Source organism: Pygocentrus nattereri, chromosome 6 (assembly GCF_015220715.1).
Source record: "Pygocentrus nattereri isolate fPygNat1 chromosome 6, fPygNat1.pri, whole genome shotgun sequence".
NCBI lineage: Eukaryota > Metazoa > Chordata > Actinopteri > Characiformes > Serrasalmidae > Pygocentrus > Pygocentrus nattereri.
Window position 1 is genome coordinate 18288401 of NC_051216.1, and position 117500 is coordinate 18405900.

At 40.5% G+C, this 117500-nt stretch overlaps 4 protein-coding genes and 2 long non-coding RNA genes across 15 annotated transcripts in view; 4 read left to right on the forward strand and 2 right to left on the reverse strand.

Annotated features, from left to right (window-relative positions):
• Positions 1–974: 974 nt before the first annotated feature.
• Positions 975–4284, reverse strand: LOC108423984. The gene is made up of 3 exons (XR_001857594.1): positions 4233–4284; positions 3622–3640; positions 975–2367 (listed from the first exon to the last, which is right to left on the reverse strand). It is a non-coding gene; the product is annotated as an uncharacterized LOC108423984 (long non-coding RNA).
• Positions 4285–12135: 7851 nt separating this feature from the next.
• On the forward strand, positions 12136–13226 carry LOC119263572. Its single transcript, XR_005130361.1, has 2 exons — positions 12136–12324; positions 12771–13226. It is a non-coding gene; the product is annotated as an uncharacterized LOC119263572 (long non-coding RNA).
• A 22628-nt stretch (positions 13227–35854) lies between these two features.
• Positions 35855–77997, forward strand: abcb6b (ATP-binding cassette, sub-family B (MDR/TAP), member 6b). The gene is made up of 18 exons (XM_017691692.2): positions 35855–36237; positions 37303–37513; positions 45299–45391; positions 47326–47518; positions 47638–47759; positions 49636–49745; positions 49853–49918; positions 51084–51209; positions 51397–51473; positions 51584–51647; positions 53327–53412; positions 53651–53708; positions 53819–53923; positions 70874–71048; positions 71788–71900; positions 73305–73399; positions 76357–76425; positions 77628–77997. The coding sequence occupies exons 1-18, from the start codon at positions 36166–36168 to the stop codon at positions 77755–77757; spliced, it is 1965 nt and encodes a 654-aa protein (XP_017547181.1). The 5' UTR covers positions 35855–36165; the 3' UTR covers positions 77758–77997.
• A 1414-nt stretch (positions 77998–79411) lies between these two features.
• si:ch211-67e16.11 lies at positions 79412–90742 on the reverse strand. The gene is made up of 7 exons (XM_017691695.2): positions 89935–90742; positions 85838–86059; positions 85045–85215; positions 84688–84819; positions 84272–84441; positions 82565–82801; positions 79412–80955 (listed from the first exon to the last, which is right to left on the reverse strand). The coding sequence occupies exons 1-7, from the start codon at positions 90710–90712 to the stop codon at positions 80764–80766; spliced, it is 1902 nt and encodes a 633-aa protein (XP_017547184.2). The 5' UTR covers positions 90713–90742; the 3' UTR covers positions 79412–80763.
• Positions 90743–94708: 3966 nt separating this feature from the next.
• ttll4 (tubulin tyrosine ligase-like family, member 4) lies at positions 94709–110660 on the forward strand. Of its 2 annotated transcripts, XM_017691697.2 has the most exons (20): positions 94709–95029; positions 95121–95159; positions 96741–98248; positions 99820–99905; positions 100118–100169; positions 101391–101509; positions 101819–101929; positions 102111–102187; positions 102781–102975; positions 103074–103156; positions 103432–103560; positions 103649–103771; positions 105356–105454; positions 106766–106900; positions 107173–107310; positions 107866–107962; positions 108133–108343; positions 108775–108845; positions 109636–109715; positions 109799–110660. In XM_017691697.2, the coding sequence occupies exons 3-20, from the start codon at positions 96807–96809 to the stop codon at positions 109995–109997; spliced, it is 3447 nt and encodes a 1148-aa protein (XP_017547186.1). In that variant the 5' UTR covers positions 94709–95029; positions 95121–95159; positions 96741–96806; the 3' UTR covers positions 109998–110660. The 2 variants fall into 2 exon arrangements, with proteins under 2 accessions (XP_017547186.1, XP_017547185.1); XM_017691696.2 differs by lacking the exon at positions 95121–95159.
• Positions 110661–110773: 113 nt separating this feature from the next.
• prkag3b (protein kinase, AMP-activated, gamma 3b non-catalytic subunit) overlaps positions 110774–117500 on the forward strand; it is an 11984-nt gene continuing 5257 nt past the window's right edge. Inside the window, exons 1-9 of one of the 9 annotated variants that reach the window (XM_017691698.2) lie at positions 110774–112489; positions 113296–113338; positions 114728–114840; positions 115746–115827; positions 116594–116652; positions 116777–116822; positions 116901–116979; positions 117076–117202; positions 117299–117464. In XM_017691698.2, coding sequence (XP_017547187.1) covers positions 112472–112489; positions 113296–113338; positions 114728–114840; positions 115746–115827; positions 116594–116652; positions 116777–116822; positions 116901–116979; positions 117076–117202; positions 117299–117464 — 733 coding nt within the window. In that variant the 5' untranslated portion in view covers positions 110774–112471. Of the gene's footprint in view, positions 112490–113295; positions 113339–114674; positions 114841–115745; positions 115828–116593; positions 116653–116776; positions 116823–116900; positions 116980–117038; positions 117203–117298; positions 117465–117500 lie in introns of all 9 variants that reach the window. The other 8 variants (XR_001857595.2, XM_017691699.2, XM_017691703.2 and 5 more) reach the window with 8 other exon arrangements.

Sequence of the window (117500 nt, forward strand, 5' to 3'; positions counted from 1 at the left end):
TCTGATGGTGTGGGGGTGTGTTAGTGCCCATGGCATGGGTAACTTGCACATCTGTGAAGGCACCATTAATGCTGAAAGGTACATACAGGTTTTGGAGCAACATATGCTGCCGTCCAAGCAACGTCTTTTTCAGGGACGTCCCTGCTTATTTCAGCAATACAATGCCAAGCCGCATTATGAAGCGCAAAATATGACAACGGAGACCCCGGACTGTTGAGCAACTGAAGTTGTACATCAAGCAAGAATGGAAAAGAATTCCACCTACAAAGCTTCAACAATTAGTGTCCTCAGTTCCCAAATGCTTATTGAGTGTTGTTAAAAGGAAAGGTGATGTAACACAGTGGTAAACATGCCCCTGTTTCTTCTTTGGAACGTGTTGCAGGCATCAAATTCAAAATGAGTGAATATTTGCAAAAAACAATAAAGTTTATCCATTTGAACATTAAATATCTTGTTTTTGTAACATATTCAATTTAATATAGGTGGAAAAGGATTTGTAAATCATTGTATTCTGTTTTTATTTATGTTTTACACAATGTCCTAACTTCATTGGAATTGGGGTTGTAAAAGAATAGTAAACACCGTAGCTGTTTAACTGGGATTAACTAGTCAGCTGCTCCCTCAGGCTGAAGTTGAGTTGTGAAAAGCAAAGATCTCAACAGGCTTTAGGAGTTGTGCTTAGCAGCTGATAATAAACACTTTCTTTAGTTCATATGAAAATAAATGAGGACAGTGTGGGTGAAGTCTGTGTGTGCTGGTAAAGTTCTTGCTGTCTCTGTAGTGGTTTTGCAGTTGGGAGCTGCTCTATTTTCTTCCGTTTTTTGTCATTCGTTGTCAAAACAATGTTTTAAATTTAACCATGCTGTCTTCTATTAGCTTTATGAGCTGATGTATTCAATTTATTTCTTTTCTGTAACATTATTAACAATTAAAGAAACGACACAAAAGTATTTCATTATAAATTAACACAAAAGTAAAAGTACTATGATTTAATTTTAGTACAGTAACAAGAGTAAATGTAATTTTCTTATTTTCCACCTCTGATACACAAAGATCTTCAGTTTTAAAATTCAAGATTAACAATTGTTTATAAAAAGAAGCAACAGAAATTGTGAACAGTCTGTATCATCATTGGTGCGCATGCTCGAGAAGGGAAGTTGAATTCAGCACAACACTTGTCTATACAGGCTGCCCACAGCATTCAGCATCACTGAAGATTTGTCCATTTTTACAAGTCACATTTTGTAAGTCATACTGTACTCTAAACCACATTGACAAGCTGCAATGATCAGAATGAAAACATATATATTTTTGAGAAGGTTAGAAGAAGTTTTGGGGAAAGCAAGGTTTGGGTGTCCATTGACTTATAGTCTTTGTTAGCAACATTGGCCTTGTAGCTCCAGCACTAAACTAAAGAAGGAAGCTTTGGACACAAACATGTCTTGACTGATAGAGTACTTGTAGGGTTAGTGGAAAATTACAGGTAATTTGATTTCTTGCCAAACCTTTCCTTTAAGGTACATGCATTGCTGACAGGCATTCAGACACTGTTTCTATATTCTCCATAGAAAAGCACTGCCATTAGAATGGGACACTATGGAGAACCATAAAACACCAGAACAGTTCCTGACCTCACTAATGTTTGTGTGGCTGAATGAAATCCAATCCTAACAGCAATGTTCTAACATCTCGTATAAAGCCTTCTCAGAAGAGAAGAGGCTGTTACTACAGCAAAGAGGAAACAAATATGCTATTAATTTTATTTTAGAAGAAATGTTGCATGAGCAGGTGTGTACAAATGTTGGGACATATAGTGTAGTCTATAAAGCCACACTGCATTACATTAGAGCTACATTACATTACATAGAGTACACCGTTAAAGCAATCTAAGAGATTAGGTTACGTATTAAATGGTTAGTACTGTTTTCTTAAGTAATTCACTCAACACTGGACAGCAGCCACTACTGATTGTTGTATATTAGTAGGTTCTGATGCAATATAGAGTAGGATTATGGAAAAAAGGGAGTGGAGGGCAAAGGCTATAAAGAAACTTGAAAGGAGGGGGTGCATGTTTGCAGGAGCCAAAGCTTTGATCAGAATGGTGGCTTTGTTGGCAGTGAAGAACAGATGGTGAGAATGGATACACTGGGCAGATGCATTGGCACTGAATGTTCACACACACTTGGGTCCTTGTACAGTATTGTGTGTTCAGTCGTGCGGACAGTCCTTCCCTCTTCCCATTCATGTTTACAATCTGTTTCCAGAAGTTTCCAGCACCCCTCTTTGGTCTAGTAATGGCTTCAGCGTGGCAGCCCATGGTGTGCACGTGTGTCTGTCCATGACCACAGTCTTCAGCTGCTGGACACTCTGGGAAGTGTGAACCACAGCACATAACACATTCACAAAACCCTCTCTGTACTCTCACTGCTCAGTACACCACCACGCCTCCTTCCATACTGTCTTTACTGGCTGAACATTCCACCTCCTCTGTGAGCCCATGGGAAGAGAGGGAAATATCCCACAATGCTTCAGGGCAGCTCAGGGAGCAGCGGTGGGGAAAGGTATCATTACCTCTCCTCCTAATGTTCCAAAGCCAAAAACTGCAGGTCATGTTTTATCAATCACAGCCTGTTGTAGCTGGTGGTGCAGACCTTAAAATGTGCTCCCAGTCAGGGGTGTGTGTTTTTGTATTTAACTGTTTGTGAGGACCTAATGTACAAAGAATTATGGAAAATATGAATATTTTAAACATTTTGCACTGTACAAAAATGTATGTATTAACTTAAAAGAAGCTTATTTTCAAAACAAAATCAACACATGAGGAAAGTCAGTGTGTTTTACATAAATAAAACAACATCAAGAGGAAACTGAAGACAAAGTACTTAAGCGTATAAAATAAAATAAGAAAGACAAATAAAATAAAATAAAATAAAGAAGTATTAATCAAGTCTTTTCTAAGTGAGGAAATTCACCACCTATAAGGTATAATCAGTCAATAGGATAACAGTGTTAGCATTTATCCTCCAGGAACACTGATGAAGTCTAGGATAACCAATATCCAGTTTTACCAGTGCCTCTTCCAGCACACAAAGTGGGGAAAATAATCAAGTTATTTTTCAAAGTGAAATAAAACTTCTAAGATATTAATCTTTGGGATAACAGTGCTGGCATTCAGCCTCCAAGAGAGTTGATTAGACTTAGGAGGCACACTTTCCTCACCAATCTGTAGATTGTTGGAACAGGGCTGGCTTAAAGTTCAACTTCAAATAAAAGTTAATGTAATATAAAAGATGGACTATTGTGCATAAACATAATGTAGAAGTTTTTTTTGTATTTTTAGGGGTAACACTTTATGGAGTGGTCCTTTGTAGATGATTCATAAACTCTTAACAGGTTATCAGTAACACATCAGCAACATGTCAGTGAAGTAGCAGCAGTGCAGCATCTGAATACATTAAAGTAAATATCTTGGGACAAATATCCCAAACAGTGAGGAAAAACCCACAATGATAAGAATGCACATTTGTAGTGTGTGTGTGTGAGAGAGAGAGAGAGAGAGAGAGAGAGAGTGTGCCAAGCTTTTGCCACATTGTAGGGATAAAAACCTGTTTATATACTCACATCATGGGCACCTTTCTTCCTAGTGAGAAAAACAAGCTGGTCTCCACAACGTACATCATACATTTTAAGATGAAAACGTATTTAATGGCTAGTGTAAGGTTAAAGTTAGGGTTAGGGTTAGACTAGTGTCCCGGATCTATGTGATCTATATCAGGAGAAAGTGATATTTTGATTGCGTTATGACATGTTTTTGCATGCAGTGATACTACATGTCTTAACAACTGACTGTATAGCTTGGTGTAAACATAATGCTGATGATGAGACACAGCTGAAATCTTATAAAAGGCAACACGAAATTCACTTTACCTAAGCACCACAGAAAATAATCACATTTTTCATCCAGTCTGACATACGTAAGTCATATGATCTGCATTGTCACTGTGGTACACTGAGCCAAAAAAAATGTCATTTCACTCCACAGCACAATATCAGAAAAACATCAGTGTCACCTTAAAGATGTAACTTTCATGACAAAAGAAGCCTGTTGGAATAACTTTATAAATGCTTCTGTATGTCTCTGTCAGCCTTATGTAGGCATCATATAGTGACAAGCAATAAGAATCCATGATAATAAAATGAAGAAAGAGAGCTGAGTGTTCTCTTCTGCTTACCTTTAACCCGGAGAGCTGTGTAATGTGTTGCTGTTTACTGAGGCCCAATGAGTTTCACTCCATTGTGCCTAAGATGAACTCCTTTATGCCCATTCATAGACTTCCTGCATGGTGACATTTAAGCCAATGATGTTTGGCCACCATATCAGGGGTGCCAACTTTAACATTTGTGTTAGTGTGAGATACCGGCATCCTTGGTGACTTGATGAGGCGTAACAACTTTGAAGCCTTCAGAGGGGTAAACACTGAAAGCTGATAAATTCTGCTTTTGTTAAGCATTGGTCTCTCCTAGGCAGTTACTCTAATGAGGGCAAAATACAATACAATTAAAGAGAATATTTAATATAGAACTTTTAGCTGACTTAGCAGTTTAGCTGAAACTATTTAGCATGTAAGTAAGTAAGTAAGACAGAAGTGGCTTCATTCTGCACTGTAAACTGTGCTGCCGTGTTTAGCCATTAACGCAGCTCTTGCTGTCATTTTGTTTAAAACTGTTTATTGACCATGTTTAGTTTACTGACTTGATATTTAGTCTTGATATTTAGTCTTGATATTTATGTTTTCGTTTTTCTTCAGTTTTCATCTGCTCCATTGAACCTTTTTATTGTTTTTTTTTTCTGTTGCTATGGTTACCAGCTCCTCCACTGATCTAAAGCATACACACACTGGCAGTAGCTGACTAGCTAACGAGCTCTCGTTCACTAGCATTAAAGTTAAACACCTCTGCCAGTCTGGTGTTTCTCATCAGTAAAGCTGGAGCAGAAGTAGGAAGCTTTATGAGCGTTTAGGTTTGAGAAAGATGTAAAAATGCGTGAGAAATGTTGAGTATGGCATGACAGCATGAGATTAGACCTAAATGTCTCAGCCAATGCGTGAGATAGTTGGCAGCCCTGCCTTATAAAAGTACCTCTTTTGGAGGACAGCGAAAATGGATCTTGCCACCTATTGAGGGGTGGATTTAATGATCCTGCAGCTCTAGGAAAAGCACAAGAATGGGGCCTGATGGATGCATCTTTTTGATTTAGAGATGCATCTGTCTACAGATACTACTATAAATGAAATCTTGCAAGTGAAATCATTCTTAATCTAGATATGTTATATTTCATATTTCTCATTTTGAGATTGTTGTAAAAAAAATATTTATTATAATTATAATAATAACTATTTCTAAAACTTCTAGACATTTCTAGTCATTTTATTGAGTAAAATGATCTCACTATATTGGCAGAAAAAAACGTGTCTGCTAATGAGATCATTTGGTACAGAGTAAGTTAGAAGTAAAATAATGAGTAGTGAGATTACTTTTTCCTAGGTGTACATGGATTAGCTTGTTGAGTGATTATGTAACGTGACAGGACCACTCAGACACTCAAAAAAACAAAAAAGGCTTTACTGTTTCCATAGTCAACCAAAATCGTCAGAAAACAGGCACAGGTCAAATCCAGAAATGGCAGCAAGTAAAAACACACAAACATAACAACAGGCAAAAACAATCCAATAGGGTTCTGGCAAAAATGGGTAAGTCAAAATACAGAAGAAATTTCAAAACCAGAAAACATAGGAAATAAACACTCAGTCACACAAGAAAGAAGCAATACCTCACACTGAACTGTTCTAAAAGCCCAGGCTTTATCCTGAAGCTAATGAGAGATCAACAGGTGACACAGATCAGTATTCAGGATGGAGAGAGATCTGTGATTGGAGTGTGCTGGTGGATCAGGAGTCATGTGATCTCCCAGAGGATTGTGGGAGATGGAGTTCAGGGAAATCTCTGAGCCTTAGTGATGGATGACAAATTACACTAGCACGGTCCATACTAACTTTAATGATAGCGTTATGTACAGTCTGCTGAGCTTGTGCAGCATTCTGTTCAGACTGAAAAAACATTTTAGCCTTGCAAGTGAAGCAACAAACGTTCTCCCTTGCTTGCGTTTCCATTCTACGCTTATGAATAACTTCATTCGATTTTCCTCCTCAGCACCTAGAATATCACACCAAAGGACCTCCTCTCCATAATGCAAATAACATTATCGCCTTTGTTCATGCAAGTGGAAAACAGAGTGGAAGTGATAACAGGTGTAAAAGTCCTTTACTTTACCATTTCCAAACCCTAATATAGACTCATGCCATGTTAAATGCATTTGATTAAACACACAATAAAATAAGATTAAATGAATACATGTGAGTATATTGCTATTCAACATTATTACATTGAATAATGGGACAGGATTTATTACACTTGTAATCAGTGGCAAACTATGACTGTTGGAGCTAGGCCTTCAGTTTGGGCCAAAACTTGTTCAAATTGAGATAAAAACACTAATAATGAGGAATGAGGAAAGACTATGATAATGCTGATTTCTGCTAGCTCTCCTTTTAGATTTATCTGAAGCTTGTAAAAGACATTCCATGTTTTATTTAAAACATAAAAATAGCAGTTGTACAGTGATTCTGGCATAGCTCCGCCACTGTTTTCTATTTCTAACACCTGAAAGAAACCTGCTGGTCAGGCTATTGCTCATACTCGCAGTCAGAGATGTATCTAGAACTTTCAGAAGGCATAGAGTGACTTTTATTTCTCCCAAGTTGTACCTATCCATTGGAAATCAAAACTTAATTTGTTGATTTCCTTGTCAGTTCTTAATTATGTTAGTCATTAACCTGAAACATTAGGCCTTCAGTCAGATACACTCAGGGGGGACTTGCTTGGCTGTATCTTACTAGATATTGCAGAAAACAAAGACCTGATACAAAAACAAGATGGTAATATTAAACAAACTAAACTTAAAAATCCAGACATGTTTTTATTATTCCACAGAAATGATTAAGTTGTCTTTAAAGAGCTGGACAGTCTGGAGATTAATAACATGTGTATGACCACACATGCTGACACCATGTAAAAGTGTGTGTGTTTGTGTGTGTGCGCGTTTGTTCTATCCTCCTGAGCATGATCGTGATGAACTGGCTCAAACATAACTAGACTCATTAGAGTTTGAGTGTCAGATGATTGTTGAGAGTGTGTCAGTGCACTCTGGAATGGCACTTGTGTGTTTTGTGGTTTTCTCTGGTATGTCAGACAGGGTGGGGAGCTCTATAGGGCCCTATAAACCACAGTATAACAGCCCCCCAAGAGGGAATTTACTACTGATCCAGCTGTTTAGGCCTGCAGTTCACACACACATGCACACATTGTACATATGGCACTTTCTCCACGCATTGTGGACACACACACACACACACACACACACACACACACACACACACACGTGGTACATGATCTGTAATAAAGCACACTTAATGATAGAGACATTATGCACATACTCAGTTACATTGTCCCACGTATTTTACATACTAGAAGACATCCAGAGAGCAGAATGAGTGCTCTTAAGACCTATTCCAGCTGGAAGGGTTTTACCTGGGGTGCTACTGCAATTTAAGTGATTAACAACAAAATCCATGACATTACACCAGTGTGTATCCAATAACTGCAGCTTTTACAAATCTGTCACTAATAATAAAAGCCTCCTTAGGGCATGTTGGTCCTGTTCAAATCCATCTATCAGTAATGAAATAATAAAACCTGCTACAGTCAAGGCTAAAGTTGGCAAGAATACATTGTAAAGGTAGTGCTGGCTGAATACTGAATATACTATCCTAAATGTATTCAGTAACACATTCTTTTACATGACTAGTATCATAAGCAGAATACATTTAGAATATAATTTAATAAGCTGCATCAGGAAAACTCGGTTGTTGATTCTTGATTCTTCCTTGCTGGTTGACTTTTTGTCATCTAATTTTTCTGTTAATTTGTTTCATGAAAATCTACTGATCATTTGAGTGTACTTCTGAAATCTTTAAGCCTTTTTCTTGCTTCAACCCACTGCTGCTCCCACAATCCCCTGGGAATACTGTTGTCTAATTAACTAAGCAAAGGTGGGACACTTTTGTGCACTAGAGGACTCATGTAAAAGTTATTTATTTATACATTTTGTGCTTTTGTGGGTTGTCCCAAGCATGCTAAATATAAATGTGTTAAAGTTGTATAGAATATAGTAATTTGGATATAATAGACCCCTGAATGGTGGCACAGTGGGTAGCGCTGTCACCTCACAGTAAGAAGGGCCTGGGTTCAATTCCCCAGCTGGGTGAAAAAGGTCTTTTCTGTGTGGAGTTTGCATGTTCTCCCTGTGTCTGTGTGGGTTTCCTCTGGTTTCCTTCCACAGTCCAAAGACATGCAGTCAGGCCATTTGAACATGCTAAATTGTCCCTAGGTGTGAGTGTCAATGCGTATGTCTGTCTGTCCTGCAATGGACTCGTGACCTGTCCAGGGTGTATCCTGCCTTCCACTCCACCCGCCTGACCCTGAGGGAGAAGCAGCTTAGAAGGTGTGTGTGGATATTTATATTTATTTCATATTGTCCAACTTTTTCTAAACTCAATACAATGTGTTTTTATAAACAATCTGCTATATCCTAATATAGCATGCTGTAACAGTGGGGAGCGATAAGGCGGACGCATGTGCTGACAAAAGCAAGACTTATTCGGGGCAAATCCAGGGTCATGGTCAAAACCATCTAGGTTCAGGGAGCCAACACGAAGATAAGGAGGGACAGACATGACAAAAATGAATTGGATAAACAAACAATGGGGGCCGGAAAGTCAAACACCATACAACACAAACAATACATATACTTCAAACAAATCAAACATCCAACGCACAATACAAAGACCAACAACCAACTAGGAAAAACACAGGGCTTAAATACAAGAGGGCTAACAAGGGTTCACGAGACACAGGTGGAAAACAGGTGGGAACAATCAAGGGCGGAGACAAGAAACAAGAGGGGCAGAACTGGGAGGAAACCAAACAAAGATGAACATGGACATGTAAACAGAAGCACATGGAGGAGTGGGAGGGGCCAATCGTGACACATACGCCCATCCTCCGGGCCCCAATGGTGGCCACAAGAGCTAGCAAGAAAGTGGGTCTCAAGGTCCAAGCAGGAACAAAGACTGGCGAGGACAGCAGGGAGATGAACACCACGAGTGAGCTTGGGCCCCAGCTTCCTGCGGGCTCTCGTGGCCACCATGACAGGTACACACCACGCCTAATATTATTCGACCATAAATTGGGCAGTTATGTGATTTCAGTTAATGACATCATGTGACATCATGCCTCAAAACTCTCACACACACACACACACACACACACACACACACACACACACACACACACACACACACACACACACACACACACACACACACACACACAAGAGCACAGTACAGCACCAATGCAGAGCTTATCACTCATAAACATGTCCATCTCCAAAGAGACATTAGTTTGATCATTCCTGCAAAAGATAACTAACCAGCCCATCATACTGATTTACCAGTCTACTGAAGTTTGCAAAGAAGCCTTTTGTTCAGTGTGTCTGCTGTGAACGTCTTTTTAAAATAGATAATAAAGACTAGATTTTTTAAGGCTGCATGTTTCTGCTTTTTTGTTTAGCAGGTAAATATTTGAGAAGTATTCTTCTAAAACTATCCTAAAAATGACTGTATACTGAATATGACCTTCTCATAATGTAACCTCTGTATTCTGAGAAGGTTTTCTGGGTAGATGTGCCCTGTTATTGTTGTTACTGACTGTGTTGCTATGTAATGCTGATGTAAATATCCAGACTATGACTTTTTAGTCTGGGTTATCTGTGGAATTGTGGGGTATTTTGTGCAAATCAGCCAGTCAAATCCCTTAAAATGATGTTACATTATCTCCCCTGTTCAATCTAATCCAGTTAGAATAGATGGAGACGACAGACTGCAGCGGTCTTGTGGCATGGAAAATTCACACATTGTGTTTACTTTCTCTCCATTCTGAACATCACCCACCCAGTTCTGTTATAGAGGTGAGTTCACACACCTCACACATATCAGCAAAGAGAGAGACAGAGAGGTGTTTTCACACACACTATATAACACCTGTCTATATGAGACAGAGAGAGAGAGAATAAGAGAATGAGACAGACAGAGAGACATAGAATAAGAGGATGAGACAGAGAGAGAGACAGAGAGAGAGAGAATATGAGAATGAGACAGAGAGACAGACATGTAGAAAGACAAACAAAGAGAGAATTAGAAGAAAAGACAGAAAGAGAAGAAGAGAAAGAATTGGGGAGAGAGAAATAGAAAGAATTAGAAGAAAAAGAAAAAGAATCAGAGACAGAGAGAGAGAGTTTATCAGGAAACAGAAAGTAAGAAAGATAATTAGAGAAAGATTAGAGGAACAGAGCAAGAGAAAGGGATAGACAGAATAAGAGAGAGACAATGAGAGTGCGAGAGAGAATTAGAGGTAGAGAGACAGAGTAAGAGAGCGAATAAGACAGTCAGCAAGAGTCAGAAAGAGAATTAGGGGTAGAGAGACAGAGTGAGAGACAGAATAAGACATTCAGCGAGAGTGAGAGGGAGAATGAGGGGTAGAGAGACAGAGTGAGAGAAAGAATAAGAGAGAGTCAGCGAGAGTGAGAGAGAGAATTAGAGGTAGAGAGACAGAGTGAGAGAGAGAATAAGACAGTCAGCAAGAGTCAGAGAGAGAATTAGGGGTAGAGAGACAGAGTGAGAGAAACAATAAGAGAGAGTCAGCAAGAGTGAGAATTAGAGGTACAGAGACAGAGTGAGAGAATTAGAGTGAAAGACAGAAAGTGAGAAAGAGAGAGAATTTGAAAGAAAGTTATATTTGAGCATAAGAACAGAGGGAGCATTAGATGAACAAAGAGCAAAAGAAAGGGAAAGTGAGTGAGCAAGAACAAATTAGAAGGAGAGAGAAACAGTGGAGTGAGCAATAGTAGAAGATCATTACGCTGTGGTGTGAAAAGTGGTGTGTGAAACACGGACAGGATCACGCTCATATCTCCTGTTCATCTATTACAGCACTCTCACTGTGTGTGTGTGTGTGTGTTTGTGGTGTGTGTAAGAGACAGTGATGGGTCTTCAGCAGGCTCTGGCTGTGTAGTAAGGGTTGAGGGTCACAGTCAGTTTGGTCCAGACTTCAGCTCCTCCCTGTGGCTTTATAGAGCTCATCCCAACAGCACACACACATTATCCTCCGCCTCTGTTTACACCCACATACAGAACTGTGCAAAGGTTTTAAGCAATTCAGAATGTAATTCTATGTAATAAGCTTTTCTTTTGGCTTGTTCTCCAGCCTGAGGGAAAAATATTGTAACTAGCTTAGGAGATATCAACTACTTTAAAAACTGGAAAGCCTGGGCCATTTTTATGGCATTAATGTTAACATATATCCTAATGTCATGAATTGGTAAAATGATTTTAAACAATTTGCCTGGGTGTCAAAGACAATAATGCATCTTCACTCATTCATAGGTGTTTGCCCGCTCTACAACCACACATACACAGAATTACCCTCCTGTGTGCCACTGACCCACCTGATCTCATCCCCCCACAGACCTGTTTGTACTCTGCATTAATTGCTCAGTGTGTGGTACATCTGTAGGGGACATACTGAGGTGTGGGTGTGTGTGGGTGTGGGGGTGAGTGTGTGTGCGTGTATAAGTGTGTTGTGGGAGCTGAATGTACAGTTACACATGAAATAGCTCAGTAAATCTAAGCTTTTATTAAACGCCACCAGATGTGCTTGCTCGCTCGCTCGCTCTCTCCCTCTCTCTCTGTCTCTCTCTCTCTCTCTCTCTCTCTCTCTCTCTCACTCTCTCTCTCTCTCTCAGTTGTCTGGTGTGACAAAACTGGCAGGCTATAGCAGGTTGTTTTTGTTAATTTGGTTGTTTTCTCTCTGTAGCGGAGCGGGTGGCTGCGCGGCCCTCAGAGAGATCCAGGTGGCTACAGTGCTAATTAGGCTCGGGGGTATTCAGTGAGCGAGGAGCAGGGGGCCTGTGATGATTGATCCTGGCAGACAGCCTGTGAAAGCCATCTTCAGTTCAAAAAGCTCTGCGGTAAAAGCAGACACAGGTGACACATCATCTTCATGCTGCAGAGACTAGGTTTGGGCCCATAAAACACTGCACAAGCACAGAGGACGAGTCGAGTAGAAGGGCAGAGCTGGGTCAGAGGAGAGGTCAGTCCAACAATCCTCCACCTGTAATACCCTCATTCATACAGCATGCATTACATGTTGAACTGTTGCTAAATTGCTTCCTTTATTGATAACAATATACTTTATTTATGACACTTTTCACAGCTGAAAATGTAATAAAACATTACACATGACATGCATAATCACAAGGGGAGGGGAAGAATGATGCTTGTCAAATAAACAACTAAACCTAACAACAATAAAAATATTTAATAACAAAACCTTCACTTACAAACTAATCATTGATAACTAACTAACCTTGAGTGATTAAGAAAACACAGAACAGGAAGAAAACTGTCAGTTATTATGTAATTGAGCATAAATAAGTATATTACAGTAAATGCAGTAAGAACTCTTGTCTTCTATATTTATTTGAATTTGCAAAAACTTATTTGCTGATCTTAGATCCACTTGTCTCTTTGCCTAAGGTGGTTCTGTCAATAAGTGGACTGCAGGTTTGAGATAAGCACTTACGAGATGACATGGCCTTGGGATTAATCTCACTATAATGAGATAGTGGCGGTCTGCTGTGTCACCGTGTGTTTGACACAGGTCAGATCCTCCCAGGCAACAGATGCCCAACCACAGAAGTGGATTTTATTTCCTAGTCCCAGACCATTCCAGACCATTTCAGTGACCCAGACAGCCAGACAAGAGGATCATAGCCCACACAATCTGGCCAGCCATAATGAGTCACAAGGCTAAAATTGAAATCCCACCCAGAGCTACAACTGCCACATCCCAACGTAAAGTCCACATCACTAAACCAGAGCAGAGATTAGCTTCTGTCATGAGCAGAAGCAAGTAACTATGTAACAAATGAGTGACTAAACTGTGTAACTAACTGTAATAAATGTAACTATGTAATAAAATTAGTAAAATTAGTAACTGTGAAAAAGTACATTATTACTAATAGCATTAATTGCTTTTGATGGCATGTTCTCTGTTATCAGTTAAGTATGTCATTTTTCATTCTGTGCTGCGCACAAGGTAAAGGGGAAGTCCACCCATTTTTAAAAGTTGTTGCATTATTAAATCAGTAAGAAGAAAGTGAATCATTAATGTGAAGAATCTAGAATGTGCCATTCTAGAGGAGCTTAAAGGTTTTAATACATTAGGATTGTTGTAAGATATGCTTGTTATAAACATTATCCCAGGATAAAACTGATTATGTTTTGTTCTAACCAGGTCAGAAACATTATGTTGGGGTTAGACATGAGACATGGGAAAACATGAGAGTGGAAACATTAAAATACTGGTCATACTTAGAGTGAATCGATTTATTTTTTAACCAATTTCTGAGCCCTGTTCCTAATTATAAGCTGAGCTGTTTTTGATTTAAATGATCTGTTTGCCTGTATTAACTGAGTACGCTCTATACTTACATGCACCATTCAACAACCAGTCAGTGGCTGCACTCAGTATGGTAATTTACACAAGCATTTACTGTGGGTTTTGGTTAAGTGTTTATTGTGATGTGTGTTGAGGCAAGATGATGGAAGAATCCTTATTCTGTGCTACAAGGACTCTCCACTGTAGATAGCCCTCAGTATGTATTATACAATGTAACATTAGCCCAGTAGCGCAGCTCACAGTGTCTCATTAGATCTCTATGGTGATGAGTCAGGGCTGCCCGCAGGTGGCTGCATTAAACTGTCTGAGCATAAATGGTAATGCATCTAATAAACAGTGGCAGCACAGTGTGAGCCCACTGCCAGAGCTAACCTGTCCCTGCCCTCTGTGCACCCGCCACTGCTTCGCTCCAATTAATCTCCACTGGTGACGGGAGGCTTCTAGAGTGAAGGAGAAAGAGAGGCCATGATTAGGCTATCTGTAACTTGCAAATGTGTGTCTGTTATGCAAATGAGAGGGTGGCCAGGTGTGTACCATTGTACAACAGTTTAAATAGTCAAAAATGCTTGATTTTTTCAAAAATTGTTGATTTTTTTGAGCGAAAATAAGTTAACAATATAAACACTGATGAAGTTTGAAAACATGTTCGCTTTCCAGTCAATATAGTTTATATATGTAAACCAGTTTTTCAATACATTGTTTTTGTAATGTCAAGAAAACCAATACATTTACATCTGCAGTAGTTTATCTCCGTCCACTACAGCTGAAGTTATAATATATATATTATATAACATATATATATATATATATATATATATATATATATATATATATGTGTGTATATATAGTGTTTTAGCCTGGACCGCTGAGGCACAATACAGAGCAGCCAGTCACAACAGAGCTCATTTACATACATCTGTCTAAAAAACACAAAACCAAAAACTGTTTTGGTGCCTGTTTAATTTTGAAGGATGAACATATGAATTCATTATGATAAAAGTGAATTATGACTGTTTTGTATGCAGAACTTGGGGAAAAGAATAGCATGTGGGATCATTTTAGTGCGATCAAAGTAGTTTAATTTAGGATGTGCCATTCTAGAGGGCAATTATTCACAGTAGTGGTGATAGGAAGCAGATGTCCAAAATATTTAATGCTTCTAAAAGCTACCTCAGAGAAAATGTTTATGAAAGTGCTGCCTGATGCCTGTGACATACTCTGTTGTACAAAATTTTGGCCGTATTTGTCACCTCCAGCCTTTAAGACCACTGTCACAATTCATGTTTAACCCCTTAAATGGCCAGGGCCTGCTGGTGGGCCCAAAGTTTTATTACACACTTCTATGACCTAAGAATAGCTTAATTCCTTTGCATTGAAGTCTCTGCAGTTACTGAATGATAAGACTACTTAGTATGTACAAAACAAACCTGAGATTTAAAGGGTTTAATACATTAAGATTGTTACATGATAAGCTTGTTATAAACATTATCTTAAAATAAACCTCATTATATTTTGTTCTAATTAGGTCAGGAACATTATGTTGCAGTTAGAACATGAGAATGGAAATGTTAAAATACTGGTCATACAGAATCAGTTTGTTTTTTAACCCATTTTTATACAGAGGGATAAAAAAAGGTTGGAAATGTTCATATAAAAAGATATAATGTTATATGTTTTTGCAACATATAACTACACAGATTATAGATTATATGTATAACGCAGGGAAAAGCATAGCATGTGGGACCTTTAAATATGTCATTTTCTGCTAATTGTAGTGCACAATTTTGATGTCATTCATTCATCATCTCAGCCACTTATTCTCCTCAGTCACGGGGGGTGCTGTAGCTTATTCCTCATTGGGCAGAAGGCAGAAAACCGGACAGCTCAGTAGTCCATCACAGGGCCGGCGTTCAGACATACACATTCACACAGTAGAGACAATTTAGTATTACCAATTGGCCTAACGACCCACTAGCCCAAATAAGAGACATAGACATCCTTTTGTCCCTTTATGGAATCCCTCAACATTTTCTGGTTAGCACAGCATCCAGATAAAGCACTTTTAAATGTGCAGCAGCATTAAAGAAGCTAATTGCAATTGCTGTCAAGCCTGCTGCCCTAGGCGGCTGTCTCATGTGAGTTTCCTCTTAAAGGTGAGCCAAACATTTATGATAATAAGAGAGATATTAAAAGAAAAGCGGAGCATTATTTTGCAGCCAAAGATTCAGCTAAGTGACCTCCCTCCAGGCCAGAGAGGACCTGTGTGGCTGCTGCATACCCATTCTGATGCAGTTAGCCTCAGCTAAACCATTCTAGGAATAACTAATGTGTCCCTTTTTTGCACTCACCCAATTTCATGAATTGAATTTTCTCTCCTGCACCTATTTGTAACTTAACCAGCATTTTAGGCCAAAGTGTGATGTAGTTATGGATTGCGTTAAATAAGAAGACAGCATTCAGAGGAAACAGAGGAAGTGAGCAAGCCTTAAGCTAAAGCTAAAGCTGTCTGCTCAGCATCAGCAGCACACCACTGAGAACTAAACACACACATATAGTACACACCTGACCCCACAGGGTTCCTTAACCCCCAGTAGGAGATGAAAGGCGGCATGTGGACATGGAGGATAAAGTGTTCCTCTCTTCCTGTCTGCTTCATCCTGAAATGTCAGACAGACAAGCATATTGTGGGTGGATTCCTGACAAGCCAAAGCAGGTGCTTCTGTAATATTCCTCAGTAGTCACTCCAAATCTGTGCTTATATTGCACAGTCATTCTGAAGTGGCTGGATGATTATTTGACTTGTTTCCACATATTTTTACTTGTTTTTAACAATTTTAGTCTAGTTAAAGTATCTTGATCAAATGGCAGATAAATTTACTTGTTTCGAGAAATGATGCTCAAAACAAATAAACACGTCTTGAAATATATATTACATTTCATTACATGAGTTATATTGACTAGATTTATGATGTTTCCACTTGATAATGCGTAATGTTTTACCATGAAGTCTAGACATTTTAGATGATAACACCTGTTAGCCAGGTACAAAAGGTACAGGTACAAAAGTTCATTTGTAGTGTAGATGCAATAACAGATCATTGATAAATAAAATAAAAACCCATATCCTTATCAGATGTCCAAAATTTCTACTAAGAATCTACTATTAAGAATTTACTATGACAACAAATACAATACAAACAATAATATACACAATTTATAACAACCCTGAACAACCCTGTTCTCATGCTGACCTTGCAGAGCTCAGTGGAACTCATTGCTAACAACACTGGCTTGTCCAGTTAAAAAATTGTAAAATAAGGAGTTTCTGCCAATGTTTCTTCAAAAATCAAGGATATTAATAGGGTGTTTATCATCTCTTTGTTGCAGTATCAACTTCTACTCTTCTGGGTAGGCTTTACCCCAGATGTTGCAACATTGCTGTGAATATTTGATTGCATTCAGCCATAAGAGCATTGGTGGTAAGGTCAGGTACTAATTAGTTCTTGATCATAAACATGACTCCAACTCATCCCAGAGGTACTGGATGGAGCTCCATCTCTCCAAAGAACACAGTTCCACTGCTCTAGAGCCTAATGCTTTATAGGGGGCTTTATACGCCTCTAGTTCACACTTGGCTTTGGACATGGCAACCTTAGGCTCACATGCATCTGCTCCAGAACATCTCATTCTATTAGCATTGCTTTTCTTTGGAGATTATACAAGCTTTGTGCACACAACTGAATGTCTGTGACAGCAATGGGCGCACTTTAAACAAGTTGAATTCAATGCTGTCTACACTTTTTCAACATATATGTAGTGTATCATAAAGATTTAAGTTTTTCATGACTTTGGGACTCTGGATGAGATCTTTAGATTGAGATTTATCAGTGTGATCATGTGGAAAATGTTTATACATATATAGAGCTGTGCCATCTTCACGACTGTCATGAGATTCAGTATCGACAGTCTTCTGAACCACTATTAGCCTTTCTGCTCAGAGAAATGAGCACAAATGTGCAGTCAGCCCCCTTATTGATCTCAGTTAAGCACAAGTGTGGAGAAGAATCTTATTCAATGTATCTCTCTTCACTGTGTCTACTCATTTCTCTGTTATTCACTCTTTTCTGTGATATGATATCATTAGTCTGTATAAAATATATTTCTAAAATTGTCTTCAACATATTGTGCCATGCATGCATGTCCTATGTTGTGAAATTTAAATTCAATAAGAATTCTCACGACCTTTTCAACATTTTTACTTTGACTCTCTCTAATTCTCTCCCTGCTTCTCTACCTCATTCTTTCTCTCTCTAATGTTTCTGTATGACTTCTTCAGTAGTTCTAATATGTGGTTGCTCTTTGCCACTGCCCGATGCACTAAATCCACATAGCGTCTGACTTATTCGGCTCTTCAGCGTCTTATGAGCTCCACATTTCATTGCGGCCTCACTGCAGGCACATTTATTAAGGTCTACGTGGCTGGCTGGCACCACTTGCCACTGAGGGGGGAGGAGAGATTAACAGCAATGGCGCTACAGGTCTTAATTCGAGAGCACACTGTCTTTATGTTCCCCCAGTGGGTGTGCATGTGTGTGTGTGCATGTGTGTGTGTGTGTGTGTGTGTGTGTGTGTGAGGGAAAAGAGAGACTGGGCACAGATGTACAATGATGAAAAGAGAGCCCTAAGGCCTTCCATGCCAGTCTAGGTGTCCATTAGCAGCTGGAAACTAACACGTCATCTGCTGTAATTGCAAGCGACTGCTGGATTGATGAGACTGCACCGTTGCTTTTTAAATATTTATACCCACATCCACACAGAATGTTGCATTTGAAGAGCACAGACAGAGAGAGAGTGAAGAAAGAATGATGGAGAAAGACAGACGGTTGAGAGAGGGTGAATGTTTCTCAGGCTGGTCAGGGTGGCTGGAAAAATTTACTGTTCTGGAGTGTCAGTTTCTTTCAGCGTGCCCGCCCCTCTTTCTCCTCGCCCCTTATCTGGAGCCCGCTCTCAAAGGGATTATTATGTTTATGGCAGCACCACTGCAGCCTCCTGGAACAAAGCAATAGGATCTGTGCCATTCTCACCTCCTTTATATGAAGCGTGCTTCCAGCCCTTTTTGGACAGATGGACAAGAGGACGGACGGGGCTTTTTGATGTTTGATTTGTGTGATGCAGCCCGGCCTGGCATTTTCACTGACACGCCCACCTGAACAAGGCCAGGCTGAGCTTCAGGCTCCAACACTTCTCTCTCATTCTATCTCTTTCTCTCTCTCCACCCATCCCAGCCTGCCAGTGCACCTGCCCTTTTCTCCTTGCCCACTAACCACAACTCTTTGCAGTTAATTGGCCCATTCTGAAAGGGTCTGGTCTCACCAAAGTGTAGGATTACGCCACAACGCTTTGGAGACCTTCCATGCATCTCAGCCTTTGAGCCACCATTCGACTGAAAGACTCTATAGATGGCTCTCCATTGGTCAGACTGCCATGTTTGATTTTGACGTAATTTGTTGCCCATGAAGAATCGCTAAGTCGCTAAGTCCAGCACATCTCTTTCTCTGCAGTGACGTCCAAGTAGTAGAAAGCCAGGAGCTTTAAACTCTCCCACTCTCTCACTCTCTGCCTCTCTCTCTTCCTTTCTCCCTCTCTCTTTTTCTCTCTATGTGCCGTTTGGCTGTTTTTTTTCCTCCACTATGCACCAGATTGGCCATAAAACTGGAGATTAGGGCCCTCACAGGGGGCCCGTCACTCTCCTGGTCAGATGGAATGATCTGAGGGAGTTATTTTGCTCACAGACACAGATGGGCAGCCTCAGATTGGGGGCGTGCACCTGTGAATAACAGGGCCGAAGTAACAGTGCTCCAGAGAGAGAAGGGGAAAGACTTGGCTTCTAATGTAGCACGTATTGTCTCCATTTTTCCTTCTTTCTCTGTCACCCTGTGTCAGATGCTTTTGTGTAATTGCAGATCAAGATGTAGCAAAATGTGAGCGTCTTCTTCTATACTGAGTAAACTCCCACTGAAGATTTAGGAGTGACTCAGAGAGGCTAAGGCAAAAATCACATTCACAAAATTTTCCTCTTACCTTAAATGCACTTGTTTTCAAATTTTGCCTCTTTAGTTTTGCTCTAGAACCCTGAGGTTAATGTAATTAGTATGTAATGGGAGCTTACAGCAACAGTTTAGCAACTTGTAGTCGGCATGTCTGAAAATCATTACAGTTGTTTCAAGCCAAATCAGGTAACCATCACTGCATCTGTTGCAAACATGCTTACTCACCACTTACAGCAGTGTCGCAGTAGTCTTTAGAGTTTAAACACTAAAAATGTTCTTCAGATGATGTATCTTGAAGGTGGGTAGAACTTTTGAAAAACTACAAGGGCTTTGGGGCAGATACTTGAGGGCTGCCTCTGTAAAAGGGTAGTTTTTATACTAGCTTGCCATATGCCATAGCCACATTCCCATGTAAGGCATGCTAAGTAGTGTAGTGAGGGGGCACATGGATTAAAACACAAAAATAATACAAAATCATGAATTCTGTCAAACCGATGAGGCAGATGGCTGCCTTACTGTGCAAATGCACATGACAAATAACAGTAAATACTAGCCTTTTATGATTTCTGACACTGTATGATGTACTGTTATCTATAAAAATTGACAAAGTACATTGATTGGTAAGAGACAGTAGTAATCGCTGTGTTAAAGTTAAGCTTTGGTCAGTTAGTTTGTTTAAAGATAAGTCTATTTCATCTTGATTACTTAACTTGATGCAATGCCTTTTTGCAAGGAAGTGCACAAAGCAAGATTTGTAGCTATAAGCTACTTTAGCTTCAGAAGAACTAACCTTCAGACACCAGTCTTAGCTGATCAGCCACATTTGGAGGAAGCATAAGACTTTGTCAATTACATTTTTGCCAAACTATCACCTTAAGGAATAAGTAGAAGGTTTGCTGATAGTTACAAACACCTTATAAATCTATGTCATCCAACTTATCGTCCTACATGCAGCAGGAACACGCCAAGCACATGGAACTTGACTAATTGTTTGGAAGGAGTTCATGTGCAAAGCTTGGCTTCACACTGTGTCTGGCAGCTTAGGAAAACAGTCAACTGGGACGCTGCTGCCGTCAAGTACTGCAGAAATGGTTCCTGAAAGATAAGCAAGCCTCCATACTTCCTCCAACAGCTGCATTCAGCATAAAACATGGAGCCTGCTTCTTCTATAAATAATCACCAGGGTGCAAAAACAACAAACAAACAACAGGATCTGCTGAAGTAATGTCCTAGATTTTTCATATATCATTCTAATGTCTGTCCGTGTTTTTCAGTGTTTGTTGTGAGTCTCAGAGGGTCGTTAATAAATCCTACTGTGCCACACTGATGAGAGCAGCGCTTAGACAAACACGGTCACTTCCTTTTACCTAGCCAAGCATTTCATTCTCATGCATGACCCATGAGAACAGTAGAGGGCCCTCCTAATGCTTCCTGTCTATATAATATCATGGCTTAGATATGTCTGCAACACATGAGAAAAAAGACAAAACATGAGCTAGCTCCAATATGAAACCCATGTTTTTCATTTTCTGAATTAATTATCATAACTGTCCTGGGAGTGTATAAACAAGGCAGGTCAATATATGCACCTTCAGGGAGTGTACCTAATTTAACCTTCATCATGGTTTGTGACTGTGCTCTAGTGTGTATCTGAGCAGCAGTGTCATTGCTGTGATTGAGGGAAGGTCTGAGATAGCTGCTCCTGACTCCAGTGAGGTGGCTTTATGAAGGGATAAGGATATTGTTAAAGCCTGTTGATCCTCGCCTGAGGAGAGGCAGGCAGACAGAAAAGGATTTCTCTCTGTCTGTCATATTACTCCCAGCCCTTTCATTATCAGTGCTCTTAAATCTCATCTGAGGCCAAGGCCGCTCTCCAAGTTTCTTTGCCGAACCAGGTGCTGTGGGTCTGTGTTATAATATCAATACCTCACAGCTCAAAGGCAATCAAATCAACCACAAACTTTTTTACTTAATTTGTTCCCAGAGCTTATCTTTATATTTATTGTCGTGAGACTAACTTTGGTCATAAAATGCATGTGAAGCAATGTGTGATGGTGAACTTGCTAAAACCAGACTGAAGCTAACCCTGCTACAACTTTATTCAGTGAAAAGCAAGGTCACTTCAGAAACTGTGATGCGTTGTGTGGGATGTTAGATCTCTGCGTGGTGTTAGCTCTGTCCTCCACTGAACTCCTGAATTGTCACATCTATCATATCATCAAATGACCAATTCTGTAAAAGCTCTTTTCATGTTTCTCTCTTTTAAGTAATTGAAACCTACCAATGGTTGTTATGGAAACAGAAGCTGACAGCCACTTTATGATAAATGGATTTTTGGATATGATTCTTTTCTAGCGGAAAAAAGCCTAATGTGGGTAGAAGTGGCCATTTTGGAAGCATTTTAGATCGGTTTTGATGTTTGGCATCTTTTAAGCTTAAGGTTTGGCTGCCTTGTGGGTAAAGAAGTGACCTTATAACAAGAATATACATCTGGAAACTTGTCAAACTTTTGGTGCTAGATAAGGTGAAATTCACCTCAAACAGAGATCCACTCCTTCTGAAACCAGTCCCTCAAATTCCTCTAGTCTGTGCATTTATACGGCACATAATCCAGAACACAAGTAAAAGAAGCTAGCAAACCAATATTGTCTGCTAATGGAACTGGTTTTCCTTTGCAAGAGGTGATGTTTATTTTACTGCATGTAACATGTTCTCTGCACATGCAACACTCAGCTGCTTGATTAACCCTTTACATGGCTGGGACCAACTAAGGGCCCAATGTTTTATTACACACTTCTATAACATAGAATAGCTCAGCCAGACACTGACGTACCTGTAACTACTGAATAATGAGTCTTAGTATGTAATAACCCTGAAATTCTATGGGGTTAATTGAAGTTTTCTGGAGCAACTTTAAGCCATGCTACCTTACATTACAACCATGGGCTAGTGACAAGCTTGTTGTCCAGTCTTTTCTGTTCTGGTCAGAACAGACATGTTCAAATAGTTTGAGCAGCAGCAGATCAACAAGGGGAAAATGTTCACATGGAACTATCTTACCATTTCTATGAGGAACATAAGACAAGGAATTCATCACTGTACATACCAAGTATCAAGAATTTAATCTAAATTACAGGTTTGATACCACTTGCAAATACTGTTCAATATGCATTAGACAGCAAAACAACAGAAGCAGAAAGCCCTTGCTTGCTACAAAAAGAAATCAATAGTGGCAAAGCATATCTAAAACTAAAAATAATAAGGAATTCATAGCCTTGGATGACTGACTGTTCTTGTTGTTGAGGATGTATTTAATATGCACTAAAAATGTTGGACTGGTTTAGAACTTCATGCTCAGTTTGTTCCCTTCATTCTATTGAGTCTACAGTCCTACCCACATTTCAGCCAAAAGTTCTCATGATTGTCCCTAGACATCCTCATTAAAAGATCACTTCTGGCCCTGTGAGGATTGGATTTGGCCATCAAATAAGCTTCAAATATTGTTGATCGCTAAGTGATTTGCTAGCAGGTCCTCCATTCTACAAAGATATGAATAAAGCAAATGAAGGCCCAAGATGAATGCAGTTCAATCATGTCTCATACAGCTTCCTGAAGCAACAGCCCGCTGTGAACTATCTGAGCCACAATAGCATCTCGTCATCATTTCCACTACCCTGCTGTTAGCAGCCCATGGCACTCTTAGCACATCAGCTGAGTCTGAATGAAATCCTGTCTGATTTGGAGCCTGTTTACTGTCAGTCCGACTATGTTGTCCAAAAACAGCTGCAGGGCTATTATAGGATGTGACTTGCATATGGGACTGACATATCACAGCCTACATGTCACACAAGTTTCCTCCAAGGCTCTGCTGATCCAAAGACTCTCTACTCTGCTGCCTACTCTGACAAAGCCATGAAGAAGTAAAAAACAATATTACACAAAAATAAGCATGCTTTGTTTTGTGTGTGGCCTGCTGGGAATGGATGAGCAGCTAAATTTGTTTCCTGTGGGATGAAAGCAGGATACGAATTCCACATCTGTCCTCCGCAGCCACCCAATTTAAAAGCAGGCTACTATTGTTCATTATGCCATTGTCAGTGCAGCACTGTAGTGATGAATAAAGCAGGAATTACCTTGTGAACTTTAATAAGGTGCTTTGATGCCTTTTCAGGTTGAGAAAAAAAAGTCACAAATGCAAGGAGACTTGGTGTTATGCAATGCAGGCTGTAACACATCCGCTGTAAAACGCCAGAGTCCGGAATTCCCTGTCACATCAGTAACACAGCACCCAGCCATTACAAGCAGGAAGTCCTTGGTCCCCCACTGTCCTGTAGCCTAAATACACAAACACCAACACTTCCTGCACTCACTGTACCCCCTGGGGTCTGTTTGTGAGGATGTTCATTATGGCGACGGTTATGAAGATTGATGCGTTTCACGTGAGGCCGGTCCATCCCCAGGTTGCCATGGCAAACTTCAGTGTATTGACATATTGAAATGTGCTCCTCAAATGCCACTGTGATCTTTTCAAGGCTGTCTCATGTGTCAAAAGTGTCACTGGTTAAGTAAACAAAAAAATAAGGGTACATACTGACAAGGGGGCCCTCTGTGTATTGCATTGTTGCCATTAACGGCCAGGATTCAATAGCAGTGTTCTTTAGGGGACAGGATGACAGTGTCAGAGTGTGAGGGCCACAGTTTTCTGATGGTGGCCCTCAGCTCTCCTGCTTTATCGGCGTCGCCCACGCCGGTGCTACCAATCAACGGCCCAGAGGGGGAGCGGCTGTCACTCACTCAGACTGACAGTGAGCTGGGCTGGGTTGCCGTGGCAGCAGCTGGAGGTTGGCAATGGCGTTTGGAAGGTACTGCGCAGTTCCTCCGAGCCCACAGCAGTGGTGGCCAAGCCTGACAGACCGCTGACACAAATGAATGGATGGGTTTATAAAAGCTTGTCCTCCTGGGATCCACAGGCAGTTCGTATGAAAATGAAGCATTGAGTCACTTTTTTGCCGAGACGTGTTACCTCTGCTGTAAATAATGTGGCTGGTTAATGTGTGAGCACAGACAACTCTCTCTGCCTCCTCTGTCTTGCTTACTAGAGGGATATCTTCAGCTCATGCCTCATATTATACATCTTGGCGCTGCTCTCAATGACAATGTGCGCTGCTGAAAAGAATGGCTGCCCTCATATTCCTAATTTTACACTACAATAAGTGTTCATCTCAGCTGCATGGGCCTATTCAGTCGGTGATCTTCCCAAATTGTCATTCTCTTGCATCCTCAGGACTGAACTTCCAAAGGCAGACACTTGCCATTTCACTGTACTGATTCAATAGGCCCTTCTGGAGATTTATATATATATATATATATATATATATATATATATATATACATACACACATATATATATATATATATATATATATAATGGCAAGGGTGCAATGCTGTGTGGGTTTGAGCAGAAAAGCACTTCTGCTCATGACTGATTAAAACCATCACTAAATCACTAATTAAACCAAAAACTCCGGAGCAGATAAACAAACAGCATTGGCTCCTCTGTCTTTTGTCTCCAGATGTCTGACCATTTGTTCGGTGCTTTTGTCCACAACAACAAAAAAAAGTTTCTGTCCTTTACCTCAGTGAAGACCAAAAAGGAGTCAGATGGCTCGCCAGGGATCAGGCACACATTAATGATAAATGAAAGGAAAAAAAAGCTCATTATCTCATACAGGCTTTTGCATCCATCTCCTCAGAGTAGTCTTTGACTCACTGACAAGTCTTCATGTTTGTAATCAGCTTACTTTTTTTCCTCAATCACTGCAATATCCACTTCTGGTTAATTGCACTGTCTAGAGTTATTTCATTGCATTTACCAAGACACAAAGCTTTGTCTCGAGTGAAAACACCCAAAGACACCAAAGCTGAAACAAAGTCAGGCCTTTTATGACTCTTCATTGTCCAGACTGCCACAGATCCTCACCTGATTGAAGAAAGAGATGGAAGCAGCCTCTGCTTGGACTGATAGAATTATACTGCCCCCTAGTGGATTGTGGTGTATCTCTTTACTCTTCTAAATCTCTGCCTTCTCTGGCAGACACGGAATCTGATGGTGTGCCAATATGAGGACAAGCTCCGCAATCAGCCTCCTGATGTTATCAGCCAGCAGTGATTGGTAACTCTATAAATACTTTAACAGCAGTGTTCCGCTATGTCAGCCTGCAATTCAGAAAACACACCCTTTTTTCCTGACAGGGCCTGGATTCAACCCGAACACAAAGCTTTCTATACAATCAATTTAGAAAATAATCTTGCAGAGGAGAAGGAGAACGACCTTCCAAAGCAGCACTTACAAACATTTCTTCTTTATCAGCTAATGTGATCTGAGGTTGGACAGCTGTGCTTGCGCTGTCTTTACATGCTGTAGTGCTTCAACATAGATGTTCAATGGCTATTTGTGCAGAGTATAAATAAATGAAGTCTCCTTCCACTCTCACTTGTGAGTTGGATGTGTTAATAAAGGCTGCTCTTGATGTTATCTACCTTTGTAAACAATGCACTGAGAAGCGCTGAAGTCAGTCTGTGGACAATAAAGAAGAGGCCCATTGTGGTGGGTGAAAGTGACTTAGCCTGATGAGATCTTATCTTCCAACTGTACTACAACCACTGGATGCACCTCTGATTGCACATCAGAAGCATGTGATGTGCAACATCAGAGATAACCTACTCTCTTTGCTTCTCTCCTATCAAATGGGGTCAGTGGCAGGAGATAAAATGTGGACGCCTGTGTGACCATGGACACATAGTGAGAGCGTATTGTTCCTCTCAAATGGAGGGAAGATTTGATCTCGCTGGTCTCTGTGTCCTGCTCTGCTTTAGCTGAAGCACAAAGACCGAGGTGGAAAATAGGCAAAAGTGCAGCTGGGAGGCCTTTCAATCTCTCAGCTCTTTCAGTCCATGCTTATTGATCAGTGAGCACCAAGCAGAGCCTCAGGAACGGCTCTCCAGGGCCACCCCTATTCACACACACACACACACACACACACACACACACACACACACACACACACACACACACACACACACACACACACCACTTCCCTGCTGCACAACAAGACTCCCACCTGTGCATTGCTGTCTGAACCTGAGAAGTGGCACACAAACTCTGTGCACACAAAGCTTTGGCAACACCTTTAATTTCAAAATGTTTTACTGGATGAGCTTTTTTTCTTATGGTTTGCAACTGAACGTATTAAACATAAATGCAATTTACATCTTGTCATTTTTTGTGGAAAAAAACTGTAGAACTGAAGGAGAAGCTGACATTTTCACTGCTATCTTCAGAATAATGTTATACCCTATTCATTTTAGCTCCTTGCTGTGATGTCAGCACTCATCAGAACTCAAACCTTCCAGGTGTTTAAACTACCTTCAAAGCTTTTCAAAGATTTTCGATGTGTGCTTTTAGAAGTAGTGTTGAAAAGATACCTGTCGCATCATGATTTAGGAAACATTCTACTACAAAGACCATTCAGACCAAGGAAGACAGTTTAATGAACCTGAAGTTTTGCAGAATATATCCAAATAGCTGTTTTATGCTAACCTTTCTTACCTTTGCAATAATTTTTCTTCACTTAAGCCCTTGAAATCTGAGGATTATTACATCCTAAGGCTTCTTATACAGGAACTACAGTGGCAAGAAAAAGTATGTAAACCCATACTTTTCTGCCTTACCTGGTCATGAAATGGGCTAGAATAGTGTAGACAGACGATCTGCTAAAACTAATAACACATAATTAGAATCTTTCATGTCTTAATTGTGTTAATCATTTAAACATTCACAGTGCTGAAAAAAGTGAACCTATCTAATAACTGGTTAAGCTTCTCTTTGCAGCAATGACCTCAAGTGATCTTCTAGTTGTCGTAGATCAGACCTGCACAATGTGCATCCAGCACAAGGAACATTGGACCATCCATACTGCTTCAGAACAGACATATTCTTTGTTCGGTTTGTTTGGTGTGAATGGCTGTTTTGAGGGGTGGCACAGTGGCGTGGTGGGTAGTGCTGTCGCCTCACAGCGAGGAGGGCCTGGGATCGATTCCCCAGCCGGGTGACCAGGGTCCTCTCTGTGTGGAGTTTGCATGTTCTCCTTGTGTCTGCGTCGGTTTCCTCCCACAGTCCAAAGACATGCAGTCAGGTCGATTGGACATGCTAAATTGCCCCTGGGTGTGAGTGACTGTCTGTCTGCCCTGCGATGGACTGGCGACCTGTCCAGGGTGTATCCTGCCTTCCGCCCGATGACTGCTGGCATAGGCTCCAGCACCCCCCACGACCCTGACGGAGAAGTGGCTTAGATGGATGGATGGATGGCTCTTTTGAGGTTCTTCCACTTCATCTCTAATGGAATAAGGCCTTGCCTCTGACTGGGCCACTCCAACAGGTGAGTTTAATGTTTTTCATGTTTAGGGTCTTTGTCCTGCTGCACCACTCACCCTCTGTAGTGTGATTTTGCGATTTGCGGCATTTAACGATGAGGTTGCAGATTACAACTAACTGAGCACTCCTCGCTCACCCCTCCTTTCCCAAGCATACAGGGTCCAGTTTTCTTCCCAATTTCACCCACTGAACTCTCCCAGGGGGATGGCAAATATAAGATTTTTCATCATGAGTCATGTGAAGTCAGCTAATGCAATTTCTTGAACTGCTGTGTGGAGCAGAGCATTAACTGTCAGTTTCATTGTGTCTGACTAGCATCACCAGGGGAGGGCCATCCTACCCACCAGAGATTGAGGCCAATTGTTCTGTCTTGGACTCCTGGCCACGGATGGCTTCTATTGATTGACAGTCTCTTATTGATTGGAGCCATGCTGTTTTCATATTTAATCATATCATTAAAAGTGTTCTGTTTTTTCCAATAAACTAACATAATACCAGGGCAGTTCTACTGATGTTATCCACCATGAGATGTATTTGAACATGACTACAATCACTGAGAAAGCTGCAGTTTCCCTGATAGCAAGAGAACAGTGGTCCACTGTTGTAACAGACAAAATTCCACTTTTCATTTCCCCTCACAGCCCACAATTTACCTATTTTTCCTTCCATCCTTTCTTTAGTTATACTTTTTATACTAAATTAATGTAGTAAATCATTTTAATCTAGCACAGTGTCAGCAACAACATTTTATATAAAATCATTATATTAGTATTTTTTTCCTCTCTTTGTCCTCTTGTTTGTAATATTTGTCTTAGTTTACTTTCTAAAATAAAAGTCTCTGTGGATTTAAAATCTGTTCAAGGAGATTAAAAACTAGTAAGAACTTGTGATCTGGGTGGTCCAAGGGTGGACCAGCAGTGATACACAGCCAGTGGGGTGCCAGCAGACTTGCTATTTGGGTTCTGCCAATTTCAGAATTCAGTGCACTGCAGAGTTATTACAGAGAGACTGACAAACAACAGGCATAGCAGAATCTTTCATTTTCCTCCAGGTTAAACTAATCCAATGTAAATAGGGCTTCAGTTTTGATGCAGTGAATAATAACCCTTAACATTCACAGACGTGTTTCTTATGTTTTTCTTACATTTTATTTTTATCTAGCCATTCCCATGTAATCACGTTCTGTGAGGGAGCGTTGTCGACGTCTGGTTCCTATCACCACCATTGTGACCAGCTGTGACTTGATAAGCTTCTCTAGGGCGGAGCATTTGACACTAAACCCATCTGAATGGCTTTGTTTACATCTCAACTGTTTAACCTTCCTGTCGTGTTCGGGTCAAATCTGACCGATTTACAACTTAAAACACTCATAAATATTGTGTTTTACATCTGATTGCCTCAAGGCCTTGTGATATTCTCCACACTATGCACTTGAACATATAAAAGTGATGATCACCTCTTTCATTGAATTTTGAGTGTTTAATCAATCAATTGTTACACTTGTGGTGTTCCCGGTCAAAAGTGACCGCCATAGGAAATGAATGGGTATCCAGACTATAAACTCATCCATCAGACACAAAACAGCCTCATACACACCCCCCAACTCACTAACTCATCCTCATACACACCCCCCAACTCACTCACTCATCCTCATACACACCCCCCAACTCACTCACTCATCCTCATACACCCCCCCCAACTCACTCACTCATCCTCATAAACACCCCCCAACTCACTCACTCATCCTCATACACACCCCCCAACTCATTCATTCATCCTCATACACACCCCCCAACTCACTCACTCATCCTCATACACATCCCCCAACTCACTCACTCATCCTCATACACATCCCCCAACTCACTCACTCAACCACAAACACATCCCCCAACTCACTCACTCATCCTCATACACATCCCCCAACTCACTCACTCATCCTCATACACATCCCCCAACTCACTCACTCATCCTCATACACATCCCCCAACTCACTCACTCATCCTCATACACACCCCCCAACTCACTCACTCATCCTCATACACATCCCCCAACTCACTCACTCATCCTCATACACATCCCCCAACTCACTCACTCATCCTCATACACATCCCCCAACTCACTCACTCATCCTCATACACATCCCCCAACTCACTCACTCATCCTCATACACATCCCCCAACTCACTCACTCATCCTCATACACATCCCCCAACTCACTCACTCATCCTCATACACATCCCCCAACTCACTCACTCATCCTCATACACATCCCCCAACTCACTCACTCATCCTCATACACATCCCCCAACTCACTCACTCATCCTCATACACATCCCCCAACTCACTCACTCATCCTCATACACACCCCCCAACTCACTCACTTATCCTCATACACACCCCCCAACTCACTCACTCATCCTCATACACACCCCCCTACTCACTCACTCATCCTCATACACACCCCCCAACTCACTCAGTCATCCTCATACACCCCCCCCAACTCACTCAGTCATCCTCATACACATCCCCCAACTCACTCAGTCATCCTCATACACACCCCCCAACTCACTCAGTCTCTTTGTATTTGCACTGCAGTTATTTTATGTCTAATTCTATACATTCAGGTTAAACACTACTTTGAGACATTGCTCACAGCTAAATAATGCTGAATAAAAATATGGTGGTGAAAAATAAGAGCAGTTAAAACAGACCGGTCGATTTTGACCGGGAACACTAAAGTAAGGGGCGGGAGGTGAAGAGGACAGGAGGGTTAATTAGCTACAGTTTTGAAAAATCAGTAGAATTCCCCTTTACCAGGAACTGGTGAGGTGCCATGGCCAGCTCTGGCTAAGCCGTGTGCCTGTTCCTCTCCCAGTATGCCTCGCGGCAGGCGGCTGAGCCACAGGTGCTTTCGCGCGCTGCTGAAAGAGAGCGTCGCCTGAATGAAAGAAGACGGCGTCCGCTGCTGAACTGTTGTGAGAGTCGCTGTGTGAGAGTCAGGCTAGGAGTAAAATGACTCCGGAGTGGACAGAGCGATCGACGCCGAATAAAGCCTCATCCTCTTTTGTGTCTCGCGCGCAATCGAAAATACCAATCATCTCTCCAAACGGCGCGGCTCGCTCTCTTAGATTGATTCCCCTTCATATTCTTCTGCCCTCGCCTTCTCCCTTCAATTGCGCTTCGCCGGTTCAGATGGATTACAAAGAGGGCAAATGAGCGCGCGAGAATGAGGGGCGCGCGCTATTCCGCGCGTTCCCACTGGGCATGGCAATGAGAGCGAGCGCGCACAACAAAGAGAGCGCGAAATGAGCTGCGTGATGGACAGCGCTCGCGCGCTCTGCAGGACAAAAGCCCTCATAATGACCGGCTGACGGGCAGACGCCCATTACCACGCACACACAAAGCGGAGAGAAGATCATACGCATCCGTTACTTCCCCGTCATAGAAACCGGCCCATTGTGAGCTGGAGATGAAAACATCTCTCTCTCTCCTCCTTCTGCCCTTCGCCCACCACATTCACACACTCACACGCCATATCCATCGACTCTTCTTTTAACCACTTCTATTTTCACTCCTCTTTTGTGCGGCTTTGTGGCATTGTTGTTAAACCCTCTTAGAGGGAAGAGAAGGTGCAGGGACTGAAATAGTGCACTCTCAGAAATAAAGGCATGAAATTGTCACTGGGGCAGTACCCCTCTTGTCTCTGGGGTGGTACCCTCTAAGGTACATCTCAGTACTTTTAGTCAGGGAACATAACTGTACCATAATCCACTGAAATGATCTTTTCTAAGCTGACTCCACACACCTGCCCTGCGATGGACTGGCGACCTGTCCAGGGTGTATCCTGCCTTCCGCCCGAAGACTGCTGGGATAGGCTCCAGCACCACGTCCCCCCCCCCCCCCCCCCCCCCCCCCCCCCCCCCCGACCCTGACGGAGAAGCGGCTTAGAAAATGGATGGATGGATGGGACTCCACACACCCCGTCTCGTCTCCAGGCTTTTTATTAAATGGTTCTGTTTTAAAACATTAGGTTATGAAAAGGTGTGTAAACGTACTTTTCCTCTGTGAGAAACTTACATAAGGTTCACAATTAGACCTTAAAACCTCTCTTGTACCTTTGAGGGTACATTTACATTGTTTGTACCTTGATTTAATGAAAAATGTACCTGCAAGGTACCTTTATTTCTAACAGTGTGTGACAGACAGAAACGCAATGATTGCAGTATCCTAGAGAGAGAGAGAGAGAGAGAGAGAGAGAGAGAGAGCACACCAATACACACAAATATTATTTAAAAGCTTTGCTTGGCATATTAAAGAAAGATCTGGAATCCACCTGTTGACAGTTACACTACTTTACCTGGCATACAGGCATGCAAACTTGTCAGGTGCACTTGTTGGACATATTGTTCTAAAACATGGACACTAATATGGAACGAAAAGCTTAAAATAACAACTTCCACTCTTTTGGGAAGGCTTTCCCATTTTGGAACATGGTTGCATGGATCCACCTCCATTCAGCCACAGGAGCATTAGTAAAATCAGATTCTGATTGGGCAGTAAAACGGTTTTGTGGTCATTGTTCTAGTGCATCCCAATTATGTTTTATGGGGTTGGTCAGGGGTCAGGGCTCTGTGCATACCAGCCGAGCTCTTCCACACCAAAATTTGGCAATTTCTTTATTGACCTCGTTTGGGACACAGGGGCATTGTCATGCCCCCTTAAACACACCCAGGTATATTATGCTCAGCAAAACTGAACACTGCATTACAGCATAAGAATCTCATCCCAACTGTGAAACACAGGGTTGGCAGTATTATGGAGAGAGAGAGAGCACACCAATACACACAAATGCTTGGCATATTAAAGAAAGATCTGGAATCCACCTGTTGACAGTTACGCTACTTTACCTGGCATACAGGTATACAAACATGTCCAGATGCACTTGTTGGACATATTATTCTAAAATATGGACACTAATATGTAATAAACAGTTTATAATAACAGCTTTCACTCTTTTGGGAAGGCTTTCCACTAGATTTTGGAACATGGCTGCAAGGATCCACCTCCATTCAGCCTTAGAGCATTCAGAGCATTAGTGAAAACAGATTCTGATTGGGTAGTAATCTGTTTTGATGTCACTGTTCCAGTTTATCCCAATTGTGTTTTATGGGGTTGAGGTCAGGGCTCTGCATACCAGTCATGTTCTTCCACACCAAAATTTGGTAGTTTCTTTATTGATCTCACATAGGACATGGGCATTGTCATGCACCCTAAACACACCCAGATCATCAAGTTACAGGCCTCTTGTCACAAATGTTTGGTGGGCCACTACCTGGCTACCTTTTTTGGGACATTGGTCAGTGAATGTTTATGAAATAACAGCAGATTACTTGAGTCCTATGCAGCACCACAATGGTAACATACTAACCACAGTGTTAGGCAAGTCACCATTATAAACACATATATTTCCCAATTGAGAGAAAACAATAGCAAGATTATATGAGAGACCTCAGGTTAACACAAAGCCACGTCGAATGCTTCCTTATAAGCATGCATCTGCTCTTTAACACATTATCCCAATGAGGATGATAGTAATTAAAATTGGACAGCAGAAATGTACAAACCCAAACCATTAAGTGATGTGGCCAAAGTATACTGCCATTGCTTATTTTTCTATTTATATCTTGCCTCTCAGGATGCAGAGCACTGCCAACAAAGACAATACCATTTTTTTCTTAAACTCAGGTGGCTGATGTTTTATGTTTGGCTTTGGAAATGGGCACCCTTCACTCTTCACAAAGAGTATTAGAAATATTATTGTTTGGTACAGGTGATATTTAATGCAAGGAGATTCAATCAGATGGATGACAGCCAGTCATGAGCATGGCTGACACTTAAAGACATCAACCTGAGTCTTTTCCACCAAGTCTGGTCTTTACCACACTTTGATTAGTGCATGCCATGTCTCAGTCAAATGAAACTTCTGAGGCCCTCAGAAAATTATTTGCCAATGCTCATTAGGCTGAAAGAGATTGCAGAACTATTTCTGACAAGTTTGGACTTCACCGATCCTCTGTCAGGCTGATTCATTCATCAAATTCAACCTCATTATAGCCCTTCCCAGGAGTGGGAAAGTAAAAGTACTGAACTAGAATACTATGGAATGGTGGTAATAGTATATATGGAAGAGTATTTCTGCTTGTTTAAAGGTTCCATAACCACCTGTGAGCCAGAAGATTACTGAAGTAATCTTATGTAGACAGATCAGGCAAAAGTTGATTTTTATGGCTTTGATGAGAGATGTTATGTTTGGCAAAACCAAACAGTGCATTCCAGCATAAGCATCTCATCCTGTAAAATATAATGGTGGCAGTATCATGGCTTGGGGCTGTTTTGCTGCTGTTGGACCAGGAGAATGTTAGCCTGCAGAATCCGAGGATATGAACCAAAGAAGTGGTCATCCCCTTTTCTTATAGAGAGCTCAAACACATTTTGGGTGATGAGCCGAGCTGACAATCATTGGAACTTTAGGATCGCTCTTGTGACGTTGGTGAGGGTGAAACTGAAAGCTCTGGGAGAGACTGGCGTTGGTTCATAGTCATGATTGTTTACCTCTGGATGAGCCCCATGAAGAAACGTGAAACATTGTTCTTTTGCGCATGCAGGTCAGTTTAAGAGCTGATCTGTTAAGACTAATGTCACATACACACATCACATTTAAAAGATGTAAAAAACGGATTTGGTGAGAAAATCAGTTATGGATGACTTTTACCTGCTGTGTAAACGTAGCCACAGATAAACCCATTTAGTTGTGATTGGCTCTTGCCAAACAGTTATGCTCCAGTGCATTTTTATTTGTTAAATGTATTAAGATTATTTTTAGTGAAAACATCCAAATTAATTCATCATTGTAAATGAAACTGCTTGTCTTTAAAAATCCTCATACTCACTGCATCACACAACACCACCAAAAAAGGAAACATATTCTGACTCGCAATTTGATCTGTTAACACATTTACATACAATAATATACATATATACAATATATAGTTTCTCTGTACTTTTTACACCACTAATCTTTTACTGGATTAAGCCATCAATTAAAAAAATCACAGTTTAACCCAATCAGCAGCTGTGGCTGTGCTGCTTTTAGGCAGTGCAGCGTGTGCGGTTACTGTAGCTGAAGGCAGCTGCAGTATAAGCACACGGCCGCTGTGTGGCGCTGCATGATATCACATTTATTTATCCACTTCTTTATACCGTTGGATAACAGTGGAGCCCAAGATTGCTGTGATGATGCTGCACCGGCGGGAGCGCGAATGAGCAGTTCATCATCTTTAATTCTCACTCAAGCCATTAGAAATGATTAAACAGCATGTCTTATTGCATTACAGCATATGACATGGCCTGAGTGTTCCTTCGGTGATTATCGCTGTAAAATAATAATAAATCAGAAATAATAATAAACTTCAGCTTAACAATTCTGCTGAGATTAGTATTCATGGTTTGAGAGTTCAACTAAGCCAGTCTGCCGGCTTGACTAGACCGAGAGGCAGACCCGGTGCGTTCAGCAGGGTGAGCTTTGCTGACTGTGGCTTCGCAGCTTCACTCCTGCTGCATTAAAAGCAGAACTGCTCACATGACCACCAGCCTGAAGCAGTCACGTGAACCATCCCCCATATGACAACACTGACAATGGCTTTTCGGGTAAATATTTGTTGTCAACGCTGCCGGCGAGAGAGCGGCAGTCATCACACGTTTGGAACTGCACCTCATATGTGAATAAAGTAATCAAACCAGTTAGAGCACAAGTAACTAGATACGTCGGTCTCAAACGGCGTTCACGAACACAAAAGAGCCACAACAGGGAGCTGGTGCTACAGGACAGTAGCCAAAGGTCCAGAACGGTCCATCAGAAAGGTCCGTATGGTTGCTGTTAGTGACACCGATGGATGAATGACTAAAGGGAATTTGAAAACCTGCACAGATGGCGAGCAAGAGTCCGAAAAGTAAGAAGAACGAAACTGAGGCGAATCAGACATTTACATTGTCTGTGGAGGTAAGAGGACGGGGGGGAGGGAGGGAGGGAGGGAGGGAGAGAGAGAGAGAGAGAGAGAGAGAGAGAGAGAGAGAGAGAGAGAGAGAGAGAGAGAGCACGCACTGTGTTCTATTCAGCCTGAATATCTACGATATGCACTTCTGTTAATTTCTAGTGATTTTACTCTTCCTCCACTTTCTGAGAAGGGTTATAGCAACAAAAGTGTTATTTTGTAGAGTTTTTTTTTTTTAAATAAAATGGTTTTATACAGAATCGTGAACACTCAAAGAACCCTGCATGATTGAATGGTTCTTTGCATCATGAAATGGTTCTTCAGATTGATGGAGAATGTGCTGTATGTGGTTCTATATAGAACCAAAAAGGGTTCTTCTGTAGTTACAAGGTCGATCTCATAATAGCAGAAGAACCCAATTTGATGTCATATAGAACCATTTTCAAAAAGAATCTATATAGAATCTGTATAGCCAGATACAGCTCCATCAATGTCAAGAACCATTTAGCATGAAAAGGGTACTTTAAGTGTTCATTGTTCTATACAGAACCATTGTATTTTCTAAAGAACCCTTGAAGAATGATCTTTTTATGTATGTATGGTTATGATGTCAGCAACAGGAGAAGAATAATTTTTGGTGCTCTATAGAACCATTTCAAAAAGGTTCTATATAGAATCATACATACACTCCATCGATTTTTAGAAAGATTTCACCATGCAAAGAACCATTTAAGCATGCAGTGGTTATATATAGATATATAGACCTTATGGTTTGAAACATTTGTCTTGAAGAACTATGTTTTTAAGTGTGTAGTACAGAGCAGTGTTTGACAGAGGTCTGTAAGTAGTTGACCGAATTGTTTTGCTTTTATAGTTTATTTAGCTTGTTTGTTTTTGTTTATGTAATCATATGTTTTCCAAAAAGACATTTCATATGTATAGCACACTGAGGTCAGCAATACAAAAACACGAGAATCTGTCAGGATCATCACCAGGTTGTCTGCTAAACGAAAATACATACAACTAATTTGGTTTTCTTTGACTTCATTGTTTTTGTTTTTTCTCCTCTCAAGACCAAAGATGGCCGACAGCAAGGGTCCAGTAAGGTCAGGGTAGTGCCCAGTTCGACATGGAAGGATTTGGGGAGGAAAGTGGCACTGCTGATACCCTACATGTGGCCCAGAGGGAGTGCCCCACTGCAGATCCTTGTACTTCTCTGTATCACTTTACTGGGCCTGGAACGGGTCATCAATGTGTTTGTGCCTATCTACAGCAAGGACATAGGTGAGGTGCATGTTCCCCTGAAACTCTGAAATCATTCTTAAAGCAACACAAAGCTACTATTCAATGCTATGTAATGCTTGTCTCATCAGTATATGGATAGAGTAAATGACCATCTGGTGACCAGCCCACAGTGCTGTGTTAAAGAAATCAGCCACTAGGGGGCACAGTGTACAAACATATGCAGGGGTGCTCATGTTCAAGGGAAAGGGATGTTATTATGTTATGACATAAATGTTGTCCATTGGACCTTTGGAAATAAGAATATGAAAAGTCTAATCGATACCATCAGTTTCCCACACATGTATGTGGTTATGGCTGAGAGATTTATTTAAAGCTTCTTTTACAAGGAAATAACTCACACTGATATGAATCCAATGAAAATGAAATGAAGGCCCTGTTACAAAGTACATACAGCAAAATCCACACTGGAGCTAGAAGGCAATTTAATAGGCAAATCCAGAGAAGACTAAATGAGACAACATGTATTAGAGAGCTAGTCCACTGAAGGTGCAGTGGATAGCTGGGTTACATATGTGAACCAGCAGTATGTGACACTGTAAATGAAGAGCAAGTGGCTCTGAAATGTTTAGGTTTCAGCTATTTTTCAGCCCAATTTCAAATACAAATCACAGTGGCATGTGAGGAGAACTTGTAGACTGTAGTTTTGACTGGTTTGAGGGATAGTGCTAGTCAGCAGCATCATCATTATTGTTGCTTTTATTTGTAAAGTGCCTTTTTCCCATACTCCAGGATGCTTTACAATTATTGAACATGAATACATAAAACAAAAGGTGTAAAAAGACATGACTATCGTGTAGACATTACATTCAAAGCCAAGAGGAACATTGATAGCATAGTAAAAACAAAGAAGTTGTGTCATTAGCAGAAATTTAAATGCCAATGGACAGGAGGCATCCCAAGTAGACTTGGAGAGAGCATTCCATAAGTATTTAGACAGCACTGTAAATTTAGACCCTTCCTAGATTGGGGCCTTGTCATGGCGGAAGAGCTTGTGTTGTCATCGGGAGCAATATGCTCCTGGTAGGGTCTCCCAGGGCAAACGGGTCTGGAGTGAAGACTCAGACTAACTTGATCCAAAAACCCTCCATGAAAAATGGACACAGACAATTGTGTACCCTGCCCTGGTGAGGGTCACTGGGACCTACCCATGAAGCCAGGCCTTTGGGTAGCGTCCCTTGGCGAGCATCTGGTGGCTGGGCAACCCATGTAACCCGGCCGAAGAGGCAATGTGGAGAGCCCACCACTTGCAAGGTCCAGCATGGGGGAGCGGTGCAGTGCCATAGAGGCAGTGGGAGATTGCAGGGGGCCCCTTGGTGGCCTAGGCCCCTGTGGCAGAAACTGGCTCTTGGTAAGTGGAATGTAACCTCACTGGGGGTGAAGGAGCCGGAGCTTGTGTGGGAGGTTGGGAGATACCAACTAGATATAGTTGGGCTCACCTCCACCCACAGTGTCGGCTCTGGAACGAAACTCCTGGCTAGGGGTTGCACAGGGTGAGAGGGGCTGGGCAGAGGTGGGGATACTCACGAGTCCCTGGCTGGCAGCCGTGCAGTTGGAGTTTGTCCCAGTGGATGAGAGGGTCACCTCAATGCGATTTAAAACCAAACAACAGTTCGGAGTATTCGGCCTTCTTGGAGTGAGTTGGTGGGGTTCTGGAAAGGATCCTGCCTACAGACTCCATAGTCTTACTGGGAGACTTCACCTTCAAAGAGTGGTGCTGAGCTGTCAACTTATCACCATCTAGTGGTGAGTTGGATTAGATAACAGGGAAGACTGATGGTCAGAGGCCCAAGTGAATAGTGAGGGTGTGCTGGGAACGACTGTTGGAGGCCCCTGTTTGGAATGATTTTAACTTCCACCACCAGGAGAGCTTTTCTTATGTCCCGGAGGAGGTAGAGGACATGGAGTCTGAATGGAAACTGTTCAAAACCTCCGTTGTGGAAGCTGCCAGGCGTAGCTTTGGCCAAAAGCTTGAGGGTGGTAACCCAAGAACCCCCTGGTGGACACCAGTGGTGAGGGAGGCTGTCAAGCTGAAGAAAGAGGCCTTTAGGGAGTGGATGCCCTGAAGGACTCATGACTCAGCAGATAGGTACCGACAGGCAAAAAAGGTGGCAGGTGGTAGAGTCAAAATCCAGGGCATTGGAGGAGTTTGCTGAAGCCATGGAAAAAGACTTTCAGTCAGCTTCAAGGAGGTTCTGGATAACTGTCCGGTGACTCAGGAGCGGTTGGGGTGGCTGTCAATCTGTATTCGACAGGGGTGGAGAAACTCTGACTTCAAATGAGGATATTGTTGGTCAGTGGAAGGAGCACTTTGAAGAACTCCTTAATCTGGAAGACATGCCTCCCTCACGGGAGTCAGGACCAGAGGCTTCTGGTGTGTCAAGGTCCATTTCCCTGGTGGAGGTCACTGAGGTAGTTGGCAAGCTCTTGAGTGGCAAGGCACCTGGGGTGGATGAGATTCCTCTGGAGATGCTTAAGGCTCTGGATATTGAGGGGCTGTCATGGCTGACACACCTCTGCAATATTGCATGGACCTCAGGAACAGTACCCTTGGACTGGCAGACCAGGGTGGTGGTCCCTAATTTTAAGAAAGTGGACTGGAAGGTGTGTACCAACTATTGGGGTATCGCACTGCTCAGCCTCCCTGGGAAAGTCTATGCCAAGGTGCTGGAAAGGAGACTCCGACTGATAGTTGAACATCAGGTTGAGGAGTAACAATGCGGATTCCGTCCCAGCCATGGAACAATGGACCAGCTTTTCACCCTCTTGCGGGTTGTTGAGGGGCCATGGGAGTTTGACAACCCAGTCTACATGTGTTTTGTGGATTTGGAGAAGGCTTACAACTGTGTTCCCTAAGATATCTTGTGGGAGGACCTGTGGAAGTATGTGGTGCCAGGGCTAATACTCCGGGCCATTCAATCTCTGTACTCCTGGAGTGAGAGCTGTGTTCATATACTTGGCATTAAGTCGGACCCTTTCAGTGTTAGTGTTGGACTCTGCCAGAGTTGTGGCCCATCTCCACTCCTGTTTGTGATATCCATGGACAGGGTGTCAAGGCGTAGCCGGGGTCAGGAGGGCATTACGTGTGGAGGCCGGAGGGTGACATCTCTGCTATTTACAGATGATGTTGTTCCTTTGGCTGGATCACACGGATGCCTCCATCGCTCACTGGAGCAGTTTGCAGCTGAGTGTGAAGCTGAGTGTGGTATGTGCATCAGCACCTCCAAGTCTGAGTCCATGGATGTAGCCTGTAAAAGAATGGCATGCCCTCTCCAGGTAAAGGGAAAAGACTTGCCCCAGGTGGAGGAGTTTAAGTATCTCAGGGTCTTGTTCATGAGTGATGGGAAGAGGGATCATGAGATCGGCCACAGGCTGGGACAGGCGACAGCAGTAATGCGGTCACTGTACTAGACTGTAGTGGTGAAGAGGGAGCTGAGCCATAAGGCGATGCGCTCTGTTTACCAGTCGGTCTACATCCTGACCCTCACCTATGGTCTTGAGCTGTGGGTAATGATCGAAAGAAGGAGATCGCGAATACAAGCGGCGGAAGTGAGCTTTCTTTGCAGGGTGGTGGGCTACAGTCTATTCGATAGGGTGAGGAGCTCGGCCATCTGGGAAGAGCTCGGAGTAGAGCTACTACTCCTTTACATTGAGAGAAGCCAGGTGTGGTGGTTCGGGCATCTGATCTGGATGTCCACTGGATGTTTCGATGTGGGGGTACCAGGCACGGCCAACTGGGATAAGACCACGGGGTTGTCCTAGGACCCACTGGAGGAATTCCATCTCCAAGTTGGTCTGCGAGCGGCTTGGGGTCCCTGGGATTGAGCTGGAGGAAGTTGCGGGAGACAGGGTGGTCTGGGATTCTCTGCTCTCCCAACTGCTACCATGACCCTATCTGGACTAAGCAGTTAATGACGATGATGATGTAAATTTAGACAAACAATTACAACGCCTGCTGAGTTGTAATGCTAAACAATATAATCTTGATTCAAATTCGTTTACATAGTACCACCAGAGTGTTGCAGAGCCTTACCCATTACCATTATTAGTTTGTATTATGATTATGAATTGGGATAGCGTCTGATATTACTGATTATAAATCATAACTGTGTTCTGCACAGATGCTATGCAGCATGGTTGAAATCCAATGGATCTCCATGCTTGTTTGTTTTTGAAACCAAAATACTGTCAACCTGGCATGTTGGCACTTTGAATTTCACTGTTTCATTTGTCTATACCCCAGTGTTCTTTGCCAGGCTGAAAATCTCTGTTAGAATATTTGCAAGTGGTGTTTAACATATCACTGTTGTCAGAAGAAGACCTTGTATCTCCATTTTTGATGATTTTCAGGTTTTTTTTATTACCTGTTGCCCTTTACATTGCATGTGAATTTCATGATGAATGGACTAAATGAATGACTTGGAAAAATTCTGGTTCCATTGACTTAGATTAAAAGTAATGTTTTTTCCTTTTACTGTATTGTTACCATTTTGGAGATACAAGGTTTGGAGATACAAGCCTCCTGTTGGGGTAATGGCTTAGTCCACTGCGCCACTCAGGAACACATAAAACAATCCAGATTTTGTGTCTACAAATGTTTAATACCCCGGGGAAAATATTTCCTGTTTTTACTTTAAAACATGGTATCATCTAATGTGGTGCAACAGTCTAATAATTCATCCCAACATCAAGAGATTGTGAGTTTGAATCCCAGCAATGCCATAGCCTTCCATATCCGGAAGTCTGAGAGGAAAATATGCCAGATGGGACTGTGTGATAGAAGAAGTGCCAGCTAGTGGGGAAATTTGAGTAAAAAATTCAGTTTCGTTTATCTAGATGCAGACCTAGAAACAGTAGCTGGAAGAATTTGTGGCTCAGCTAAGAAGCTTGGGTGAATTCTGGTGTGTTCAAGTTGAGTCAACTCAAGACAAATCATGTAAGCAGTTGATATGTCATTTTAAGTTGAGCAGACGTCTCCTTTTTTAAAGTGTAATATCAGCACTTTTTAAGTTCTAGTAATATTTGATGATGTCAGTTATCAATCCAAAACTATAAAGGTGAATAACAGGACTATATTACAGTTTGTATCCGTCTGAGTATCAGGTCATCTGAACAGTGGCAGTCAATTTGTAGATGCTGACTTCAAGAACAGGAAGATGAATAAAATAAAAAAATAATATGGGATCGATGGAAGGTGTGTGTGTGTGTGTGTGTGTGTGTAGGGTGCTCTCTCTTTGCTCCTCCCTCCCCAGTGTTCCCAGCCCCTTGTTGTTTTGGGCCAGCTGGATGTAAGACTGGCCCCCCAAAACCCCTCGCTGAAGTCAAAGCCCTCCGCTCTCCCAAGCCAAAAAGCATCTGACGCTGACAAAGGAGACGTGGGACAAAACCCAACTATGCTAAAGCTTTCCATGGCTCAAGGCTCCATTTCACCCTTTTTCTCTTTCTCGCTTTTGCACCCCTCCTCCTCTCTCTTGCTCTCTCTACTTACATCACACCTCCCTCTCTTTCTGAATTTCATTTCCTCTTCACTCTGTTAGTGTACACATCACCATTATCATCACCAATTAGGTCACAGTGTCTTCCAGTCAACTCTCACATCTTTACCCTGCTGTCTCAGACTGACTTAGGTTAACAGCAGTGACGTGTTGTGTGTGTCCACTCCACGATTAGAGGGCAATGGTGATTTTTGCCTTTGGAGGCAGATGAAAGCAGCGGCGGGAGAGAAGTGGGCTTTTGTGAAGCAGACTGAGATTTGGTGGGGGTGATAGGGGAGGTCACCAACCCTGCCAGTCACGATTAGGGGGCATTAGGGGCCTTTAGCAGAGTTAACACGCTGGTACAAGGGGCTTTTTGTCTCTGCCCCCCTCTGCCCCATGCCAGGGCTGAAAATCAGCTCTCTCACCATCCTAACTAAGAGAGAGAGAGAGAGAGAGAGAGAGAGAGAGGGAGAGATTGAGAGAGTATTTTGCTCTCGCTGTGGGGAAAATTCCCTTCATCGTTTTTTTTCCTTACTTTCTTCATTCCTCTACCTTTTCTTCCCCCTATTTGATTCCGAGTGCACAGTCAAAATGGCCATGAATGTAAATGAATGGAAAGGTCCGAGCTCTCTCTCAGCCGAGACCAAAGCCAGCCCTCTTTTATCATCCTGAGTCTGGCTGCTTTTGCGCTGCTTTTTATTCTGAAGTCATACATAAGCCAGTGAGACAAGGACACAGAGTTAAAGTGAGGAGTCTTTAACTGAGGTCAATGACTCCGTCTCAAGTATGACAGAGTTTGATGTTAAATAAATGTTTTATTGTATCTGTTTCTTTTTCTCAGAAACCAGAGTTCAAGTTCAACTCTTTAAGCACTTGTTCTTAATGTAACTGACTAGGCCATCCAGTGTGGCGCCCAGGCCTCTTTCTACAGTGTCCATAGGGATCTGCAGAATTTTTACTACCTCTGAGAAAGTTTGTTGATATGTGCAGCTTGTTTCTTTTCTAATATGAAATTAAAGCTAAATACTTGATTCTGTTCAAGTACAAAAGTTCTTGCTTTGAATGTACTTAAACCTTTTCACAGTAGCCTAAAACTTTGTGGAGAGGTGTGAACTGTTTTCACAGCAGGCAGTTCTCAACTCCCTCTATTCACCCCTCATTGCTCGCTAGCAGCTCAGCCTATCAGAACATTTTACACTCAGAGAGCCGGTAGTGTCCTAGTTAATCTGATAAGAGTTATTGGGGAGAACATCTTGTTTGATTATATTAATAAAAAAATACAAATTGTTTTCCATTCCACCTCTGTGTTCTATTAGAGACCTTCCAGACTGAATGGACATGTTTGTGACTGCAGACACAGCAAACTTGAGTCTAGCTGCAGTAACACAGGTCTCCTTAATAGTATTCATTTGTCAATAGTAATGTTATACAATGGCTATAGCAACTTTGGGAAGTCTTTCTTTTGATACTTCAGTACATTCACAAGCAAGTGCTTTTTGTACTTTTACTCAATAAGAAACATAAATAGAATATTTGCAGTTTTACTTGAGTGATATTTTACCAAGAGTATTTCTACAGAGAGGTTTTCTGCTTCGTCCATCCCTCCTGATAGGACCTTGGTGATATTTTAGATCTGATTTTGCCCTCAGTGATGACAGAAACCTTGTGGTTGTTTGGTCTGTATAATTCTATATCTCGAACCTGGTAGAAGATGTAGAAAATCTAGTGTTCTGTAGACGTAAGATATAAGCAGTAAGGTAGATATGTGATATATGCACCTATAGTTTGCAACAGTTATGCTGGGACACAAACAGTTTTAAGATGTACTACTGACGTCTATACAAATATGCTCCATCTCTTGTCACAAGCCCTGATGTTGAAAATGTTGAATACCTCTAAATCCCAAAAGCAAAAAGCTGCAGCAGCCTCATATTCCATCAGCCTACAGTAGTGATCTTACCTCTCAGTAAATCTCTTATGAACCATGAAATAATTCTTCCCTTAATTATAGTTATTTAATGTAAATAAAAACATGTCCTATTCAAACAAAATATTCTCATGGGATACTGAGCTGCTTTTGGGGTGGTGGCTATTTATCTCTAGTGATTTTTCTATTGAAGACCTACTTTTTTAGTCTGTAGAGTCTTTATTAAACATGTAACCTCATGTATTTAAGAAATGTGTAGATGTGCAAATATAGCATGTAAAAAAACCAATACAGTAACAGGCACTAATATATCCTGTTTATGCAATGCTCTCTCTCTGATTGGTCTGCTTTTGTGTTACACAGTGAATGAGTTATCAGAAAAGGAGAACTGGAAAGTGCTGGCAAAAACTGTGTGTATCTATGTCCTCCTCAAGTTCTTGCAGGGTGGTGGGGCAGGTGAGCTGCAGCACACACACATCACATTCTGTCTGTGTTCTCTTGCAGTGTTCTCTTTGCACCTCCACAGGGCCTCTCCTCATGCTTTCTTTGTAGCCCACTGTACCAGACAAAGATTATGGTCATCATTTCTGCGCGAAAGTATACTCTTTTACTTTTTTTGCGGATAATTGGAATAATAGTTTTAAGTGCAGTAATGTTTGGGATAAGTGCCTTATGCAATCTTTAGAGAGTCTGGCAGCAAAACAGCTCCAGCTCACTTTCTAAAAAGCCCCCTTTTTAATGGATTGGACCCTAAGCTTTGTGTCATCACAAGTCTCTGGGCTGCTCTTCAGCCCCTTTTAAAAGTATGCAGCACTCTTAAAACCAGTCCCACTTACCAGTCCATATTTTTGTTCCAAATAGAATTGCTTTAAAATATGTTGTCACAGATACATTTTAATTATATAGGAATTATTATACCTTTTATGAACCTTAGATTCAAATGAGATTCGGCGTTGATGATGTAATTTAGTGTTAGTCAGTTTTCAGATCTGGTCGTTGACCATGCTGTCCTGCATATTTTGGTGTTTGTCCTGCTCTAAAAAAAAACTGATTCAACTGATCAGTTAAAAACCCCTTCTGTAGTAGTGATAGGTATTTTAGTCAGATTAGTTTTCTGCATTATTCAAAAATGCTTAAGGATTTCCCCTTACGTCTTTAGGGTAAACAGAATAGATCTTTTTACTTCAGCTAATATTGCTAAACTAATAGCATATCATACTTGATTTCACGTCATACCCTTTAGCAAGTTTGTGAAGTTGTTAGCTGATACCAAATGTGATGAATTTACTAATAAGTAGATTGTGATATGAACTTCATTTTAATGTTTAGTACTGCTTTTCTGTGAAGTTTCTTATGTAGTATAGCTGCGTACTGTCAGCTCATCTATTGTGCACTAGCATTTAGATGGCTGAAGTGGTCTTTCTAAAGCTCTCTCCCAGTAGGTGCACTTGTGGTCCTTGTGCCCGCTAAGCTGTAAGGCATCGCAGTTCTCATCTTGGCATACAAAGGGGTGTCCACAAGTGTGTCCTTTCTACACCTGTGGTAAAGGCTGCACATATGTGAACTCGGCAGCGGCCTCTTACATAAAATTCCTTGAGATACAGGTTAGACCAATCAGAATGGAGGGGTTTATTTACAGCTGCAAGTGCAACATAATAGAAGAAGATAATCAGATGTGAGTTAAAATGGACTGGTTTAAGAATCAAACTTATTATTGATATGAATTATGATTGTAATCTGGATTTTAGCCACTGGAGATACATAAAGGATCTCGTTTTTTAAAAATGAGATCTAATCATATGATCTCACCAGGTTTGTCAAATGAGTCTGTCACACCTGTCAACCCATCATGCTTGAGGTATTTTGCCCTTTACGTTCACATTGACATCACCACAGCATGGACTTGAAGGAACAGCTCAGGGCTTAGGGCACCTTTTGAAAGATGGCCTTTGTTTCCAGAGTTGGACTAAACAGACTAGAACTAGACCAAATCATAAGGTGCAGGCTTTTCACTGCCCTCTGGTGGTACAATTCAGACTTTCTGTGATTTTTAAATATGACAACAGATATTAGAGAAGAGCTGAATTGTCAAAAATCCTAATTTACTGTTTAAAGCTTTCATGACTGATAATTCCTGAGTTAAATTTGATGTGTTAGAGCTTGGGAAACACTGGAATGTGCAGGGAATGAGTAGGCCATGACTAGGATTGGGAAACATTGGTGTAATTCACTAATGTGACAGAGGAACTCCCTGGGTACAGTTAAACTTATAATATATTGGAGGCCTAGACAGACATCCTGTGTGTGAAGTGCTAATTTTAATTTTTTTAAGTGACCTTGTAGTTTATAACCCCTCAAAACTGAAATCTTTCCTACTCTGCCTTTGACAGGAACATCAGGCTTTGTCAGTAACATGCGCTCCTTCTTGTGGACGCGCGTTCAGCAGCACACCAGTCGCACGGTGCAGCTGCAGCTGTTCGCCCATCTGCACGCTCTGTCGCTCCGCTGGCATCTGGGCCGAAAAACAGGCGATGTCCTGCGCAGCGTCGACCGTGGCACATCCTCTGTCAGCAACCTGTTAAAGTATGCTCTCACCTGCTGTGTTTGAATTCTCCATGTACTGATCTGCTTATGCGATGCTTTTACTTGCTGTTTTGCCCTAAAAGGCCAACCTCTTATGAGTTTTTTCCTTCTTTCACCAGCTACATAGTATTCACCATCTTGCCAACTATTGCGGACATTGTGATTGCGATAGTGTACTTTGTCTCTTACTTCAACGCCTGGTTTGGCCTCATTGTCTTCATCTGCATGTTCCTCTACCTCAGTGAGTCTAATATAGTCTAATATCTATAGACTTGAAAAAAGTAGTGATGAGTGAACTGTTGTGTAACATATGAAGTGGTTTTGTACAAAGTTATTTATAAATCTACTTTGAAAACAGTACAAAGACAAGATATGCAATGTTTTTCATTACCAACTTCATTGTTTTTTTTTTGTAAACATATGCTCATTCTGAAGCTGATGCAACATGCTTCACAAACATTAGAACAGAATCAATTTAAGACTAGGAACATGGTGAATTGTTCAAAAACAGCCCTAACAGATGATGCAGTCATGCTTGGATCGAAAATGAGCACCCAGGAAGGGCCTAGTCGTTTATTAAGAAGGATGAGTCTAAGCTTGCCACTGTGCGAAAAATGCATCAGCAACAATCCCAGTGATAAAATAACGTTCCTGAGTGAGGCATTTCAAAGATTTGAGAGATTTCACCCTCTATCATGCATATCATCAAAAGATTCAAGGAACCTAGAGAAATCTTTGTGCAATAAAGGCAAAGCCAAAAACGACAACTGAATGCCCAAGACCTCTGACCCTTCAGACAGCACTGCACCAGAAAAACAGCATATTCCTATGATGGATATCACCACATTGTCTCAAGAATACTTTGACAAACAGTGAGCACTGTCAGTGAGCACCATCTGTCGCCGCGTCCACTAATGCAATGTAAGACCACTTTGCAGAGTGGAAGTCGTGTCAACAGCATTCATAAATGCTGCCAACTTCTCTGAACTTCTCTGAACTGAAAAGGAATTGATCCACAGTGGAAACGTGCGCTGTGGACTGATGAGTCAACCTTCCACATCTTTCCTGGAAATAATGGATGTTGTCTTCTCCAGACCAAAGAAGAAAAGGACCATTCAGGCTGTAACCAATGTAAAGTTCAGAAGCCAGGGTCTGTCATGGTATGGGGAGGTATTAGTGGGTAGCTTGCATGTCTGTGACAGCATCATTAATGCAACCATTGAGCAACATATTCTGCCTTCTAGGTGACATTTGTTCCAGGGATTCCTATGCATATTTCAACATGACAATGCCGAGCCACATTCTGCTTGTGTTAAAACAGCAGGGTTGCATAATCAGAGAGTGTGGGTGCTAGACTGGCCTTCCTGCAGTGCAAAAATGTAGATTTGTATAACTTACAGGCTTCAAATTTGGAATGAGTGTATATTTATGAAAACAATTAAGCTTATAAAACATCAAATCAGTTTTTGTGTCATTTTCAATTGAATAAATGTCAAACAGAATTTTCGAATTACTGCTTTCTGTTTTTATTAGCATTTCACATACTGTCCTAATTTTGTTAGGAACTAAGTCTGTAAACATCACAGGTGGTAAAATCAGGTCCAGAGAGTAAATAACTTCTCCAGGATTTTGTCCCAACTGCCTGGACACCTCTGCTGCTAGTTTGAACTATCTACAGAAGCCAGGTAGCTGGACTGAATCCTGGGGAAAAGTTTTACTTTCTGGACCTGAATTTATTTCCTCTGGATTCAAAGTATGCACTGTTGACTGCAAGTGAAGCTTAACCCATTCAACACCTAAATTTAGTTTGAGAAGTAAAAATGGCACAAGACTTGTTTTGATTGGTCTGAAAGGATTACATTTTTCATATTTCTAATGGCCATTTTTACTTTTTATTAAAAGCATTTTATTTTTATACCTTTTTTAATAATCAAATTTGTATTTTTTATTGTTTTGTTTAAAAGCAGCAGTCCTATGTGACCAGTGGACTAGTTTTAATAAGATATCACAAAACCTCATTTGTTAACCATATGGGTCTAGGTCAGAGAATGGAAAATTCTCTTGTGGATAATAATGGGTTAATGGATCACTGACTTTCTTTCTGTGAATTTTCCCAGTATTGACCATCATAATCACAGAGTGGAGAACAAAGTACAGACGAAACATGAACCAGCAGGACAACAATGCTAAGTCCAAGGCAGTGGACTCTCTTCTGAACTTTGAAACTGTAAGCAACAAATTTTAAGGAAACAGTTCCTTACATTGATTTCTATAATGTACTCACAGCACACAAGCCTAAACCTCAAGCCAGAAAACACTGACTTTTCTTTGTAGGTAAAATACTACAATTCTGAGAGTTATGAAGTCAGCCGATTTGAGGAAGCTATCTTAAAGTATCAGGTAACGTCTCTCACATGATTTATAATACTTTCTAAATTGATGCAGTACAGCGCAAAAGAGACTTCCCTTCCATTTATTGCATTTCCGGTTAAAGCAGACATTATGTACCAGTTTTTCAGTGTCAGAAAAACATACATCTTAAAAGCTACATGGAAGCCTCAGAGGTTAAGAAGTATTTTTTTTTCAGTGCCTTGTTAACTCTTCCATTCTGCTCATCTTCAAACCAACATTTTACAGCCATGCTTTCAACAAAAGCTGTTCCCAAAGTTTCTGTATAAAAGAGACTAACATTCACACTAGCAGCTACCCAGAAACACCTCAGCTGCCTTACGCTCTTTCTCATAAGCATCTAAAATGAGATATTTCTGGGGGAATGTGTGGAGATGCATGACTGGCAACATGAGCATGATTGGCAAGAAATTAATTCTACTACGAGATAAGAACCCCAAGCACACACCTGAGAAGATCATAGTGTGGTTATGAAAGACTGCTGGTGTTCTCAGAACAAAGGAGAGGCCACCTGAAAGCCCACAAAACATCCTTAAATGTGTTTGGTATTGCTTAGATTGTGAGAAGCAGAAAATACTAAGGCATAAAAGGAGTGGACAGACTAAATACTGAAAAAGTAAATCTTATATTTTGCTGTTGTTGGAAGAAAACCTTTTGTCTCCAAAATGGGCACTTTACAGGAAAAGGAAAAGCCTCCTTTTCTTTTAATGTAAGTCAATGGAACCAGACATTTTTCCAAGTCACTTTGGGTCATTTCTTTTTGTCCATTCGTGAAACTTACACATAATGTAAAGGGCAACAAGCATTTTCAGATTATGTCAAAAACAAAAAAAATGATTAAAATGGAGAGGTTTTCTTCTGACAGTAGCAGTTTATTTGTTGTGTCTTTTGTGTAAAGCCTTCTGTTTTTTGTTAAATATATTTCTGCTTTTTTTCCTGACACTGTTTTGAAATTCATTCCGGAAATGAAGTAAATGAAAAGATGGTCTCTGACTAAACAAAGTACTAAACAGATTCCTGGAATTTTAAGCATGTTTAAGCATGTATTTCTTTAGAGTGAAAGCTGTGCATTGCACATCAACGTGCATGGAATCTTAGGACTGCACTTTCACACATAAGTTATTAACAGAGTCATTTGCACTGATTCTGTCTTCAGGCGTCAGAATGGAAGAGCAATGCCTCGCTGGCCCTCCTGAATCAAACACAGAATCTGATCATAGGCTCTGGCCTGCTAGCTGGATCTCTGCTCTGTGCATACTTTGTCACAGTGGATCGGTTCCAGGTGCTGCATATCTGTTCTCACCTTCACTTTAAACTAGATCCTTATGTCATTTTTTGCACCTCTTTTGCCCTTCAGATCTTTCACTGTGTGTCTCTCAAGTTTTTATTTTATCCTGTAGAGTTATTTGGATGGCATTATTGCTTAATGCTAATTGTATTTATATTCACTGTGACTGACTGACTTCCAGGTTGGGGACTATGTTCTCTTTGGGACATACGTTGTCCAGCTCTACACTCCTCTGAACTGGTTTGGCACATACTATAGGTGAAGTTACATCTCAGTAGTTATTTGACCATTTTCACTGGTTCAGCGTGGGAGAACAAGCTAAAATGATGTCATTATAGTAATAAACAACCCTTTATTCTGTGCCCCAGGATGATTCAGACTGCTTTTGTTGACATGGAGAATATGTTTGAGCTCCTAACAGAGGAGAAAGAGGTAGGAGATGAACATCTTGCATTTATTATTATTTGGTAGTGTTATGTGTTGCAGAGAGATTTTCGGCTCTGCCAGTTTCCCAGGCAAGGTCTTATCTTGCTGAGTCAAGAAGTCATGGTTTCCTCACAGAAGAGCAGCTAGATAGCAGTGAAATGTGTGTAAGATAGATGTGTGCGTACGTATATATGTTTTTAGGATAAATGTCTTGACTTTGCAGTAAAAAAAAAAACACTACGTTACAGAGTCTGTACCAAAAAATGGTTCTGACTTTGTAAAGTTTATTTTAACAAAAGCAGCATGCTATCTCATTTTAAACTGAAAAGCCAAAACATTTTGTGAGGGTTAAGGTTATAGTTGGGGTTAGGATGGGCTTAAATTTGTACAGCATAGAATTAGTTAAGTAAACATGATACACATGGGATATTGCTCAGTTTTCCTGCTAAGTTGTATAAGCTGAATTGTTTTTGTATAACTACTTTATTTAAACTACTTGGGTTATTGGAATATCACATTTTTAAATGGTCAGTATTTAAATATCACGTTCTCAATGAGAATAATGTAAATGAATTCATAACATATGAGTTAACACAGATGCACAAAAGCTCTGAAGTTTCTCTGACAAGGCATAAGATACTCATTTCATGCTTTTTATGTTTTGGTCGCATAATTATGAACATGTACCAACTGCATATTTTATTTCACTATTAAATGTACATTCATACCCGCACAGTGCCAAATTAAGAGTGAATTACTTTAATTTACAGGCATTTGAAGCTTTTAAGACAATCAAATAACATATTCTTTACTTTGTATATTGCTGTTTTGTAGTTTTATAAACTGCTGCCAGCTCATATAATAGAGAGATGTTCCTCTTCATGAAGGGAACGTGTGTTTGCTGTCAGCTGTGGTCTCTCCGTGTGCTTGAGTTAAGTGTATAAAGATTTCAATAAGCATCGAAAAATGAAATCAGACAGTTTATTGAAATTTAAAACTATATCACCGATATGTCCTTCATCTACTCTTTTTCGATGGTATCTTCATTCTTATCATCAGAAACCACTGTCAACAATCAAAACTAGGTATCTCTGTATACCATATGTGCCTAGATGCCTCCATATCCACCAATCAGATATATGTGTCCGATCTAGGACTACGTCTGAAAGTGGCTCAGATCTGATAGATTTGAAAACATTAGCTCTCTGTTACATCAAACAATCTGATTTATGCCACTTCCACTTGGTAATGTGAATATGACCCCTTCGTCCTGACATGGTATAAAAACAAGCGTGCGTGTATATTTCTGGTAAGGGCTTAGCCCCTCCAGTGGGAAACCTCTCCACAAAAACACACAAGCAACACCCGGCAAGACTGCTCAGCATTCAATGCCTCTTTAGATCTCATTGATATGGAAATGATAGAAGGAATTGAAGAAAAAGCCCTTACAGGACTTTTAAAGCTATAACTTTTGAATTCTAGATTTACTCTTACATTTGCACACAGAAAGGACCGAAAACCTTTTGATGGAAGATTCAGATTCAAGATTCAAGAGTTTTATTGTCATATGCACAAAATATGCCTCATTTTCCAAATTGTAACTCTGTCCAGCCCTACTCGTATGAGCTACTTGTGTATCCCTTAGTCATGCGTTCCTCCTACTCATAATCCTCTCTTCTCTACAGGTGAAAGATGATGTAAATGCAGTGGATCTGCTCTGCATTGAAGGGAGAGTGGATTTCCAAAATGTGTGCTTCAGCTACATAGCAGGGTACATTCCTACACGTTAGTAGCACTGCAGCAATCACAAACCATTATATATCCACTGTCCGGTGCACTCTGGCTCCCATTGTTTTCAATTTCCTGCATCTTGTCTTCATGTAAATATATGTATTTGTGTGCCAAATATATATTTTGAATGTCTTAGAATACAGACTGACTGACTGTTATGAGTTAAGACCAGAAAAATAAACATCCATTCTTTAAAACATTGTTTTGAATGTCTGCAGGAAGGAGATTCTCAGAAATGTGTCTTTCACAGCAATGCCTGGTCAGACAGTAGCACTGGTAGGTTTTCAATTGGAGAGTTAGTAAAGCTTCATTAGAGAAAAATATGTTAAAAATGATGAAAATATGCCCTGAAAGTGTAATGTTATACATTTCTCCTCTCACCACAGGTTGGTCAGTCAGGGTCAGGCAAAAGCACCATCATCCGACTACTGTTCCGTTTTTATGATGTCCAGGAAGGCTGCATCCTTATTGATGGTCAGGACATCTCAAAGGTGAGGAGACATGGTGTGTCTGTGTGACCTGGTGGTGGTTCTTTGACCTGAATCATCTCCACTTTAGACTAGATATCATCTATTCAAATGCTGATTCAAACACTCTTGGACAGTGGTCAACAGTGGCCCTTTCGGTTTCACATAAATCTCATAATGCCAAATCCACATGGTTTACACATCAAAAAACGAATTGTTTTCTGTTGTTATGCAGGAGGCACTCTGGAATTTAGCTTTAGATGCATTTGAGAAACAAGATATTACAAGTATTACATTTTTAGAATTTTACAAATGTTAATATTTAATATTATTAGCATGCTGTTTAAAATTAAATTAGTCTCTTGTTCTCTCAGCTATCCTTCCCTACACGGTGATTGTCATCTTTAAAGAATCAGCTTTAATTAAGCATAAATAAGTGTCAGATTATATGTAAAAGAACACTTTTGTTTGGTTTTCGGTTTCAGCTTTTGTCTGAGTATGTCCTGAATTTGAGTTTGTCAAGAATGTTCATTTCGATGCATCACAGCTCTAGATATATTTGTGTTTACATAACCTGAAGTTTTATTTTTATAGAATTCCTGAATACACAGAAAAGGAGTTACTCAAGGGCTTTCTAGCATCTGCTTACACTGCCAGCACACATAAGACACATGTGGTCATATGATGGAGTGAGTGAGAAAGATATGATAAAAGTGTTGAGAGCTGTAGGAAGATTTTTAGGGTGAGTGAGAACGGGGAACCTGCATCATGTTGTGACAAATTAACAAGCTATATAAGGTATAGCTTATGTAGAGATATGTAAGGAGCTACTTGAGTTGTATGGTTTTAATCCAGAATTGTTTTGAGGTGTAATTATATTACCAGAGAGGCACCAATTTGGAAATCAGCCAATGCTGATATCTGATATTTTTATGTACATGCAAGTGTAAAACTTGGGTCTAATTAAACCTGGAATAGCATTATTGAGAAATGTAATGTTTCAAATGTATAAAATACACATATTTTAGCATCACCTATTGTTCTGCTCTTCTGAGTATAATGTGTGGTGCATCAAATTTTAGTCTGTTTATACAGGGCGAGTTTTCTGACATATGGACGATTGAACTTGTTTGTTGTTTCTGAGAACAATATTTATACAGTATTTGCAGTGTTTTTGCACAAATAATATAAAATGTTGTGGGATTACGAGTTCGATGACTGTGTAGGGGTAAAAAGTGGAAGCTTTTAGTGAGGTTTTCTGGTAATTATACTTTACAGCAAGGAAAAAGGTCCACTGTGAAAAACTTGGATCATCTCAGGATGGATAGCAACCATTCTGAACAAATCAAAGATTGCATTTCCTTTGCCAAAGCTCCACTGCATATTTACCAAAGAACCATCTAATCCATTGTGGAGCATCAAAAGATTACTGTGTTACCGCTGGCATGAGTCTTGTTAGTGGTTTTAGGGATATTAGACTGAGTTAAAACCCCGGTTAGGAATTGCCACCCTAGCACTAGCTTTGAGGTATTGCAGTATTGTGTTGCAAGGCCTCTGTTGGACTGCCACTTGCAGTTATGCCTCATTGGGATTCCTAAACAGAGGTCCTGAATTAGTCTCTGCGTGACATGCTTGCTGTGGTGAATGGTGTGAAATCTGCACGCATTTGAACAGTTAAATGCTTTAAATTAAGTAATTGCTTCAGGATCTGACAAACATTATTGCCCGACTTACCTTTCTGAATAACATAAATGCTTTCAGTGAACACACCGGAAAAGGTTGGCTTTGATTTTCAGAGTTCCTTCTTGTGGTTTTGTTCCGCTCTGCTAACTGCGTGTATTCAATAACAAGGTAAAAGTGCACAATTATGCCTTTTTGAAGTGATGCTGCAGCAAACCTCAAGCGCTTTATATTTTATAATCGTAAAGCCTTGTAATTATAGCAGTTTTTCGGAAACGTTGCAGTCGCAGAGACGGACTCGCTCACGTACGCACATGCAAGCAGGGGATGGTGCTCGAGCTGCATGATTTCAGGTTCTCCTTCATATCCGAGTCAATCTGCCCCCTGTGAATAAATCATAGTGTGGGACTGGTAAATAATGAATACAGAATTTTAAGGCTGCTTTTATTCTGCCATGTGGAGGGAGTGTCTGCCCATTTGCACGACTTCTGCAGTCTGCTGAGAGGTGCTCAGAGTTCAGCCGCTGTGGTGCGCTCGCTCTCCCTCCCTCCCTCTCTCTCTCTCTGTCAGTCTCTCTGTCCATCTGTTTCTCTTTCTGTCTCACTTTTTCTCTCCCTTTGTCTCTCTCACTTTTGCTCTTGCTCCCTCTCTTTTACTCTTGCTCTGTCTCTCTTTTTGTCTTTCTCTCTTTCTGTCTCTCACTTTCCCTTTTCTCTATCTGTCTCACTGTGACTCCTCTCTGTCTCTGTCTCTGTCTCTCTCTCTCTCTCTGTCCATTTGTTTCCCTTTCTGTCTCACTTTTTCTCTCCCTTTGTCTCTCTCACTTTTGCTCTTGCTCCCTCTCTCTTACTCTTGCTCTGTCTCTCTCTTTTTGTCTTTCTCTCTTTCTGTCTCTCACTTTCCCTTTTCTCTATCTGTCTCACTGTGACTCCTCTTTGTCTCTCTCTGTGTGTCTCTCTCTCTGGCTCTCTCTCTCTCTCTCTCTCTCTCTCTCTCTCTGTGTCTCTGTCTCTCTGTCGCTCTCTCTCTCTCTCTCTCTCTCTCTCTCTGTGTCTCTGTCTCTCTGTATCTGTCTCTCTCTCTCTCTACCCTCGCCTCCCTCTCTCTTTCTGTCTCTCTCTCTCTCCGTCTCTCTGTCTCTGTCTCTCTGTCTCTGTCTCTCTGTCTCTGTCTCTTTCTCTTTCTGTGTGTGTGTGTGTGTACTGATCTGAGGCTGAAGGTAAAAGTTAACTCTGCTTCATGTCTTCACATCCGCTTCGCATAATGAGCGTGGCTTAAAGCCCAAATCTAAGTTCCGTAAAACTGTTTATAAATGAAAAGAAATCACTGTTTACAGCAGGACACACCTGTCAGCGTGAGATTACAACTGTGCTGTAATTAGGCCAGGTGAAAGCAGTTTACAGTTTCTCTCAATTGCTTACACACATTTAAGGGAAAAAGAATCTGTACTCAAAACTGCTCAACACATTTCTCAGAACTGTGCTGTTAAAATTGTTTGCTAGTTCAATCTAAGAAATTACTTAATGTGACAACAAACAATTGAACTAGTTTAATTAATCAAGAATACTGGATTGAAAGAATCGCTCATTAAAAATATTTATTTAGGTTGAATAAAACTATTTATCTTCTCCTTCTTCTTCTTCTTCTTCTTCTTCATTTATTTGTTACCACTAATTAATTTTTAGGTTGAACTGACTCGTATATTGTAAATATGCTTATATCTGCTCTCCCTATGCAGATATTTTTGAGTAACAGTATTTTGTACAAACAATGAACACATCATTTGCTTCTATAGATTATGAAATCCACCTTTATCTCAAACCTCTAGGTAGAATAATATAATTTTTAAATGCGTTTCTCAGTTCAAATGTGCCATCTCAATTATTTTTATGGACTTCCAGGCACTTCTTAACTACTATTAAAAAACCATAGAAATAACCTCCATAGAAAGCATAGAAATTAATCCCGTGTGGATCAACACATCAACATGAAGCGTACTTCAGTTCTCTGTGGCGAATCAAGTGAATATGTACTGCCCTCTTTAAATGTTTGAACTGAATTACAGAAGAAGGTTTGATTTTATATGGTGATGTTGACTGTTGATGGTATTTTCACAGCTAATGACACAGTTCAGACAGCAAGACTGATGGTTAGGGTAAATGGATTTTTCATTAACAACTTTTGTTCACTTTTCTGGAGTGAAGGCAGTGCGTAAATCATGTAGCCACTCCAGTCTCTGTCATTTATACCAAGATTTCTTGTCCCATGCAAACCTGTCATAAACATTACAGTTGTCCTGTGGTAAATTGGCATTACCCCAACTCCTCATGGAAAACTTATCTGTAATATAAGGCATAGTTGTCGTAAAACTAACCCCACTGTGTGGAGGCTGTACTTCAGCATGCATTTGCTTATATGGTTGAAAAATGATCTACAAGTTGTCAAATTGTTAACATATTATCTATGGAATTAGGACCAAGGTTAGAATTAAGATGAGGTTGTGGTTAGGTTAAGTTGAATTTAATAGATTCGTTTAGAAAAATCTCTAAGATGTTTTTTGTTTTTTTTCTGTGTTGTTACTGATGCTCAAATTTATACATTTTCTGTTTTAATCTTTCCAAAAAATGGCATAAGAGTTTATCATTGAGCACTGTGTGAAGTTTAAGTAGTTGGCAATGAGTCAACACCAGTAGGATATCATTACTGTCTGAAAAAAACACAACAAAGAATTATGTTCAAAATGCCAACTTTAGAGTAGAAAGCAAAACAGTTCTATACATTTCATTCAAGTTAAATAGATTTTTTTCTCTATTTTTGAACATTTCTATTGGTCCATGCATCATGAAATTTTCATATAATATAAGTGGGGAACTGGTGTGTCCAAATAAAGAAAAAACAATAGAAATTGGAATGCATTATGCTAAAGACATCTGAGTTTCAGTTATTGAGAATCTTGTGCCAAGATGCAATAACAATGTGCAAGCAATAATAAAGAACCATAAGTACCTGGAGAGTTTAATGGAGACACGCAAGTGAAACTTCAGTCTATATGATGTTCTGGTTGGATGTTCTTTTGTAAGATTGATGCACCTGCATTGAAATCCTTCTCTGGCTTTTCCAGGGATAATGATAACTGACTGGCCAAGAAAGCTGGGAGAATAAGTTTGTGGTTTGGAATTTGGATATTAAATAGGGAAATGCTTGTGGATAACGAGAGAAAAACACCCTCCGAACCATTTTGTTTTTCCTCTTGCTTTCTCATTCTCTCCATCATCCCCACTTTGTCATGCTATGACCCTAAGAGCTTTGCAGTCTGCGCGCAGGCACACAGCCTCACACTTGTGCGCCACAGCCACACATTCCTGGTGCATTAATGTGCATAGACCCCAGCAGGAAGCATGAGGTGGACTCAGTGTGCCAGAACCCTCCTCAGGGAGTGTGAGCTTTCTCATAGAGCAGGCATGAGAGCACATCGCTTTTATAGAGCAGCTGTCATCAATTCAACCACTCATCCTTCACGCCAGTGGCCAGATCAGCACCATTAAACTTACTGGAACATTAGGATGTACTCTCCAAGAACTGAGTGGAACTCAGTCCGTTTGGCTATAGGTTCTTACAGAGACACTAAAAGTCTGTGTACAAAATGGGTAAATGAATTCTGTGCAGTTCAAAAATGCGATGAAAATCAAATATAAATATTTCCCCATTCCCCAAATAGAGGCAATCAGTCAAGATGTGTTTAGTGTGGAAAAAGTTTGCTTCTTTAGTTTCACACTATGTATGTGAAGCTAATGTAGCTGACAAGTAATGTAAAGCCTATATTCCACCAATAAGCATGCAAACGGCATGGCTAAACCATCACACACTTGCACACAAGTGCAAGTTTTTAAAGGTAAGTTCTGGCCAGAATTAAAATTGTAACCATTTACAAATTTGCTTACTCTTTTCATACAGTGGTGCCACAGGGGTGTCTAGAATAAGGTTTTCCAGTTTAACTGCGAAAAAACTAGAGATGGCCTGATCAATGTTTTTGGGGCCAATACCGATCAAGTGCAGAGCTGGATAGCACATTTTTATTTGTCATTCTCAACAGCACAACAAATACACCCCTCTATTTAGCACTCCTTCAGGAGCTCTGCCCACCAAATTCATTAAAGTGCATTGCCAAGGAAAATAACACATTTGTGGCCATAAAACTCTTCATAAACATTGTACAGACAAATGCCTGGATATAACATTGAGGCGGACAACAGCATAGAAAGTCAACGAAGGTCAGCTCGCTAGATTCTGGGTATTCAGTTAATTTTACCCACCTGGGAAGCAGAGCAACTATTTCCTTTTAATCACTTTTCATGCCTTCAGCTCTTTCGACAGCTGAATTCAGCTTCTTTTCCACCAGCGTCTTGTTTGAATTTTCCCTTTCCACCTTAAATGGTGCAGTAGTTACATTCTAGTGCCTGTGCAGCTAACAGGACATAACAGTCATCATGCTTCACAGATGGGGTTTTAAATATACTGAAAAGGCTGACATACAATCGCTTTTGTACTTCAGTGATTCATTTTTATTTTCAGTGCCTGCCAAAGCCGTAGGTCACAAAGCTAGTGCAGTGTAAGCTAAGCTAAGCTTAGTAATCGGATGCTAATGTGCTAACAGAAACAAGTCCTCAAAGCTGTGAGAACAAACTGAGTTAATTGCAGCTCTACATGTTCACATAGCGAGTAATAGGAGCCGAATATGTATACTTCAAGAAAAATGTTTTTCATTAGTGAAATAGATTTGACCCCAGATAGTGAGCATATCAGTCCACTGACTTGATAAGGTGCCCCCCCCACTACTGACTGTTTGTGACCGCTTGTCCACCCTCAGACTAATCAGACTGTTGTCCTGGACTAACTAGTTTTCAATCTCCTCAAACAGCGCACATGGCTTTTCTTTATAAAATAAATTAAGACAAATATTGCAAACTACTGGCAGAATGAGTGATTAGGGCTAATATAAAATTATGTATGAAATATTGTTGTTGACATTACTAGTTTAGTTACAGATATATAACTGGCTTTATTTATGATATGTAAAATGATTTACTAAACTAATTTACAAAGGATAACAAAAGAAAGGATTGAAAGAAAAAAAAATTAATTGGACTATGAGTGGCAAATAAGTGCTATAAAAATGTGGCATTTTGTCTTTTACTCTGCTTAATCAGCAGTTTGCTGCCCTGTAACTGCTGAGCAAGAAGCCGGCGGGCCTTCAGCTTTGCTATCAGCTGGGCAAAAGTGGACCACTGTCATCTTGCTGTCTGGGATGAGGCTACCATCGCCGACGTCTAGTTCAAAAATTCCAGTTGCACATTTAATAGTGAAGCAGTTACATTCTGGTACCTTAAATATACTTGTTCATGTGTTTTCTGATGCTGACACGTTTTTACAGATCTGTATAAAAGTTTGGGCACTGTGGCCAAGTTACAAGTTTTGTTGATTTTTGCAGTGAAAGAAATGAACACAACCTCAGCAAACATTTTTTTCTGCAAATGTAATGCACGATTATTTTATATTTGATGAACTTAAAATTATGTGTAATAACTGTGGTATGTACAGAAATTTAGACACCTTACCAAGTCAGTACTTAGTAACTCTTAGTAACCCTCTTAGGCAGATGTTGCAGCTATCTGCCACTCTTCCTAGAAGAATGCTTCCAGTTCTGCAGTATTCTTGAACCATCTTGTATGCACATCATGTTCAGAATCTACCCATAAATTTTCAATGGTGGTCACAGTCAGGGAATTGTGATGAACTTTCCAAAAGCCTCAGCTTGCATTTCTTGAAGCAGTATTTGATGGATTTTGAGGTATGTTTTGGATCATTGTCCTGTTGTAGAAGCCAGCCTCTTTTCAACATCAGTTTCATGACTTACTGTCACATTTGCATCCAGAATTTGCTGGTATTTAGTGAAATCTATTCTTCCATCTACCCATGCAGTGTTTCTGTACCACTGGCTGCCACACAACCCCAAACCTAATAGATCTTGCTTAATAGTTGGAAAAATGTTCTTTTCCTTCAAATTCAGCCCCCTTTTTTCTCAAAACATACCTTTGCTGATTGTGGCCAAAGAGTGGCATTGTTTATTGTCATTAGTCCACAGCACATTTCCAGAATGCCCCTGGCTCATATAGATATTGTTTAGCACAGATGGTGACTTTTGTGATGTGGTTGCTGGTAAAGGTTCCTTCTATGCAGATCTTGTTTTTGCAAGCAGTGCTACACAGTAGAATTTTACATGACCAGCTTAATCTTTTCTGCAGGTCTTCATCATATTTGGCTTTTGTTTTACCTTTCTGGATATCATATGAGCAGTTCTATATTACAGTGTCTTTCACAGTTCCCCTTAACTGCCACTTCAAAATGATATTTGGAAGAGTGGAAATCTTTTCCTTACAGCCTTCCCCTGCTTTGTAGGCATTGGTTATATTTGTTTATAGATCCTCAAGTCCAGGGTAGTTGAATGTTAAGGCCAAGATTTTAAGAGTCTGAGAATACATTCAGGAGATGTAAAGAATACAGTTATCAGCTGATAATTGCTAATAATTCTTGAGTTCGTTAAGGCCCAACAAAGTAAGTTCCGATACTGGAAGAAACTGCAAGGTTGTCCAGACATTGGCACATGCCACAATCACAATTATTTAATTATTGTTATCATTTTTGTTTTCCAGTTTTTTTTCTCCAATTTAGTCATAACCAATCACCCCAATCACATGATCCCATGAGCGCTAGGAGGGTAAAAGTTAGCACAAGCTTCCTCCAAATCCTGTGAAGCCAGCCATCACATCAACACCTAGATGACTAAATGTTAGTTTGCCATCAAGGTTGTTTTAATTTCTTTCTCTTTAAAAATCAGCAGAATGTAATTTGGCCAGAGGTGCCCTACCTTTTGCAAAGTTCTACTATCTGTGTACTTAGGAGGAAACAGGTGACTTATGTGTAGTTCACAATTTTCCCAAGTCTCAGTTCACCTTAAAGGTGAAATGACATGAAGAGGAAGTTGTCATGACCATATACTTCCACCGCTAACCTTGTTAGATCCTTTTGGCTGTCAGTGAGAAGGCTATGCACACACACACACACACACACACACACACACCCTTAAGCTGGAAACATCTGTTGGCTATTCTTTGTACTCATTTCTCATGGAAGAGCTTTCACGGAAATAATGGATCAACACTTGAATCTCAGAGCCTTTGATGGCATGGATGGCTTCGGGCTGTTTTCGTTCCGACACTGGTCACTGATTCAACCTTTTCAATGCACTTTTGACGCCCGCGTGTCTGCCTGCACCGACAGAGCCTTGTGTGTGTAACACTACACTATAATATGTGTGTGAAAAGCCAGGAGGGCAGCTTCACAGCCGGATATGAAAATATCAGCCAAGCACATGCACGCCTGCTGAAAAACAAACACGCAAACAAGCAGCCCAGACTGTAGCCCCGCAGTGTTGGAGGGCTGAGTGACTGTGGGCAGGGGGGTGGAGGAAAGAGCATCAGGGCACGCTAACAAGGCCCCCAGATGAAAGCAGCGTGAAATATTTAACATTTTCATATAAGAAACTTTTGAGGCTCGTAAATGCTCCTTTTCAAAGGAATTACAAGGGGCTTTTGATGATAGAAAATCAAAGTTGTTTGCCGGTGTGTTGGAAAAGGCGTAGGGCTGGGGGGCAGCCAATGGAACTCACTGATCCCGTAAGAGATGAATATGGTGCACAGACAGCTGATGGACCACGTGTAACACACTTGCACACACTTGTGTCGTGCATCTGACAGATCTGGTCACATTTACATCTTTTCCTGCGTGATTCCAGTGTGCTCACCCTACTACTGCTGCACTGCCAGATTGAGGTCATTATTAGTGCTGCTTTGTTTGATACTGATGGAAGTCAGAGGTCAGCTAGCAGCTTTTAGATTCTAACACATTTTTGCAGAATGGAAAAATCTACAGCATGCTTCAGTGAAACTGTCTGCTCTACTGTAGGAACACCTGTGTTTTCAAAATGTTTTTAATAAATGAACACATTTTCTTGGTTTGCAGTAGCTTATTAAATAGAAAGCTGTTTAGATCTTGCAGATTTTCTCTGTGAAAACTGCAAAACTGAAGGAACGTCTGACAAAAACACTGCCATGGGAAAATGCTAAACGCCTATATATTTCATCCCTCTGTTTTGATGTCAGCTCTCAAACCATTCAGGTGGTTAAACCACCTTTGTGGCAAATGCTTTTTAATATGTGCTTTTAACACTTCAGCCAAGACAACAGTATTTAAGCAAAACCTAGTCTTTATACCAAGAAATACACTTTAAATACTTTAAAATTTCAAAAGTTATCCATAAACTTTTGATGGGTACCATCATTGTAACAAACTGTGATGTAAGAAAACTATTTTCTAGTTTGAGCAATACTGAACTGTTGAAATTTAACGCAACACCTCAGCTTGGTTAAAATAACACACATGTAACAATATATTATATTATTTCTCCAAACCTGACCTTTACCATGTGTAAGATGGGTTATAATGCATATCTTTCTAAGAAGAATAGGAGCTTATTTACATTACATGCATTTTGCTGACGCTCTTATCCAGAGCGACTTACAATTTGATCATTTTACACAAATGGCCTGACTGCATGTCTTTTGGACTGTGGGAGGAAACCGGAGAACCCGTAGGAAACCCACGCAGACACAGGGAGAACATGCAAACTCCACACAGAGAGGACCCCGGTCACCCGGCCAGGGAATCGAACCCAGGCCCTCCTTGCTGTGAGGCGACAGCGCTACCCACCACGCCACCGTGCTATATATTTACAGAAACTAAAACTTATCAAAATTCTGGGAAGCGGCGCCCCCAGTAGTTATATAGTATTTATATTAATTAAGCCTTTGTGACTTTCTGCTGTTTTATTTTATAGAGTTGGAGTAATTTGACAGCTGAGAATTGACAATTGTATTTGTCAACATTCAGTGAAGTACCATTTAATGAAAACAATTAAATTTTTGATATCAGCCAGTATAGTCTGGCCTCAGAATTCCTTAAATTGACACTGGTATCATTCACAAAACCTTCACCAGTCGTGTCTTTCTCCAGTCACAGATTAAGCCAATTCCTAGCCTAGAATTGAGAGGATTCACTTGGGAATTCCCAATGACAAGTCCTAATCCACATCTGAAAAACTGGCCTCTGGTTCTTTCAGAGATTGCCAACAGTTTAGCTGTCTGTGTATGTCTCAGGCCTGTTTCCACCACTGCAGTAACTCTGTTTTAATGACCCTCCATGCTGAGGCCCTGCATCCTGTTAATCATATTTGACTTTATGGAACACTTCATAAAAGCCTGTATTAAAGACTTCACTCAGATGTTGTCCTAGCAGTCGATGTTAGCTGGTTTGGATGCCTCAGTTGGTGATATGGACCTGTCTTTAGAAGGCAGTCTGATAGAGAGAAAGTGTGGAGCAGGAGTCAGAGGTGTATTGGACAGGAAGGTGGGCAAGACGTCCACAGAGGGAGAGGGTGCTGTGCTTCATTATGAAGTTCCTGGTGTAGACGAGGGCTGGGCAGACGAGACTGGAGTCTATAATATGGTCTGTGAGTTGTTAAACAGAGCCGTGTGTGGAGGTTCGTGTAAACATGATTGCGTACATTCAGTCCAGGTTGGGCACACATGGGTAGTTGCTTGTCAGCCATTTTGTCTTAAGAAACAAACCATTACAGCACTGCTGTGTGTGTGTGTGTGTGTGTGTGTGTGTGTGTGTGTGCACAGCTGGTCAGAAAGGCAGAACTTGGCTCTTGCCGAGTGGATTCAATTTCACGTTTCATGTTTTGCATATCACTGTTCCCTGTTCTCTGTTTTCCCCTGTTTTTTTACCCCTCATTTGCAAGCATCTGACATGGTCAATTTTGTCTTACTGTTACATGTCTCTAGGGAATACACATGTGAAAGTATTCAGGTAGTCTTTTAAAACATGAGTAATCCATTTAGAGGGAAAGGAAAATGCAGCCAGTCAAAGCTTTTAAAGTAGAAAATGAAGTTGTTGTTTAAGATACGCCACAGATGAATGCCACAGAACAAAGAGAACAACAACCAGGTTAAGGCTGAAAATTGGTTGGCTGGTTGATATTCTTTGACTTACATTGTCAGTCTTTTTTTATTAGGCCACTAAAGAAATTATTGTGGAATGGTAACAGTAAAGCTTTGAGTACGATGTCTGAAAGGTAATTCAGTCACAGTTTTTCCATCACTATATGAGTTCTTATTAGAAGAAGAGTGCTTACAAATCAACATAATTAACAATTGAACAGATCATTAGAGCTAAAACAATCCGCATTTCACAGGTATCAAATACTTAAATACTTGGTATTCCATTCTGAAAATCACCCTAAAAAGCAATATCAGTGGAAGCATTTTTTTGGTCATCTGTCTGATGGAACAGGTTTGCTTTTGTATTAATTGGTTCACATCAGCTGTGCTAGACACGCTTCTTTCATTTTAAACCTGCTGTAGATCAAGGGAGGAAAAAAGAGCTGACATTCCCATCTAAAGCAGTTATGTGAGTCAGAAGCTATTTTGGACTGAGCATCTTTCTTACCATCCGATAATTTAAACTGCTGCCACACATGAATTGTCAGGTATCTCTGCTCTCTGTCTTCACTGGCCTCGAGGAAAGCAGTACAGTTTGTTGGGTTCTCATGTGATGAGGATGGATGTGACTTTCCCAGCTATTATTTCCCTATTTTGGAAATAACTATTCTATCTAAAGCTCTTTGCGGAGGAGCCAAAGCTTCTGAATAATAAATATAGAGATGAATGTCAATGTTACAAACTCATGCTCAAGTGGATGAATTATTTGAGCAAACCCCACAGATCATGTTATTCATCTCCATCAACAATGTTGTATTGTTCATATTTCCACTAAAGGTTGGACAAAGAAGTAATAATGCACTGACCCTAGATTCTGGGTCGGATCAGCACTGATGATGATCTTATTAAATAAATCAGATACCGGCCAGACAAGTTCAGTACACGTTCAATACGATCTCTTAGTCCACAGTTGTTCTCAAAGCATGTTATTCCAAAGCATGACAAAAATCTTTAATTAAATTAGCAAGTCTGAAATCTGCCAGTCATTTCTCTATGTTGCAGTGTGTCAGTATACAAGTCGTATGCAGGCACTTTTCCCAGTACTATATCAGCTTTCTGAGTGAGAAAGTTATGGTTAAATATAAAATAAAAAATAATGTGCGCCACATTTTAAAAATCCTCAATTTAAATGTCAGCAAAGAAGATGAGCAGCACAACTCATGCTGGCTAGTAACAAACATGTCTGCAGTTTGGAGGTGTTAATCACTTGATAGAGCTGCTAGTAGCACAGCAACTTGTTATTTTTGCAGAGCTAAGTAAACTCAGACTTTCTTTGAGTGTTTAGATTTTACAGCTTCATTGTTGCACTCTTAGTTTTGCTGTTGCATTCAGAAGCATATTTCTAACAAGTTTTTTTTTTTGTATTCTTGTTTTACAGCCTTATAAATTTTCTTATGTTTCATTTAGATTATTTTTTGTTGTAGTTACAGCCTCATGTTACACGCAGTGAGGTGTACAGAATTTTAAGCACTGATATCGGATTGGTACGGATTGGAAAAACTCCCTCATCTGAATTTCCTAATTCCTAATTTGAGTTTTCTGATGTTTATTTTTGTTATGCCATTTCCCACTTAATAGACCTTAAAGGGGGCAATGCTGTTTTTGTTTAATACTAGAAGAAGGGTTTTGTGTCCCAAAGGAGGCCCTCCGTCCCGTCCTCGCTGAGAGAGAGAGCGCCTAGAGACCGGTCTCGTAGTGCACGCTTTTGGAGACAGTGGTTTCTCAGCCTGATCCGTCTACTCCAGATGGTACCGGTTATGACTGGAAAAGGGGGAGTCAGAGACAATGACCGATAACAATCTGAAAGATACTGGTTAGCCTTCGAGGACACTAGTAGTCCGGGGCCTGAGGTTGGGAACCCAAGCATGGTAGAAGCCAAAAAAGTAGCATGTTTTCCTACTTGTAGCCTGGAAAACACATTGTTAAACTTCCAATCAGTCTTCTCAGCAGAATATTATATTCACACAGTTGTTCATTAAGCATTTGAAAAGCATGTGGTGGGCTTTCCAACACACTCTGTCTGCTTACAATCAGGTTGGGTATTGTTGCAATGAGAACCGGAAAACTGCACTGAAACTAATGTTTTTGAGGATAAAAGTGGCATTGTTGGGGGACAGATGCTTCTCTCGAATAAAAAACCTGGGAAGCCATTTGTGTTTCGCATGGCTGCAGTAAGCCCCCTCTCACCCAGCTCAGTCTGATGTTAATTAGTTCATAAATTAAAGACATTGACTTTTTTGCAGGCCAGATGAATGGGAAAGACGAATGGAAAGACGTTGAATTAAGAGCATTCGGGGCAGAAAAAAGTAAAGCTCGGCAAAAATAAACAAAAGGCAAAAGCAAAAAGGGAACTTCAAAAGGGGATCTAATTCAGCTGGCGTTTGAAGTGAAAAGGCTGAGGCTGGTTCCACACGCCACATGGATTAATGGTGGAAGGGACTGCTGGAGCGACAGACACTCTCTGCCCCCTCAGGCCCTGTCCGCGTCATTGCTACTTTTATGCAGATCTCAGGCCAGTTTCGCAGAGCTTTTGCTAATAGCTATGGTTAATGTTTGTGTATTGTATGCTGTGGTAATGCATGATTTGCTGAATGGTTTTGACCAAGAAAATAGTTTGAGAGCTGTTGTGTTTGTTCCTTGAGATCAGCATACACTTAGGCCACACAGTACATCTCTGATTTGGCAGGTTATGTTTATTAGAATGTGTGCGATAGCTTAGTGGACACAATACCAAGCAATGTCTTTGATAGATAACACTAAGCCACACATTTAATGAGTAGGAATATAGTACTATGCAGCAGTTAGAGACCACCATTCATTTATGTTTTCAGTTGATATGGTCATTAATTACAAATTCAGTGTAAAAAAAAATAGAAAGCAAGTATTTAACAGAAAATCACACCGAGGCCTCAGAAACTAAATACAATATCAAATCTTTGTCACTGTCTGTCACTGATGGTGACAGTTTTGGTGGTCTGCAAGGTCTTTCTGTATTTGGGAAGTCGTAATGAGGACTCCCCTTTTCTCTGTTTTTTCACTATATGAAGTCCAGTTTTGGAAACTCCTGCTTTTCACTTATTGCCTTTTACTTTCCCTTTAGACAAGTGGATTACTTTAAAAGGTGATTCTTCAAGGATTCTTTAGTAAAGAAAATGGTTCTACACAGAACCATGAAGACTCAAAGAACCCTTTCACATGATTCAAGGGTTCTTCTTTATATATTCGAGCATTAGTTTGTTACATTGACTTTCATTTCTCTATAATTCAGAAGCTTCGACTTCTTCAGATTGAAAATGTGCTTTAGATGGTTCTATATATGTCTTGTTTTTGAAAAGGGTTCTATATAAAAGGGTTCTTCTATTGTGTACAAGCTTGTCATTGTAATAATGGGGAACACTTTTTGGTGCCATGTAAAACCCTTTTCTAAAAGGTTCTATATAGAACCATATACAACACATTGTCCATTAAACCCTTTCATGATGCAAAGAACCATTTGATCATGCAATAATGGTTATGTGTTCATGGTTCTGTATAGAACCATTTTCTTTACTTAAGAACCCTTGAAGAGCCGTCTTTTTTGAAAGTGCAGAATGAAAATTGAAAACATAACTGAAAGCTAAAACCAAATAAAACCTTGAGATTTGGTCCAGGTGCTGAGAGTAGATGCAGGTTTGGGTGTCATTGGACCAATAGCTATTGTGTACTATGACCCTGTTGACTGTAATCACAGTGGACATCTGCCTTAATTGAGTATTGATTTTGAAAGTCTTATGAATGAGCTTTCTGCTGGTTATAGTGTGTGTTTATTCTTTAGATAGGATAGTGCACTGCTCTTGCTGTTACTTCAGTTATTGTTTTGATGTTGGCATTGCAGTGTGTGTGTGTGTGTGTGTTTGTGTGTGTGTGTGTGTGGTTAATGTATATATTTCTCTTACCTCTCCACCATTCTCTGTATGTCTGTCTCTCTCTCTCTTGTGTATTTGGTTTGGTGCTCTTTCACTGTTGATTAGATAAATGGACAGAGGAATGCTAACCTCAAATAACTGCTCTGAGTCAAGAGGAAGAGTGTTTGCATGTGTAAGAGAGAGAATGCATTTCTGAATGGTGATGATATGGAGGATTACACGGTTCATGTTGGTTTGTCAGGCAGGCTGTCGTTTTCAGGAATGGAATCTTTGTGGTCAGATGGAAATGATGGTTAACTCAGCCAAATATGTAAAGTCTAAATATAGGAGCATCTGATATCATGAGAAACAGTTGACTGCTCTAAATGGTACTGGCAATGGCTGCTTAATATCTCCTTTTTATTTCCAACCCAAATGTAATAAAATGTTACTGTTGTCCTGATGCTCTATTAGTGCATGTTTCCTTTTTGGCCTGATATAAAGCTACTTTGGAATCTGTGGAACTAAACAACAGTGGCTTTTACTGGGCAATTGGAATTATGCTCAAATGCTTTCCATTTCTGCAAGGCAATATGATTGCTGTTTATCTGTGGCTTATTGAACTCTAGGGCTCAGACAAAACAGGATCATTGGCACTTGGTTTTTTTTTGTCAAACTGAGTTCATCCCAGCCCTGCTCTTCCCTCTACTCCTCTCTCCTCCACTCCTCTCCACTTGCTGCCCCTTGATGTCAGCTGGCACTGCCTCACAGCGTCTGGCAGGCGTTGGATCTCGGCAGGGGGCTATCTCCCACCAGCACCCCGCCCAACAACAGGCCAGCATGGAGAGATTGTCACCCTGCTTTATAATTGGGCTTTCAGATCTTCAGAACCATGGACCCCTCCATAGCACAGCACCTGGCTGTTTACCTTTCAAAGGCAATGGAGATTGCACAGCCCTGTGCCCTGGAGGCACTTAAAAGTTAGAGATCCACGTGCCAGAGTTTCACCTGCTAAACACATTAGCGTTTACTGTAGACTACATCTACATAAAGGACTTTTCTACATGAGGTGTTTGCTGTGCTTGCATTGTGCTAGTCTCAGTGACATGTGGGGAAATGTCTGAATGAGCATAAAAGATTCAAAAAGCATTTTGGAAACTGTTTAACAGGTACGAGATCTGTGTCTTAGCAAAATGACATACTGCTTCTTGTGTTTGTGGTTTTTCATGCAGGTACAACAGAGCTCTCTGCGTTCCTACATCGGTGTTGTCCCTCAGGACACAGTCCTCTTCAACGATAACATCCGAGAAAACATTCGCTACGGACGAATCGCTGCGAGTGACCAGGAAGTGGAAGATGCTGCGCTGGCTGCTGATATCCACCATAAGATCCTCTCTCTTCCAGACGGTATATCACTCACTGCTAGAATTGGCAGTTATGAGTTGAAGCTGTAGAATCATATTGCTTCTAAATGTTGACTGGCATAAACACCTGAATTGAGAGCATTCTGAGAGATTAAGGAGACGAGGGGTGGTTGTTAATGTGCCTGTGAGGAGCAGGCATCAACACTGTATTTCAGCAAGTTTGTAGACACCTGCTTATGCAGTGTTTCCACTGAAATGAAGAGAATTAATAGGATGATTGTCTGCCTTAGCTGCTGTAACAGCCTCTAGTCTTCTGAGAAGCCTTTACACTAAATGTTGGAACATTGTGATAACTTCACTGTGATAACTTCATTGCATTTGGCCACAAGGGCATTAGTGAGGTCAGGTACTGATGTTGGATGATTAGTTCTGGATCATCATTAAATGCCACTGAAACTTATTCCAACTCCATGTCAGTGCCAGTGGTAGTGCTATGATTGAGCTCAGCAGTTCTAGACCCACCCGTTTCCATCAATGGCCCACACAAATGACTGCTTAAGTTTATTTTGAGTATTAAACTCTGATGAATAAATAAACCAAAACACAAATGAAAATGCAGTTGCCAAACATATGGCTTGTAATGTATTTGTTCCCAACCATGGCTGTAGCATGACCGGGTGTACTTTAAAGTGATACTTACTTTTTTTTTTAGAGGACTTGAATTCACTAGTTGAATGGGTCTCTACAAACTTTCATACATATAGTGCATGTTTCTGTCTCAGGATATGACACACAGGTAGGAGAGAGAGGCCTGAAACTGAGTGGAGGGGAGAAACAGAGAGTGGCCATCGCTCGCACCATCCTTAAAGCTCCCCGCATCATCCTGCTGGACGAGGTGAATAATGTCACTAGAATGGATTCAGTTTGGTCTCAAAAAGGGTGTGCTTGTTATTTTGACAAAAGTTAGAGTTTTTTTTTTTACATTTTAGAATAATGAAACATCAAAACTGTGAACAATGAAATAACAGTTAGAATTGTTTCAAATAATTCTAAAATAAGGCACATATAGAATTATGCAAAAAACTATTCATACATTCATAAGACAAAAAAAAATGTAAAACCTCTTGAACTTAGAATCCATTTAACCTTAAAGTATTAAAAAAGAAATGTAATAATATTTAATAAATGAAATGGAGAATAAACATTTAATTGAAAAAAGACTTGTTAGTCAGTCATTTCTGTAAGTTACTATTAGAAAATGTAAGTTAAGCAGGTATGCGAGTGAGAGAGTGCTTCTGTTTTTGCATATTTGTCACACTTCAGTGTTGCAGGTCATATAACTACTATTAATATTAGACAAAGATAACCCACGTAAACACACGATGCTGTTTTCAACTCATAGTTTAATTTCATGAAGGAAAAATGCTGTTCCAGGCTACCTGGCCCAGAGTGAAAAAAATGCCCCCTACTAAACAAGTTAACTAAATTCAATTGAATAACTGAAAAGCGTTTGCCAAAAACAAATTCCACTTTCAGAACATCATACTAACAGTCAAACATGGTGGTGGTAGTGTGACGGTCTGGGGCAACTTTGCTTCTATAGGACCTGGACGACTTGTCAAAATTGATAGAACCATGAATTCTGCTTTCTATTTAAAAATCCTGAAGGAGAATATCTACCTATTAATGTGTGACCTAAAGCTCAAAGGCAGTTGGGAGCAGTACAACGACCTGTAGCATACAAGCAAGTCCACCTCTAAATGGCTCAAAAGAAACAAAATGATGGTTTCTCAGTGGCCGAGTTGAATCCCATTGAGATGCTGTGGCAAAACCTTAAATGGGCAGTTCTTGCTCAAAAATCCTCCAACGGGGCCGAATTGAAATAATTCTCCTAAGAAGAGTGGGCCAAAGTTCCTCCACAGATATGTAAAAGACTCATCAGTTGTTACTGCCAAGGGTGGCACAACTAGGTATTAGGTTTAGGGGGCAGCTACTTTTTCACATGAATGATGTAGGTTTTGAATAAATCTTTGTAATATAATATAATGACAGCATGAGGAAACACAAAATGGAGCTTTTAAATGCTCATTCCATTTAATGAAAACAATTACTTGGATGATCTGAATCAATTAAATGTGACAAATTAGCAAAAATAAAAGACTATAATGAACACATTGATCGTGTGTCCTATCCTTTGACTGGTACTGTACATAAACAATATAGAGTAGAAAGGGGAAAATGAGTTGTACCTAGCTTCAGGCTGAAGGTATTCTCAATATGTTGTACTCTCTCTTTTAAGGCCACTTCTGCTTTGGACACTCAGACAGAGCGCAACATCCAGGCTTCTCTCACCAGGGTGTGTGCCAGCAGGACATCTATTGTAGTGGCACACAGGTAAGCATGGTTTCATTCAGCCTTGGGTCCCAAAAGATTATTAATATTATAATCACCACACCTTCTGTGAGAATAGCTGCCCACAGTTAAGATGCATTGTGTTTGGATGTGATGAAGGATTGCTGTAATCCCTGTATAATCCATACGTTCTGTGCTCCTGTCATGGTCTCTGGAGCGTGGGACATAAAAGTGGCAGAAATCCTTCCATCTACTCCTCTAAATCCACAGCTTTATCTTTCAGATAAGATCATGCATTGATAGGGACTTCAGGGTGGCCATATGGGGAAAATCTGAGTTGCTAATTAAATTGATCTGTTTTTACTTAAACCCAGTGCCCTCAGAACGACGCTGTCTGGAGGGTTTGGAGATAAATGAAAGGTGTATAGGCCATAAACACTCCAGAGACAAGTCAGAATCCATCTGTAGTAGAGACATAAAAGTTGGACCTGAGACAAATCTCATTGCTAGCTTATGCAGTGTGAAGAAAAGTAGTTGACTAATAACTGATCTTTTTGAGTGTCCAAATTCTGATCTGCGTGCCTTGTTCTACACGTTCAGTTGAGGTAACACTGACGTCTCTGCAGATCTGTTACCCTCTACATGTACAGTATTGTGGAGAGGTCAGAGACACTGCCCCCCTCATTTATTTAATTCCAAGTTAAAAGATAATCCACTTGCATATTGATGGGGAAAAAGGAGAAGTAGTGGAAAAAATCTGAGTTTCCTAAACTGGAGTACACGTTATATAGATGAGGCTCGGAGAGACCTGCTAGGCCATCAAAACTGGCCCCAAAAGATAAACAGTACTTAAAGCTTTCATCTTTCAGAGAGACAACAGATGTGAAAAATTCCACAGGTATTTCTGTCCATCCTTCCACTGTGAGAAGACAACTGGGCACTATGGGTCAGAAAGGATGTGTAGCTGTCAAGAAGACCATACTGAGAAAAAGAATTAAGCAGAAAAATATTAGCAAGTCTAAAATTTAGAGGAGCTGCTGGTAATCTCAGAACAATGGACTGACCGTGCCAGAGCCCAGACCTCAACATCACTGAAGCTAGATTTCTTGGATTGAAATAGAAATAGAAAATGCAATCAAATTCTAACACTGAACTTTGGAAAAATATCCCTGCAGATTTTTAAAAAAAAAACTGAAAGCAAGTCTCCCAAAAGCATGGAAGCTGTAGTAAATGCAGGCACTGAAATAAGTGTAATTTTCTGTGATTTACAAGTTTTCTGTTTTTTCTCTTGATGCTGAAAACTGAGTAAAGTGTACTAGATGCTTTGACTGGAAATTAAATGAAGGGTGGTCTTTGACGTTTGCACAGTACTGTATGTCTGCTAGATATTACTGGGAAATTAGTTTATGTTTGGGTTTTATTACGTTTGAACATGTTTGGCGCTCACACCACAGCCTCTCTCACTTTCTGTCTTCCAAATCTTCCTTTACTGCCTCTCTGTGTCCATCACATTCTTCCATTCTTCCTCTCTTTTGACTGCACACTCGTTGCTCTGTCTGCCGTTCTCCTCTCCCTCTTCCTTTCTTACTGTCTCTTCAATTAGTGTCTTCTGTCCTTTTTCATCTTCACAGTATTCTTCCTGCTCTCTCTGTCTCTCTCATTTCTTCTTCCCTCAGAAAATTGTAAACACATCATGATCAGAGTCTGCATGCTTTGATCCTGTCCAGCCTCTGAGATTGTGGTGCCACTTTGATCTGTTTTTGGGGTGGTGGTTGTGGGGGGTGGCAATCAATAAAGAAGTCTCAGCGCTTTTGTTTGAAGATGAAGGGCGACTGTGTGAGAAGATGACCTGCAGGAGGGTGGGGCACGAATTAAAAGAGGCGCGGCGGTGTGTGCGGGTCTGTACGCACGTGTGCAAGTGTTCTGGGCGGCTGTGTTCAGCTAAGTGTTCTGCACAATGCATGAGATCATTTGTTTCACATTGTGTTAGTGCAGGACAGCGGAGTTTATGGTATTTGCATGAGAATAGGTTAACCTCAGTTAATGCATAAGCAATGTATATCCTGTGTATAAAGAACCTACAAGCTTAGAACGTTTCTCACGTGGAGCTTGATAATCCATGTCAATCTGTTCTTTAATTTTTCCACACAGAGCACTTTACACTGCCACTGAAAAGTTTGGATAATAATATTAATACTTTTTAGGCAATAATAATTTAGTCAGTGTGTACATTGAAATTTTATAAATCTTATATTCTTCAATATTTTATTCCTCTTGGGAATAACAAGAAATAATGATGGTTTACAAAAAAGGCAACACTGTGCAAAAAGTCAGAGACCAGCCTTCTTTTGTTTAATTTCCAGTCAAAACAGACATTAAGTTATTAATTTTTCATCATCAGGAAAAAAAGCAGAAAACCTAAATTCAACATAAAATTGTGAATTACAAAGAAGTCTTAACAACTAACTGTAGTTTATAATGTTTAGTATTATCAGTGTTCACCCTTTGCTATTGCTTCCATTCTATTTGTGCGACTTGCTTTCTGGTTTTAGTTTTTTGTAAGTATTCCCAAACACATGAGGTCTGGACCCTGGGGTGGCCAATCAATTGTTCAGAAAAAAACAGCAGCTTCTTTGTTTTATTTGCCAATTTCAGATTTGAGTTCAGTTTTTTGTCTATTTTTTTTCTCAGCAAAGGCTTCTTGACAGCTGCACATTCTTTCAGAGACATAGTATTGAGATGTCTTCTCACAGTGGAAGGATGAACAGAAGCACTTGTGGATTTTTCAGATCTAAAGCAGCTTTTCTCCTCTCTCTCAAAGATTAAAGCTTTAAGTACAAAAATATACACTGAAAAATGACTGGAAATGAAATAAATGGAGGGTGGTCTGTACTGTGCAACGGAACTAGTTTTATGGTACTGAAAACAGTGGTTCCAAACTTTTTGAACCGTAGTTCATGAATTTTTAAAGTTCATGTTATTGACCATTGTGTTTGCAGGCTGTCTACCATAATTTCATCAGATCTGATTCTGGTTCTGCATGAAGGACAGATTGTGGAGCGTGGAAGGTTGGTGAAATCATATTGTACCATACTGTACTTTAGTTGAAGACAGTACAATAGCCTTATCAGTCTAAAAGGAGACACATAAGACTGCATCTTTCTTGCTTGGCTGAAATTCCTTGAGCTTGGTGGAGAGTGAACCATTGAAGACATGTTAGGGCAGCTAGACTGTGTGTGGTGTGATGAACTAAGAAGACCCATTAGTTGGGAAGGTGTGTGTGTGTGTGTGTGTTGCCCCCCCAGGGCTCCAGAACAGGCAGGGTGTGGACTGCTCGGACACTCAGAGACCGTATCCTGTCTCTGAGAAGATGAGCACAGCCCTGAGGTAAAGCCTACTGATCAACTGATAACACTAAGGACACCACGCACCCTCTCTCCCTTACTAATGGCCTTTTTCAATTAGTCTGTCCAGCCTGCCCCAGTGTAGCCACTAAAGCCCACAGTCCTGTCCCATTCTGCCCTTTGATATATGAGTCGTCAACCCCCAAACATGCACATATAAACTCGTACGCACTCTGCCATGGGCAATCGGGATGTAACCCCACACCCTTGCACATTCAGCCCTGACTGACGCGATGTAAACACAACACACACAGGCTTTTAAGCCACAAAAACTGCATTCATTCACTGTCTAACGCACAGACACACAGGAAGAGAGGAGGGAGGTGAAGGGTTAATGCTTTTAGGAAAGCGTAGTTAATTGAAACACCTTGTCCAGACCCCAGGCTAGAACAGGTAGCTGTCCAAAAGAAGACAGTCAAGGAAGGGAAGTCTGACAAAGCCTGTGAAGACTCACCACTGTGTGCTTTATTAATTCATACTGGGATTCTTAGACCTTTTCAAAGTCAAGCATGTTCTGTGGTGGTGAAAACTTTCTCAGATCCTTCTCAAGGTCCATTTTCTGTAACTCCTGGTGTGATTTTCCATTATAAGGAGAGCTTTTTCCATCTACAGCTCCTTGAACTCAGGCTCCCACACGACGCCTGCTCCAGTTCTGATGTTGCCCTTCAGATTAATTGCAGCCTCAGTGGATTTGACCCCCATATGACCCTCCTAAATGACTCTCTGTATGAACAAATCTAAGAGAATGAACACAATGGCCCAGAGAGTTCCTCTCGCCCCTAAGTGATCTCTGAAAACCAGGAGAAAGCTTCCGCTTGCCATTTAGACCCCCTGTGAAGCTGAGCGCTTATTTGTTGATTTTGCAGACACGAAGATTTGCTGGCTATGCAAGGGCAGTACTCAGCCATGTGGCAAAAGCAGCAGGAGCAGCAGGAGAGCCCAGAGCCAAGTGCCTCCTCAGACACACAACAGCAGCAGCAAAACAGTGAAGAATGACTCAACTTTAGTCCAGGTAAAATGGAAGGATCCAGTGAACCAAAGGTGTCGTTTTGGGTGCTGTTTTAAAGGTAAAAAATTTCCTGGTATTTGTTTTCAAATATAAATAAGCCAATGACATATTCTCTGTCTTGATAGCTTAAATAAAAATATAATTTAATAGTTAAAATATAATTTAGAGCCTTTTGATGTGAAATGCTCCATTCTTCAGGGTGAGTCAAAAGTCACAGGACACAGTTTTATTTTATTTTTTATTTTATCATCAACTTTTATCTCTGGGGTCATCTCAAACAAATTGTGTATGCTTAGAAAATCTGCAACAAACACCACCTTCAGCACCGCATCGTGGATGCTTGTGACAGCCTTTCTCCAGAGATTCTCATGCGCCTTCAGCTCTGTGTTCAGCACCAGGGACAGCACATTGAACATGTCAAATAGCTGTGCATCACAGGCAATGTTCTCAGTTGTTATTGCAGCTTTCTGTGTTGATAAGTTTTGAACCACAAGAGACATTGCAAATCTGATTGTGGCAGTTGATTTCTGAGACAATTCTGGTCTTCTTTGATATGCTACATGACCACCTTCCCATTGGAAACCCTTGATCCAGTATGGTGGCTTTCAAGATGGCGGCCATGTTCAGGACATAGCCTAAAAGATAGGCCCCCTCACCCATTACTTGCTGGGGTATTCAGATATGTCATTTCCCCTTCGTTTCTGAAGTAAAACGGTGTCCTGTGACTTTTGACTCACCCTGTGTATCTTCTAGAATATCTTGTTAAAGTGGTTTACAGTGGTCGTAATAGGAATGCTTAAAGCTTTTAAAAGCTACCTCACAAAATTATTATATGAAATGTTTTTTTACTTGAAATGAGACAGTTTTCCAGTAGATCTATGAGCTTTTGGTCTAAAAAAAAAACATTTTTAAAATCCATCCATGGTGAAAAAGTACATGCAGGGTGTTTATAATGCAAAATAGTCCCAAAAGAAAATGAATTGTTCACTTTGCCACTGTTACCATTAACGACATTACATATAAAAGACACATGTAGGTTCACTAGTGGCTCTGGTTCCTATCACCACCAGAACTCTGAATTATGCAGAAATTTTTGAAAATCAGTGGAAGTCTCCTTTAAGAAAATGTTCAAGGAAGCAAATTGATAAGTGCTTTTCGCTGTTAGAAAGCTACATTCTACAGTTCTTTTCTTACAGTTATTCTACATTTTGCTGTTTACAGGCTTATGACAGGCTTTTATTATCATGTGCTTTAAGTAATGGGAATGTTTTTGATGATCTCAGTAGTGAAAAAATGTATGTGGAACTGCCAATGAAATAATGGTCAAATGACCGTTTTCAATATGTCACTCTACAAACATGAATGAGTTGGAATGAAACTGAATTAGTTAGGTTTGTAATTAATAAAGTTTGCAGTATAAACCAAAAGGTGCTGTAATATGTTGAACACAAACACGCTTTGGTTTTACAACAATGTTGTTTTAAAGTGTGATGCTGTTTGCTTTTGTATCAGAGACTCACACACTTCATATTGTAACTTTGTTTTGTACTGATTTAATAAAATGATATTTTTAGTAATTGCTTTGTAAATGTTCATTTCTCATTAAAAGAAAAAAACTCCTGGAAAGAATACAACCCTAGCTATGTACAAAAGTTAATTTATTTTGAGTATTTACATCAGTTCACACACACTATGGTTTAACAAACAACAGCAGTGAAAACCTTTATGATCCCCTTACTTGACATTACTTGATATCAGTTTGACATCGTTTGTTTAGCAGAACACGACAGATATTTACAAAATGAAACACATTTCTGGTCTATACAAAAACAGTATTTGTTGACTTTACTGACTTTTGAAGCTTATATATTGTCTGTTAATCTATGTTTAGCTAAAATGCGCTGAGAACATGATTTAATGAGAGAAAGGGTAAAGAAGGCTTATGATAGTCAGCAATAACTGACTTTGCTCTCGCCGCATCCATACTTTATATAGCTTACCAATAAGCTTCATCTGGAGTATAAAGTGTAACAAGGTTGAGGAAGGTTCTATGATGTAGATGTCTACTTTTCTGGTTACTTGTTTGAACCTGCATGATGATTCATTTTTGAAAGTTCATACTTAATTCCCAGCAGAGACTAGCGAGGTAGCTCCATATCCTCCTGTAGTTTCTTTTCTCTCTCTTACAGGCCAGCGCTGACGTGGGCGAGGGGTTTGAGGGCATGCTGATTGCAGAGTGGTTAGCAAAAGCCTGTAAGTGAAGGAGAGAGCTCTAAAGTGGCCTTGCAAGGGGCAGCATCGGGGACAGGCCCACCAAAGGAACAGTTCTCATGACTAAATCATGGCCAGGCCTCCGCTACTTCAGGCTGTCTGAGAGGGAAATGTAGATTTGTCCTGAAATGTTAAAGTGGGCGTGAGGTGTGCGGCAGAGTGGCGTTGTCACCATTGTTCATCTCCAGCCATAGCCTGCGCACTGACCCGTGGCAGGACGCTCTGGCTGGAGAGCAGCGCTGCCCGCCTGCTGAACCCCCACGGTGGGTAAAGAAAAAGGCAGCAGCAGTGGGCCTGCTGCAGAGAGGAAAGCAGGAGAGCTGGAGTTCAGAGTGAGGACATTGTACACTTTCTCATTCTTTTTCTATTACTGCAGCCTCCACTCCCTCTGTGTCCGCACTGGCCTGTTTCTGTTCATCCATGACTTGCAGGGGCCCATGAACTGCACTGGATCTTCTGGATCTGATTAACGATGGTTTGAATTGAACATGAGCAACAATAATTTATGAGCGTGTTCATTTCTATTCTCACTTAATAGCTGTCTAAAGCAACTGCCCTAAAGAAACTAGGATTACAAACAAAGATGAAGAGCCAAACTGAAGGACTAAGATGACCAGAAGCCATGTGTGGCATCTGGATTCTCTATTGCGAATCTGAGATCTTGGTGATGGAGTGCTGGATGAGGGGGAAGGTGTACTGGAAGAAGCAGCGTAGTCTCTCTTTCAGTTCCTCTCACTATCATCAGGCTTGCGGCGGCCCTGGTGCCATAAGGCTGTGGGCAGGTTCTGGCAGCCCATGTACTCCTTCCTCATCTCTGCCTCAGTGAGAGGAGGCGTAGCATTACAGGGAGCCCCAGCCAGTGTAACATTCAGTAGGCTCGCTGCACCGTCGCCCACGCGAGGCATTACTGCGCTCTGGTAGGACAGAAAACCAATATGGGGACATGAATACATTAGCATTCTCAGAAGTTAACTGCTTTAAAGACACATATATGTACACACACATATGTCGCTGTGTCAGTAAAATATTTTCAAGCACTAAAAAAGTTTCTAAGATGAAGTCGTTTCTCTTTCGAATTTTCCCGTTCCACCTTAAATGGTGCAGCAGTTACATTCGACGCCTCAGTGAGAATTTAAGGTGGAGCGGCAATATTTGAACGAGAAGCAACTTCAGACTCGTAAATCAGTCGAACGTTCAGAGACATTTTACAAGAAACTAGTTTTGAGGAAAGGTTTTCTGGCGGAGGGAGAGGAAAGCAGCTATAGCTAAAGCTTAAAGCAGAGCGAAGGACAAAATGCCTCTTCTGAACATTTGGGTTGCGACTCCTAATCTAACCTGGCTTTAATGCAGAGGGTTGGGTTTCTCTCATCCAGTTGTGTTTTTGTTATGTGCCGCCACAGACTGTCCAGGCGCTGCACTTACCCACATCCAAGTTCCGCCTTTTACGTTCTGTCAACATTACGTTATAAATGAAATATTTAGAAAATTACATTAATGAATCGATTCAGAATCGTTCATGTCCACATCGTGATGCATTTAAGAATCTGGTTTTACCCCTAATATATATATAGATAGATAGATAGATAGATAGATAGATAGATAGATAGATAGATAGAAAGATTTATATTTTAGAAATATATATTTTTTTTTTTCTGCATTTTCTTTTTCCACCTTACTCCAAATATATCAGGCACTTTTGCTTCTTTAGTTTCACTAAAGCAACAAAATGAATGGCACTGACACATCATGGAAGCCTACACTTCAACAATTAGCATCATGCTAACTTCCTGCCTAATCACTACACATAAAACATAGCTGCTGACACAGCCATTTAACTGTGCACCCATAGCCTGGATAATTTCCATAGAGAAGCATTAGGAACAGTAGCATGGGACGCTAGGAGCAACTGCACACGAGCCTAATGTGCTCAACGCAAGGTGCTGGTTAAAGGGGTTTAAAGTCTCTCAGCATTGGGCTGTGGAGCAGTAAAACTGTGTTCTCTTGAGTAATGCATCTTCCAATATATTTAGGATGAGTTGGAGTGGTGGTTCTGACCCAGAAGTGATCATCCAACATTATTACCAAACCCCCAAAATGCTTTTGTGGCTGAATGCTGCAAGATCTTCACATCAATGTTCCTACATCTAATGTAAAGCCTTCTCAGAAGAGTAGAGGCTTTACTGCAGCAAAAGATGACAAACTTCATATTAATATCCCTGATTTGATACAGTGGATAAGCAGGTGTCTACAAACTTTCAGACATAAAACATACTTTTACACAAAAATGTTTTATTGCTGTTTAACAATAAGCAAGTCTGCTTTTTCTTGTTTGAGCAAGTGTGTGATGATTTATGTGTCCAGTTTGCTTAATGCTAACTGGTGGATTACTTTGTACTGACATTAGCTTTGTAGCTGACTAAAGAAGCAGTGGGATATAAGAACCACTGTAGAATCTTTCAATTGAAGGTCCTTTGAAGAATTACTTTTTCAAATTTTGTAGTCTGTTTCAGGGTTTCCTCGTACCTTACTGAGATGGTCTATGAGGCAGTGGGATGGACGCAGAGAGGCCCAGAACTGAGCCGTGTCCACCCAGGGCAAGCCGTTGAGCAACACCACATTGAGGTGTTTCAGGGAGCTCTTCAGTCTCTTACTGAGGACAGAGGAGTAGCTTTGCTCTACAAAGAGCAGCACTCGACTGGCCCTGCAGCCTGCCAGGTCAGCCAGCAGCTCCCCCACTGTGTAGCGCTCCTTCAGATCCGCCTAGACAGAGAAATTTTAACATGCCTGAACTTGAAGATACAACATTCAAAGCACATTACAGCACCTCACAACTTTTGTGCACTAGTTCAGAGCAACTCTCTGTAAGTGTACCAAATGTGATCACTGGCAATTGCTTAACCTAAAGGCTATTGGCTGGTGAAACATTTGAGTTAAAGTCTTTTTTTATTGATTTAATTTTATATTTACAGATAAATTGTATTAGAGAGCGTTTATATTGATTAATTTTGACTTTATGGCTTCAGTGGAAATGCCATTAGTTGATGGAATCAGTTGACCATATGAAGGGCACTTTAGAGAGAAAGGAGCTACTTTCTCATGGGGAGCGGACCGTCTGGTGGTCCTTAGCCTGTGTGGTCCTTGTCTCTCAAGCCCCCTTTTGTCACTCCCATCTCTATCTGGGGATCAGGTTGTTGCCTTTGTCCCTTGAGAGTCTGTGCCTATTGTTACAGAAGGAAGGGTTTTACCACACAGTCTGGGCCCTTCCGTCTGCCCGGCTCTGAGCATATGGCCAGGATTACTGACCACCTTTAGCAGAAGAAGGTGGGATTTCACTGAGGTCAGATGAGTGTATTTTTAAAAGGAAATATAATTAAATGTGTTTATGCTTTGAGAGATACGTTTATTAATAGTGGAGTATAGAGAGGGGTTGTTTTGAAGGATTGACAGATCTATTGGGGTTTGGGATGAGAACGTCTGGAGGTATTTACAGGCTTACTGTAAAACCCGCTACTTTCTCTTTGATATCTAATATAAACTTACTGTGCCAGGCACTGTACAAAAGGAAGGAGTATGATGCTTCTAACAGAAGTACTGGACAGTAGTACACTGCTCAATCACCCAGAGATAAAGCCCAAATATAAAGACCAGGATAGATGTCCCCAAACACCAAAGAAAGGGTAGATGAGAGAGGACCAGAAGGAGGCATTCCATCCATGTCTATGACTAAATGCCTTCCTTGTTGCCTCTTTGATTGGGCAATAGGCACTTTGAAGTGGTGAGCCGTGCTGATTTATAGAGGAGACACATTGAATCCATTAACAGGAAGATAAGGGATGATCATTCTTGCATTCCTGAGGTCTGTCTATTGATCTCCTGCTTGGATTTTCTATTGCATAACATTAACTGTAGTGTACAGCAGTAAAAATGACTGCCCCTTATTTTGTTTATGGCTCTTTTTCAGAGTAGAAGGCTAAGGATTTAGTTACATTTGCATCTGGCAAACACTTTTATTCAGAGCAACGCACAGCTTTACTCATATTATAGAACTGGGGAAATGTAGCATGGAGAGTCTTACCCAAGGACTCCTATTAAGGTCATATGATGTACATGCCCAAGCAGAGACTTGAACCCCGGAGGGCAGTGGTTTTACTGCGCTACACCAACTGAAGCAAGTGCTTCATAGTATGCAGCCATTTACAGGGTCACAATGTGAAAGCCCCACACACTTACAATGCCATTGTTGTTGCGATCCCATAGCAGCATGGTTCCATCATTGCGGGTGGGACTGTTCAAGTAGAGGACCAGGGAGTCTGCACAGTGCTGCTTGCGGCAGACGTAGGAGATGTGGTTTCTGATCACCTCCTTCTCTGTGGCTGGATACATCCCTTCTGCTTCTTTAGCTACACATAAGTAGAAGGTGGACAGTTGGAATATGAAGCATGGTTTGTTGAATAGATTGATGCAGTGCTCAGTGTTTAATTTACTGTGCTATGAGAAACAGTTAATGGAAGTATCGGAAGGCTCATTCATGAAGAAAGTCATTCTACAGAAAGTTCTGTGTCTACAAAGCATTGCCCTAATTACCTAATGCATCATCCATCATTCAATTTGCATACATTAGGTACAGTCTAGTTTTGAGTCCTCACCTGCTACCTGTCCATTTCCAGCAAAGAATGTTTTTATGTGGTCCTTATGGAAGCCATTGTTCCTCAGCATCCGGTAGAAGAGCAGCAGGTTCTGCACATGGCGCTGGTATGTAATCTGTTCCTGCCAGCCACCTGTACAGAAAAGAAAACAACAGAAATAGAGAGGACTCAGAACAGCCAAACTGAGAGTGCCTAACTGCATGGGTCATCCAAAAATGTTGTATGTTTGTATTAAGTACTTCACATCTGATTAGATAGTGATCTAATTAATATATAATTTACATATAGTTTAAAGCAAACCCATTCAGAAACAACACCAAGAACACTGAAAAAAATAATCAGGGTGTTTTTTTTAACCTGATAGCAGGACTGCATGGTCGCAGGTCTGGTAAAGGCGACAGGAGAGGTGTGTGGCTAGAGGCTGCTGGTGGCACCGGCGGGTGTTTTTATTGAGTTCGCAACTGGAGATAGGAACACTTGGCCTGGTTTGAGGTAAGGGCTGTGGGCATCTGGCAAATTCTGGATGATCTGTTATAGAAGTGGCACAAAGCATGAGTTACTATTTGATGGATAAATGTACAGACAACATTATGCTGTTACTGTTTTAGCTGTGCTCTGTCTTTTTTGTACATTTTTACATAATAGTGTGTCATACCATTTCAGAAAAGACAAAAATCAGTTTCAGATTATTTAACTACATGTGATTTGAGGCAAATATCTGGTGATTTATGCTCCTCTTTGTTCACTGGTGAGGTGTAATCTTCCATTAGCCACATATTTACTTTAGCCTTGTTGTGGTCTTGGCTGAGCAACTACATGTTGTCTAAGGGGAAAATTGTACGCATTTTATTTTCTGCAAAACTCTCACTTTCAGACATAATACTTAAAATTCATTCCCTCATTCATGCAGACTGTACATATTGAAATCTTTAAAGGTCTCGACAGAAGGACTTAACGTTGAAGCACATTTGACCTGTAAAAGCTAGAATCTACACTTGTCTGTCATCGTTGCACCTCTGCTAAAGCACTCATATTGAAGTTTTCTGAAAACAGATTAAGCTGAGGTTTTCCAGTGAAGAATTGTAATGTAGTGCCAGAAAAAAGTCTTGGTGTGTGTCTGGAAACCTGTTCCTCTCAGTCACTGACTCACCCACGCAGCGTAGACGCTGGGTTCGGTTGCTATCCCTCACTCCCACCACTAGGGGCAGGAAATGGATCTCACAGAGGCCACTGCTGCGCTCCATGCGGCCCGCTCTGGACACTGTGCTCCTGCGGAACCGTGCTCGCCCCACCATACGGTCACTGCGGCTCCGTCTCCTTTTTAGCTGGTTCTGGCAGCGAGTTTTCAGGACCAATGTCAGACACTCCTCTCCTGTAATGAGGCAGTCAGACAGTGGCCTACAGATAACCATCTATACATTACATTTATTTTTATTGTAACATAAGTGTATGGTTAAAGCATGTATGATAGGATGCAGAGGTCATACAGATGTTCTTTAGAACTAAGTTGCCATGTATTGGTCTTACAAATGGCAGAAAATAATGTTACTTGAATGTGCCTGAAATTGGTCACTGTGAAGCTTATACACTAACACAATTTTGCTGACTTTTTGGAAATAAAAGTGTGCTGTAGTATGTAAACATTATTAAAGTTTCAAAACTGTTAAAACTTTGAAATATCATTCATCCCCATGCAAACTAAGTTGCAAAAAATGTTGAGTTAATTGTTTTGGTGCTATCACAAAAAACAATGCATTTACATATATCCATCTGTTCAGCCTACAGCAATTCATGTTAATCTTATCAAGAAGACTGCTTTTTGAATGAGGTGCAATACAAGACAGTCAATCAGAATAGAGATCATTTACATATATCAGTCCTGAAGGCACTTTCACAAAGACAGTCTGTATATTTTTAAGAGGGAAAGAGATGTTAGAAGACATGGATTTCAGCTGTTCTTTATCCATGAACCCTGACGAATGACAGACATTAAATAAAGAAAGAAAAATGTAGGAAACAGGCCCTTTAAAAATAACGCTACCAAGAAGCGTTCTTTGGAGCGATACTATAAAAGAACCACTTTCAGTTCCCTGAAGAACATTTCAATACATTGTTCTTTGTCTTTCAATGGATGGTTCTGTAAAGAGGAATTTTCATAAATATGATTGTGAAGAACCTTGTTAAAGTTTAAACAACCTACACATAGTGGAAAGCTTCTACATCAGTTTTGTGCTTCTCCTAGAACCATCTGTTCAAACTAAAATCATTTAGGCATGTTTATTTGCAAGAGTGTAGTCCTTTCACAGTCTCCTGCAAGTCTACCATTTGTCCTGTTCTTGCTTCTGCACCATTATCAGACACTACCGCAGCCAAGCAGCCTGCATCTATTTCAGGTAACACAGTCTCAATTATCTTGGACGCAGCACCATCATGAGATTAACTAATCAGAGACCATTATGAATCTACTTAACGTAATTTCCCATAACAAGTGAAATTGCTCTCGCCACAATTAAATGTTTCCTCCGCTTGCCAGCGCAGTGTCAAAAGCATTAATGTCTCTCTCATTCGCTCTCCCTTTCTGTGGCCACTTATTTTCCCTGCTGTCATTACAGTCACACAAAGGGACCTGGGAGGATTTCGAATCTGGTCAAAATAAACTTCTGTTGTCTTCCTCCTCTCTCCTCATCTTCAGCTTAGATGGTCAAGCTTGGGCAGATTCAAACCCAAAAATGCTTCCAGATTCAGGCTACGGTGAACGAGATGCAAGCCAGATAATCTGCTTTTCCGCCCACAGCTTATGTTTGAGCCTCTCTCTTTTCCTTGATCATTTCTGACATGCTTAGCAATTATTAGATTTCCCAAGGCTGCTTTTATTTCCTGCTCTTGAGGATCTTTACTGAAAACAGTGAATTACTGAGGACTTAAAGACATAAACAACTTGTGAGGTATAGCTGTGGAATAGCATAACGAAACAGCAGCTGCACTCAATGATGTTCAAACATTTTATGAAGTTTTGAACTCCTTTATTAACGTGTGTGTAGTCTGATGTCAGAACATGAGAGCTAGTGTCCACTCTTAGTCTCTTGGAAGGTCAAATCTGAAGCACTAACAGAGTTGTTTGCACTGTAGGGGGTAGTGTGTATGCAGAGTTGTGTCCTGAACCAGGTGCAAAGGACAGAAAACACGCTCAGGATGAATTATTGACACCTTTTATTGCGATTGCATGACTTTCTTGGTTCAGTGGTGCATCTGCCCTCCACTCTCCCTGCAGGGGGCCATGGCCTGACTGCTCCTGAAAGAACTACTCCTGGAGCAGAGTGTATCACACGCTCCCTCACAGCCACCAAGGCTGCACACACGCACAGACTTGCATGCACTCCAAGCATTGCCCTGTCAGTGTTATAGCATAGCATCTGACCCCTATATATGAGCCATTGTACCAAATTAGCTGTGGTTCCACTGTGGAAAAAAAAATATTTATTTTTAAAAAGGGAGGAAGTATTCAGACTTTAGTTATTTCCAAGAATTATGTCATGTATCTTTTTAAACTCAAGCCATTCATTGAGATCATAATAAGCTAAATACATATAGAAGAATCATTTATTGTGTGCATTCTATTGGGGGTGGCTGTCCCAAATCCTAACATAATTTTTTGTGTTTTTGTCGTCAGTGTTGTGGTGATCAGTGATCTTTTTGGTTTCTTTTAAAGTGAAGATGAAAGATTTAAATTTATCATGAGATTAATGTTTAAATAAAAAAAAATATTTAAAAAAAAACTTTTCACGTCATTACTGAAAAACAAAGTTTTTACACGGGCGAGGCCATGCATTAGAGCCCCATCCATGCATTTTAAAGCAGGAAGTGAGACTGCATCCCTGTACCTCATGGCCACACGGTGAGCAGTTAGATCCCACTGATTTGTAGTGAATGTGTCCCAAACATGGAAAATCAGTGTTTAACATAATGAATTGTCACTGTTGAAACATACTTTCTACAGTTAAGTGAATTTTGGGGTTTTAATAAAATTATGATTTTATGTGTGTTCACAGCCCTACTTGTTGGTCATGTGTCAGCTAGTGTTTTTGCATTATGCTCATAATGACCTAAAATGGTCACTTCTGAAACATTTGGTAAAGTTCCATTGTGGAATGTGTTTTCATCTCTAACTTTGGTATAATGCAGTATAACCATCCATGTCGCTGATGAACACTCTGTCTTATAAAGTTATAGAGTGTACTAGTAATCAAACTGACATGCCACTGGCATTACTCACTTTTTAGACTTTCACAAATTAAAAATATCATTTTCACTTCAAGCAAAACTCACTATGTCTCAAAGAATGAACCAACACTATTAGCAAGTGAGCATGTATAGCACGCATCAGTGAGTATAAGTCAAATAAGGCTGTAGCCTATGACAGAAGGTAAAACACTCCCTATGGGGAGTTTATAAAGAGGATATACTGATGGTGATGTCTGTTCTTGGTGGGAACGGTGTCAGGTAAATGTGCTGGTCACTGGGAAAACTGGGAGTCAAATCTCATCTAAATCTCATACATTCTGTCTAAAGGCTACACAGTCTAATAGTCTTTTAGAAAAATGTGTGCATTGACTGTGGGGTCAGCAGTGATGTGCTGTAGTTTTATTCCAAACTGCTGTATAAGTGCTCTTCAGTGCATTTTAGAACTGAACTCTTCAATGTATCACCCTTCAGAAACACTGAACAATCTAGTGTTTTTTGTTTTGTTTTGTGTGCTTTTTTTTTGTTGCTTACTTTCAAATAGTTTCTAATCAAAACTTTAAAATATTGAAAACTTAACATAATTTTGGATTTGTTCAAAACTTTAAAATGGCATCCAAAGAGCTCACAGACTCAAATAGATTATATTCTTTTGGCCACACTGTTGAATCTCTGCTGTGGGACCAGCAGCGATATATAGATGGACCTGTGCTGCCTCATTCATTTAATAGGCTACTTATTTGTCTGTTTATTTGTTTCTTTAACTTTTAACTGTTTAGATTTTTTCTAATTTATGAATCTCTGGGCCAGTTTCACAGATTCAACCTAAGGCTGCACTAAAAATACTTTCCACTTGCAACTCTCCACTGACACTGAAATTAAGTCCACGATTAGGTTTAATCCAAGTCCGGGACTCCGGCACATTTTATTCTAATGCCTTTTATATGTTTGATTATTTATATTTTTTAATAACAATAAATATAAGTATATATTTCTTGTCCCACTCACCCAAATAAATCCCGTCCATGTGGCCGCATCTTTTCTTTGTCACGTTAAAGTCCACGTAGAAGAGCACCACGGGGTGTCCGAAGCTTTCTTCGGGACTGGGGTCCAGCACGAGCACAGCGTCGTGCGCGCTGGCGCCGGGGAAAAGCTCCCGATTAGCCCCGGCCTCGTCCGCCGCAGGGCTCACGGTGAACTGGGAGTCCGGCAGGATGGCCAGCACTTTGTCCTGGCTCGACTCGGACACGTAGACCACCACGCCGGGCAGGCGGAGGTGGGCCAGCCTCGAGCACTCGCCCTCCGGCAGACTGACCCTGCGGCACAGGCTCAACTTCACGTATTGGAAGGCAGCCTTCACCCAGCGGTCCAGCCGGGCCAGCCTGACCCGGGACCCGCCGTGCTGACCGGCCAGCAGCGCGAAGACCAGCAGGGAAACGCACACGGAGCGCAACTTCATGCTTTCGGGGAGACTAACGATGTGGTGGCCACTAACGTCCAGCCCTCGCCCGTTTGGATCAGCCTGCTGGGATTTAAAACTCACCAAAGCTGGAGTGGACGCTCGGCAGGCTGGGAGGATGCAAGCCCCCTCTTCATTAGACGGGACATGAAAGGGCGCGCGGCAGCATCCAGATGGAAAGTGATCTGCAACTGTAACTCCATCCCACAGGCGCTGCGTGCCGGTAAACAGAGGAAGGAGGGAGAATGGGAATGGGAGGAGGGGTGGGGGGTGTTGGGGGGTGTGCCGCTCACTCTGCCTGCAGACAGCAGGACCAGGTACATGCATGTTCTTCCACAGAACTCAGGTAAAAGTACAAGACAACAGCTGTGGACTCTTCTCTGAACTCAGGGTTGAAACTGACCAGCTCTAAGTGACCTCTGTTAAAGACTGGGACTTAAGGATTGCATTACAGGCCACCACAGTCTGCAGGGGGTTATTAATGGCAACGCTGAATATAGAGGAGCGATATGTTTATAAACTGAAACACTTCTTCCACATGATGATAACTTATCTATTCACTTTATTAACATTTACAATATTCACAGTTTACATGTATAGAAAATAAATCATGGACCTGTTTAAACGAGTCACTGGAGGCTCAGATGAGCGTAAAATGACTGAAAATTCGAGCACGACTGCGTTAAAGAGCTGTTTTCCTTAAACAGGTAAAAGTTCAGTAATAATAATAGTAATAATAGTAATAATAATAATAATAATAATAATAATAATAATAATTTAGTTTGCGCTTTTTTATTCGAATGTTGTAAAAGAATTGACGGACGGACTGATGTAGCTGTAAACTGAATTCAGACTCAATAGACACTTTAAGTCTTGGTTTGACCTACAACCTGGTGTTTACCAAGAGCCACCAGAAGAGGGCGTAGTAACAATATTTATGGAAGAGTGGCACTTCTGGCGCTTCTTACAATCCAAGCTTGTAGTCTTTAACAACGATAAACTAAAGATCTGAAATACAATCTTTTTAATCTTCAGAAAAAAATAATGCCTGTTTTTGTTAAATACTGACCAGGCCGTTAGGCCCAGTGCAGGGGTGGCTCTAATACTTCAGACAGTCCACTGCAGATGTAAACATTGCATGAACAAATAACACTTGGATATGTACATGATTTATTGAAAGAATAAATAAAGAAATATGATATTTTCTCAGGCCCCTCAAAATATGTATTATTAACTCATGAGTTTTGTCACTGTCATTCAAATAGGATGTTAGTGTTTAGCCTTTAACATGTGTAAGACTGCTTCACCGATGTTTCTGTACATGTTTCACTTGGTTGAAATAAAAAGATAAAAACATCTTAATTTCACTGTTTTAAGTCTTAATCAAAGATCTGCAAGTCCCATATGACAACTGATTCAATGTAGGCCCAAGTGTTGTAGAACTGAAGTATACAACTGCTGTGTCTACCATTCATACCAGCACAACACCAACACTGAGAATGATCCGCCACCCAAATAACACCTTGTGGTCTTGTGGGGGTCCTGACCTTTGAAGAATAGGGTGAAAGGGTGATAAACAGTATACAGAGAAACAGATGGACAATCTGTAATTGTAGAACTACAAAGTGCATCTAAACAGTAAGTGGAGTTGATAAAATGTTCCTAAAAATGTTCTCAGTGAGTGTATATGGAAGAAAAACAACCTGCTTAGGTTAATAACTCTGAATTTGCCACCCAGTAAGTAAGAAAATTAATATCAGCAATTAGTCATAGGATCCCCCTCGCATGAGTGTACAGGTGCTCAGAGCGGATAACGCTTAATTAAGTAACACAATCTAAGTTAACAAGGCGAGGCATGTCATATGACCTGGCATCGGTTTCTGACCTCTGTCTTCGCTCTGTTTCCCTTGGTAGCAAGTTATGTATTAACAACTATGCATCATACTGAGCGCTCTATTTTGTATTTTGTAGGCCCTAACACAGCATGTTTTGGAGATACGCTTAAAGGGCTCATATCCAACTTTTCATGTCTATCATTTAGGTGCATCTATGGTATTTGTGTCATTTTATGAATGTATGTAAATTACCTCTGTGCTGACTGGCTGTCCTGTCTTGTGCTCTTAAAATGAGTCTGGGTTGAAACGTTCCCTGTAATTTAAACAGAAATAGCTAGGGCCAAACTGCTGCAGGCTGTGCTGGTATTTATAACATCACAAAAACAATGAAAAAATGAAACTGTTTATATGGCTTAATATCCATTTTGAACCATATACACTGGAGAATGAAATGTACATTTTGAAACTTTAACTATGGTTATATGCTACATCAAACTATTTAATTTCAAAGAAAGAGAGAAAAATGAGGTTTTACATTATGTGGAAAGACTAGACACACTAACTTGCTGCTAGGTGTGAATGTGTGTGTAATTGTACGTGTCTGTGTGTCTGCCCTGTGATGGACTGACAATCTGTCCAGGCTGTTTCCTGCCTTCTGCCCAATGACTGCCAGGATAGACTCCAGTGTGTGTGTGTGTGTGTGTGTGTGTGTGTGTGTGGGTGGGTGGGTGTGTGGAAAGACTATTAGTTCTATAACAAACTCTCAGAGTTAGAGTACCTGAGGAAGACAAATGGATTTCTCTACTGAAGGTGGTGTTAATTGTAATATAACATTGCTATTTCTTATCTGTGTAAATCCCACTCCCAGCAACATTCCTGAAATTTGTATTCATTCGATTAGATTAAGAGACCCTTATTAGTCCCACAATGGGGAAATTTCACCTCCGCATTTAACCCATCCATGAAGTGAAACATCACATACACTGTAGTGACCATACACACTAGGGGGCAGTGAACGGTGAGTAGCCCTATCCACAGTGCCTGGGGAGCAGTTGGGGGTTGAGTAACTTGCTCAAGGATATCTCAGTCATGTACTGTCAGCTCTGGGGATCAAACCAGCAATCTTCCGGTCATAAGGCCAGTTCCCTAACCTCCAGACCATGACTGCCCCCAAAGATGATGTGTTGGCTGGGAAGGCAGCTATGCTTGGAAGGCAGCTATGCTCACCATTATACCACCAACACATTTAATGCATTTTGGAACAAAATGTTAGTAATTGTTTGTAAATGTTCGGAACAAAATGTCTGTAATTACATCTGATATGTGGTACTTCCTTCTTTTTATCTTTATAAACCAGTTTATCCACGCTGCCCTCAACTGTGACCTAGTTAGTGGTTGTGCACCCACCTAGCTTGCATCTTTAACTGCTGGGGTAACCATGGTGGTACAGCACAGGAAAAGAAATCCTATCCAGTTACTATCCTGTGTCAATCAAAGATGAATTTTCATGTTTTCTGAACAGATGTCACTCACATTATATTTAATTTAATTAATAAACAAATCAGTCAAGGCCTATGAGACTTTTGCATATGGACGTATTTGAGAAGTACACCTTTAAACAGAGTTTAGGTTATAAATCAGTCAGGGATGGAGGGAGGGGGGTTAGTTCTTTATTCAGAACAAATGCGTGTCAATTGTTAATGGCACAGCACGACAGTGACCCATGCAAAGTTTGAATTGCAGGTGGTTTGTCACTATGCATATTTAATCTGGAGTGCATGTGAGACGGTAGGACTGGGTTACGTTGCTCTGGAAAACAGGCTCGCTAACCAGGCACTGGCTTAGAGCTGATGAGCTTGGGTTTGCAGAGAGCACTTCACTCAATGAAGGTGGTTTTAACTTTGCTTAAGAGGTAAGCTATTGTAGAGTGTTTTATTGCCCCGTGGTATTTAGAGAAGGCATTCTTCCTGGGTATCTCAGTGAAAGCGTTATGGCATTGATGTAAAATGTGCTGTGGATGTTTCTATACAGACCCTTTTTGAAAAGGTTCTATAAGGCATCAAAGGGGACTCCTCTATTGTAACAAGCCTTCTACATAAAACCATCTACAGCACATTCTCCATCAATATAAAGAACGTTTTCATGACGCAAAGAACCTTTTAATCATGCAAAGGGTTCTTTGACTGTTCATGGTTTAATACAGAGCCATTTTCTTTACTAAAGAACCGTTGAAGAACTATCATTTTGGGTGTGTACAAGGGCTGTCACTTCTACATAAAATTAAATCGTTGATGGGGCAACATTGAAACGTTTCAGTGCAGTTTAGATCAGTTTAATTGAAATAAATTCTCTTTGGCTCAACATAAACAGTTTTCAGTAAGGAAAATGCACTTTTATTCATGTTTGTAAATTAAAAATGTCACTTCAAGACACCACAACAGCCCTGTTGGTTCATTTTTTAGTGGACAAGCTATGTCAGCAGTAGGTGCACCTCAGTGCAGCTCAGTAAGAATGGTGTCTGGAAAGTTGTGGACATAGGATGTAATTGAATATGCTTGCAGCCTCATAGTGACTACTCTGTGTGTCCTACAACAGACTGTCTAATTTTACAGTAGCTGTTGTGCTCGCTGACCTGCCCGTGTTTCAGTGAGCGGTTGCTAGGAGGCGGACAGAAGCCGCGGCAGAGAAAAAGGGAAAAACAGCTCGAAGCGGGTTTCTGAACCGGACTCGGCTGCAAGAGCCGGTACGCTGCGCTGAGCTGCCGCTGCGTGATGCAGGCGGAGAGGTTGGCTACTTGGTTTTTGCTCAGGTAAGAAGTCTTGCTCAAGTGGCCGATGCCTAACAGGAGCCTTGGTTTTAGCGCTGGTGAATGTTTTACAGACCTACGTTTTCTGTTTTAGCTTTACAGGGCCTGTTGGTGAGAGCCAGGTGGTAGCTGGGTAAGCTAGCTAGCTAGCTTACTTACATAGCTAACTGCAACAAAATGTTGTCATTTTTGCTCAACACATTTTCAAGCTGCTTAACAAAAAGCTGCTTGCTGTTATCGTTACTGTGTTTTTTCCGAAGCTTGTTGGCTTCTCTTTTCCAGCTGCTTTTTATAGCTAGCCCGCTAGGTTGTTTAGCTATTATGGGTAGCTGATGGTTACTGAGAAACAAGCTTTAGCTAACACAGCTAAGCTAAGTCAGAGCCTCTGTTCGCACCACATGGCCGGTAAACTGCTGACACGCTAACTCAGGTTGTGGGTGGCCAGTTTGTAGACCTTAACTTTAGTCATTTACAAAAGTGGAAAATGCGAGCGGTAGTGGTCAAGTCTTGCTGAAATGCTTACTTTTTGCTAAGTAACGTACAAACCAGTCCAGTAACGTTAGCTATCTGTATTCCGAAATACGCCTGGAGAAAGCTTTCCTTTTTCATTTCGTTTCGTTTTTCACATTTTCCCCTGAATATTCTACAACAGTAGATGATTTGACTCATTGACTGTATCAAGTACAGCCATTAAATTGTATGACCGATTTGACAAAGAAGCCGAAATGAAATCCTATATTAAGGTTATGTTAGGGGCGGCTTAAATATCACGGCATGTCTCTCTCTCTCCCTCTCTCTATACATACACACACATATATTTGTGTGTGTGAGAGAGAGTTTTTAAAAACTGCGATTTCTCTCTCTCTCTCTCTCTCTCTCTCTCTCTCTCTCTCTCTCTCTCTCTCTCTCTCTCTCTCTCACTCACTCACACACACACACACACACACACAAATCGCAGTGTTTAAAAACTCCAGCAGCACTGCTTTGTCTGATCCACTGAGACCAGGGCAACACACACTAACACACTACCACCACGTCAGTGTTACTGCAGGGCTGAGAATGACCCACCACCCAAATAGTACCTGCTCTGTGAGGGTTCATGGGGGTCCTGACCACTGAAGAACAGGGTAAAAAGGGCCTAACAAAGTATGCAGAAACACATGGACTACAGTCTGTAATTGTAGAACTACAAAGTGGAGCTGATAAAATGGACATTGAGCATAGAAACAAGGACAAGGTCATAATGTAATGCGTGTTTGGTGTTTATATGCATGACACTCGCATTCACTGTGCTTCATTAAAAGCTTCGTGCTCTTATGCATAAACACAGCCAGCCTGCCTTCACGCTAAGTCTTCTAAGCATAAAGTGATTAATTGCCAGGGAACACATAACCCAAACTATCATGATAAAATGTGTATATTGTGCATCAAAAGCTATGAGCACACAGCTTTTCCCAGACTGTGCTGTACTAAATCCAGTGCTCTCTTTGTAATCAAACATTCCAGTGAGTTAAGTGTTTTTCAGTACTGACGATATCTAGGATGTGCTCAGAATAGCTAATTGTCATGTAATTCATGACATTAATGATGTTATCATGTTGCCCAGCCCTAGGTTGCTCAGACCTGGTGTAACTATGTAGGTTTCTTCACACATTTTAAATGTTTAATATGATAAACCATTGTGATTTTACATTTACTTTTTTCTGCTTTACAGGTACTTTTGACTCTTCATTTATATGAGTATTAACATCCATGCCAGGGAAGTATAAGATGGCATTTCATGGCCTCTAATGGATATGAAGACTTGAGAAGTGGGGTTCCACAGCCAGCCCTCGTTGTTCGAACCAAGTCTGCAATTGTACATTCCTCCAACACTCATGGGTCTTCCAGTCTCATTGAGAGGAGAGCACATCATCCTTCTTCCCTTGGTGACACAGTATCTCAGCCTAATGTGACAGTGGTGCTTGACCGGCCTAGTCATTTCTCAGGGATCTCCTCACAGTGTGCCTATCCATCTGTGCCTGCATCTGCTACTACTGTAACAAGTGCTGAGCGTGCTCGAAGTGTAGGTGCTCATTCTTCTAACGGTGCTAGCGGTGGTACAAGAACAGCCAGTGCTGTCTCAAAGTGTTTACTTCATATCAGTAGTCCCTGTTCTGGATGCCATAGCCCCTGTCATCTTGAGCCAACTGTCCACAGCTATCAGCCACACTGGCAGCTGGGCCAACTCAGGTTAAAGTCAAGACTTTTAGGGAAAAGGGCTTTTTCACATCAGGTCTCAGTTTGTCCCTCCTGTCCCTCCCCACCCAAGACTTCCTCTCAAAGAGCATCAGTGAGAGTTGAGAAAACAATGCCAACAAACCAGTCTTACCCATGGACAAGCAGTAAGCTCAAAAGCAACAGCAAAGGGGTAATGCCACCCACTACCACCAAAGTGCCTATAAATGCTAGACTAGAAATGTGTGACAAGCCCAGCACAGTACTGTCTGCTGCTTATTGTAATGGTGGTGTCAATGGAGATGGCAAAGCCGACACAATAAAACCCACCCAAACATCTGTGCCTTTGGAGCACAGTTGTAAAGATATGCCTCTGAACAGTGTCTTGGGGGTACAGGACTGGCCTCAGTATGAGAAAACTGTGACTGAAGACACCAAGGAGAATGAGTGTATTGTTGACTGCAGTGCAGAGCATGGCATCAGTGAAGCACCTCAAAGAGTGAAAAAAATTAGCTCTGAGGTAGAGTTCACAGCAGCTGTACAGAAGCTCACCAAAAGCATGGCACATGCACAAACCGGAAAAGTAAATGGTCTTAGTGGACCACTGAGGACCAGTGTTAATTCTCAATGTAGTATGAGAGTAGTAAAGACAGGAGCGATGACAGGTGCCACTTCCTCAACAAAAGCCTCAAGAATTTGCCTTATTAATGGTAACAGGGAGCCTTTTATGGATATGGAGACCTCTAGTTCCCATTGCCTTGATGCAAAGGATGAGAAGTACCCCACAAATTCCACTGATGGTATGACTCAGGGTAGTACTTGTGCCATTCCAGAGGAGGTCAGCCACAAAAAAATGGCCTCCCCTCAGTCTCCCACAGTTTACTCCGTAACAAACCAGATATCTGCCATACATCTTACAATGAAAGGGCATGGGCACACCTCAGAAGAGATCTCAAGCCTTTATCCTATGACACTGGATGAAGAGGGCGAGCCTATGGTCAAGGGGTGAGTATTGACCATAAGATGATATGAATTTTGGTGTTTTTCTGCCGGGCAGTACAGTACAGTACGACTAAAAATCCACAATCACACATTTTCCTGTAATTACCCTAAGTACCAATTCTGAATTTTATTACCCCTCTCGATTGGGTACTAAGGCTACGTTTGCACAGCGTATAAAAGTTGCCGAAATCTCACTTTCTCCCCAATCCAATTTTTTGTTTGGCTGTTCACATTGTCTTTTAAATGTGATCTATTTGAAACATTAGTTCGAACAGATCAGCTTGCCAGTCTCTCCCGGAGAGTTTTTTGGTCATGGTCAATTCTTTGGTTCATGTCCTCTGATTCTTTCAGCTTTCTAACTGTTCTTTGACACTGCAGCCTCACCCTCCTACTGCCGTGTTCAGCCATTTCTTTCTAAATTTCTTTGAACACAGAGGTGTTTGAAAAAGTCTCTTTTAATTGTTTAGTACAGAAACATCAACGTATATGTTTTTGAGGTCAGCACTCTATCAGAAGACCACCATTAAAAAAAAAACAAAAAAAAAACACAGTAGCAAGAATTGCTGTGGGTCTGGGTGTGGGTCTGGGTGTGGGTCTGGGTGTGGGTCTGGGTGTGGGTGTGACATTAAACTGAATGCATCGTAAATACTATATCAGAACTTGTAGCTCTTCCATTATTGCTGCTGCTGTTTGTATTTGCTGTTAATGTTAACTTTATGCAAGAAATCTTGTGAGCACAGAAACTGCACCTATTTTTTACTGTTTTGTTATGTGTACTGCTCAGTAGAAAAACACCATTTGATAGATCTACGTGTTTGTTTTTGCCATTTTTGTGTGTGTAATCTTTCAAAGGGATGAGCAGGCTGTACATTTTATGATGTGTTGGGGTGGCTGTTAAGGATATTTGACATGTTAGAATTTTATTTGCATTACATCATTTTTAAGGTGCAATTCTGCCAGTTTTTGTAATTGTGGTGATAGGAACCAGAAGTCACAATGTTTAAAACATAAACAACTATTGTTTTATAGTGTTGATTATTCCATGTAGATTGTGTTCAGAACTCTGTGACTGTTTTTCTATTACATCATTCAAATCCCCATTAAACACCTAGCTCTTCACTCAACTTTATGCTACTTCCTTTATCTTTTTTCTATTCTCTTAACTTCTCTGTGAAGCCACCTTGAGTATCAGAAATATGCTGTGACAGTCAAACGAACAAACAAATAAATAGTAGTAAAATAGTGTTGTTAAATATAGAAAAAAAACTGTAAATGTCTCAGATATTAGGGAACATATTTAGAACCACTTCATGTCTGATATAGCTTCTATAGGCATTAAACAATTCTGATGTCTGGTTCTGATCACCATCATTGTCGCAATTCTGGATCTTGGGTTTCTCTAGGATAGCGTTTATCACATGAAATTTAGAAAAATCAGTAGAAATCCCCTTTCATGTAACATGAAGACCTTTCTAAATGTATTAAAACTTCAACCAATTTTGCTTCTGTTGTCGCATTGACTTCTATGAGAAGTTGAATAATAATAGTAATAGTGTTGTCTTATTGTCTCTTAGACTTGAGAATGTTGCTATGCTACAGGACGGAGAGGAGGAGGAGCTTCCGGATGAGCTGGAGAATGACTGCAGTGGGAATGACAATGGTAACTACCTTTCCTCTTACCTTCCTGTTTTCTACGCTAAACCTGAACCTGTAGTATGAGCCCACACTACTCATTTAGCCCTCTGTTTATTGTCCAGATAATGATCAGTCATGCCACATTGTTTTCAGTGTTAAAGGATCTGCTGTGTTCTACAGTGTGTTCTGTAAAAGAAAATTGTAATTTCTTTCACATAACATTTATTCTTTTCACAGAAGGATCAGATTGTGATGCCTCCTCAGCAACCTCTATGGCGACCTCATCAAAGTAATTTGTTTGTATTTATTATTTCCAATACAAGTGCCCAAAAGAGGTATTTTGCTTGTTCTGATGTGCTATATTTGCACATGATTTTTTTTTTTTACACATGGCATTTATTCCATGCATATCCAATACAAGGCAACTTAGATCTGGGTCACATTTCATGTGTTGTTTGGTTTGTTTAGGTTTTTTTTCCCTTTTTCTTCTTTTTTAATCCCACTGTTATATCAGTGTTTGGTGGGCTGCCAGATGTTCATATTTGAGGTGTATTATGTACAACAATAAAGAGATTTTCTCATTTGAGAGCATTTAAAGTTTGCTCAGTAGTTTAAAGTTGATTGACAGTCATTCATACCTTTGCCATGCTTCTCTGGTGATCACCTGACATAAGTATGGTAATGTCACAGAGGAGTATTTCTCTTTTTGTTGTTGTTCTGGTGGTTGCTGTGCATGAAAAGCTAAAAAAAACACAGGGGTCAGTAGAAACGTCTCCCAATTGTGAATCAGTGATAAAAGTGGAACTGTCCCTCTGTAGTGGAAAAATGAGCTTGTAGGTGAATTGTGCTGAAGCTTGTGTGGTTATTCTAATGAGAGGACATTCCAGCTGATGAACGTGTTTGTTAGTGCTTTTGGCTCTTTTTTTTTTTTTTTCTTTTACTCAAAAGTAAAGGCCCAGTTTCAGTATGGATTGAGAGTCTGAGCTAATCTGTCAGTGCTAACCATCATTTTGACACCTGAACCAGAATAGACATCTTTCTACATGACTGTCATGTAAGTTATAACTACTTTTTCTGCTGTAAATTGACTAGGTTCTCTTTAAATACTTTTCTTACACTTGTGAGAGACATCTGGGTCTTTGAGTCTTGATTTACTGTGATGTACCTCAATAGTGTCTAAAGCCACTGTTCTTTAATCATGGTTTAGTGATTTATAGGATATAGGTTTTGGAGAGATATACGTATTTCAGGTCTTCTGAGAAGGAGTAGGATGTGTTTTGATCTTGGCTTAGGGTTTTGGATTCATCATGTTTTGGATTCTACAATTAATTTTTTTTTTATTTGACCGTTTTTCCTTCTGTGTTTAATGGTCTGTATAAATAATGATCTTTTGTAATTTAACTTTGTATATATGTAACAAGAGTTTGATATGATTTTTTTAATTTAGTCATATTTTTTAGGTTTTAATAAGATTGTTATGTAATAACAAGGATTTTTGTACATGCGATAGTATTGAGGAACCATTGAGCCCTGAGATGGAGGATGAGAAGGTGGTGAAGCCAGCACTGGTGCCCAGCCTTTTCCCCTTCATACCTCCAACACTGTACTTCAGTACCTCCCAAGAAAGAGGTCAGCACATTCATCAGATTTAGTCTTTAGTCATTCATGTTCTAACAGTAGCTGGTTTACAACAAACCATATCGTTTCATTGCTTTCATTTCTTCTGTGAAGCGCAGACCTACTTTTTTCAATGCAACCATGTAAATGCTGCATTAAAAACATAGCTTTTTAATTTTTTCCTATGAATTCATGTCTGTATCGATCTTCACCACTACATTGTTCATTAGATTTTTTTATTTGTGCATGTAGACCTTTTGTAGCACTTTCTGGTTTTGTAATGTTTGTTAAAATATGATATAATTGCTTTGTGATCTGCAGTGGAGTTGCTGCCTTTGGAGCAGAGGAAGCTTCTGAAATGGAAGATGAGTACGGTCACACCTAACATAGTCAAGCACACCATTGCTAGATCACACTTCAAAGTCACCAAGAGTGAGCATTTTTTTGTTTCTTTATTCATTGACACTATTTAGTTTGTCAGACATTGCGTGCATATCTTTAGCAATATACTGTGAACACCATGCCGCCCTTACTCCTCTACAATTCGTGATTGAGCTTCTCTTTCTTTGTTTTGAGACTGGAGAGACTTTCACGTAGTTGCTTTTTGTTCCAGAGAGTCATGACTGGCTGGGCTGCTGGGGCCACCATATGAAGTCACCTGGGTTCAAGGCCATACGAGAGTACCAGAAGGTAAAGGGTCGAAAGTCAAACTTGGGTCATCATACACCACATCATATACCACAGGCATCATGTACAAATTTTATATATGTCAATGAGTTCTTACAATGGTATTTGCATTTGTGTAAATGTAGCCATTCATTATTTGATTGGAACTCCCATTTCAAACAGTAAGTCATTGTAACGTGAAAGTTTTTCTTGTTTTGATTCTGTTCAACATGTAAAAATTGATATAAAGCAATGACTATGAGGTCAGCTTTATGTCAGCAGGTTCTGAATGTCAGTGTGATTTCCCACAGTATTTACAAAATTCTTAGCGTTGATTACTTTTGGTCCTCTGAAATGGAGTGGATTCTATATATAAATATGTGTGTGTGTGTGTGTGTGTATGTGTGTGTGTGTGTGTGTGTATATGTATGTATGTATTTTATTTATTTATTTTTAAGAAGAAAATAATAAAATAGACCCAAATAAAACAGACTCTACACTTATATAGTCTTGGTTTTATTTCAGATCTGGTTTGGTGGAATATAGAGCCAAAGCTATGCCTTTTTATTGGTTGTAGATATCCATCTGTAACAATCCTTCTGTTTTCTTCCTGGCAGCTGAACCACTTCCCAGGGTCCTTTCAGATTGGACGGAAGGACCGTCTGTGGCGGAACCTGTCCAAGATGCAGGCACGCTTTGGCAAGCGTGAGTTTGGCTTCTTCCCACGCTCCTTTGTGCTCCCACAGGACATGAAGCTTCTGAAGAAAGCATGGGAGGATGGAGGTAGTCGGCAGAAATGGATCATCAAACCGGTATTGCTTGGGTCATAGTCAACATGAAGGTTTTTAAAATTCTTTGTGTTATATATTCCCAGTGATGGATTGCTGTTTTATGTTTTCTTCATTCACAGCCAGCATCAGCTCGAGGAATTGGCATTCAGGTCATTCACAAGTGGAGTCAAATGCCACGCAAGAGACCACTCCTTGTGCAAAAGTGAGCTTTAAGTGCTTATGAGTTCACACTAGTTCTCCCAAAGTTATCTGACAGAATTTTGTTAAATTAGCTTGGGTTAAGTCTAGAAATAGCCATTGAAGTAGGATTCATTTCTTATTCAAAGTTCTTTGAGAAAATTTGGCTCAGTGGGTAGTTAGCATAGGGTGAAAGACAATTTTTTTTTTTTTTTTTTTTTTTTTTTTTTTTTTTTTGTGCACTGCCATGCGTACTGAACTTTTCATTTCCTTTCCTCTTTCCTGCCAAATGTACTGCAGATACCTTCACAAGCCTTACCTCATCAGTGGGAATAAGTTTGATCTGCGTATCTATGTGTACGTGACCTCTTATGACCCGCTCCGTGTTTACATCTTCAATGATGGACTTGTCCGTTTTGCAAGCTGCAAGTGAGTCAGCAAAGTGAAATCAATCAACACAATTTAATGAATATTGCAGAACTGCTTTTTGAGTTTTGCTCTTTTTTCCCTACAACAGATACTCTTCCTCAATGAAAAGTCTTAGCAACAAATTCATGCATTTGACAAACTACAGTGTGAACAAGAAGAACTCTGAGTATCAGACCAACAGCGATGATAAGGCCTGCCAGGGTCACAAATGGTAATTTTTATTTATTTATTTATTTATTTTTAACCAAATAAAGACAGTGTTTTGTTTCCAGGCTTTTTGTCCTGATCATAGAACCATCTTTCACTATCCTAGGCTGCACTTGAGCTATATAAGTGATACAGTGAAAATGCGCTACAAATTATATTTGCAAATGTTTCATTTAATTGATGGTGATAAAAATGATTTATGTGATGGAAAAACGTTCCAAAGAAATACCCTGAATTTACAATGTATTGACTAATATATGGGCAGTCTGTGTGTAGCAGGAGAGGTGCATTATAAATCTAACATTATAAAACATTATGAGTCTTATAACTAGGGGAACAACGTTTATTCAACTTGACTAAAATTGACGACCCATTTTGGCAACTAATTTAATAGTCGATTAGTTGGAGATGTCATTCGCGTTTTTCTTTTCATGGGACAACATTATAGAAATGAAACTTGCATATAAACTTAAAGTAGGCAGTGTACAGCTTTTATTACAGTATAGATTTATTGTCCTCTGAAAATAACTCGACACACAGCCAGTAATGTTTAAATAGCTAGCAACACAAGTGAGTACACCTCACAGTGAACATGTCCAAACTGTGCTCAAACTGTCAATATTTTGTGTGACCATCATTGTTATCTAGCACTGCCTTAATGCCTCTTGGGGATGAAATTCCACAGAGTTGTGCAGGTTAATACTGGAATCCTCTTCCTCTCCTCTATGATGACATCATAGAGCTGGTGGTTGAGGATGCCCCACAGGTGCTCAGTTGGGTTTAGGTCTGGGGACATACTTGGTCAGTCTATCACCTTTACTTTCAGCTTCCTCAGCAAGGCATTTGTCATCTTGGAGGTGTATGTACTACTCACCAAGGCGCCTTGGTGAGTAGTACCAAGACAACTGTCTCTTGCCTATATGTCAAGCATGGTGGTGGTAGCATCATGGTTTGGGGCTGCATGAGTGCTGCAGTTCACTGAGGGAAGCATGAATTCCAACATGTACTGTGACATTCTGAAGCAGAGCATGGCAGTTTTCCAACACGATAACGACCCTCATACACCTCCAAGATGTCTTTGGTGATAGACTGACCAAGTATGTCTCTAGACCTAAACCCAGCTGAGCACTGTGGGACATTCTTTTTTTTTTTTTCTGGATTAAAGAAAGCTTGTTATATTTTATCACTACTACTTTGCACATTCTTGGTTTTAAATTTTGACAGGAAGAAAGTATTGAGTTTTATTTATCCTTTGTACTAGCAGGAAAGTTCATTAGAACTGTGAATTTTTTAGTTAGTTATATGATGAAGTTATTCATCTTTATTGTCTTCGTTGTTGGTTAGCAAATGCATAAAACAGCTAAAAGATAATAGAGACATAAATTATTTGGTAATTTAGTAATCCTTAATCCAAATAATCGATTATTAATTTCAGTAATTGATGTATAATTCAGCTATCAAATTAGTCATTTGTTGCAGACCTACTTATCAACAATGAACATTCACAACAATGAAGGAATCATGCGCTGAAGGTGTGTGTGTGTGTGTGTGTGTGTGTGTGTGTGTGTGTGTGTAATGTTGTCTGCAGGGCACTGAAGGCGCTGTGGCAATACCTGGGTTCCAAAGGAATCAACACTACTCTCATTTGGGAGAAGATTAAGGACATGGTCATTAAAACTATTATTGCGTACGTATGTTTGCACTCTGTTTATGTAGTCTTGTTTTTTTTTATTGAACTTTTAACCAAGATTCTTAATTGGATTTCTGGCCTTTGTCTTTGTAACTGCAACTGGAACAAGTCACCACAGTACGCATTCTGGTAGGGCATACATTTCACACTTTATTATGTGAGGGTTGTTAGAATAAGTGAAACAGCATTCAGCGAATTTTGGAACCACTATTTCCCTGAACTTTGTGCCTTTACCAATTGTTAAATGACTGCACAGATTATGTAATTTTGCTAAAATGGGGAGGTCGCAGAGACGGTGACTGGTGACTAATATTTTTTTTTTGTTATGGCTGTATGTCATTTTCTTGACAATGTTTTGTTAAGTGTTAACGATGCCATGGTAAGTCCCCCCCCCCTCCCCCCAACCCCCCCTCCTGCTCCATATAAATTCTACATATTGTGTTACATAATAAAGACTGGGGATTTTACTGTATATTTCCCATAAAATCCCCCACATTTTAAATATAATCTCCTTTAAGGGTATTCCCCCATTACTTGAATAGGGGAAAAACACCTGGAAACTTGATTGGTCATTACAAAACGAATTACTATCCACCAGCTCAGATAAGGGAAAAATATTTTCTATTTTCAAGAGCCTTCTGGCTTGCAGATATTTTCTATTTTTAAGAGCCTTGTGGCTTGCAAAAGTCACCAAACCATGTGCAACAGCGCAAGTATATGTCCAAAGGTTTGTAGACATCTGCTCAACCAGTGTTTCTATTAATAGAGGGTTTGCCACCCTTTGCTGCAAGCAGGTTTACTTATATAGCAAATTGAACGTGCTTTACAGAAATCAAAAAGGAATATCAAAGTAAAAAAGACATGGGGTGCAGTAACAACTACTATTGTGATGGCTTTGCGCTAGATGCTGGAAAATTACTGCGAGGATTTGACAGCATTCAGCCACAAGGGCATTAGAGAGATTAGGTATTCATGTTAAATGATTAGATTTGGATCACAAACCCTACTCCAACTCATCTCAGAAGTATTTTACTAGCGCACCAGAGAACACAATACCATTGCTCCACAGGCCATTGGTTGGGAGCTTTAGACCAGCTTTAGATGTCTGACATTCTGCATGGTGACCTTAGGCTCATGTGCAGCTGCCCCAGAATGTGTGAGAGGTCATTGTGTCCTAATGACTGTGGTGTGCTCTTCTGCCTGGCTGTAGTTGAACTAGTTAGATCAGACTGATCGGTTGTATTTTAGTTAAATACTGTACTGTGTTGAATTAAACAGATTTTGTATCTGTTCTCTTTACGCTACCAGGTCAGACCCATACGTGAACACCCTGGTAAAGATGCATGTGCGTTCCCCGTACAGCTGTCACGAGCTGTTTGGTTTTGACATCATGCTGGATGAAAACCTTAAGCCCTGGGTTCTGGAGGTCAACATCTCACCCAGGTACTGATCAATGCAATAGTGCAGCTTTGACGAAACATGCTGTTCGCTGTACAGAGTAAGAACCACTGGATTGACTAGTGTCCAATCTTAAGATCTGCTGGGTGCACTAGTTAAATATTTTGTGGCAGATAGTGGATATCTGCAGATAAAGCTAGTATTTTGCCAGTGTACACAAATAAAATGTAGAACTTCAGTGTTAGAAACATTGTATGCAGCACCTTCATAGTTTTCTCATTGGAATCAACAAGCCAACAAACCTTCTGTCTGTATAGCCTCCACTCCAATAGTGCGCTGGATGTGAGCATTAAGGGCCAGATGATCAGGGATGTGCTGAACCTGGCTGGCTTTGTTCTGCCTCACAAAGATGACATCATCCCCCCCAGCAGCAGCGACAGCAGCTCCACCAGCAGGTTAGAATTGGAATTACATTCATGCATATGCTTACCCTTTTTTTTATTATTTTAACCAAAGCAAGACCATTGTTTCAACCTGAAACATACCATTATCTCCTAGATTTGTCTGTTTTTGTTTATAACAAAAAAATTATGTTTAAATTACTTATGGGTGTAACAAGACATGATTGAATGTGATTGAATTCACATTATTGGGTTCACAGTGCAATGTTTATGGTATTTAGAGCAAGAAAAATGATGAAAAATCATGTTCAAGTTTGTCTTCTAATGAACATGACCATGCTGTATGAGTTAGTGGTATTCAGTCAGTGCAGTTTCATTAAATGGCATAATGAACAGATGCAACTGATATCGCTGTCTCAGTATATTTTTGTATCGTTAAACCCCCAGGACATCTTTTAATGAAATCAGTTGCTGTATGAACAGAAACTAATCTTGTTATAAAATCTTTTCTGCTCTCAATGTGCCTTGTTTCTGATTTTCCAGAACGATTTGTATGAAATTTTAATTTGTGATGATGCTGATGTGGTGACTTTGAAATGTGTTATTTAGTTTGTGCGGAGGAGTGCGAGAGAAATCAAGATTAGACTTGTCTCCTGATGAGAAAGTGAAGAGGGCCTTCTATCTTACCCAGCGCTTTGGAGACCAGGTACATGCACATGTTAAAACCAAGAGATTCTTTTCAGAGTTAGGGCTACAGAGTGAGTGATGCATAACTCTGGTATCACAGTGTCAATCACACCACACTGATTAGTTCTGAAGATATTTTCAGTGTAAAGTGTATATTTTAGCCTCTGGTATGCCTCACTGTGTTTTTAGGATTTTTATTCAACGGTTCTGGACGTGCTGACCCCAGATGATGTGCGTGTTTTGACTGAGAGTGAAGATGAGCTGAGCCGGCAGGGCGAGTTTGAGCGTGTTTTTCCTTCCCCTGCCTCCTCCCGCTACCTACGCTTCTTTGAACACCCACGCTACCTCAATATCCTCCTCAATCAGTGGGAGCAGAAATACTACCAGAACCGGAGCAAAGGTGTGTATTCGGTTGTTTATACAAGTTGTTTATATGTCCAGAATGATGAACAGAGCTGTAGATGACATTACAATAAAATTAACATCCAGAATACCTTGTATTTGAAAAGTGAGGAAATCTCAAGGCAGATAACATTTTAAGAAACTATTTAAAATGGAGTAGTATATTGTTTATCATTTGATAGCCTCTTAGTGTGGACAAAAATATCTTGAATAGTATTGTATATATTCTGTCTGCTGCCAGTGTTTTCCTGCTGATGTGTAGAGTAGGCCCCTAATATGTGTGTGTGTGTGTGTGTGTGTGTGTGTGTGTGTGCTGGTATTTTGTATTATATCTACCACACAATACTTAAATGCCTTAAGAATTTGGTGCTGTGTGTGAGGTTTGGTTATGATTTGCTGTTAATGATGTGTGCTGGTATTGATGTCTAGGTATTGAACAGCTGAGGAGTCTGTGTCAGAAAAAAGTACACTTGGGGAACCTTGCTGACTCTGCACATCATGTAAGTATTACTATATCAGACAGTAGTCTCAATTGCATAGGCTCATGCATTGTTTGGACACGAAACAAGCTGAAGTGGAATAGAATGGAATCTTTTGGTTTTGTAAGATTTGCACGGGGTACAATGTATTAACATGTTGGGTGACATCATGGAAATAATGAGATTAAGTTTTATTAAATGAAGTGACCCTTTTTTAGTCCCACAACGGGGGAAATTTCATCTCCGCATTTAATCCATCTGTTAAGTGAAACACCACATGCACTCTAGTGAGCACACACACACACTAGGGGGCAGTGAGCACACTTGCCCAGAGCAGTGGGCAGCCCACAGCGCCCGGGGAGCAGTTGAGGGTTAGGTGTCTTGCTCAAGGACACCTCAGTCATGTGCTGTCGGCTCTGGGGATCGAACCGGCGACCTTCTGGTCACAAGGCTGGTTCCCTAACCTTCAGCCCATGACTGCCAAAACGGGGGGGGGGTTGTACATATTTCAGGACCATGCTGGACAAATACTAAAAGAGCAAATTTTTTTTGAGTATATTATAGATTGAGTATAGTATTATGATGAGTTGTATTTGAAAGTTCCTACCACCCCCCCTCCCCCGCTACGCCGAAGGATAAGCGGCTTAGAAAGTGTGTGTGTGTGTGTGTGTGTGTGTGTGTGTGTGTGTATACATCTGCTTTGAATTGCATGGGAATTGTGTACAACAGGCCTGTCACCTTGTTTAAAAAAAAGTTTAATGCAATGGCATATTTTTTGATCAATTTGAATGACTTATGTTTCTGACCCCAGTGGTCTTCGAAGTCCTACCATGGATACCGCTCTGATATCCACAATGCCACATCATTGAAAACAGAGCAAACAAAATCAAGGTATAAAAACACACATACACATCCATTCATCTTATACCTTTTTCGGGTTGTATGTTTTTATTTTACTGCCTTGTCTCCTGCAGTGTTCTGGCGAGTCAGAGTTTGAGGTCCATGCTGGACGATGACGATGATGATGATGATGATGATGATGATGGCTGGTCTGATCATGAGGTTCATTCAGTCACTTCCAGTCTTCCAGATATGCGCCTGCTGGGTTCATTAAGCCCAAGCCCCAGCCCTAGCCTGGCCAGTGACAGCCAGCTTCATCAGAGTTGCCTGTGAGATTAGCCATGTGGTCTCAGAACAGCTGACATCCAGGGCTTCCAACCACACACAAACTTACATACACTCAGATATATAGTTGCTGGATAAACACTTATTTTCTCATGTTCTGTTGTTAGTGTGTTCAGCTGTATAATTTTACCCCCTCAGGAAGTGGGGTTCGGGCTTGGGTAATGGATGAGAGAAATCTGAAGTGGAAGTGTAGGAGACTTTAATGGTCAAACTTATGACCGTTTTAATTACGAAAATGTTTTCTCAACTAATGTGCGTTTTAAGGAAAGCCTTGTAGAGTTCTTGAAAGCACAGAAATATATTTATATACTGTGTTTGTATATGCAACCTCTGCTTCTTTTGGGAGGAGCTAATCTGGAGTCATGCCTGTGAGCATGAGCCAATGAGATTCCTTTTCTGGTTTGTTTACATTTTAGGTCAGCCCTTTGTTGGGGTCAGTACTACTCTCAACTGGCAACTGAATTTGAGTAGTTTCATCAGTAGTAGTTGTTGTTGTTGTTGTTGTAGTAGTAGTAGTAGTAGTAGTAATAATAATAATAATAAAAATAATGGTCAAAAATCTAAAGAAATGTATCATTATCAGCCTTTTCCAAAAAAAGAAACTAACTGTTCAGGTTTTAGAATTTTCACATTAAAAATATTTGAAAATAATTTGACTGTTTGGGTTTTTTTTTTTTTTTTTTTTTTTTTTTGTCACCAACTTGATTTTATACAGTAATGCTGTTTCAAGAATGTGATGTACTAGAGGGATTTGTAATTATTTGTGCCTGACGTGAGAGTCTGTTTACAGAAACTTAGTCTCTGTTGTGTTGGTGGTTGTTTTTCTGTTTATGTAGCAGCTGCTATGACCAGTTCTTGGAATACTGTCAGGTCAGTATTTTGGCTTGGTGGCCATAACAGTAAGGTCTCTCAAGGGATGTTGAGCTTTAGCTACTAACACTTGGAGCTTTACTTGCCACTTATTGTACTTATCAGTGAGTAGGTATCGGTCCAATTCTGCAATTCAGTTCTTAATGCTTCACACAGGGTTTTTTTTCAGTCTGAGAAACCTCGTCAGTGCCCAGTCATGCTGAAAGAGCTGAATGCCAGAAGCATAAAGCCACACAACCCATCAGGATACAGGAGGTAAAAATAGCCACTTCTATATTGGCATGCTGAAATTCCCTGCTACCAGCTGCTGAGTAAGAAATCTTACAAGGGAAGAATGTAGAGAACAAAACTGAATATCAAAGTTTCCCTATGCCATTTGTAAAGTCTCAGTAGGACAAATACCAGCACTTTTAAATTACCTAGTTTACATAAGATGCCTTTGTCATTGCACAGTGTACACCAAAATTGATCAGCAGTCCAACAGCACTTTCTACATGCAAAACAATTAAACATAAGGCTAAAATATATGAAGTGCAGTTTTTAAGGGGGGAAAAAGCATTTAAAAAATCTTAAATATAAAGAAAAAAGGTCTATAAAACTATATTCTCAATAGACAAGTGAGGTTGCAGTTATTGCACCTTCCTTGGATAGCTTATAGAGTCATATGATATTGCACACAGTAAGAATTATTGCACAGAAAGAATATAGGTTATACATTGCACACTCGAGAACAAATGAATGATAAATAGAACAGAGGTTCAGTTCAGAGTGGAACAGTGTAAAGTGTTCTCTGAAGTCAGTGCCTGTAAAGAGTTGTAGTGGTGTTCTGTGTTCTATAGAAAGTCCTTGTCGGTGTGCGTGTTTGGAAGTGTTCAGTTCCCGTATGGCTCTGGGGTAAAAGGGGTTTTTAAGTCTGCTTGTCCGGGATGGGATAGACCTAAAATGTTTACCAGAGGGCAGCAGGTCAGACAGATGATGTCCTGGGTGAAATGTGTCTTTCAGGATGTTGGCTGCCCTGCTGAGGCAGCAGGAGCTGAACAGGTCCTCCAAGCAGGGCAGTGGGCAGCCGATGAGATCATCTGGGCCATGTTTATGACCCCCCATGACATAAGCTATAAATGAATTTAATAGTCTTAAACATCAGTGCCATCTTGGCAAAGATCAGGTTAAATGAGTGTTCAAGATGGCTCAAATCATAACGTAAATACTATATGCCCCATTCTGTTTTGGATGTTGTGGTGCAAGTTTGGCCCTTTTTGATTGCACACTCTTCAGTATGGTATGACATGGTCTGTAACATCTCTTTCCCAGCCAAAGTTATTATACCAGGTCCTGACTGGTAATTTGAGCACTGTAGCCCACCCGGTTTGCTGTATACACACAGCCTCTAATCTGCAATTCCCCTCCCCCACCAGCCTGGTTAGCCCCTCTGCATGCCTGATGCCATCTCCTGATTTAGACCCTGCAACGGTACTCTAGGCTCTGGGGGACTAGAGCAGAGTTGGAGCATGGTTATTACACAGCAGTATAGTCAGTAAAGACTTCCACTGACCCACACTCTCAGCCTCACCTCTGAGACCCTAACCAGAGACATGGACCCTGTCCCTGAGGTAAGACACTGAGCAAAATCTGCATGAGCGAGAGAGCAAGATAAACTTATTCAAGCAACAGGTGCAGTAGTTTGGCCCAAGATTTGTCTACTGACACCTTCAAGGATGCTGTCAGTATCGGCTTGAAATTGATATGTACTGTGGTAGAGAACATGTATGGGAAATGCAGGAGTGTGATGCGACTAAGGCATTCAGTTCAAATTTGGTTTGTTTGTTGGTAAACACTCTTCGCCAAAACCCTGTGAGAGGGCCAAGTTCATGGTCATAGAGGGACACTACAAAGAAGTTACATTTTGTGTGTACAATTAAAGACTAATATGTTGTCATTGTGGCTTTGCAGATATCATGTACATCAGATGTGCCCAGCAGTGTGTTTTGCTTAATCTTGGCCAGTGAGATTGTGATCTCACTATATATTATACTTTGCTCCACCAGACACAGTAAATGTTTGGATAAAATGACACATTCTGAAGTGACCCAGTGTGCATACTTCAACTGTTTACTTTTTAAACACACACAAGTAAACGCTAAGAAATAGATATAGTAGATAGTTGAGTGGATTTACCTTATTGCTCTCTGAGGGCAACAGGGATACAATATGTTGCTGTAATCGTGTGATAGTTCAGTGATAGATATGAGCTTGCAGTGAGGCTTACTTTTGTTTCCCCACCTTTTTAGTGTAACAGTATTAAATATATATATATATATATATATATATATATATATATATATATATATATATATATATATATATAATTTTTTTTTATTTTTATAAAATATAAAATTTGTTCTTTAACATCTCCCAGATTCCCTTCACGGAAGATGAGGGGCTTACAATGAGGAGGACAGGTATCTACTGATTGTGATCATGTTCTTCTTTTCTATTTCTAAAGTTAACAAAACGTCATACAGCATGGTGCAAAAGTCAGAGAGTTGTCTAAGTTGTTGTTGAATGTAATTAAATTGTTATTATATTTTCAGGATGTATTTCTAATGAAAGATATATTTAATTTGATTTTATAAAATAACCCAAAGCATGGGGAAAGTCAACTAAAAATAAGCACAAGTGGAATATGTGTGGAAGACCACCATAACGGTCACCATCAGATAAACTTTACTACAAGCGTTCATCTTTGAGAGAGAGAGGAGAAAATCAAGCTCCACTCTTGCTTGAGATCTGAAAAATCCACACTTTTGTCAGTCCTTTGTCGGGTCCCAGACCCCCCCCCGTCCTCCACTCCGAAGTCCCCGACGATGTGGAAAAACGTTACTAATTAATTTAAGTTACATCAAAGTTTTAGTCTTAATCTAATCTGTTTTCTAATGTAAAGATGAGTAGCAAATTAAAAGAATTGAAAAAGCATTCTTGTAAAAGTTGAAGAAAAGTGAAGAATCAATCTTTGCAAAAAAGTCAAAGTCAGATGAAAAACCAAACGTCAGCCGCAGGTTCGGTTCGAAGGAAGAAAAGGTCTTCTTCATTTATTAGTTCCAATGTGACGACAAAGCGCCAAAAAGCATCCACTTTACACCACTCTTGGGCGAGGTTATCACCCCCCCACCCCTGGGGGTGAGATCATCGCTCCACCTATTTTAATACTTCCTGAAATCACCTTGGTTACCAATAGAACTGTTTTTTCTAGCTTCCTTAGGAACCCTTATTACTTGGAAATTATTAAAGATAATTACAAAATTTTTATTAAACAGTGATTTAAGGACATATTTCTTCAAAAACCCTGACACCTTCCACTATGCGAAGACACAGTACTGTGGGTCTGAAAGGATGTGTAGCGGTCAAGAATCTGTTTAAAAAAAAGACATAAAAGAAGAAAATCCACAAATCAAACAAAGAAGCTTCTGATGTACTTAGAACTACAGACCAACCACCCCAGAGTCCAGATATTAACAAGTGTTTGGATTGTGAGAAGCAGCGTCTAAGCCTGAACTTTGGAAGTGTGGAAAAGCATCCCTGCAGAGTTTTTTTTCTTTGAAACACTAAAGCCATGAAGCCAAAGCTGAAATGCTGACTGGAAATTTAATAAATGAAGGCCGTTCTCTGACTTTTGCGGAATACTGTTTATTATCGAAAACGGGAAATCAATTTTCAAGTTATGATAATGCTGCTAAAAAGTGTAAAACCTGATTATGTAATAGCCCCTACTGCAGTCTGTGCCTGTACTGACTGCAGAGTCAGACTGACCGACCTGCAGCAGGGTTCTCCTCCGCTGCCTTCTTCTACAGAACCTGCTCGAGATCCTGATGAAGACGTCTACACCAAGTTCTTCATGAACCACTGCTGTTATGACGCCATTCCAACCAGCTCCAAACTGCTCATTTTTGATACAACACTGCAGGTGACCTAAAAAAAAACTCTTTATGGATGTTCTAGAGCAATGGTCTCCAACCTTGAGTCTTCCTGCAGAGTTTAGTTCCAGCTTGTATCCAATAAGCTGACTCATCCTTAACTTACTTACCTTGCCTTACTTAACTCTAATGCATCTTATCCAGCCAATCAAGACTTTGGGGGGGGCGTCATTAACTGGAGCAGGTGTGGCGAATTGTGGTTGGAACTAGGTTCTGCAGGAAGGTAGGTCATTCAACTGGCCCACGATGACCAATCCACTTTCCAGGAAACTGTTCATCTAGGAATGCTCGGACCTGACACCCATAATGTGGTGGTGCACCATCTTGCTGGAAAAACTCAGGGAATGTGCCAGCTTCCAAAGTGGATTGGTCGCGGTGGGCCAATTGAACGGCCCAACACCATTGTTTTTCTTGTGAAATTCTCAATAAGTTTGATGTCACATGACCCTCTTCCCATTGAAAAAACTAAAGTTGGATCCAAAATGGTCGACTTCAAAATGGCCACCATCTTGAAAAGTTTCCCCCCTCCCATATACTAATGTGCCACAAACAGGAAGTTAATATCACCAACCATTCCCATTTTATTTGGGTGTATCCATATAAATGGCCCACCCTGTGTGCGTGTGTGTGTGTGTATGTGTGTGTGTATATATATATATATATATATATATATATATATATATATATATATATATATATATAAATAGATTTTAGGAATTTAAGCATAAGCCTTTAGATCAGAATGTCTTTATAAGTTTGAGAAACATATGCAGTCAGGTGTACTCAGACTTTTGACTGGTACTGTATATTAGCAGTGGAGCTCAGGTTTCACTTCTTAGCGTGTAAGCTAAGTGTGAGCTTTTAGTTATGTGCATTTTGTGTTTGTTCACTGTAGGTGAAAAAGGCGTTCTTCGCCTTAGTTGCTAATGGAGTCAGAGCTGCACCTTTATGGGACAACAGGCAAAAGTGCTTTGTAGGTAAGTGGACCTGAGCACTCACTGCCATGCACTTTAACCTTTAAAGGTTAGTCATTTATGAACGTGAATCAGATTACTGACCGAGTAAATCACCGTAACTTGCAAATGTATATTGAGCACTGCGGGAAGTGTTAGTCAAGCTGAATGATGCAGAGTTTAAGCTGAAATTCTTTCAAAAATGTATTGGTTAAATTGTTTTAATCTATTGCAAATATGTTGTTTTTTATCCTTTTCATTATTCATCTGAATGCATAGTAAAGTTCTTGAAAAACCACATCCATGTGACATAAACATGAAACAGGCTGTAAGAAAGGGGTCAGTTTTCATCATCATATATTTATTTAATGCTGGACTTTTCTCACTATTATTATTTCTTCATTATACCTAAGTAGAGGTCCCAGCTCAGCACTTTTTAAAGTATTTTCTATTAAACAATTCATCTGGTCCCAAAGTTTTAAGACATGTTCTAGTTCTCAGTGTTCTAGAAATGGCAGGAGGGTGATCTAATCTCCAGATCCTCCCCAGGGTATTAATAGTCACCCAACTACACTAGGTAACTGATCCTTCTAAAAAGGATCTTGAGGTGTGAGAAGCTTTCGTTGTGTGAACAGTAACATATGAGTTTACATGACTTTACAGTAATGCAAGTGGTTGCATTAAACTTAAGCCAGAATGCCACATTTTTGTGGGAGAAATATGTAATATCAGGTGATTTAGTGAAACCGCCTTGTAAATGTGTATCTCTACTGTACCTATATCTTTCCAGGAATGCTTACTATAACAGACTTTATTAACATTCTCCACCGATATTACAAATCACCCATGGTAAGTATTTCAGGTGAAACAAATTATTTTTCAAGTTAAATATCCTTGTTTTGGTAAATCTATGTACAAAACCAAGGTTTAAGCCCTTCCATTAATGTGTTCTGCTTTTCCGTTGCTGTTTTAGGTTCAGATCTATGAGTTGGAAGAGCACAAGATTGAAACCTGGAGAGGTGATTGTGTATAGTTAATATTCAGTTACCCGTTTCATATCAGGCTTGTAGTTTTTTTTTTTTTTTTTTTTTTTACAGCTCCTGTCTTCTCTCCTGTTCCAGAGGTCTACCTTCAATATTCCATCACTTCTCTGATCAGCATCACCCCTGACTCCAGGTAAAACTAGTGCCTCTGCAACAGTCTTCTGTTTCTTTTTTCTCTCTCTTTCTCTCCAGTGCCCAGAGAGTTGACAGAGTTGTTTTCCATCATCAGCCTCTTTGATGCCATTTACTCCTTACTGAAGAACAAGATTCACAGGCTGCCTGTCATAGATCCAGAATCAGGGAATGTTCTGCACATATTGACCCACAAACGCATCCTGAAATTCCTTCACATCTTTGTGAGAAGTTTTTAAAAATATACATCTTTAAATCCTATTAAATATTTCACTTCCTCACAGTAGACTTTAAGAATCATGTTTTTTAAAATTTCACAGGGTTCCATGATCCCAAAGCCACGATTCTTACAGAAGAGAATTGAGGAGGTTGAAATAGGAACCTTCAAGAAAATCGCCACAGTCCAAGAGACAGCCACGGTTTATGATGCATTATCAATATTTGTTGAGCGACGAGTATCAGCCCTGCCCGTTGTAAATGAACAGGGTATTTTCTGCTTGTGATGACAAGAAAGGGCAGATT

Excerpts from the sequence above, each read along its gene's own strand:
- abcb6b (XM_017691692.2), top strand. The coding sequence starts at position 36,166 with ATGGCGAGCAAGAGTCCGAAAAGTAAGAAGAACGAAACTGAGGCGAAT. Across the intron at positions 51,474-51,583 it reads TGGTTTGGCACATACTATAG|GATGATTCAGACTGCTTTTG; the intron begins GTGAAGTTACAT and ends TCTGTGCCCCAG. Across the intron at positions 53,413-53,650 it reads TGCTTCAGCTACATAGCAGG|GAAGGAGATTCTCAGAAATG; the intron begins GTACATTCCTAC and ends GAATGTCTGCAG.
- si:ch211-67e16.11 (XM_017691695.2), bottom strand. The coding sequence starts at position 90,712 with ATGCATGTACCTGGTCCTGCTGTCTGCAGGCAGAGTGAGCGGCACACC. Across the intron at positions 84,820-85,044 it reads CCATGCAGTCCTGCTATCAG|GTGGCTGGCAGGAACAGATT; the intron begins GTTAAAAAAAAC and ends TTTTCTGTACAG. Across the intron at positions 82,802-84,271 it reads ATCGCAACAACAATGGCATT|GCGGATCTGAAGGAGCGCTA; the intron begins GTAAGTGTGTGG and ends TTCTCTGTCTAG.
- ttll4 (XM_017691697.2), top strand. The coding sequence starts at position 96,807 with ATGGCCTCTAATGGATATGAAGACTTGAGAAGTGGGGTTCCACAGCCA. Across the intron at positions 98,249-99,819 it reads GGCGAGCCTATGGTCAAGGG|ACTTGAGAATGTTGCTATGC; the intron begins GTGAGTATTGAC and ends ATTGTCTCTTAG. Across the intron at positions 108,846-109,635 it reads TTGCTGACTCTGCACATCAT|TGGTCTTCGAAGTCCTACCA; the intron begins GTAAGTATTACT and ends TTCTGACCCCAG.